Source organism: Pseudoliparis swirei, chromosome 11 (genome assembly GCF_029220125.1).
Source record: "Pseudoliparis swirei isolate HS2019 ecotype Mariana Trench chromosome 11, NWPU_hadal_v1, whole genome shotgun sequence".
Taxonomy (NCBI): domain Eukaryota; kingdom Metazoa; phylum Chordata; class Actinopteri; order Perciformes; family Liparidae; genus Pseudoliparis; species Pseudoliparis swirei.
The window spans coordinates 7,151,778-7,270,380 of record NC_079398.1 but is presented as its reverse complement, the minus strand read 5'-3'; the positions used below and the strand labels follow the sequence as shown (position 1 = coordinate 7,270,380).

Genomic DNA, 118,603 nt, shown 5'->3' with positions numbered 1-118,603 from the left:
AGCTTCACGAAAAGGAGCGTGTAGGCCTACTATAAAGTTGTTGCTTATGTTGCTTATAAAAAAGTATTCCGTTTAAAAAGGTCTGACGTTATATCTCGACATCTTGTTATTATGACATACTCATTGCGCTGTTTGTTCGCGCTACACACATTTTGACACATTTCCGAGGGGTGTTTTGGGGTCATTGTAGCAAATTGGACATTTGCTGTTTCAAATTACTGTTAGGTACAAACAGTATTTATAATTATATATGTATATAATGAAAACGGTAGTTAAGAACAAAAATACGTTTCTAGGTGGTATTTCGTTAAATGACATAAAGTTTCTCCCAGTTTTCCATTGGCCTTTCGATTGTAACACACTCCCCCCACTCTCTCTCTCTCCCTCTCTCTCTCTCTCTCTCTCTCTCTCCCAGTGGAGCTAACTCTCGGTTAGTGTGTGAGAGGGGCAGCAAGTGCTCTGTGCTCGGCTCGGCTCACTGCTAGCAATGGCGCTGCGGGCTGGCCAGCTCTTTCCTCCGTGTCTCCTCGCGGCCGCTTTGTTATTGCTCGCGAGCGGACCGCAGTTTGCACTTTGTTGCCCGAGTCGCTGTTTATGCTTCAGAACCACCGTGAGATGTATGCACCTCAACCTGGAAACTGTGCCGGCAGTTTCTCCTCAGACTACCATTCTGTAAGTAGCTTCTTCCCCTTAAATCTAACGGGAACCAACACACACGAGACGGGAATGCAATGCCCGCGTAACGCCTGTGTTATCCCCCCTCCACATACAAGGCATAGTGTAACGTTATAACAGCTGATATTCATTGCATTGATTATTCAGTGTTGTAACAAACTTTTTTTCCAATGTTTAATCACCGTTAAAGTTGAAATTGAAACAAAGCCTTGTGGAAATCAAGGGTCCTGTGGTAGTGCAGAGGTTATTACAATATGTCCCGGAAAGTTTTCACTAAGTTATGACACCTGCCAGTGAGTTCAGCTGTTGGCTGGAGAGGTTAATGAATTTAAGGGGCACAGCTGGTGAAGTCAGCCTCAAGCAATGTGGAGGGCCAGGCTCTTCATCAGAGTTCCCCTATGAAGGAGAACGTCTGAGGTGTGAACATCTCCTTCTTGGAGACATGCCTGCTAGACGATACGAGTCCAATTAGAGTTGATCAGAACCTCAGTCATGTTCGGCTGTCTTCATTTGGCTTGTTGACATGATTATGTTTATATCCAGGAAACATCCTTGTTGAAGGACCGGCTTGATGAATTGGCTTGTTTTAAGAACGCATCCTTCCACCACATTGTGATAGAGACGCTATGTGGAGCTCTAAAGCTGCTTTCTGAAACTGAATTTCTCCTCTGTAGTCAGAACATTTAGAACTAGTATTGTGCTTGGATAGGGTTTTTTTTTGCACAGGTTTAACTCCATGTTTGACTTACCCCCTCTGAGATGAAAGGAAGGAAATACTTCTCAGTTGACAAGCACTTGTGAGCATGTTCCTGGTTGTCAGGAGCATCCAACTAAACAAGTACATTGTGTAGGTAGCTGGCCATCTGAACTGCAGTGACAGAACACAAAGCTGCAGATTGGTCCAATCTCTCAAATATGTGGCACCCTTTGTCTTTAATTGGCCTCTGCAATCTTGTTGTGCATTTCAGTCAAGAAGGCATTGACCAGTAAATAGCTTAATTCAGTGTGCACAGTGGAACAAAGAGCAACTCAGACAGCCCGCACCGCAGCAGCATGAATTAGCCTTGTCCTCTTGTCATTTGGGGTCAGCTCAGAGCCTTGAAGGGAGCCCATGGTGCAGCCCTACCCAGATACCCCCAGAGGAAATATGAAAGTCACCACAGCAATGAAAGGCTTGTTTAGGTCCTCTGTAGGATGTGTCTAATTCTGCTAGAAGGCTGATCCGAGCGCAAGACCATGCTGAGGTTTCCCAGAAGCTTTCATGCTGATGAGCTTTGAAGCAGCAGCCGTTTGTCTCTCCCCCCCTTCTTGTTCGTCTGTCATGTCAGAACACGAATGAAGTTCCTAAAGCCCAGCTTTATCTCGTTCGGCTGTATAAATATGTTCAACCCAAAACTAGTTGTCTGCAGTGGGAAGGATCCGAGACGGCACATTTGAGCCGACCTTAGAGTTCGTTCCTTGGCTGCAGTTTGTGGTCTGTTTGTTGTGACTGAGCAAATTAAACCTCACAACACGTTTGTCGAAGTAGATTGAAAACATGTCTGCAGAGAAGTGCACAGTACAGCTTCTAGCTGTCCGTGTCGTTGTGTTCCTTGGTTAACCTTTAAGACCGATACTGAGTTCAAGCTCTAGATCCTAAGAGTTTAGACATATCTTATAGACTTTTGACCTGTAGCTATGCAGGGTTTTTCCTGCATAGAGAAAATTTGGGCGCGCGCCTAAGCCGTTTTCCCGAGCGCCTATGACAAATCCCGAGCGCCAAAGGCAAAAAAAAGTCAGCGATGGAAAAAATACAAAAAATAAAAACTGTGTTCATCACGTGCATGTCAGCGAATATGTTCTCAATAGTATGTTTCAAGTCGAAAAGTCGGTAGACGAAAATTACAGAGTGGCGGGTGGAGATTTCACCCTGTTATAATAGTAGGGGAAACACTGGAGTTGATAAGCGTGTCTTCTTGTCTGATCAATACGCAACTGTGAGGTGCGCGAATGGACCGAGCGGCCAGCTGCTGATCACTCAACAGCCCGATCCGTATGAACGGTGCGCGCGCAGCGCGGCAAAAAAACCATTTTGACCCAGGAAAAACCCTGCTATGTGCTGTATCTTTTTAGGCACTGAAGAATGACTCCTTCCACCTGGCAGCATGCCATCTAGGAATTTAAAATTATACTTTCATAAGAGTGTGAATTAATCCACAAAATATAAACCTCTGACCCAGAGGTAGTGTAATCTGATGGAGAGGGAAACTCAATTCAATTGAGTTTATTTGTATAGCCCATTTTCACAAATTACAAATTTGTCTCAGAGTTCTTTACAATCTGTACACATAGACATCCCTGTCCCAAAACCTCACATCGGATCAGGAAAAACTCCCAAACAACCCTTCACGGGGGAAAAAAGGGAAGAAACCTTCAGGTTCCCTCTCCAGGATGGACAGGTGCAATAGATGTAATGTGTACAGAAGGAATCATTATGCACAAATTAAAACAGTAACAACACAATCAATGAATACGACAGAGTGTATGAATAGTTGGTAGTTGGCATATTCCACGATCGAGACCTCCACGATCCATTGGGCAGATAGAGGTCGAGGAGGAGTGGGCGGAGTCCCAACAGGGCCATGGCATAGTTGGTAGTAGTCATTTGTTCACCTTTGTTGCTGGGCAACAAAAAATAGTTTAAACGTAAAAAAGATGGACTTCTATTTCTATATAAATCATATTTGCGTAATGGTTTATTTTTAAGGCAGTATTCTCGCTGGCAGTGGTTTTGTTTGTCATTAAATGCTCGTCTTCATTATAATAATTTAGTTGCTTACATCCTTGTGAGATCCAGATCGATTCAAGGCCAGAATCAGAACCATTTATATGTCTTGGCAAATAAATAAGAGGAATAAATACAGGGATGTTTATAGCATAGGGGGAGATATGTTTCTTATTATCTTTGTTGTGTCTTAAGTTTTATGAGCAAAATACATTTGGGTGACTCACTTTAGGTTTCAGTAGACTAGGATGCTTTGTGTATATATATATATATGTGTGTGTGTGTGTGTGGAGATGTGCATGTACAGTGCATCCGTAAAGTATTCACAGCGCTTCATTTTTTCCACATTTTGTTATGTTACAGCCTTATTCCAAAATGGATTAAATTCATTATTTCCCTCAACATTCGACACACAAAAACCCATAATGACAAAGTGAAAACTGTTTTTTGCAAATTTGTGCACATTTATTAAAAATAAAGAACAAAAACATAACATGTACATAAGTATTCACAGCCTTTGCTCAATACTTTGTTGAAGCACCTTTGGCAGCAATTACAGCCTCAAGGCTGTCATGTGCTTTTTACTGAGGAGTGGCTTCCGTCTGGCCACTCTACCAAACAGGCCTGATTTGTGGAGTGCTGCAGAGATGGTTGTCCTTCTGGAAGGTTCTCCTCTCTTCATAGAACAACGCTGGAGCTCTGTCAGAGTGACCATCGGGTTCCTGGTCAGCTCCCTAACTAAGGCCCTTCTCCCCCGATCGCTCAGTCTGGCTGGGCGGCCAACTCTAGGAAGAGTCCTGGTGGTTCCAAACTTCTTCCATTTCCGGATGATGGAGGCCACTGTGTTCATTGGGACTTTCAATGCTGCAGAAATCTTTCTGTACCCTTCGCCAGATCTGTGCCTCGATACAATTCTGTCTCGGAGGTCTATAGATAATTCCTTGAACTTCATGGCTTGGTTTATGCTCTGATATGTACTGTCAACTGTGATACCTTATGTAGACAGGTGTGTGCCTTTCTCAATCAACTGAATTTAGCACAGGTGGACTCCAATCAAACATCTCAAGGATGATCAGTGGAAACAGGATGCACCTGAGCTAAATTTTGAGTGTCATGGCAAAGGCTGTGAATACTTATGTACATGTTATGTTTTCGTTCTTTATTTTTAACAGATTTGCAAAAATTTGCAAAAAACAGTTTTCACTTTGTCATTATGGGTTGTTGTGTGTAGAATGTTGAGGAAAATAATGAATTTAATCCATTTTGGAATAAGGCTGTAACATAACAAAATGTGGAAAAAGTGAAGCGCTGTGAATACTTTCCGGATGCACTGTATACAGTATCATGTCCAGGATTAAATCATATCATTTGTTTTTGAGCAATTTCAAACAAGGCGTCTTTGTGTCTTTTTCAACTTCTTGAAACTCAAAACATATATTTGTGTTTTCCCTGCAGGAGAGAACCCAAAGTATTGGCTCACAATTACTGCTGCATGTTGGCTTTGTGCCAAGAGCTCGTCGACATGACATTTGGAACATAGATGTTCTTTCCACGGATCCTTAAGGTTCTGTGCGGCCTAAATAGTTTTGCGGCTGTTTTCTCGAAGGACTTTCTGTTTGACGCATGATGGTAAATTGCTTTTCCTCTCTGTAATGACACTGCTGCATATCTTCCCAGGGTTTTTCTGGATTTGGGGAAATGATAACTTTTACAATCACACTCTCAAATATGAACTGTGTTTTTTTTTACTAGCATTACCTTAGCAGCTCAAGAAAAAGGCTCAACATGTCAAGTCTGTAGCCACCGAGGGAGAGGACCCAAACATTGACAATGTTGCAAAGAAACTTAACTCTTCTTAAATCGAGGAATCATACAAAACAAGTCTCCATCGAGCAATCACCAGGGATCTAAACAGTACGAACCAACACTGGGGAGACAAACAGTGTTTAAATGCACAGGGACAGGGCAGACGATCACAGGGACAGGAAGTGTAGGGAAACAGAGGACACGAGAGACAGGGACTTCAAAATAAAACAGGAAACGAGACACAAACTCTGGATCCTGGCAAAGTTTTCCATCTTTGCAGGGCTTGAGACCAGTGGCGGCTGGTAAATTTTTTTGGGGGGGGGGGCGCAGTTGGTCGACGCGGTTTAAATAGCACTCAACAATGAGAAGAAAAGAGGTTTTGAGTAGAATATTAAAATCTCCAGAAAATTATTAGAATTAATATTCTTTTCCAAGTTTAAGTGTGAGGTACTTTATGTTTGTTTGTTGACGACCGAAAGAACACCGACATTAAACATTGAATCGGGTCAAATTGACCCGAAGGCGGCAGGAGGGTTAAATATTGAATCGGGTCAAAATGACCCGAAGGCAACAGGAGGGTTAAGAAACATTGGGTTGGGTTTCAGAGGTTTACAAAATAAAAGAGTTTCACCCTCACATGAAAGAGGTTCAGAGCAGAATAGAGTCAGAAAGAGATGCAGCACATGTTACATTGGGTGTTTGACAGAGTAGACCCACTACTGTAAAGAAAAGTAGCCTCCTCTCTTTAAAGTTGGAAAACTTCTCAATAACTCTCTGGTTAAAGTCAATCATATCTGTAACCAGCCTGTTTCCATTATTCTTGAGGGAATGCGTCTGTTTTTCAGAACTTCTTTGTTGTATTTTCGATGCCAGTTCGGTCTCCTTCTGCTGCTCTGCTCTGCAAACAGGGTTAGCTTCATGCTGCTAGCTAGTTAGCTCCATGCTCTTAGCTAGATAACTGCGGCAAGATTCGTGCTTTACACTTTGTCTGCAGCTCTTTAGATCCCTCACCCCGTTGTAGTCCAGAGAGTTTCAGTCCCAGGACTTTGGAACAACAGACAGGGGAAACTAAACAGCGCATTACTCACTGAGCTCCAGCTAACAGCTCCGTTAGCAACCTGCTCCCGTAGCTCCGTGGGGCTCTCTGGCTGAGGGAATGATACTGGTCTCTGATTGGCCGAATAGTCCAATCACGTGAAATAAGAAACAATGTCATTGGCCAGGGCGCACATTTTTGCGCCCCAAGATTCACGTTTCATCCACCAATGAGAAGCCGTCCTTGCCGAAACGACCGTGAAATGTTTGCTCGCTGCCGTACACACACGTTTGGCCGGCGCCCCGAAAATGGGGAGGGGCTTCTCTCCGTGATAATGAGTGGCAATATATTATTTATGTAACATTTAACTTAAGTGGTTGTTGACAGGCTGACAGTCTCCCACACACATTTAGCGCGTCAACACGGTATATTTGCTATTTAAATGATTTGGTATATAATGTTTTTTGATAGGATATATTATATTTTTTTCTTCTTCTTTTTTTTTTAATCTCAAGATTTTAAGAGGGGCGGCGCCCTAGCGCCCTCTATGGACGCACCGCCACTGCTTGAGACTAATTAGTTTCAACACGGTCCCAAAGTGAATGTAATCTGTCTAAAATCTCAAGTTTGTTTCTTGACTTGATTATCATCAACAGTTAGAATATTAAATACATTAGTTTGCTAGACCTATAAACAAAGTCAAAGGCACACTAAAATATCCAGATTGTATCTCTGAATTAACAACTGTTTCTCAACATACACTTGTTTAGTCTCTGACAGATATTTGGTCAAATATCATATAAAATGTCGCAAACTCCAATCTCAAAGTATTTTTTTACCCCCAAACTGTACTCCGTTGCTTTATTAGATGTATTTCCTGTTAACTTGTAGTTTTTTCACATTAAACTGCAGTTTAACTTATTCAAGCTTTCTTTTGGTCAGACACCATGCAAGGCTTTGCTGCCCACTGGCTCAGTGATATTAATTATAGTAACAGAATGAGAAGACACACTTTGTTGGAGTCAGTGCTCAGTTCAGTTTGTCATTTGCTCAGTGACGGTTAAACATACACTACCGTTAAAAAGCTTGGGGTCACTTAGAAATGTCCTTATTTTTCAAAGCAAACCACTGTTTTTTTCAATGAAGATAACATTAAATTAAACAGAAATACACTCTATACATTGTTAATTTGGTAAATTACTATTCTTTGGTTTTTAATGCAATATATAGGTGTATAGAGGCCCATTTCCAGTGTTATAATGGTACATTGTGTTTGCTCATTGCTCGGGATGCTCCGATCTGATCGGCGCCGATCCATATCGGCCGATATTCCCATTATCGGTTTTGATCGGCGTCCTCAAAAGGGCCGATCAAACGTGGCCGATCAGATGACATAAAATCTGCGAGAACAACTGTCAGAGACGTTTCAATCCCGGCGCACCGTAACGGAGACAATGCGCCCGGCGAGGGCCGGCAGAGTGCAGAGGTCCACGAGGGGATCCTCACGCACCGAGCGGCGTCCCTGTCCCACCGAACTGCAGCCGACAAATAATGTATGTGCCTGTATAGACTGATGTTCACGGTACATGCATTTGATCGGGAGCGCGCGAGGGTTTTGATAAAGTTAGCGGAAGGATTTATGTGACACAACATCCAGTTTTGCAAAGTTAGCGGAAAGAACCACGTGAAACAACATCCGTTTTTCAAAATAAGATGTCGACAAATCATACACATATAAACGTAAACAATAACCGGATTTTGTATCTTTATAGATCGTTTCTGAGATTTAGCTTAAATTATGCTAAAATTAAAACATTTTTACTGTACAAAGGAAGAGTTTATAAAAATAAGTCAGACTTTTGTATGTTAAAAAAAGTCCTGTATATAGATTTCCTCAAGAGTTCCAGGAAATGAATGATGCAGATGTGTTCCATACATATCTGAAATCCCCTACAATAGTAATCAAACAATTTTAATGTATCAATTAGGAAATTTTCCAAAGTAAAAGTCCTAAATGTTTAAATAAATCGGTCATTTGTTAAATGTTTGAGGCGCTCTAGATATGTTTTTCCTCAGAGTCCCAGGCAACAACTGATGCAGATGTGTTCAGGACGTCCCAGACTTCCCCTAGCCTGGCAATCAAACATATTTACTGTCGCAATTAAGAGATTTTTCAAATTAAAAGTCCTAAATGTTTAAAGAAATCTGTAATTTATTTAATGTTTGAGGTGCTTTATATATGTATTTCCACATAGTCGTAGGCAATAATGCTACACAATGAATAGAATGCTTCAATCGACTACGTGATCGGTATTATCGGATCGGCAGATACTGATTTCGGTGATCGGCACCAAAAAACCTGATCGGAGCATCTCTACTCATCACGTTAGAAGTTTAATGAAGGGTAAGAAACCCCTTTTTATGTTAGCGCAGCTGAAAACAGTAATTTTGGTGAGAGAAGCTATAAAACTGGCCTTCATTTGAGCTTAAAGTTTGATTTTTTTTTTTTTTTAAGTTTAAAATAAAAATCATTTTCTAATCTTGTCAATGCCTTGACTATATTTTCTATTGATTTTGCAATTCATTTGATGAATAAATGAGTGAGTTTTCATGGAAATTGTCTGGGTGACCGACCCCAAACCTTTGAACGGTTGTGTACATATACAAATATGTTTTGGCTCGGGGAAGATCTCTGTCTCAAACACATTTTAATTTCTCGGCTCCTTCTTTGTGTGACAGATGCATTTAATTTCACAAGTGTTTAGCTCTGTGTTCCATGATTGGACGTCTTGGCTGTTTGCTTGTCGTCTTGAAATATATTTGTATCTTCTTTTTATGGTGCTTAAGTGTTGCATGTAGGGCTGCAACAACGAATCGATAAAAATCGATTATTAAAGTAGTTGGCAACGAATTTCATTATCGATTCGTTGTGTCGCGCGATTATTACGGCGCTCAATAAGTCGCGGTGTATAAACAAAGTTGAGTTGAGACCAAAGCGGCGCAGGAGAAAAAATAGCGGAGCGGAGGGAGAGGAGAGAACACTGCGTTGTGAGAGCCAATCAGTGCTGAGCTGCTCCTCCGTTAGTGAATCTAACTGGCTGCTGCTGCTCTGGTGGCGCTGGAAGCGGAAGTCATTCACGTCGTCGGAGTGACATTCACGGAGCTGTGTGCGCCTCCGGGTGATGTCATGAACCCAGACACCAGGGCGCGACGTGTGTGGCATTTCTACAAGAGTATAACGTAGAAAAAGTGGTTATTTATTCCGTGGCGGATGGCGGACAATATTTTGCCACGGAGAAAGGCAACGGAGATAAGCCCCGCCCCCTCACCGACACGTTTGACCGTATGACCACAAATAGTCGGCTGAGTAAACTCAGGAGAGTAAAGCTGTCAGTTCTGTTTGTGACGGGTTCATACACATGCTGACCAGTGGATCTCCAGGACCTTTCCAGGACTTTAAACCAAATTTCCATGATTAAACATGTTGTGAAAACTCTGTGTATACATGAAAAAGTGAGAAGATGTTGTATTTAAACTAACAATGAGAATTCCAAAGCATACCGTATATATTCCGTGTAAATTAACATTTGAATATAACACATTTGCATTACTTTTCCAAAATTTTGGGATTTAATTTTGTTCAATTACTTTTCTTGGCCTAGAAATAGCCATTTAAAAACTCCATGACTTTTCCAGGTTTTCCATGACCATATGAACCCTGTTTTGAATAAAGGGTTGAAAATTACATTTTTTTTGTTTTTTTATCCGATTAATCGATTAATCGAAAAAATAATCAACAGATTAATCGATTATCAAAATAATCGTTAGTTGCAGCCCTAGTTGCATGATGTAACAAGTAAAAATGCTCTCAACATTGTGACCCCGGGGCTGTTCTAGACCCATGTGTATAGTTCGTAAATCTGTAAATGCACTAGTTAACGAAGCAGCTCGTTATTGTCTTTTGTTTTCAGCTGTGTTGAATGGAATGAGTGTCCAGATCAGTAAAATCTGGTGATTTGGCACAGGAAGGCTGGGGAGTGAATTCAGTCGGGGTTGATTAGTGTCACAGGTTGTAATGCTCAGCATGCTTCTGCCTAGTCATGGCTGTGATAAGCAGACACATTTCCGTGGCAGCCTCCTTTGAGCTCTGCATGGAGAACTACCTGGTCAGCGGCCAGCCATTGTCCTCTAAATGTCTTTTCCCCTCACACAGTGGCCCGGTCTGACTGACTATCAGCCTTAGTGGGTCAGGGAGGGAAAGTGGCGTTCCATTGTGTGGAATTTGCTGCAGTCAGGCTTCGTGAGGCGCTCAGTCTCGGCAGCATTATGGAATGCGGAGCCAGAAATCCCCAAAGCTTCACTCACTTGCACAGGGAGATTGGGCCCAAGGTAGTTGTTGACAGGACCTTCACTGGCCCCTTCGTCTGCCCATCCAGTGCAGGACAGCTGGGCAAATTAGCCCAGAATTCAAGTTATTTTAAACCTTATTTTACTAGCCATGATGATGACATGTTAAAGCTTACTGCACTGCAGCAATGTGTGTACAGCCATTTATGTAGTGCCAAGCTCTATCTTAAAACAAATGTACACAAAGAACACAAGTTAGGGCTAATTTAAGTACATTTTTTAATAGTTTGGTATGGTTTATGTTACGTGTACTGACACTCTTTTTTTGTCTTGTTCGCTGTATACGTTTTTAAGAAAAGTACAATAGAAAACTATAAAGGTATACCTTTCTATTTTCATTCGCTAAAAGATAACATTCAGCAGTGATGATTACAAATATATTGCACCTGAAATATATAATGAAATAATAATAATGCAGACCAGTACATAGTATACATTAACAAAGTAAAGTAAGCCAAATAATTGACTCAAAGATCAGAGTTGATGCAACAACCTAGATGTACTGTTGATTGTCACTGTCTGAAAATAATGCCACATGTTGTGTTTTACTATCCTGTGGAGAGCAGCAGTACCAGCTGCGGCCTGCGTGACGTAAGTGCAAGCGATATTTAAGTAAGTGTCAAAAAAAAGGCTCAGTCTGACAACTTTACAATTCAAAGAAAAGTCCTTAATGCATCTCCATGAATTGAGTGGCTAGTTTCGATAGGTTCCTGCTGTCCAGCAGCACGCCCTTGAAAGAGAAGCAAATCCATCTCGTTGTTGCACAGGTTGTGCTTGCAGAGAACATGCAGCCATGTTTGGAGATCCTGGTTCACCGTTCCTCCAACCGAGCGAGGAGCCGGCCATGTTCTTGTTTAGGAATGAGTCATGCACGCCCGAGAGTCCTTGGCAAGCCCACTTGGGCATGTGTCACAAAGCCAAACGACTCCCCTGACTAAAGGGGGAGAGAGTGAGAGGAGAGGTCCACACATGGAACTCAGATGCTGGTTGAGTTGGGCCAACAGCCAGGTTCAATCGTCGGCCCGGCTCAGACAAGAATTTAGAGAAACCTCTCCTGAAATGTTTTTGTCTTCATCTATGAATCCCAAACTTTGCACCAGTTAAATGATGTGTTTGATGCTGAGTTTAGTCATATTGGTCAAATTCACACCATCACAGGCAGGAATTTGAGGACACATAGTGTTGAGAGTCGGTCTTCTTTCCAGTTCGATGCGTTCCATAGAAGAGCTGTCTGCTTTTGCTGCACTGGTTCCTGCAGTTTTTCCAGATAATCAACAGGTTGCACATGTGAAATAATGTAGAGCGCCAAATAATGAAATTGGTAAGACATAAGTGATATCCCATTCATTCAACACAGAGTTATTGCTCCTCCATTGTTGTCCAAAGCATTATTTAACGACCTTGGAGGCTTCACTATCCTGTTGAGGATACGATCCTGGTAGGGAATCATTTCAATTTGTTTCTCCTGGCTAAGGGAGCACGGGGTTGTTATCAATGTCACTCACGGACATGATCATTCACTTTAATTAATTACTTATTGATTTGACAGCTCTAGGGTTACCATTACCAGTTGATGGGGACTTGAGGCAAACATCCCTGTGACGTTCAGAACGTGCTCCAGGATCTTTAGATGCAGGTCTACCACATGGGACACCTTTAGCAGACGAGACTTTCTTCTCTCTGTGTGCTCTTTGTGTTCAATGTAGAATCTGCCTGGACCTCGAGTTCAGCTGACACAAATCCTTTGTTAATGTATTTTACGTGACATGATGACAAACATATAAGGGACTGTAGTAAATGTGTAATCCTCCCCCAATCCCACATCCACATCCATCTGATTAAATGTAAATGTAGTTGACCGCACAGCAACAGTGTAAAACAGTATTTATTTAGATTTTGTCAGATGACATCATCATTCCACCATGAGATAATGATGAAAAGTCAGCTGGGCTGCCTCTCCCAGTCTTTCCCAGATGTGGCCTGTGATGCAGTTTATTGTTGGAAGTGAAATGACGACAAAAGGCAAAGAAGAAGAGACTTTTTTCCCACGGTCCAGAATGTGGACGGAGTTCTCATGGCTGCACTGACAAAAAACGGATATCAGACTGTCGCATTCGTAGCTCGTAGCTCGCGCTAGCTCGTGAGCTAGCTTAAACATGGTTATAATGGCTAATTTATTATTTGTTGGCCTACTATTATGAATGAAAAACTTGTAATCAACGTTACGGTACTAATCTGAGTTAAGGCTGCTCTTGTCATCATCGGTCTCCACGTTTTCAGGGGGACCGTCTCCCCATCGCGCCCAGCCTGACTGCTGATGTGCTCGGCACGGGCTCACGCAGACAAACAAAGTTAAATCATAGGCTATCGTAACTGTTACTGTATCGTGTCTGTTATTTGGGAGGAGTGTGTGTTATTGGGGAGGGGTCTGTTATTGGGAAGGGGTCTGTGATTGGGAAGGGGTCTGTGATTGGGAAGGGGTGTGTGATGGGGGAGGAGTCTGTGATTGGGGAGGAGTGTGTGATGAGGGAGGAGTGTGTTATTGGGGAGTAGTGTGTGATGAGGGAGGAGTGTATGATGGTGGAGGAGTCTTATTGGGGAGGAGTGTGTTATTGGGGAGGAGTGTGTTATTAGGGAGGAGTGTGTTATTGGGGAGGAGTGTGTTATTAGGGAGGAGTGTGATGGGAGAGGAGTGTGTTATTGAGGAGCAGTCTGTTATGGGGAGGAGTGTGTTATTGGGGAGGAGTGTGTTATTGGGGAGGAGTGTGTGATGAGGGAGGAGTGTGTTATTGGGGAGGAGTCTGTTATTAGGTAGGAGTGTATGATGGGGGAGGAGTCTGTGATTGGGGAGGAGTGTGTGATGAGGGAGGAGTGTGTTATTGGGGAGGAGTGTGTGATGAGGGAGGAGTGTATGATGGTGGAGGAGTCTTATTGGGGAGGAGTGTGTTATTGGGGAGGAGTGTGTGATCGGGGAGGAGTCTGTTATTGGGGAGGAGTCTGTTATTAGGGAGGAGTGTGATGGGAGAGGAGTGTGTTATTGAGGAGCAGTCTGTTATGGGGAGGAGTGTGTGATGGGGGAGGAGTGTGTTATTGGGGAGGAGTGTGTGATGAGGGAGGAGTGTGTTATTGGGGAGGAGTCTGTTATTAGGTAGGAGTGTATGATGGGGGAGGAGTCTGTTACTGGGGAGGAGTCTGTTATTAGGTAGGAGTGTATGATGGGGGAGTAGTCTGTTATTGGGGAGGAGTCTGTTATTAGGGAGGAGTGTGATGGGGGAGGAGTGTGTTATTGGGGAGTGGTCTGTGATGGGGAGGAGTGTGTTATTGGGGAGGAGTCTGTTATTTGGGAGGTGTGTTATTAGGGAGGGGTCTGTTATGGGGGAGGAGTGTGTTATTGGGGAGGAGTGTGTGATGAGGGAGGAGTGTGTTATTGGGGAGGAGTCTGTTATTAGGTAGGAGTGTATTCAATTCAATTCAGTTTATTTGTATAGCCCAATTTCACAAATTACAAATTTGTCTCGGAGTGCTTTACAATCTGTACACATAGACATCCCTGCCCCAAAACCTCACATCGGACCAGGAAAAACTCCCAAATAACCCTTCAGGGGGAAAAAAAGGGAAGAAACCTGGAGGAGAGCAACAGAGGAGGATCCCTCTCCTAGGATGGACAGATGCAATAGATGTAATGTGTACAGAAGGACAGATTTAGAGTTAAAATACATTCAATGAATATGACAGAGTGTATGAATAGTTCATAGTAGGCATATTCCACGATGGAGACCTCCACGATCCATCAGGCAGATGGCGGTGGGGAGGAGGAGTGGCGGAGTCTCAACAGGACAGTGGCGTAGTCATGAGCAGGAATTCCACGACCCAGACGATCCATCAGGCAGATAGGATCTATGCCGTCTCATAGGGTCCGATGACCCCATGAGACGTGAAGTCAAAAGGACTTCCGGGAGAAAGCAGAGTTAGTAACGTGTGATTGAGAGATGAAAATTCATCCTTAAGGAGAGAAAAAAGAGGAGATAGGTACTCAGTGCATCCTAAACGTCCACCGGCAGCTATAAGCCTATAGCAGCATATCAAGGGGCTGGACCAGGGCAAACCTGATTCAGCCCTAACTATAAGCTCTGTCAAGAGGAAGGTCTTAAGTCTACTCTTAACGAGGTGACTGTGTCTGCCTCCCGGACTGAAATTGGAAGCTGGTTCCATAAAGAGGAGCTTGATAACTAAAGGCTCTGGCTCCCATTCTACTTTTTAAGACTCTAGGAACTACAAGTAGTCCCGCATTTAGTGAGCGAGCTCTCTAGTGGGGCAATATGGTACGACAAGCTCCTTAAGATATGATGGAGCATCACCAATCAAGGCTTTGTAGGTTAAGAAGAATTTTAAAAGTGATTCTTGATTTTACTGGGAGCCAGTGCAGAGCAGCTAGTGCAGGAGTGATGTGATCTCTTTTCTTAGTTTTAGTGTGAACACGAGCTGCAGCATTCTGGATCAACTGGAGGGACCTAAGAGATTTATTAGAGCAGCCTGCTAATAAGGAGTTACAGTAATCCAGTCTCAAGTAACGAACGTGAACCAATTTTTCTGCATCTTTTGAGACAAGATGTGCCTGATTTTTGAAATATTACGTAGATGAAAGAATGCAGTCCTTGAGATTTGCTTTACGTGGGAGTTAAAGGACAAGTCCCGATCAAAGATAACGCCAAGATTCTTTACAGTGGTGTTGGATGCCAGGGCAATGCCGTCTACAGAATCCACATCACCAGATAATTGATCTCTGAGGTGCTCAGGGCCGATTAAAATTACTTGGTTTTGTCTGAGTTTAACATCAAGAAGTTGCAGGTCATCCATGTTTTTATGTCTTTAAGACATGCTTGAATTTTACAGAGTTGGTTGCTCTCCTCTGGTTTTATCGATAAATATAGTTGAGTGTCATCTGCATAACAATGAAAGTTTATGGAGTGTTTCCTGATAATATTGCCCAAAGGAAGCATGTATAAGGTAAATAAAATTGGTCCAAGCACAGAACCTTGTGGAACTCCGTGATTAACGTTGGTGGTTATCGGCGTCATCGTTTACAAATACAAACTGAGATCGATCTGATAAATAGGATTTAAACCAAATTAGTGCCGTGCCTGAAATGCCAATCGACTGCTCCAGTCTCTGTAACAGGATGTCATGGTCAATGGTGTCGAATGCAGCACTAAGGTCTAACAAGACCAGGACAGAGAGGAGTCCTTTATCTGCTGCCATTAAGAGGTCATTTGTAATTTTCACCAGTGCCGTCTCGGTGCTGTGGTGTTTTCTAAATCCTGATTGAAATTTCTCAAATAAACTATTATGATGTAGAAAGTCGCACAACTGATTTGCGACCACTTTCTCAAGGATCTTGGAGAGGAAGGAGGTTAGAGATCGGTCTGTAGTTAGCCAATACCTCTGGATCCAGAGTGGGCTTCTTCAGGAGAGGTTTAATAACAGCCACCTTGAAGGAGTGTGGTACGTGGCCTGTTAGCAGAGACACATTGATAATATCTAATAGAGAGCCGCCAATTAAAGGCAAAACGGCTTTAAGCAGCCTCGCCGGGATGGGGTCCAAGAGACAGGTAGGCGTGTTCAAGTAGAAACCGTTGAGAATAATTGGTCACGGTTGATAGGAGAAAACCCTCCAAATATACACCAGGGCATACAGCGGTTTCCAAGGCCATTCCACTTAAGGACAGATTGGCACTGGTTATGGGCAGAGATTATTAATCTTGTCCTAATAGTTAAAATCTTTTCATTAAAGAAGTTCATAAAGTCATTACCACTAAGGTTTATAGGAATGCTCGGCTCCACAGAGCTGTGACTCTCTGTCAGCCTGGCTACAGTGCTGAAGAGAAACCTGGGGTTGTTTTATTTTTCTATTATTGATGAGTAATAGGCTGCTCTGGCATTACGGAGGGCCTTCTTATATGTTTTAAGACTATCTCGCCAAACTAAGCGGGATTCTTGAGATTAGTTGAACGCCATATGCGTTCAAGCTCGTGACGTTGCTTCAGTTTGCGGGTCTGAGGGTTATACCAGGAGCAAACCTCCTCTTCCTCACTGTCTTCTTCTTCAGAGGGCTATCGAGTCCAGTGTCATTCTCAGAGAGCCTATGGCACTGTCAACAAGATGATCAATCTGGGACGGACTAAAGTTAGACCAGGAGTCCTCTGTTATATTGAGACGTGGTATCGAATCAAATACAGAAGGAATCGCTTCTTTAAATTTAGCTACAGCACTATCAGTTAGACATCTAGTGTAGAAACTTTTGACTAACGGAGTACACTCCGGTAGTATAAATTCAAAAGTTATGAGGTTGTGGTCTGACAGAAGAGGATTCTGTGGGAAGACGTTCAAATGCTCAATGTCAACGCCATAAGTAAGAACAAGATCAAGCGTGTGGCCAAAGCTGTGAGTGGGTTTCTGTACTCTCTGTACTCCAATCGAGTCCAACAAGGAGATGAATGCAGCACTAAGGCAATCATTATCAACATCCACATGGATATTAAAATCTCCAACAATAATAACTTTATCGGTTTTAAGAACCAAACTTGATATAAATTCTGAGAATTCAGATATAAACTCTGAATATGGACCTGGTGGCCGGTACAGAATCACAAATTGAATTGGCTGTAGTGTTTTCCAGGTTGGATGTGAAAGACTAAGAACAAGGCTTTCAAATGAGGTGTAGTGTAATTTTGGTTGAGGATTAATTAATAGGCTCGATTCAAAGATGGCTGCTACTCCACCTCCTCGACCGGTGCCTCGAGGAATGTGAGTATTAATATGACTTGGAGGAGTCGATTCATTCAGGCAGACATATTCTTCATGGCTCAGCCAGGTTTCAGTTAGGCAACATAAATCAATGTGATTATCTGATATTAAATCATTCAGTAACACAGCTTTAGATGACAGAGATCGAATATTTAGGAGACCACATTTAATAGACCTATTTTGTTGCACTGCTGAAATAATTGTGTTAACTTGTATAAGGTTATTGTGTCGACTCCTCTTCTGCTTACTTTTGATTTATTTAATTGAAGTGGCCGTGGGACAGACACAGTCTCTACTCTAAAGTCAAGGGTGGGTAACTGCTCGAATGGAAGAGCAGAGAAGGGTGTTAAACTACAACTCTGCTCCCGGTTCCTGATCTGAACCCTGGGTTGTCATAGATTAAGTCCGGTGATCAACTTGGTCATATTCGCAGAAATGAGACGCGCTCCGTCCAACGTGGGATGAATGCCGTCTCTCCTCATCAGATCAGGTTTTCCCCAGAAAGTCTTCCAGTTGTCTACGTAGCCCACATTATGATGGGGGAGGAGTCTTATTGGGGAGGAGTGTGTTATTGGGGAGTGGTCTGTGATGGGGGAGGAGTGTGTGATACAGGAGGAGTGTGTTATTGGGGAGGAGTGTGTTATTGGGGAGGAGTCTGTGATTGGGGAGGAGTGTGTTATTGGGGAGGAGTCTGTGATGGGGGAGGAGTGTGTTTTTGGGGAGTGGTCTGTGATGGGAGAGGAGTGTGTGATGAGGGAGGAGTGTGTTATTGTGGAGTGGTCTGTGATGGGGGAGGAGTGTTATTGGGGAGGAGTCTGTTATTAGTTAGGGAGGAGTGTGATGGGGGAGGAGTGTGTTATTGGGGAGTGGTCTGTGATGGGGGAGGAGTGTGTGATGAGGGAGGAGTGTGTTATTGGGGAGGAGTCTGTTATTAGGGAGGAGTGTGTTATTATGTGTATCCCACGTTAACATGAAGCACTGTAATTCTCCGGTGAGTTTACTCTGTCCCTAAATCACCTCAGTTTGTGCCAAAAAGCTGCAGTGCAAACAAAGGAATGTGATGATAAACTTAGACTTTCATTCTCTTGTAAAGTACAAAACTCTTTCTAGGAATAAATCTTCATTATATCTTTAAATTTAAAAAGTGAAAGGCAAGTTGAATTATGGGCCCAACAAGTTACTTTGTTTTCAGAAAGAAATCAAATGTTGTTTTCCCCCTCTCTCTATTAATGGCATAACTGTCACATCCCATGGCTCCGTCAGCACTGAGCCAAGGAAGCGGTTGACTTTCTGTCTTGTGGCTGTATGCAGAGCTGCATTGTGGCTTGTCTGTCAGCCCTGCTGCTGGGGGGTTAGCCTTGTTGTTTTATAGTTCCCTCTGGCACAGTGCCATCAAAACACATTAATGGGAGTTTAGATAAGTCCCGAAATGTCATAAAACATGCTCATTTCTTTTGTGGTCACTCAATGAACTTTGTTTACTAAACATCCTCCAAACAGGCCACCACTTTTCTCTTCTTAATATATGAAGCATCACAAAGCAGCCGAATAGATCAACTTGTTCCTCTGACAGCATATAGTCATTGCCTCTTGTTTATTCAAGACACAATTGGGTATTTCTGCTCTCTTGCTTGCGACAGGAGCGTTGGTATTAGTGTGACTGTTGTGGATTAAGATCCTGAAAGAACAGCCTTTTTGCTGGTCTTGTTTTAGATGTCTGGTGGACGGGCAGGGTCACGGTCAGGTTTGGGCTCGCACACGAGATCCAAAGACAATACAATCACCCAGACAAACACACAGACCTCGCAGCCTCACTCACTGCCAGCCTGAGAGCACTTACTGAATCCATCAGCCCGATACTCCCAGACAGTGAGCCTGGTGCTGTTCACACTCCCTGCTGCTCCAGATTACACTCAGTTTATTGAGCCGGCTCCACAAACAAACAGTCATCTCAACCAGCTAGAAAATAATAACCATCAACCAGGACAGATGCTTCAGTTGACAAACTCACACCACAGCACTCACTTGTGAGAGAAGTCCAGACAGTAGCTCTGAAAGGGGTTTGGATATGTATATGATGACAGCATAAAGGAGAGTAATGTTTGAGCCAGGTTCCCTGTAAAACAAGCGTGACCCTTCATTTAACTCGACTGACCCCAGAGCAGAAACAGTGCTTTTGTGAATGCACTTGTGACGGGTGCTGCTTGAACTAGTACGTAGCACTGCTCCCTTGTTCCTCCTCCTCCTCCTCATCACCTTATCTCTCCTAGCTGGAGGCAGAGAAGCGGGACAGCCCCTGCCTCAGCATGTCGGAGAGTGCAGAGTTGAGAGATGTTTTCCGAAGGGTGCTGTACCTTTTCACCCAGCAGTGATCTTTCCATGGAAAACCCTCAACCCTCTCTCCACTGAACATGTTATTTGACAGTTCATTTTCTCGGCGCTTCCGATGAATTAAAGGGTACCTGTAGTGCAAATCACTATGTAGCCAGAGCAAAAGATAATGTGTTTCTAAAGTGTATTCATGCACTGACGGTCCAGTATTCAATAACAATACGTAGTTTAGGCTGTTCAAAGTGCTCAAATCCGACATGCGACAGTGCACTGGAGCTTGAATATGTCGCGGGTGGTGTGACGTCGGAACGTTGATAGAGCGACAGCCAGCCACAGCGGATGTGTTCAGATACCAATGTAAACAACGTCGAGCGCTCGCAAACAAATGCTGAGAGATTGAGAATATGGACGATGAAAGATTGTCTGATTCAGCAACTGGATACTTGTTTGAACCTTTAAAAGCAGACTATCCCCATTTAGTGAATTGTGACAGCGATGATAGCGATGATTCAGATGAAGTTGATGCGAAGGACCGCGGTACAGATGCTTCACCGTGTGGACCGTGCACGCAAGTCGGCGGACGTTTGGTGCAGTTGTGGAAATGTGTGCCACAAAAACAGACAGAGAGTGCATTTGTTGTAAAGAGTACGAACTTATGTCCGATGATATAGTGTCATTAGACCTCATCTGCTTCACACAAAAGAGTGAGCTTGATAGCTACATCGCGCATAAGCCAGCGCTGGAGATGTCTTTCATTGATGCAATGATCGGCCGACATGTTCGGGGCCTGCACCGAGGAGAACTGTCAAATCGGTAAGTTAGCCAGTTGCTTCATGTAGGCTAATTTGCGATCACCAGAGTTGGTGTGATTATTACTAATATTCTGAATATATTCACCTTTATTCTCCCATAAGCGAGAGGCCTAACATTTGCCTGCATACTATCGCATACTATCGCAGTATCTCCATTGATTTTGACCATATAGATTGTGTAATTCTTCGCTACGAATGTTTCACGATAGAGGGAAAGACATTTATTTGTCAGTAGAATACATTGTTTTATTATTGAGACAACCGAACGCCTTGCACTGCGCCATCTTGGCGTGAACTCCAGACGTGAACTGGTTTGAGGCCACCGATCTATCCCAAGAAGCAACGCGTGTAGAAGTGGCTCCGGATTGGCTGAATTCCTTTCAACGTTCCTACGTCATAGTTAGCTTTGAGCTGGAGTAAATAACTAGCAAAATGGCTGCGCCCACGGATTCGGAATTTTGACAAATAAATGTAAATCCTCGGGCTATGCGTGACTTGTTGACAATAGCAGCGGGGTAAATATGATTTATTTGATGCGCCGAATGGATGTAGCACGTTGCTGTTTTGCACTACAGGTACCCTTTAAAACACGTTGATGCTGAGTCTCAACTTGACATAAAAAAACGTCAATGAAGTTTCTCACACACATGCTGAAGGTGGTGCCAGAAACAACAATATAATGATAGCTGAAGGACGTTCCACGCAAATGATCTTACTCGCTCGATATGTGAAGGCTTTTACAGACCCGAGGACCTAAACATTTCACCGGCAATGAAATCAGTTAATAGCAAATCATTTGGCACTCATTTTCACAGAAATCAAAAACTCTGTATGTATAGCTTTATGGTGGATCCTTTGTCAATTGTGCATAAAGGGAAATAGATTAGATTAATGCTGAGCAACTGTGCTGAAATACCAGCTTTAAACACAATTGATAGACATGCAGCATTCAATGCATTATGAATGAAGTTTTGAACGACTGGGTACAGCCCTACAGCTTGGGAATGATTTCCTAGCAAGAAAGGTTGTGTCTGACATCATTCAACAGACAAAAAGCAAAGGTAGAGACCTTTTTATATTATTTCCAACTTTAAAAAAGACAGATGCCTACATTCTCCTGGCGTCTTGAGCATTCTGCATAATTATCGGAGTACATTATGTCCGTGTGACCCCGTCTCAGAGTATTTGCTTTGTGAGGTCATTGGCCAACAGAAATGCTGGGAGACAGTTGAAGTTCTTTCTGGGGGAGTCGGGCTTTCAAGAAGAGAAAAGTCTCCCTTTCCTCACTGCTGTGATAAATCTGCTGTGTGGTTCTCTTCATCTCTTAGGCTGGGAGTGTTTTCAATGGCGTATTCTCCTCAGGATGCCATGCCGGGTCAATAATGCAACAGTCTACCATGGTAGTTAAGCTTTTAGGAATAGTGGGGGTCGGGAGGGTGATGTAAACGGAATGCCTGTTTCCACTTACAGAACTCATCCTGTGAAAATACATGCAGCAAATGGTTTAGCTGAAGATCAGATGACTTACATCCTGAGTTCCACCAACATAACACCAGTGTTCAGACGAGATGTTCCACCGTTGCCTAACCTTTCATCGTGTGGCTGGTGGAGGCTCGTGGCTTCAGGAATGACTTCCTCTTCTCAGGGCTATTTGCGGTATTGGGGTCTCTAGCTTGCCACTTTCATGGCACTGAGTCATTCTTTGTAAGACCAAGTGTGGTTAGTGCCCTGTCAAAGCATATTGTTGTCATTACACAGCGTCTTTATTAAAAAGTTTAAAAAGAAGAAAGATACTGAGACCGCTCACTGCTGCCACTCGTTCTGTGATTGTTCTCTTTGGGACACATGTTATATACATCTGCCCTCATCTAGTGCAATGAGTAACATGTGCAACCATCTTCCTGAAGGCTCTGCTGTGGACTCATGTCATGAGTTCATACGCAGGGCTATTGCCTTCAAAGTCTACATCATGCTTAATACTTTCCTTTACATGAATATATTTTCATTTTCCTTCTGTTCTACAGGGACCTGAGGTTCAATAAAATCAAGGATTTACAACCAGCCTCCTTCAGACGATTAAAGAACCTCAACACACTGTAAGTCTTTGTTTTGGTTGGTATGACATTGTTTCCATTTTTTGTTAGTAATAATATCCTATTGGTATGAACATGCATTGAAATCAAGAAGGCTACTATTTAAATTGATCTCAGACGATTTCCTCAAACCAGCACTTAGAACGATTGTCCGTCAACACACACACACACACACACACACACACAGGACATTCTTCCTCTGTTCTGCTTCGGTTTCACACATGTAGGTCAGCTCGTAATCTATGTGGAATTTATTTTTCCGCTTCCACCCACAGAGCTATTTATTATATGTCCAGCCTGCTCGACGGCGCATTGCTAAACTATTATTTAAAGCAGAACTGTTCTGTGTTTTAGGGTTTTTCATGGGCAACATATTAGTCAAAGCAACCTCGTGAGCATGCTTAAACTTATGTAGCCATATCATTATTTATAGATTGTTCAGCTGACTGCTGGAATACATCAAACACACCTCACTTTATTCACATATTTGCAAACATTATTGAGATGCTTTCTCGTCTGCTGCGGTTGCTGCCGAGTAAAGTAGAAACAACATTTTTTTAAATTACTTTCATAGCATGAAGCTAATGATATGTATATCCAGTTCTATATCCATAGTTTAGAAACAAGAGCATGGACCTCGTGGTTTATTAGTTTCAAGGTCAAGAAAAGCCTGTCGAGGACTTTATATCCAAAACAGCAATAACAATAACACCCATAAGTCTATCAGTCTTTGAACTACAGCAACGAGTCCAATATAACTACCATACAGACTTACAAATATGTCTACAATGTCCACTGAAGGGGAGAGCCTTGGGTCTTCTCTCACGTTAGTGTCGATTTAAAGTCAGAAGCTTTGCGTTCTTTGTTGTTCCAAGACAAAATACATCTAATAATATGTTTTTCCTGTTTGGTTTCATGCACCACGACACAAAAAGAGGGAACAAGCAATTACTATCCATTAGGAGTTATCACAGCACATCGTGATTTTAAACTGCAGAACAAGATGAACCTCCTCCATATGTTTTACTGTTCCAACAACTGGGAATGAGGTTATACTGCCACTGGTCTTGAAACAGAACAAACCGACTGTCCATCTTCACCACAAAACAACCTCCTGTTTTTTCTCCCTCACAGCCTCCTCAACAACAATCATATACGAAGGGTCCCCAGAGGAGCATTTGAAGACCTGGAAAACCTCAAATATCTGTAAGTTTCCCCTCACAGTCAGTTTAGTCTTGCTTTTTTTTGGAAGTTTCGCAACCGAAGACGATACGCATCTTTAAAAAAACACTGTGGAAGACAGCTGATGCTGCGAGACTGCTCAGTGAGGGAAGAAGGTGTCAGCGCAGTGTACAGAAAAGGCATGAATGAAGAGTCTCCCTTTGTCTGTTCCTCTGTACTTATGTGTCTGGAAGTGTCGACCGGGAGGCAGAGTGGAGACCACACTGTTGAGGCGTGTGTAGCCTCAAGGTTGCTGTGGGATCGCTAGTCTGCTCCCTTTGTTAGTCACTTTCATGATCACCCCACCAGCCTCGGTCTGTGAGATATGAGGACCTACGTAGAGATAGAGAAGGGTATATTATTGTGATTATTTGATGTGGTTTTGTTTGTGTTTGGTGGGATGCATTGCACACTTTAAGACTTGAGGATGACGTTATGTTCTATCTGGTCTCTGATTAGGCAAAGCTAAGAGTCGCCATGGCTGATAAAGTAAAAATATTAATGTATATGTTCGCTGATAAAGGCGAAGGGAAATAAGTATTGTTACATCACTGCCCCGCTAATATTTTTGGACAAGCGCCGCTGACTTGAGAGCAGATCATATATCAGCTCAAAGAGAGTGTGAGTAGATGTGGGATGTGGGCTTTCCTTTTGTTTCTCTCTTCAGCTCGCTGACACCCACAGACACACACACAGACACACACCCACAGACACACACAGACACACATTCCTGACACACATCATCTCTCCTTGTGCTCTAATAAAGTCCTGTGGCTATTTAGTAGCCCTTTAAATTACAGTGCCCCTCTCACTTAAAAGCAGAGTTGATCCAAAGCCTTTGTCATTAGGATAAGTGCAGACTGTGTTCTTTTTGAAGGGTCACAACTAAAGGAGATCTGGTCATTAAAGTGAGGGCCCCCTTGACATTTAAGCCCACAACTTCCAAAGTTTCATTCTCACTCACACACACACACACACACACACACAAACACACACAAACACACGGGCTGCAGTCGGCTGTGTCTCACATTCATTCACCGGCTCCTGCAGATTTAAATCAGTCACTGTTTACATGGTTTTACAACAACACGTCTGGTTCCTGCAGTGTCACCGAAGTTAACTCATTACACTCTCATAGCATGTAGGAAGGCAGTATCCTTTCTCTATAAATGTCACTTCCTTTAATGGCGGCTTTTAGCTCAACTTGTTTTGAGCATTTGTCATTTTTACATACGATAAAGTTGTTTATTTTTGTATAAACCTTTGATCGGCCATGGTAAGAAACCTGAGAGCATTTACACGGAGAGGTTATTGCTCTGAGAGGGGCCTGCAGTGATGGAGACAGGATGTTTACTTTACCATCCATTGCATCACTTGTGCTTTGAGGAGATCTGTATCTCTGGACGTGTCTCATCACGAGTGGATTGGTAGAGAGTGAAATGGAGAGATGGCAGAAGACGGCTTTAAGTCACGGCTTTTCTAGTCTCACGTTTCTTTAACACGACGGAGGTGAAATATGCACATACACACGCACACGCACACACAGAAGATAGAAGACAGGAGACATGAAGAAAACATTGGACACAAGGAATCTGTGACGTCATTGTTTGTCCATTGAATACTGGGTTTTATTTGACGCACATGTATATATTTACAGAGATGTGCAAATATCCAACCTATTATTTTGTAATGTAAATGTTTGTCCATGAGGAGTCATTAACTGAATACATTCAATTCATTTCAAGAGTAATTTCGTTTTCTAGTAAATGTCTTAATACGTGTTGAATAGATTCATTTAACTATATTAACTTGAATACTGTAATTATTGTAGCAAATCTATGATCTATAAAATATTCTTTAGTCAAATACTGTACTTATAATGTAAAGTTGTTCCAAAGATGTTCCCGCCCATAGCTACATCTACCGATGTCAATGAAGCAGGGTCGTGTATTGTTCTACAGTAAAGTCACTCAACTGATAGTAGCATACATTTCATTAGACAACAGCATCTAAACGAGCGTTATTTGATCAGGTTCTCGCTACTTTCTCTCAGGCAGAAGTCAGATGATCCTGTGTGTGTGTGTGTGTGTGTTTGTTTGTGTGTGTGTGTGTGTGTGTGTGTGTGTGTTACTAATGTTACTGATTATCTCTCCTTTCAGCTATTTGTACAAGAATGAAATCCAATCAATTGACAGACAAGCATTTAAGGGGCTTGTCTCTCTTGAGCAACTGTAAGTGACCAACTTCCTCGTCCAACTTTTCCTTCTGCTTGACCAACTGCTCCTCCTCCTCCTCCTGCTCCTCCTCCTACTTACTTCTCTTCTCCGTTATAAACAGTCCATGAAGCCTGGTAAGGTCTACATGGTCTAATGTGATTTATAGACCCTGAAACAGTTTGTCAACAATGATGACATACAAAAGTGTCCCTAAATACATGTACTTTCCAGATGTTTGTGATATTAGTGAGTGGGAAGAAAACATTAGTGGCAAGATAAATATATATATATTTGGTAGAGAAATCTATTGTGTAGCATTACACCAGAGATACATTACCAGCGCACAGGTCACTAGACAATCCGTGCTACTTTGTCTGTGTTGATGTGCAGAAAGACTCAGGTTGAGTTTTGAAACGGAAAAAAGAACAGTGCAGTGTTGTCGGCATGTTTAATAGACTCTCGGCCGTTTAATAGACGTTGTTGTGCGTACTGATGACACCAACCGAACGGTGTCCTTTTTAAGCCTCCAATACATTCTAAAGACTCTTCTGTGGTCATTATCTACATTCCCTTTACCAAAGCTATTATACAACCGCGGACGCATTCGGTTAGAAGTCACCAGTAAACGCAGTCGGGTGTTAAACTGAAACACCTGTTGCTGTGAAACGGCCTTTTAGAACTGCAGCTGTTGAAACATCAAGTCTGACAGGCAAACATGCAAAGACCAGACCTTGTGATGCTGGTGACAGTTTTCATCCCGCGGTAAAGCTCGCTAACGCCTGGATGAGCGGAGCAAAGCGCCACGTCTGTTTTCAACATGACGTCCGCTATAAAAGGGTCTATAAATCAAGTCATTTATAGACTGGTTCAACTGAATGGCATTGCAAGGCAACAGCTCGGGTCCATGTTTACTCTCTGTCAGTCACACACACTGCAACGGAAACTTAGCTGGGAGACACTCTGAATGTTTATGTTTACAACCGTGAAATGTTCTAATTTAATGGAATAACGTTCCAAACGGGCCCCAGTGTATGTCCTGTTGCAGTGTATGTGAATAACATCAGTTGACAGGAAGTAACCGTTGACCCAAACTGCTCCCCAGGTGTGCAGTTTCGTTGGAGCGGTCTATAGTGACAGGCATGTCACAAGATGTTGACATCATATGTTTTGGTGTGTTACGCTGTATGACATGTCTGTGTAGGCCTCACACAGGGGTCATGAGAGCTCCGTTAGCTACGCCCGTCCCTCACGTGTGCCCCTCTATCCACTTTTTCACCGCCACCATGCATGCCGTGTATGCACCCACCCCTCCCTGTATGCCACGTTGACCCTCCGTGACCCCTTTGCATGAGTCGCATGTGATGTGGCCCGGACAACAGACGTTTGCCGCCCAATGCAAAGCTCAAAGCATGTTGTCGAGCCGCGTGCAGTGTTGTGCTGGAGTCAGAGCTTCTGCTTAAGAGCAACGCTTGACTCGCATTGCGTTACTCCTGCTGCTGCAGAAACTCTTCTCCTGCTCCAATGTGCTCCAAGGGTTTATTGGTCAGAAAGCTATCATGTATGTTTAGTCTGTGTGATCAAATCAAGCTGCTTCCAGTCAGTCTTGATACTCAGAAACTCCTCTGCTGCTTAAAAAAAAGGGAAGAAAAATACGAAAGTGTTATTGTTGCACACGTGCATGTTTGACATGACAGAAAAAACACATGAGCTACTGTTGATTGATGTTATTAATACAAATTGTGTTTTCAGAGTTGTACTAGAGCTCTTGAGCAGAAAGATCCCTCTAGCGTGCCAACGTGTCATGAACACAACCAATAAGGTTGATGTGCACGTTTCCTTTAGCACATGATCTTGGAGGAGACCCTGACTCTTAGTAGACAGTATATTACTCTTCCACTCTTTGAGGAAAGCGTTTCCCGGGCTGCTCACGTCCCCAAAAGTAAAGCCAAAACCATCTGGCTCGCCTCCTGTTTAGGAAGAGCTTGATTTCCTATGCGGCGGCAACGTTTTCTATAAGCGGAGCTCCCATTCTAAACATCAATGTCACGGTCCATCGTGTTTATTTAGTTGTAATAATAATTTAGACTTTTATAGCGCTTTTCTAGTACACAAAGGCGCTTCACAGTGGAGCTACAATGGCGCTCGTGATTAATATTCAGTCACTTGTGCAGCCCGCCTGCTAGTCCTACATATTCCTGGTTAAACCACAGCTGAGTGATCCGACATCATCACTATCTCAAATCATTAACCGTGTAATGAAATAACTGGCGTGGGATGCTGATTGGTCCTAGAGGTGAATGACTCAACCCCACGTTACTGCTGTCTCCAGTAAACCTCTCTGCCTGTCGCTCGTCTGTACGGTGTCCTGACTCTTCGATAACAATCAACACCCAAAGGCATCACGTTGGATGTCCAGCTTGTAAACATCCTGCAAAGACATCATCAGTTTGAGGTGTTCTTCCAGACAAAACTGAAATGGATTTGTATGTGTGGACAGTAGAAGATAACTCGTCTTCGTTTACACTCTGTGCAGCTTGAAGTCTTTCTGTGTCTGTCTTGCTTTGACTGTTGTTTCCTTGTCTAAACACCCAACTGAACCTGAACCTGCAGTTACCATTCAGCCGTCAGTTGGAATACATGTCCCTAACCTTTCAGATATGTTTTGCCTACTGTTTGATTTATGTCTTCCCAGTTCAAAGGCTTTTTGGGCCATACATTATGTTTTCATTCTATGAAGTGATTGTCGTGCTTGCTTTGCACCTGTGGTCGATCTTCAAACTTTAGCCATTGATTTTCAGACTCTTTATATATGTACACTACCGTTCAAAAGTTTAGGGTCACTTAAGAAAAGCACTGTTTTTTCAATAAAGATAACATTAATCAAAAATACACACTATACATTGTTAATGTGGTAAATGACTATTCTAGGTGGAAACGTCTGGTTTCTAATGAAATATCTCCATCGGTGTATAGAGGCCCATTTCCATCAACTATCACTCCAGTGTTCTAATGGTACATTGTGTTTGCTAATCGCCTTAGAAGACTAATATCTGATTAGAAAACCCTTGTGCAATTATGTTAGCACAGCTGAAAACAGTTATGCTGGTGATATAAGCTATACAACTGGCCTTCCTTTGAGCTTGAAGTTTGAAGAACAAAATTAATACTTCAAATATTAATCATTATTTATAACCTTGTCAATGTCTTGACTATATTTTCTATTCAATTTTCAATTCATTTGATAAATAAAAGTGAGTTTTCATGGAAGACACGAAATTGTCTGGATGACCCCAAACTTTTGAACGGTAGTGTATATGTCAACTGCCCAAAGATGAATACCTCCCGTCTGGCTGCATTCAGCCAGACCTAGAGATCAGCTCTTCTGAGCGGTTGTTGTCAGTAGTATGAAGTGGATAGTAGAACAGGGATAACCTGAGGACATGTCGTTGTTCTCGTTTACCTCCACCTCTTAGGGCCTACTAGGACAATGCGCTTCGATTTAGTCAGACAGGGAGCCCTAATCCAGTTGTACTGTGCTTTGTCTACACTTTGTTCTTCTCCAGGTACCTGCACTTCAACAACATTGAGTCTCTGGAACCAGAATCATTCACTCACCTACCGAAGCTGGAACGACTGTAAGTTCATCCTGTCAAGATGTCTACAAAATGTACTCTACACGCAACACACACACAATCCTTAAATATAAAAATGTAAAAAACTTTCTCAGGAGTAAAAAGCAGATTCCGACATAAATGCTAACATAAATCAATGGTCTCAAGACCCGGACGGGTTAATAGATCCAACGTCATGGCTGGATTCACCAGAGGACTTGATGGAAGCCAGAATCAATAACTAACATGATGTACTCGGTATGGAATTAAAAGTGTCAATTGAGGCAGGTCCAGACTTTGCTTAGCATGGCATTGGAATTACCTATTAAGGTAAAATATCAGCCGAACTATAAATCAATACAGCATCCTCACACGCCTCCGAGGCTCCCCATATAGGAAGAGATTAGTGTGTCGTTGCTCATAACATAATACAGTAATGATGCTTTATGGGAACTAAGTATGAGTTGATCCCCGACTCATACTTAGTTCCCATAAAGCTAACTTACTTCTGTGAGATGATGCAAGGGTTCCTTTCACCCTGTCGTTTATGTGTTGGACAGACAACTCGGACCTGTGTTTGGAAATGCATTGGGTTTGTATGTCTTTGCTTATTATACTGCCTCCAAAGATACTCACATTGGGACAATCGGTGAGAGAACAAGAAACCGGTGGAGCTGAATGAGATCACAATCTCTCTCCAGTCAGAGTCCTGAGTTGGACTGAGGTCTGCGAACACATCTTGGCTTCATTAGACAGAGAGCTGAACTCATTGACAACCACAGATAGGAATGTCACACCGCACATGGTGTTAATCACGGGTCACTGATTATATACTGCATATTATCATAGGATGTTGTCATGGAAATCCGTATATGGTGAACTTCATATTGTTGACCAGGTACTGCTTCTAAAACTCTCCATGGGTTGAATGAAGTTCTTAAATTCCCTGTTTCATTGTTCCTATGTATGGGCCAGTGGTATGCATACTCTCCAGTCACTGGAGAGTAAGAGAACAAGGAGGGACGCCTGCCAGTCATGGACCGAAAGGGGAGGGACTCAGGGATTCCCAGATTCTGAGTGGCTTGTTGGGAATATCTCCATGGTGACATTCAAAGTAGTGACTTTGTAAAAGGGTCCAGAACATATCTGTAGACGGATTCCTACAGGTTGTGTTAGAACGTGAAGAGCTTCAGCAAAGATTATCTGAGCTTAGTTAGTCGCATTGCGTAGGATCTAATGGTGAGGTTGCCGATGGTAACCAACGCAATACTCCTCTGCTTACTGAGAACTATTGTGGTCTTCAGGTGACGTAAAAACATGAAAGGCCCTTTTGGAGCCAGTGTCTAGTTTGTCCATTCTGGGCATCTGTAGAAACATGTCAGTTCAAACATGGACACGCTCCCTTTGTATATATGAAGGACCAAAATGATTCAGAATGATAATACGGCAATAGAACATATTTATGATAGATTATATTCCATTCCTGCCAACGGGTCCCCATGAATCCTTCACACTGTTCCCTTTAAGGTTGAATAGTTGTGGGGTGAATGTTTTGGGTCAGAGCCTTACATAAACAGTCAAATGTTTGGTTGTGTGCTTTTAGCAAAGTAACACGAGCCTCCGGGGTCGTGAGGTTAAGCCCTCAAAGCAAGTCTGGAAAAATCCTGTTTTCTGTCCCATTTGGAAAACGTCATTTGATACGAGCAAAGGGTACACCCTCAATATGTGTTTGACTAATATTAGTTTGGTCAATTATACTGCTGAGTGGAGTCTTTGGGTGCTCTTTCAGGCCAGCTATATAGCTTGTATGAGCACTGATGGATCATCTTACAGTTTTCCTCTCTCTCACTCAGGTTTTTGCACAACAACAGAATCTCCCAGCTCGTCCCGGGAACCTTCTCTCATCTTCAAGCCATGAAGCGACTGTAAGTGAAAATCTTCCCAACAAGCCCTGAAACAGCTGTGTTAGAATGTATCTCACCTCATATCCTTTATCTCACATCACACCCAGTATCAACTCGGTCATGTTGTCAGTTACATGGCATGTAACCACACCACACGGTTCTCACGCTTCCTCGGCTGCGAGGTGGTTTCTATCTCAAGCTCCACAGCGAGGTCTTTCCCACACTGTGACTATTTCTGTTAGTCAGCTGCAGTGGAGATTACAAAGCAAAGCAAAGAAGATAAAAATGTGCACATGAGATGCTTCCTTTTTTTCCCTCACATGTGAGAATTCGGGGTCTTACGACCAACAATCTTGAACATAGCTTCAAATCCCGACCTCCTCCAGCCAACCGGCAGTGGAGAACAATCAGCAGTTTGGCCTCACCCCATTGGCCCATTGGCTGATCTGTTCAGAATGTGTTAGATTGCAGGCCAGTGCTTAAAAAGACGAAGAAGAACTGCAATTGACTCATGCCAGTAGTGTTGGAGGATATTTTGTATTATATTATATACACATATTATATATATATTAGTGCTGTGAAAAATAACACGTTAACTCAGTTAATTAAATTACAGGATTAATTAGTTGTTGTTTTTTTATGCATTTAACGCATGCGCAGAATGAGCTTCAATCCGTCTGTTGGTGGTCGTCTCGAACCAGCAGCGTGTCATTCTGTCTCTACGTGTCGCGTTAACACGACTCCGATCTCTGTCTCGCGCGCCGCAGAGCTCGGATGCCGGCGTGTGCGCGCACATCGGGACCAAAAAAAGTAACTTGCCCCCCCCCCCCCCATCAACAACTCTTCTCTCGGCTCGCGCGGCAGAGCTCCGATGCCGGTCTGCGCGCATCGGGACGGAGCAAAGAAAAGTCACTAGCACCCCCCCCCCCCCCGTCCCCCGTCCCCCCCCGTCAACAACTCTTCTCGGAGCTCGTGCCTGTCTTGAGAGCCCTGTAAATGTATATACGTGATTAATCATGATTAATCCACAGAAACCTGTGATTAACCTGATTAAAAATTGTAATCGTTTCACAGCCCTAATATATATATATATATATGTATTATCCTTTCAGAGTCAAAGTGATAAATGTATATATATATATATATATATGTATGTGTGTGTATATATATATATATATGTATATATTTATCATCCTTTCAGGGTCAAAGTGATAAATGTATATATACAGTATATATAAATACATTCATCACTTTGACCCAAATAGGATAATATATATATATACATATATATATAATCCTTTCAGGATCAAAGTGATAAGTGTGGATACAAATCTAATTTGATTACAACACACTTGAATAAGGGTGCCATTGTGGGAAAATAAAAGCTGGATCAGTTTCCAGGGGAGGAGGCCAAGCAGAGAGGTAGTTTCCCAGAGCAGCAGAGACTCTTCCAATATGGTCCTAAGCCCCATGTTTGGATGACCATTTCATGAACTGCCAGATAGGGTTTACAGAACACCACTATATGCACAACTCCACAGCTACATGTCATATATATGCTTTATTGATGGACTACATGCCCATGTCTCCCCTGCTATGTGTGTGTGTGTGTCTGTGCATGTTGTCCGTGTGTGCAGGCGACTGGATTCCAATGCGTTAAACTGTGACTGCGAGCTGCTGTGGCTGGCTGACCTGCTGAAGCAGTATGCTGAGTCAGGCAACGCTCAGGCTGCTGCCACCTGCGAGTACCCCAGCCGCCTCCAGGGCCGATCTGTGGCAACGCTCACCGCAGAGGAGCTCAACTGTGGTATATCATTTTAAACGTGTTTTCAGCTGTTCCGTTGTATTGCCACCTCTCCACATCAGGCCCAGCTGGACAACTTAAACATGCCGCAACATTAATGGCATCAACTAGGCACCATGTAAAGACAGCCCTCTGACTGGCTTATTAAAAGCCTTCTTTTTGAAACCTTGTTTATTTTTACACTGGACAACTTTTTTAACTAATAGAAACACACATCTGGGCGAGCATAGGTAAAGCACACACATGGTTGCCCAGCAGCAAGCATGTGGTTACCATGTTTATATTTCTATACACAGTCTCCTAAATTAAACCACAACTCAGTCCACATACAAAAACTACAGGTGTTTGTCTCACAGACACAGACACAGGTGTATCCTGTCATTGTGTCTGAGATCTGCACCCAGCTGTTTCACTCTTCATACTCCACCAGATGTGTCTCTAGTCTGGGTCAAAGACAGCCTTTGGCCTCTGGTGGGATGGAGTGATACAGCATCCACAGGCTTGTCATGTGATTATTATTTATGTCGGTTGTATCATCTTTACAGGGTGTCGTTGCAGATTTTGACATTGGATAATTCTGTATCTCACTGACTCAGATATTACTAAAGACTCCCTCAATGCTATTTCTCAATCTGCAGAGGGGAATGAAACCTCTAAATCCTATTCTCAAAGTCAAACCTCAGCCTATACAGACAAGCTTTGTCTGAGTTTAAAGACCTGCATAGTTTGTCTGTCTTTAATTATAGTTTCAAAGTTTTTATTGGGAAAGTAGATTTTTTAAAATGTGTACCTTGCTGTGAGCTCATCAAATGATAACATATCTCAACTCTCAATGATTTGTGAGATGTCTGTAATTTTGTGCTGACAGACGATGTCCTGCAGCTTTGCATGCTGTAATGTGCCATGTTGGCTGTTGTTGTGATGCCACAATGTTTTGTATTTCTGGAAAATGTACTGTAAGTATGGAAAAACAAAGAATATGACAAAAACAACAACACGACACAATGCAGAACAACATTTACTATGAATAGGAGGAATAAAATACGTTTTAAGATAGACTTTGGCTGACATGCTTAAGAACAGGTTTAAGTGCACTGATGCTTCTTAACTGCAAGTAGAAAAGAAAATCTCCATTTGACTGTAAGTCTGTCTGGCACATTTTCACTTGGTGTCGATAACAAGCGGTGATCCAACAGTCTTAGCTCTGCGTTTCCTCCGGCTCCCACAGAACGCTTTACTCTGGGCCAGTTGGCAGCAGACTGTAAGCCAACCACATTTAATTCTCAGCAGCTAATTTTGATGGCGCCAACGAGCTCATTCTCGCTCAATGTTACCCCCCCGCCCTCTCCACGTCATCTGTCCGCGTAGCAAGACAGATGAAGTTTCCCCTGTGAACGAGATGGAGCAATGCACGGCGGGTGGAGCAGCTGTCAAAACAGCCGCCGGTTCTTAAGATGAAGTGACCCTCCCCCCCTGTCCCGTGGTTACCGCAATCCGGATTTAAACTGCAATTACAATTCCCAGTGTTAATGTGGAGTATGTTGCAGGTAGACTGGCCTACAGCTCACGCTAAGGAACTAACAGTGTCAGTCATCTTTAGTTGTGACGGCTCAGAAAATGTAGCCAGAGGATTGTCTCCTATTTGTCTCAATTGCTTCTGAAGACCTGCCTGCACATGATAGGCTGGATTCGGACAGATTCCACAGAGGCTTGCTTCAACAAATAGGCTGCTTGGCTCACCATCAATACATGCACATGCAACAGAATGGATATGGATTTTAACCAGCCTATAAAATTGCCTTGCCGTCGTTCTATCTGTCCTTTTTCCTCCAGAGGTACCGAGGATCACCTCAGAGCCTCAGGATGTGGACGTGACGTCGGGGAACACCGTCTACTTCACCTGTAGGGCTGAAGGCAACCCCAAACCCCAGATCATCTGGCTCCGGAACAAGTAAGACACTTACTTATCACCTCGTTACCAAGTAACCGAAGACTCCCTTTGCTGACTGTTTTGAAGTTTGGGGAGTTTTCTCGTGATTGCAATATCTCAGGAATGCCTTGGGGATGACCTGACTAGAATTATGAGGTTGAAAGGTCACTGTGACCTCAGCAAACTAATTGATATGCTAATTAGACCACTTCACCAAATATGATACAATAGTGAAGTGTTTTGTACAGATTTGCAATTTGTGATTTTGGGCTAGACAAAATAAACTGAATTGAATTGATGTTCATCTCCGTGTGCTCCTTCCTGTGACAGCAACGCTCTGAACATGCGTGATGACAGTCGTCTGAACCTGCTGGAGGACGGGACGCTAATGATTCAGGACACCAGGGAGACAGACCAGGGAGTCTACCAGTGCATGGCCAAAAACGTGGCCGGCGAGGTTAAGACTTCACAGGTCACGCTGCGATACTTTGGAGCCCCCTGTAAGTGTCATCACAGGCAATTAATCACCTGCTAAAACTGCATTGTGCAATATGTCGTGCAGAAAGAAATCTGCCACGTCGATGTCCTGGCTTATTAACTTACATCACAATCCAACTTAAATCTGCTGCATTTGGTAACTTTTGATGAGGCTTCCTCAAAGTTCTGCTGGTCACATTTAGCGAACATGATATGATCTGTTTCTGTAGTCAGAATAGAGCAAGCTGTCTGCATTGTGAGGAGCATCGAGGCTCCGCTCAATTCATCAGGCCAGATAACTCGGATATCTCACTAAGCCGTGAGTAAATCTCATTGGCTTTCATGTCAAGTTTATCTCCCACATACTTACACACACACACACACAGACACATAAGTTAGTTATGCCCCCTGTATCTCACACATCAATCAGTCACAGTGTCAGTCGCCTCCTGCTGGGTGAGATTAGCGCGGTGGTCTCGGTGACCCGAGGATCATCGCCAGGGTGACGGATGGCCCTGGCAACGACCCCTTGTTAAGGAACAATTTCTGAGAGCAGATGTTGTGCATTTCCTGTCTTGTGTGATTGTAAACGCTCGGCCTCTCGCTGTGTACATATTTCCTCTGACTCCACTGTAATCACTGGCCAAACATGGACAGGACTCCACCGTTATTAGTGATGCACTAATAACACAGTCGTCAAAGTGTCGTTGTGGACAGAATGAGATGATCTATGTGTGTGAACAACAGCTTGTTCAACAGTTTTCTTTTGAACATTTTGGCCATCAATAGCTTCCTAATACCCAGATGAATGAATGTAACCCCATTCCCATGTTCATCCCCCCCACCCCATGCTTCTTCTCTAGTACGGCCAAGCTTTGTGATCCAGCCCCAGAACACCGAGGTGCTGGTGGGAGAGAGTGTGACCCTGGAGTGTAGCGCCACGGGCCAACCACACCCCCGGGTCTCTTGGACGAAGGGCGATCGCACACCCCTGTCCAACGACGCCCGCATCACCATCACCCCCTCCGGAGGGCTTTACATCCAGAATGTGGACCAGGCGGATGGGGGGCAGTACACATGTTTTGCCTCCAATAATGTGGATACTATACACGCTACGGCGTATATCATCGTACAAGGTAGGAATCACAATTCACTGTTAGGTGAATAGAATTTGGCATTTAGATTTAATTTAAATCTGGTCATTATTTGTTTTATCCTCCGGCATTTCTAAACTTGTATCTTGTGTTTTCTGCAACTAGGGACTCATTACAAGCAGTTAAAAACCCGAAACGCCTTTATTGACATTACAAAGTGTTTCACTGATGGAAACATCTATTCACACTAGACAAAGACCAGAGAATGCTTTTTACTGCTATTATCTCCTAATTCTGAATAGTTTTATTGATCACATTTCCTGTTATTTTATACTGGTAATCCTCTGGACACTATGTCTTCAGCTGTTGTTGCGACTCATGGTTCTAACAGCTTCGTAATGTGTCCTGAGCCGGTCATGGCAAGTAAAGTAGTCAGACTAAATGAAACCCCTTTGCCCACAGCGATCCCCCAGTTCACGGTCACACCACAGGACCAGTCAATCCTGGAGGGTCACACGGTTGACTTCCCCTGTGAGGCAAATGGTTACCCCAAGCCGGTAATCGCCTGGACGCGCGGGGGCAGTCCGTTACCCCTCGACCGCCGCTACGTGGTCCTGGCCTCCAGCACTCTGCGCATCACTCGGGTGGCGGCCCACGACGAGGGCCAGTATGAGTGCCAGGCGGTCAGCCCGGTGGGGACTGTGCGCACCAATGTGCAGCTCAGCATCCAGCAAAGAGGTGAGGCTGTAGGGAGAAGCTTCAGACTGACCGTGTGTACCGGATCCTTCATGTCCCAGCCAGTTAGGTGCCTTTAACTTTGGAGTGGGGATCAAGCTGGGGAAGACCCACTGCAGTGGTTAACATGGAAGCCAATCTCGTCTGTTAGACAGAAGAGTAAAAGTATTCGGCTGCTGAAAAGCCCTCATCAAACATGCAGGGGATTGATAGGTGGTTCAATATAAAGAGGGTTGGAGTGGTGCAGCACTCGCCATTTACAGCTCATTTGACATCTTCACATGCAAATATTCTATGAAACAAAGCATATTTACATTGAAAGATATACAGTATAGCTGTGTCCGCCTCATCTTTAAATGTACTACACTATATTACAGTGTCCTGTAATTCATTCTGCATGCACATATGGGGTTGAATCTGTCTTTGTTTGGAAGAAGGCCTCCATGAGTTGGAGCGTCTCACTGCTTCTCTCTTGTGTGCAGATGCTTGTATTTATGTGTGTGTGTGTGTGAGTAGCTGAAATTACAGGCTTGACATAGCACAGGAAAGCATGGCAGTCTGTAATCCTGTGATGACACCATGTTTTTCCATGTTGTAATGGCTGTTAACATGGCACAAAGTACACGTTGCATAATAGCCCCACACTGCCAAAGCGCTGCAGAAGCCCACCACCGTGCTGTGTGATTGCTGACTTTTTTAAGAGCGCCGTGCAGAGGAATAGACAAAGCATTAGAAGAAAGTAAAAGCAGGGACCTGCATCAGACTTCAGCGTCCCTCTTGGTAATAGGAACTGTTTTGGAGCACCCTGGTCGCCAAAAGGGATCCAGCACACGGCCTGCAGCTTTGATGCTGGGTACGGTACAGTGAACTCTGTTCACAGAGTTTTAGAGGCTTCAACTTTGATTTAAAGGCAGTTCATTAGTTCTATGAAACTGCCTCCCTCCCCCACGTCATGTTCCTAAAACGTGTGAGATTTTCCCATGGCCAGGTGGCTCACTGCTGGCTGCTACATGGGAACCTTGAAGGAATTTGAACATGGTGTGTGTGTGTGTGGGGGGGGGGGGATTGAGGTTCAGTGACTGCTGCATGTATGTATGAATGTATCACGTCTGTGTGGTGAAGTTAATTATTTTAAAGAAGAGAGACATTGCTCACACAATATGGTGACATTTGGGGGAAATAACTGAAAACCACTGCCGACAGAAATGCAGCATTCACGTGTTGCACTGAGAGCAATTGCCCATTGCTTTATTTACCACCACATGAAGCAATGCATTATTTCCAAATGTAGTCGGCCTTCATCTCCCTTTGAACTCCACACAGACTGTGAGATGTTGAGCATCTCTGTAATAGAGGGAAGAGAAATAGCGACCGCAGTGTAACACAAACACTGAGAGTGTGCTTGTGCTCTGTGAGCGTCTGCAGGACACTAAAACGCACAAAGATACATATCTGGGTGTCATCATGTCTGCTCTGATGGACTGTATATAATGCAGTATGTTACATGTGCATTACTTTGAGCACCAGCGCATAATCATTAACACGTGCGTATGTGTGTGTGTATGTTTTAACTCATCCAGTAACGCCTGTTTTCACAAATGCTCCAAGGGACCTGACGGTGGAGTCTGGCCAGGACGTCCAGATTCCCTGCAGCGCTCAGGGCCAGCCTCAACCTGCCCTCACCTGGAACAAGGTTAGATGATAGAGCTCCTGTTGTGACCTCAGAGCTACAGGTCATGGGGTTAGTGGTTGAATTAGAACAGTGAAGGAAAAAAAGGGACTGGTGTGTGGGTTACTTTATTTGTCATTATATTAGCGTAACGCAATTAATGACAATGAAGTAACTTATGTAACTTATATGTAGATTTTTTTTCTTTTTCTCAGTGAGCTTATATAACAGGTCCCATTCACACTTAAACGTCCAGTCTCCCACGGTCCTGACCTGTCCCCTTTGTTCCGCCCTCTCTCTCTACCAGGATCGTGTGCAGGTCACAGAGAGTGGCAAGTTCCACATCAGCCCCGAGGGTTATCTCGAGGTGAGAGACGTGGGCAGTGCCGACGGCGGTCGCTACGAGTGCGTCGCACGCAATCCTATCGGCTACCAGGTCGCCAGCATGGTGCTCACCGTCACAGGTAAACCGTGAACTGTATCAATGGGACCGGTTGTTGTTGGACTCTCTTAGTCCTCGCCTTGCAATCTCACTGTGTTATATGGAGTTTGCCATAAATGTATTCACTGCAAATGTATGAGCTGGAGTGCAGCACCTTAAAAGGTTCAGTGGCTGACAGAAGCCGAAGCTGCATTTCCTGATTTCTAGTAGATGGACTTAACTTGTATTGTGTGTTTATAGTGCCACGGCCACTCACAGCACTCTAACACCACAGCCACTGGTGACCACATGTATGTTAGAACGTTTCGCGTAAGACAACATTTTAACGGGCCGGCCTTCGTAGTGTGGGTGATAAATATGACGTCATAAAATTATACGACTGGCATCAAATTTCCATTTGAAGTGCATAAAATGACAACTCACCAAGCGCCGAGTTCGTGGGAGCTGATGGGAAACAACGACACCCAAAGTGTGTTTTTTATGTCCATTCTGCTCCGCAACTGAGTTCTGGTCGATGTCACTGCAGAAAACCTGCTTCCATTTCCAACATCCTGTCTTTGAATGAGGGTTTCAGTGCTTTTTTGGCGATGTCAGGATATTCTGCCTCGATTTTAATCCAGAACACCGGCAGAGTTGTTGTCTGAAATGTTTTTTTAAGGCCACCGTACGTCACTAACCTTTGCAAGCTTGTGGATTTAAAAATACACCTTATGTGTCAAGACTCAAGAGGCTCCGATGCCATTATAATCATATAGACAGCATTTCTTATTTATTTTTTTATAGAAAATCTTTCCGACCTAGATAATTAATCGATGAACTTTTCATTCATCCTTTCCATGCGTTGGGTGGTTGGGGACCGCCGGTGTAAATAATATACGAAAATGAAAGTTTACGCTTCTGCAACAAATTCATTGGTTAGGATGACTATGAGAGCGGTGCAGAGCCAGTGGGACACGCCCACATGCACTATGTCAGCACAGCACTCACACAGGGAGACATTACGCCTCAATACCTTTACATATATGATAGTTGTTTGCTGCTATATTAATGCTCTGAATGTCGTATAGAGAACCTTTCGATGAGCAGTTTAATGGAAAAAGTATGAAATAGTTATGTTGAGAAAGTTTGTATGTATATGCCTCATTAAGATCTTAGGTCCAACTGTGTCTGAAGTTCTTTGTCTGTCTCTGCGTGACAACAGTTCCTGCCGTCAGCAGACAGGGCGACACCTTCGTGAGCACGTCTATCGAGCAGGCCATCCGTACCGTGGACAGGGCTATCGAGTCCACCAGGAGACGCCTCTTTGATGGGTAAGTTACCAGTTTGAAAAAAGTTTTAAATGAAGGCTACAAAAATAGGTCATGTTATACAGGGATCGTAAAATAGATTTATAGCGCAAATTAGAATCATGTTGATCTTCACATTTCACGGCGCAATCACACATTCCTCCACGTCGTGGTACGGCTCGCCTCACCTCCACCGGCTCGTTGGAGATTTCCAGCAGACAGCAGAACATCTGTGCACCTGAAGAAGGTCAGCCGGTGCACAGTCAGAGCTATGTGACGATCACGTTTTGGGACACAGACCTTCACCTGGTCATCATTATTAAATATAGTTTATATCAATTATATGTATTACAAAGTTGTGGATAGTACAGAGATTCGTTGTAGGTTCAACTGGAGCTGAACCGATGGTTCACCATGTGGAGGTGAACGACTGTAGACGGCTGATTGGTCAAAGAGGATTGTGATGAGCTCAAGACGGGACATCCTGCCAATCAGCATCTTTACATAGCAAAGCTACTCTCTATATTCACCAGTATTTTCTCATTAACTAAACCGAAACTGAAAAAATGTCAGCCAGCGAAACTACGACTCACACAAAATAAATTATACCGTCCAATCAGCTGGGACTCGTGCTTACAGTGAGGGGTGCTTTGCATTGTGGGACACGAAATAGATAAAAGCACCTGGTTCCAGGACTATGCCAAGGAAAAGGGGGATTAACTGAGGAAATTATGAAATGATCATAAGGACATTTTTTAAGGGTTTAATCACAAAAATGTGAGTTTATCATTCACAGTCATGAGGTTCTGATGTGTTCTATACGTCCTCTCTTACTATACGTGTCTGCACTGGAGAACATCTTGTGGAGCTTTTGATTAGACTTGCATTTAATACATTACATTTTTTATTGAGCAGCACTCTGCAACTATAGTGTGTCATAAATCATTTGACATTTGGACTAATTGAACTATTTAGCTCTATATCGTCTCAGCGCAGAGCTACGAGCTCATGGCGCCTCAGTTGGGATACAAATGGCTCGTCTCACACCGGCCTGGGACATGACCTGCATGCTCTGAGTCTGAGTCAGAGTCTTCAAGGATAGAGAGTGGCCATTCAGAAGGGCTGCTAGTGTCCTGCTCTGTTAAAGATGCAGGTCAGAATGCTCCATTGATTTTCTCTGGGATAGACATTTAGTCACTGACAGCTGCAGTCAATCTTTGGGACTCCTCGCCAACTGCCTTTCATGACATCTTTATCAATGTCTTTTTCTTCTGTGCATCAACGTAAACATTTTGGGGATGATAAGTGAAATGATCAAATCTGTTTTTCATCCTGTGCCTGTTGGAGATGGTTCCGATACGGCTCCATCCTGTTGAATGATGTGGTTAGCAGCTGTGGTTTTCTTGGCATGCTCACAAATGCACTCTGCCCACACATGAATGCACCCACACGTATACACAAAGACACACACATGAAGAGGGGAAACGCACACATGAAGTCACAGTGTAACCGGAATTGAGATGAGGGGATTTACAGCTCTCGTTAATGGCCATCGCAGATTGAGAGGCCGCCCCGTCCTGCCCCTGGGTCTCCAGACAGAAAAAACAGAATAACATTTGACAATGAGAGAAAAGCTGGTGGCTGTTACTCTGATCATGAAGCACATTAACATGTCAACCCTGAGTGCTGTTTGTTGACAACAGCAGCTGTTCATTGCATCTCATTTCATTTTCATCTGTGACGCCAGCTTCCCAAAATGTCCTAACACTATTCGGCCAACAAATAGTGTAAATGCACTTTTCATCCGTGAACAGCTGTTCCCAGCAATGTTAGTGTTGTCACCTGTAGGAGTAAGGTATTATAATATCATATTATTATAATTCACCACAGAAAGAATTTAAAAAAATATTCCACTATTCTATGATAGAGTTCACAATTTATGTGTATGTATGTACACTACCGTTCAAAAGTTTAGAGTCACTTAGAAATGTCTTTATTTTTCAAAGAAAAGCACTGTTTTTTCAATAAAGATAACATTAATCAAAAATACACACTATACATTGTTAATGTGGTAAATGACTATTCTAGGTGGAAACGTCTGGTTTCTAATGAAATATCTCCATAGGTGTATCGAGGCCCATTTCCATCAACTATCACTCCAGTGTTCTAATGGTACATTGTGTTTGCTAATCGCCTTAGAAGACTAATATCTGATTTGAAAACCCTTGTGCAATTATGTTAGCACAGCTGAAAACAGTTATGCTGGTGATATAAGCTATACAACTGGCTTTCCTTTGAGCTTGAAGTTTGAAGAACAAAATTAATACTTCAAATATTAATCATTATTTCTAACCTTGTCAATGTCTTGACTATATTTTCTATTCAATTTTCAATTCATTTGATAAATAAAAGTGAGTTTTCATGGAAGACACAAAATTGTCTGGATGACCCCAAACTTTTGAACGGTAGTGTATACAGTATATATACATATATATGTATATATATACATATACAGGACTGTCTCATATATTATATGATAAACATGAGAGTATACATGTGGAACATACAATATATATATATGTATATATATATACATATATATATATTGTATGTTCCACATGTATACTCTCATGTTTATCATATAATATATGTAAATATAAATATATGTATTGCTGCTTTACAAGCCATCCAATGAAAAGTTTGCAGATTTTTGCCCAAACAAATCACAAACAACACCGAGTCATCATGCACACACAGTGACAGAGAAAGCCCTGCCTGCTGTACCAGCCTTTGCAACAAGGAAAGAAAAAATTTGCCCATAACAATTTGATTTAAACATGAAACTCTCCACATGATCGAATCCATAGTTCCATACGTTCTCCTCCCTTACACAGTGTCTCTGCCCCTCATTCCTCCAGGCAGCCACGTACCCCAGGGGAGTTGCTCGCTCTCTTCCGGTATCCACGGGACCCCTACACAGTGGAGCAGGCGCGGGCCGGGGAGATCTTTGAGCAGACGCTACTGCTCATCCAGAACCACGTCAACCAGGGTCTCACGGTCGATACCAATGGCACCGGTGAGTCTCAGGACCAGGTCGTCTGTGCTGCTACCAAAAGGGATGTGCCTTGTTGTGTCTGCATCTGTATGAACAAGGCTGTAACTATTGTGTGGCTTTAATGAGACCTCGTGTTGACTGTTCACCAGGACTGATGAAATGAAGCCAATCTATACCTGAGCTATACATTAGCTGACGTTTTTAAGCTAATATCATGAGCTAACTTAAGATGTGACTTTGTACAATGTGATGTGTTTTACGTGGTAACGTTACCTTTAAACAGATGTAACATATCAAAGTATAACAGGAATGGTACAAGTTGACCCAAGCTTGATCAACTGTTATTGGAGCGCGGAGCAAAAAAGGGGCGGGACTTCGGAAGTGTCAATTGAGACTTTGTGGATGAAATATTTTTTGGGCGGAAATTAAATCGGAAAACATTGCAAAAGAACATTGGCCGTTCAACCAGCCAAGTTGTATTTTATCTCCACGCATCGACCTTCTAAAAATGTAATCCCGGTGTGTTGAAGCTGCATCACTACGAAGGAGAGCATCGTGTCCTCACAGGCAAGCTGTGTCTGAGCGTCGTGTAGCTGAAGAAAGCCAAGAGTACCGCTGCTCTCTGTCAGGGTGTAAACCTCCTCAGAGGGCCCATGGGGGTCTGCTCTCTGGTTTACTGTTGTCGAAGGGCGGAGCCTTTGGCACACCTTTGCTGTTGATTATGCTGCCTTCATAGCACGGGGAATGAGCACTGGGACAACGTATTGCGTGGAGGAAAGGACTAAAAGGTGTTTCGTAAAGGTCTGACATCATCTTGTTTTCTGGGGACTCCATTTGTACTGAGGTCCAGATTCTAATCACTTCATTTAGTTTAGTTCAAAGTTGCTTTATAGTGTGTCGATAAGCGGTTGAATTACAGTCAGTAAGTGAACGCATCATCTTTCATGTGGGGCGATATTCAGCTTAAGAAGTGTAGAGTCGTCAATATAGAGGTAGAGGCTATACGCGGAAAATGACTATTGATGAAGATGTGACTTTAACTTTATTGAGAAAACGGATCCATTTTCATATGTCTTGTAAGATTTAATGAAGCTGTAAGCTAGGACTGCCCTGTCAACGGCCAACAAAAAGTCTATTGTCGTCTGAGCAATATTAGTTTTGACAAATGTCATTTTCCCCGGCGTGGAATTGACATTTTCTTGTGAAACACACACCGTCCAACTAAAGTCAGCAAGAAGTTCCCATTCGGTCTCCTAAGCAAAGTCTCATGAACACAGTAATTTAATTCTCAAGCACTCTGTGGATTACCGTGTTTTTGTGAGCAACTTTTTGGCCGTGGACAAGGCCTCCATCTGTATGGCATTTTCTCTTCAGCGTGACCCGAGGCGGAGGGACGTAATCGCGGAGCAGTTGACGAGGAGCCCGTAAACAGTTTTATTAGCCCTGTGTCACACCACACGACACCGTGTGTCGGTGTGCAGATTGTCTCAATTATGCATGCGTAACCTGCAGGGTAAGGGAGGGGGGAGTCAGATGCAAACATCTGTCTTTGTTCGAAAAATGGCTTCATGGTGCATGAAGAGTACTCTTTGTAATGGAAAGTTAAATGTTACAGCACAAAGGTCAACTTGACTGGTTGTGTGACACAGTCTGTGTTCTGGCTGCCCAGTCGTGGTGCTTTGGAAAACTTTGGCTGAACAGGAACACATTTATAAAGAGAAAGGAGAGGGCTAATCGTGTGTCAATGAAGAGCTTCATGTTCTCACGGGAAAACATTCAGAGGAGAGTTAGTGTTGAAGGAAGAGGAGAGGTGGGGAAAGAGGCATGAGCTGTGTGTAATCGGAACAAAGAGACAGAGAGACATTGTTTTCATTACTCGTGCCAACAACCAAGTGTTCTTTGTTGCGCCGGCCCCCAGACCCAGCTCACCGAGAATGTTGAGCCTGTCAGCAGAAACAAATGTGCTGTTTTTATTGTATCTCTATTTCATCGCTGAGGGCAACACCACACAGTTAGCCCACATCTTAACACAGAACCACACGCCACACACTAGCAAGGTGTGTAAAGTAAAGGAATGGGGGGGGGGTGCTATTCAAACAGGAAGTCTCACCCAGCCCTCGTTGAGGTCGGCCACACACACTTCACACTTGTTCTCATGCATGCGCCATAACACACCACAGACCCCCACAGACACTTTGATATGCTGCACACTGGGCCTTCTGCATATCAAAGCAAGTCCGAGCAGGTTGGTGAGACACACTGCAACTCGCGCCCTCGGGACAGGAGGCGCTTGCTTGAAGAGTGACGGGTGTGAATATTATGTAGAAGACACTCGGTTACTGTTTATCCGAGTTACATTGAACATGAAACCAGCCTCTGCTTGTGTGGTTTCCCGCAGCATTCCGCTACAACGACCTGGTGTCCCCTCACTTTCTGGATGTGATCGCCAACCTGTCGGGATGCACGGCCCACCGGCGCTTCAACAACTGCTCCGACATCTGCTTCCACCAGAAGTACCGCAGCCACGACGGCACCTGCAACAACCTGCAGCACCCGATGTGGGGCGCCTCGCTCACGGCCTTCGAGCGGCTCCTGAAGTCGGTCTACGACAACGGCTTCAACCTGCCGAGGGGGGCAAATGAGCGGCTGCACAACGGCTACAGGCTCCCTCTGCCGAGGTTGGTGTCCACCTTCATGATCGGAACGGAGACCATCACTCCCGACGACCGCTACACCCACATGCTGATGCAGTGGGGCCAGTTCCTGGACCACGACTTGGACTCGACCGTGGCGGCACTCAGTCAGTCGCGGTTCTCCGACGGCCAGCTGTGCACTCAGGTCTGCACCAATGACCCGCCGTGCTTTCCGATCCACTTCCCGCCCAATGACCCGCGGCAGCAGCGGAGCGGCGCCCGCTGCATGTTCTTTGTCCGGTCCAGCCCTGTGTGCGGCAGCGGGATGACCTCTCTCCTCATGAACAGCGTGTACCCGAGAGAGCAGATCAACCAGCTGACCTCTTACATTGATGCTTCCAACGTCTACGGCAACTCACGCCACGAATCAGAGGAAATAAGAGATTTGGCCAGCCAACGAGGTCTGCTCCGGCAAGGCATCATCCAGCGGACGGGGAAGCCTCTCCTGCCCTTTGCCGCTGGACCTCCCACTGAGTGTATGAGGGATGAAAACGAGAGTCCAATTCCATGTTTCTTAGCTGGAGACCACCGGGCCAATGAACAGCTGGGTCTGACCGCCATGCACACGGTGTGGTTCAGGGAACACAACCGCGTAGCGACGGAGCTGCTGAGACTCAACCCCCACTGGGACGGGGACACCATCTACCACGAGGCCAGGAAGATAGTGGGGGCCCAGATGCAGCACATCACCTACAGGCACTGGTTGCCAAAGGTAACAGCGGTCATCTTAAGTCTAGTTTTTCTCCTTTTTTTATTCCAATTCTTTTTACGTTTTTCTCGCTGTAACAAAAAGAAAAGCCGTTGTTAAAAATGATCCTACAGTCGCTATGATAAGAAGAAAGAAAGTTGTGTTCCCTTTCCGGTCTCCTAGATCCTGGGTGAGGCAGGCATGACGTGGATGGGGCCATACGCCGGTTACAACCCCAATGTCAACACCGGCATCCTCAACGCTTTCGCCACGGCCGCGTTCCGCTTCGGGCACACCCTCATCAACCCGATACTCTACAGGCTGGACGACGACTTCCAGCCCATCCCCCAGGGACACATCTCGCTGCACCGGGCCTTCTTCTCCCCGTTCCGCATCGTGAACGAGGGCGGCATCGACCCGCTGCTTCGCGGGCTCTTTGGCGCCGCTGGCAAAATGCGGGTCTCCACTCAGATGCTGAATACGGAGCTGACGGAGAGGCTGTTCTCCATGGTCCACGCTGTGGCACTGGACCTGGCCGCCATGAATATACAGAGAGGAAGGGACCACGGTATCCCTCCGTACAATGACTACAGGGTCTTCTGCAATCTGACCTCGGCTCAGACCTTTGATGACCTGAGGAACGAAATTAAAAATCCTAACGTCAGAGAGAAACTGCAGAGGTAATTATAAAGTTAATCAATCAATCAATCAAACTTTAGTTTCAGACTCAAGGTCCAGATAGTACAAGAAATGCATACAACGTCACAAGTAAAGTACATAGAACTACAAATTATGTTTAAATTGACAGCTGTAGCAATGTCTCCACAGCTGGGAGCATGTAGAACTACACTTTATGTTTGATAAAACTATGATGATTTCATTTTCGGAGTCATCATCCCAGCAGATAAATTTATACTTAAGATTTCTTAAAACAGCTTGACATGATTATTCCTATTTTTTAAATTTATTTTATTTTTTGATTGAGTCCAGTATACAACAAATGAAACCGGGTTATCTGTAGGCTACAGTCGTTCATGCCTGAGGACAGTTTAAAGAAAGCATAGTCTTTACAAGGGGCTTGTCATCATTTTGACTGGTAATGACTTTGGGGAATAATATTTCTGGATTGTAATATGTTCCCATGGTTTCGAGTCTCTGACTATGTCTCCTGTGTGCAGGCTGTATGGCACTCCAATGAACATCGATCTGTTCCCTGCGCTGATGGCTGAAGACCTGGTCCCCGGCAGCAGAGTGGGGCCCACCCTCATGTGTCTGCTGGCTACCCAGTTCAAACGCCTGCAGGATGGAGACAGGTACAGTCGGGTCACTATAAAACCTCTGCTGTGACAGCATTCTTTAGGAGTCACGTAAAGTGCACCAGGTGTTTCTCCGTCATGTGAGAGTGTGAGAGGTCAAAACTCCTCGCTTCCCTTTCTTTCTGTCTGTGCAGGTTCTGGTACGAGAACCCGGGTGTGTTCTCTCCCGCCCAGCTGACGCAGCTGAAGCAGGCGTCGCTGACGAGGGTGCTGTGCGACAACGGGGACAACATCACACGTGTCCAGCAGGACGTCTTCAAGGTGGCCGAGCTGCCCCACGGCTACGGCAGCTGTGACGACGTCCCTCAGATTGACCTGCGCATGTGGCAGGACTGCTGTGAAGGTGAGAGTTCAAACCACCACGAGGCGTGAAGCGGGTGGCTACAACGGGATCATGATCATCCTCTTTTACTCAGTCAGCAAAGAGATAGGATTCATTGGTAAATGTTCTTGCATTTTTATTGCACCTTTTAACAGGGTTCGTATGGTCACGGAAAACCTGAAAAAGTCATGAAATTTGTAATATTCATATCTGCATTTATGCTGAGTATTAAATAACGAGTACGCTTTTAAAAGAATGACGCTCAAAATATAAGCCGGCATACGATCTCATACATATTAGTATACAAGTGAACGCACTTTAACTTTTAAATCAAACAAACTTTTTTTTTTTACAAAATGTTTGGTCATGGAAAAGTCCTTGAAATCCATTGGTCAACATGCGTATGAACCCTGTTTGAAGTCTTCCAACCACTGTAAGGGCTTTATATAAAATGTCAACACACACATACACACACACACATTCCTACACTAATGGCAGAGGCAGCCATATATAAACTAGTCGTTTACACACACCGATGGCAATGTTAGGGTTCAATGTTAGGGTTCAGTATCTATATGCGGACCGGAGGATCCGGGGGTCAAACCAAGTACAGGAGGACACACAAGATCTCTTACTAGCTGTAAATATGAATTACAGGGTCTGAAAAAAAGATCTGCAAGCTAGGTTTTCCATATCCAATGTAAGCGTGATTTATTCTGAAAGCCATAACCTCTCTCATATTTCATCAATTTGAGTCATCTTTAAAAGCGTGTGCCTGCCTTCACGATGAAAGTACACATGGTGTAACCGCACAGGAAGTTGCCGAGACGTTGGAACTGTTTATTCAAATTCAAGCGGCACAATATCCTCGCCCTTTGTTAGAAATAGAACCCTTATCTGATGCTGTAGTTGAGAGCAGCCCCTTTGAAGAGCGGCTCATGTCACATCGTGTGTGCTCGTGGCTTTGACTGTGTGTGAAACTTGGAGGCAGAGATGACGAGTAAACATAGTTTCAGGCTTCAGCGCCTCGTAATGAAAAGGAGATTTGACTGTAGAGAAACGGCATCTGGGTTAATTTCTTCCTTCTGTCAGATGTGGATTCAGTTTTGTTGGAAAATCAGCATCAAAGATGGAACACACATGCTGTGAAATGTCATGCCACTGCTACTCTGCTGGATCCCCACACTCGTGACATAACCAATACTGCACCTTCCACACACTGCTCCGGGAAGAGAAAAGGAGATGAATGAAGAGGCACCCCACGCTCTTATAATAAACCAGCATTAGGGTTTATATTGTTTTATTGTGTCATTTATTTAAAGATGTGATGAGTTGTGAACAAATAAACGGGCTGAGATTAGAATAGATCATAGGGAACGAGGAAATAGTCTAGTTTTATGTTTTATGTCTCATCTTCCAAAACAAAATGTGGCAGCTTCATCATTTCATTCTCTTTGAGAGAACACGCTGCAGCATTTAGGGATTTAAAACAAAACAAAAGCACCCTAATAAGCTTAATTATTCTCCTATTGTCCCAGATCCTGACCCGGGCGAATGTACGAGGAAAGAGCCGAGCTCATAAACAGAGAATCTCCTGGCGCTGTTTTCTGTCTGTCAGTGAGGCGGATTCACAGTGTTGTGTTCAGCTTCATTCAGAGAGACCGCTGAGAACCTGTGTGTGTGTGTGTGTGTGTGTGTGTGTGTGTGTGTGTGTGTGTGTGTGTGTGTGAGATAGGTGTTGCCATTTTAAAGACTCTGAACTAGTCAGTTAAAGGCCCTCAGAGGCGGAGCAGCCTCACTACAGGACCTGGTCCCAGTCATCAGGTTTATTTTGGGCTGTCTCTCATCCCCCGCTGCTGACGCTCAGCACGCCCCAGGTGTGTTCTAGGCCACGGGCGGGGTTCTGAGACAGTGTGTGGGTACTTCTAGTCCTCATCTGGGTGCAGTGATGGCAGCCTGAGAGGGAGTCATGGCGATACAATCAGCTTCAAAGTGTCACATCAGCACTTTGAAGCTGAGAGAAAGTGGCGTCAGCATTCATGGTTGTGTGTGTGTGTGTGTGTGTGTGTGTGTGTGAATGTGTGTGTGTTTGTGCAGAAATGGAGTACATTAACCTCATTTCCCTGCACAGGCTCCTTTTGTTATTGATGAACTATATTCGCTTTGAACTTTATTGGTGTAAAATCCCTTTTCTTCAGAAAGCCACAGAGACTCGATCCATATTTCATAGTCTACGGGTGCAACAATAAAGATTCCTCTCTTCATCGGTGGTTGTTTGTGCCTCAGTTGGTGAACCCGAGTGTGTTGCGTTGTGCTTGACCCGAACAGACTGCAGAACCAAGGGTCAGTTCAACGCCCTGTCTTACCACTTCAGAGGACGCCGATCGGCTGAGCACAGCTACAAGGAGGAGGGGCTGGCCAACAGCGTGCAGGAGAGCAGGTAACACAGCGGGAGTTTAGAAAGACAATGTGTATGTGACTATCACGGAGCTGAAACGTCGACTCTGAGTCTGAAGCTTTGAACAGAAAGTTTCCCATGCATCAGTCAGCACTGGCAGGATTTACTTCATCGATGAACGTATACGTTTTAATCAGGGTCCTTTTCCTTTGCAGCCCAGTGAAGGAAGCCGGACAAAGTATTGTAAATGTCACTCTGACCTCTAAAAAAAACACTGAACCATCGATCACTGAATTCCAGGACTTTGTCTCCGACATGCAGAAGACCATCACAAGTTTACGAAAGCAGGTGAGTGTCATCTCTGAACGCTGCAGTGCAACACGCTCAGACACGCTGTGCTCGATCAGCTGATTGACTCAAGGTCAACGCAGAACGTCAACCCACCGTCTCTGCCGGGCAGTGTGGTGGGATTCATAATGAGTCACACAGTCACTACCTACTCTAGATAAACTGTTGATGAATATATCGATCAATGATCAGTACCAATAACATGTGTCTAGTCTGGAAGAGCCACACAACTGAATTATTGTAACCCCATTATTAACATTAGCATCGGGCTAAACTGGAAGCTAGCCAGCTTGGCCTGGATTCTGAGCCTCCCAACACTTTGTGCAAGTTCCTCTGGTTTGTTGTCCAATGAATCCATTTGCACATTTCTTTGTGATGTTGACGTTGATGTTGTCACACTTTTCGCCCCACAACCAACCTCAGTTTCTAGAACAACCCATGCAACGTGGTCTGGCTCTGATTCTTACTTTTAGTGCAACCCATATTAAACCTGTATTTATTTTGCTGTTTGCTATATTTCTTATAAGTTAAAAAGTAGTTGCCAATTTCTCAAAATGGGAAACGCCTTAACTGTTGAGCCCTTTTTATAGTCAAAGTATTTTGTGTTGTAGATGGCAATCTTGTGTATATGTGTTTTGTCAAAATGTGTTGACAGCTGCGTGGCGGTGATGTGACCACGGACAACTGCTCCTCTGAGTAAATGCCCTTGTGTCTGTGTGTCTGTGTGTCTTTGTGCCTTTGTGTCTTTGTGTCTTTGTGCCTTTGTGTCTGTGTGTCTTTGCAGATTAAAAGACTCGAGGCCCGTCTGAGCAAGACCGCCTGCACTGACAGCGAGGCACGTGAGCGGACAGATGGAGAGCGCTGGAAGCAGGACTCCTGCACCACATGTGAATGCAGAGTATGTTCCACACGGCAATCAATATGCAGCGCGAACGCTTCACACACAGTTCTGGATCCACTCCTTCTCTACAGGAGCTGAAGAGGCTTTACTGTCTCCACGCTTCTCCCATTTCCTCCTCCTCCTCCTCCTCCAGCAGCTGCTGGCATCACCGGAGTCTCCCCACAGTGTCTGTGTATGCCGGCCTTTTCTCGTCCTTTCCTTCTTGATCTTTCACACTTTTTCCTTGCCAACTGCTAGCAGAGGTGACGGCAGCTCCATGTCAAAGCTGGCCGCCCCGGTTCTTCTGCAGCCCTCTCTTCCCCTCCCACTCACGTTGTATTGCCATCTTTTCCCCACACCTGCCACTCGTCTCCTTTTTTTAGTGGTTCTCTTGTTCCACTCGGCTTAACCCAAACTATCTCTTTCCACCTTCCACGCTTCACTGTAATTGGAGGATTTTTGTTCTCATTAAATTTGGCAGGGTGAAGCACAAGGAGGAGGACTGTCGACACATCACGCTGTCGCCGTGAAACAAAGCTCGCCATTGTTCGATTCGGCCATGTTCTGCACAGCGGAATCATTTCATGTTCACACTGTATACATCTGAGAGGCCGTTATATTTCTTATTTAGACACAAGTTCTGATCCTATACAAGTTTGATGTGTGTTTTTTAATCTCAATAATAATAGTAATGTATACTTTATTGATCCCCGTGGGGAAATTCTTCTCTGCATTTGACCCATCCTTAGTTATTAATGAGCAGTGGGCTGCAGTGGGGGTTCTGTGTCTTGCTCATGGACACTTGGAGATGAAACTAATGAGGAGAGCGGGGATCAAACCGGCAACCTTGTGGTTACGGGACGACCATATATATATATATATATATATATATTTATATATATATATATATTTATATATACGTATATGTATATATATATGTATATTTAGAATTTGCAGTGGCTCTGTTCATGTTTTTGTACCTCGCTGATCTTGGTATCTGGCTAGCTGACGGACATTCCACCCAGTCTAATCTAATAAGTGAACTGACCTGTTGCCCCTTGTTCTCCCCCCCCCCCTCCCCTCCCCTCAGGACACCCAGGTGACCTGCTTCGTGGAGTCTTGTCCACCAGCTGAGTGCAAACGGCCCGTCAAGCTAAAAGGCTCCTGCTGCCCGGTGTGCCGCGAACAAGCCGATGTTGAGAAGCAGCCTGGAGCGGACGCCGGTCACGAATAACCCTCAGGACCCCCCATCACCCCCCTCCCCCCACGACGGACTCACTCCAGTTGCTGAAAGTCACACACTCACTCACACATCCAGAGAGCGGCTGGGACTCATGAAGGTGGGCCGATCCACAGCCACCAATAGCCGCGATAGACCCAATAGCCTCCGGGTTTTTTTCATTTTGTATTGTTTTTTTATTGATTGGGGGAGGGGTGATTACATTTTTTGGGATGGTTGCCCCCACCAGGGACAGCAGCCTGAGGCTCGGTTTAAACAGTGGCCGGCAGCCAGTGATCACTAAATGGATTGTGTCTACACCGATGGGTGGACGGATGGATGAGTAGGTGGATTGTAAACACGCCAGACGGACAACGTCTCCTCCTCGCTCGGAGCCCTTTGAGGCTCCGGGAGTTTAACAAATAGAAACTTCCAGTAACACATGGTGACAAACACGCAGGGCCACATGCCGTCAACCAGCAGGAGAGGTTGTCTCACAAGTTTCTCAGGTTAAAGATGCCAAAAACTGGTGCTATTGTCCCCCTTTGTTCTTTCAAGATTTGTAATCACTACGTACAAACCTTAAGTATTGTCTTTTGTATGCAAAACAACCTATAAACACTCAGTATATACCTTTTTATGATAAATCACAATTACGAGGAGGGTTTCCTTCAAACTAAAAGACTTTGTATGAATAGATTTCATTTTTTATCCAAGGTGCGTTTTACCCTGTTGTTCCCCCCCCCCTTCCTTTTATATAGAAACGCTTACATATGAAGATAATGTGAAGCCCTAGGAACATGTTTGTAATACAAAAGAGAGTCTATGATCACTGCTCCTCTAGCCGCGGACAACTTGTTAGTCGCCTTCCTCATCGTCTCTGCCGGCCTGTCCTGAACTTGAGTGAAGTGGAGCCGCGGAGCACTGGACACTCGCACCAGCTGTCGCTCTGTTGTGCTCCTCTCCAAGTTTCATGTTGCTTTCAGAAAAGCAGTGAAAGATGATCCTTTTTTTTTTAAACCACTGTAATGTTGTGAACTTTGACCCAGTATTTCCCTCGGTCTCCTAAAGCCAAATGTACGAGTTAGTTCTTTCTCCAGTGGCCTAAACATCACATATCTATGAAACTGTGTGTGAATGTTGTGATGAGGTCAGGATGTGGCCGCTGGTACTTCTCACTCGACCACAGCAGTATTGTCCCTGCTCCGCGTTGCTTGTTGTTCGTGTCGAGTCCCCACTGAAGGACGTCCACACCGCCCCTCTCTGCCGTGGTGGACCTCCCAGCTCCGGTTTAGACAAGGTCACAATCGCATGCATTCCTTTGTCCAAGCATCCACTTTGACTTCTCCCTCTTCTACATCTTTCTGTTTCCCCCCTCGTGTGTGCTCAGTGTTTGGATATTTCCCCCTGTGGTGTTGATGTAGGTGAGGAATGCTTTTCCCACTCATGTTTCTTTGCCATGTTCAAGTCTTTTCTCTTTTTCCCCCCTCGCCTCGGGGTGACGTCATTTGGCAGATGTGTGGAGTGCAGGCCTCTCCGGCGCTCTGACCCTCATTCCGCTGTAATGAGATCCATATGAAAAGGGCAGCAAGGGGTGGTGTCGGGGGAGGGCTGCTCATGATTGGGGTACAGTGTCAATCAAAACGAGTCTCCTGTCTTGCCATTGTGAGATTTAGTCCACTGACCCCCCTGTCAGCCGGCCGTAAACATGGACGGTCCTCGGACCACCCATTGTCCCCCGTGCACTGGCCCGCCGAGTGTTCTTTGTGTTTGGCTCCTCATTATGGTGAAGAGGCTCCCGTGTTCCTCTCCATTGTTTTCTCTAAGCATCTGTCAGCGAACAGAATAATGCCCTCCGGAATGTTCCGTCTGCATTCCAGATGGATTACTGCTAAAATGGTATCATATCAAATGTTTAAATATGCTGAACTGGATCAAATTGTGTGTTTGAAGCTATTTGAACTATATATATACAGTATATATATACATATATATATACATGTGTGTTCCTCTCCATTACTTCCTGATTGTGGCTCTTCCAACATGTAAACATCGTATTAATGTGCGCAAAAAAGTGTTTGTACGTTTAAATGGATTTTGTATTTTTTTATATTTTCATAAACGTTGTGTATGAATGTGTGTCTCTTTTTTATTTACAGGCTAAGCATTTTGGCAAGTGCCCCAAGGTCTGCCTGTCAGAGCACTGTGAGCTCTCTAAGTTACCAGTCTTCATATAACTGTGGAATTCGTTAATTTTTTGGTTTTTATCCCCCCCCCCCCCCTAAAAGAAAAACCTCTCCACGTGTCAATGTGATGCTCTGCAAGACTGAACATTCCAGACTCTGTCCGTTCACCAGTGGTCAATATGGATAAAATAGTACCTATCATGACATGTGTATTGTACGTTTGCCAAAGAATGGTTTGCACTGTAATGTACGCCTCTCGACAGTAAGAGTAAATAAATAAATAAACCACATTTGGATGAGAGAGCTGCATGTTGGTGCCTGTTCTTTGTCAGCTCAGCAGCTGCGATCACTGGGAGAACTCACACCACCAAAACCGATCCAATCCACCTCCAGGCCGTGCAGTTGGTTCAGTGTCTCTGCTTATTAAATCTTAATCAAGTATGTTGCACAAACATTTACTTTCTTTGTAGTTTCTGAGCTTCCTTAAGAGCCTAAAGCACCTTTTGAGATGTGCATTTGAACATGTGATCATAAGCTACTTCCTAGTTATTTTTTACTTGCTGTGCTCGTAAAAATATAAAAATTATAAGTCTGCGTAATATGTGGTTAAAAAAGTTCTGCCGTGTGAAGAAAATACGTTTTTCCAGGGGATGTTTCACATCTGTAGAAACAGGTAAACGGGTCATTTTGGCTGGTGATAAAGTATTGGGTTGTAATTCTTTAATTGTGTAATACTCATTTCAGCCACAAGAGGCTGATGTGCACCACGACGCTGTGAAAGCAAATACATCAATTGCCAACTCACCTGTATAGACTTTGTGTTTAGAGACAAAAACATAAAACCGCCTACTGTCAGCACATTAGCATGCTGCCGTTAGCATGTTGGCATGCTGCCCTTAGTGTGCGGTTCCCAGCATGTTACCATGCTGCTGTTAGCATGCTGCCGTTTAACACGTTACTACTCTGCTGTTGGCATGTTAGCATGCTTCCAGTAGCATGTTAGCATTCTGCCGGCAGCACGTTGGCATGCTGCTATTAGCACGTTAAAATTCTGCCGGAAGTACATTATCATTCTGCCGTTAGCATGCTGCCATCAGCACACTAGCATTCTGCTATTAACAGGTTAGCATGCTGCTGTTAGCATGCTGTTGTCAGAATTTTAGCATGCTGCCATCAGCACATTAGCATGCTGCCATTGGCATTCTGCCGTTAGCATGCTGCTATTAGCACGTTAGCATGCTGCCGTCAGCCTGGTTCAAGCCAGACTGCAGGCCCCCCTTCTTTGTACAGTTGCCTGCTCTTATCCAGGTTTTGGCGCGAGAGTCGTGGCGATCGAAAGCCAGAGTATGCAGACAGAAAGCAGCTGTGAAGGATTCAGGGAACACATATTTGACAGGAGAGTAATATTAGAGGCTAGAGAACCATAACCATGTGAAGTTGGTGACGTGTTGCCTGGCACAGACACAGAATCAGTTGCTTTCAGGCAAATACTTTTCTGCTTCTTCTCGTTGCTTTCTGTCCTCTGTCCTCGGCCCCTCCCGTAGTCCTCTTCTCTTCGCCGGTGAGCAGGCCGGGGCTCTGGAAAAAAACACACTGTACCAGGAAATGAAGTTTCCAGTGGCTGCACAGATAATACAAGAAAGAACCTTCATCTTTCAGCCAAACAGGAAAAGACATTATCACCCTGACAACAAGGGCCCTACCTTCAGATCTATTGTTGGTGGATACACACACACACACACACACACACACACACACAAACATGAACTTCCTCTGCTTTGCTTCCATATCTGTGCAGCGCTTCCTCCTCCAGTCTTGTTGTTTCAATGAAACCTCCATTTATATTGAAGAGAGGTGGACATCAGGTGTGTGGGGACAACCCCCCCCCCTACCACAAAACCCCATCAGCAAAAGATCAGCTGTATTCAACCGAGACGAGATTTGGATGGGGGGGGGGGACATGGGCCTGTCGGCTGCACAAGCCCCCCGGCTACACATCCGGCCTCTCGCCTCCCACTCGTCACGTAGCCTCCTGGAATTTCATTTAGGCAATTGGCTCTCGGTTTTCCACCTCTGCACTCGCCACGCTGGGATTCCTTCCCGTCGCCGCTCTCATTTCCAGAGCAAGGCGGATGAAAGAGAGAGAAGCGGTATCCCTCTGGAGGGGGGATACGTTTTGCATCCGGGACTCAAAGCACCGCAGCAATGGCTTGTCACCTCCAATAAGTGAGAAATGAGAGCCCCCCCCCCTCCACACACACACACACACCACTACCACCACCCCACCCCCCCGCAGCACTGTCGCGTAAGCCCACTGAGTTTCTGCTGCAGGTGTTAGCACCAAGGTCACTGTGTCAGGGATGCATTCATCAATCACTGATGCTAAAAAACAGTCAATATGTTCATGTTTTTAAGCTGCTGGGTCCAGCAGTGTGCGAGATACGCTGGGGACAGACACACACACATAACAAGACGCATGGTCTCCACCAAGGCCGAGCCCTGGAGGAGAAAAGAAACGCTTCTAGTTTCTTTTTGCTCATACTTTTGGTTTTCTCGACGCAAGTTACTCACTCGGTTCACTCCCAAAGAGGTAACATTACGTGCACAATATTTTTATTTTAAAATACCACATGCGCATCAATACAATTTACATGTCCCCCCTGTGCATTCAGCTACTTCCTCCGCCTTATGGTGTAGTCATTGAGTTGACGTGTAATACCGACAGGGAGTTGTGACAGTGTGTGTGAACTCTTCAGTGTGTAGCCGGTGTTTCTTCTTTCCTCTTCGGTCCCTGATGTCCTCAGCTTTTGTTGTTTCCACCTCCCAAACGTTTATTCGATTTACAGCTGTAACTCGTCCCCTAACAGAGTGCTTCATTTGACCCGCCGCTCCCCTGATGAAAATACCAAACTCCTTTCCCAGGTCTATTAGCTGTAATTGCTCAAACAAAATGGACCGTTTGTGCTGGAATATAGACAAAACAGGTCAGGAAGGTCATGTCCTCTGTCATCGAGCAAAGATATGATCGTGTTGACTGTGTGTGCGTGTGTGTGTAATCATATTGTGAGGACTGGCTGAAGGCCTCGCTGGCGGGCGTCTGATGGGCTGACTAATGGCCTGACTGCTTGATTCTCCTGCATTCCTGAGTGGACACCAGCAGGGTACAGTCTGACCCAGCGTGATAATCCTCTCGCTGCCAGGACCCCTAACAAGCAGTCCTCTCGACCTGAAATGGGCTAGTTAGTGGGGGGGAGTCCAACCTGGCACAGTGAAGGAAACTATGTTTCTCACACACACATATGCCAAAAAAGAACTGTCTGTCTGCAAAACATCCATATCATCCTAAATGAAAAGATAAATGCACTTACGCAAAGCTTTGTGTTGGGGGAATTCACCTAATATGAAACATGTCTCCAGCTGTGAGAGAAATACTGTCAACAGTGTGGGATTGATAGCGGGCCCGAGACCAAAGTTTCCCTGACTGATGAGTAACTACTCTTGTTTGTTGGCTGGTTTTTGCAGTAGAGCCCTGCAGCTGGAGCCCGAGTCATCATCCTTCCATCGTCTCCTCATTCATCCACTAATTGCTGTCTCGTCTCCCCTCACCCAGCTCCACCGTCTTCAGCAGGGCCGTCTTGGTGCACCGTCATTGTCAGGGCTCTCAAGTTTTGAAGACAGGCAAGAGTGACATTTCCATCAGCACCCCCCCCCCCCCCCCCCCACAGAACGAAATTTTTGGATATCAGGCAGTCGCGTCCAGGATGCTTTATTTTCATTGGTTGCTGGATTAAATCTTACCCAGATACAACAGATACGTTTTTTTTTCTGATTGGCTGTTGTGTAGCCCATTTCTTCTTTTTGATTGGCTGATAAGTGGCTCCTCACAGCAGAACTCCAGGGGAGCGCTTGATTCCTCCACGGTGAGGGCAGCGCGGCCAGCTCATGTTTGCGCGCTGCGGCACATTAAAACATTAAATAGCCGAGAGTTTTTTTCAGCGTGAGAAATACGATGTGTGGCGGGAGTGCGTGACTTAAGACCGAAATGCGTGAGTCTCACGCTCAATGCGTGACACTTGAGAGCCCTGCATTGTAACAGAGGGCGGGGGGAGGCCTTTGGAATGCACTCATTTTATTTCCCTTTAACCCTATTTAATTGTCACTTGTCAGCTCAGATGGCCAGATGGTCAACAAGATAAACAAATTATAATAATTCATTGTGAGGAAAGATTTAGTAAATCCACTTGGTGTAATGACAATATAATAGACTTTACATCTGCTATTGTGACTGCAGCGTATATCCCTCCGGATGCTAATGCTAAGCCTCCCATGAAGGAACTGCATGCTGCCATTAGCCAACTCCACACTAAACACCCGGAGGCAGCCTTTATTGTTGAGGGTGACTTTAACCACTTCAACCTGAAGTCTGTACTCCCCAAATGTTACCAACATGTCTGCTGCCCCACGAGAGGAGACAAGACCCTGAGCCATGTTTACACCGACAAGCCATTCCCTTCCCCCACCTGGGACAGTCGGACAGTCTCTCATTGTTCCTCCTCCCAAAGTTCACACCGCTCATCAAACGTGAGAAGCCAGCAGTGAGAACAGATAAAGTGTGGCCAGAATCCCTTTCAGTTAAATACTGTTTGCTCCGCCAGCACTGTTGATGTTGTTTGCGCTGTTAGCACCGCTAGATGCTAGCTGTCACCATATGGAGGCCATGCCTCAATCATAGATGTGCTCTGAGCTAATGGGATGTGGCTTAACAGGGTTAAGTTGACTTTGATTGCAAGAGCACGGCGCAGAGATCGTAGCAGAGGGTCACACTGTGTCACCCAGGCAACACAAACACCAGTGCAATTCGACTCTGTTCCAGGTTATTTTGCTTCTAGCCTCATGTCCATGTCTACTGTTGGGTGGTTTGTTCGGTGTCCCATGTGGCACGAGCCCTCGGACCACACTCATGTGGTTCCATTGACTATCCCGCTAACAGTCCACAGGAGGAGATAACTTCAAGCACTCGCTCACACCACAGTATCTTCTTCTGTGCTGAACTCTCAGATGTCGAGCTTACATTGCAGCATTTCCACAAGCCGATCCACGACTTGGCAGTGTGCGTGTTGGCCAAGCAGCAGGTGAGTCATAGTCTGGCATGACTATGTTCACGTTAAAAACATGCTTCTCTGATGTTTTCCCTCATCCGAACTAAGGTGGGGCGTCTGGACAAGTCACACAGTGATTCAAGGGCCATGTGGTCCACAAACAAGGTACTCACAGGGAGATAAACAAAGCCACATTCAGCGCAGTATTCCGTGTCTGGCCTGAATTAGTGAGAATGAAGGGCCTACCAGGACAATATACCAGGCTGCTATAATAACAACCCCCGAGGGAGAGGGAATAACTAGCTAATTGCTGTAAAGGAATGACTTCATTATCTAATACCAGATGTTTAGATGAACCTATTCAAGTGTGGTTTCAAAAAAAGAAAGAAATACTCCTCAAGGAAGAGTATATTTCCCCTGAAACGAGAAGCCCTGTGCGCAGCCTTGTTCAAGCATGTCCCTAACAGGTGAGTCTCAAGAGGCTCATCCGGAATGAGCCCCGGGCCAAATTGTCTCTAAATCATCACAGTAAAATGGTCTTTCACAAGGTTTCTCTGAAGAGAAATGTATGGTCATCTATCACCCGGTGCCATCATTCTTGAACAGAGGGGACTGGTTCAAATCAGAGCTGCTGCTAGTGTATGTGAGAATATTGTCACGCAGCCCCAAGGTTAGCACCAGAGTGACTTTGTGATGTGCCGGGCCCCCACTTCTCAAGTATTTCTGTCACAGAGAACTTTAGAGCTGCTCAAATCCATCAATTTGACATTAACAAAGGATGAAATGACTGTAATGTCAAAGGTGACACTCTTATTCACACTATTCCCTGAAGAGTGGCACCTTGCAATTTAACTTTGTTCCAGGTTATTGTGCTTTTAGCCTCATTTACAGTTCTACTGTTCGGTGGTTTTGCCCTTTTCAAAACTCAAGTTAAACTACAGTCCTTGATGCGAGCAGTTTCATCAAGGAACTATTTTATTTTCGACCGAACTACACCTGTCAACCATATCACCGCACAGAAGGAAGCGCTCATCAACTCATGGACGAGAGGCCCGTGCTCACGTCAATGGGGTCCTCCTCGGATGAGGCGTAACGTTCGCTTAAGAGTGCTATCCTTGTTGTTTGGCCTGGCTCAGGTTAAACATCATGCATACAGAGAAAAGAATGCCAAAGAAATGTCTTTTGTTTTCTCGTTGGACAGTCAGTCATAACTGGAAAAAGAACTTAAAGAAACCAATTCCCCTCATGAATTATTTAAATGCAGCCACAATTCGGTAAAATAACCGTACAGTAACAGTAAGTTACAAATAAATCTAAGATAAATAACAATAGTAGTAAGTACATTAGTATTAGCATGGAAATATACCTAAAGGACCGAATGTAAAAGTAATAATCTGCTGATATACAGACATGATATATTCACACAATTCATGTCAATTGGGCACGCTCACGTGCGCTCACGTGCACTAACAGGTCAACAAGGCACAGAGAAGCTCTGTAGAAGCTCATAACACCCACTGACTGACCTCATTCTCTAGATCTCTATGTATCGAACAGCTGTTTGACATTTTATTATTGTCTGAATATTGTTGAAGCAGAATGGCCAAGAATAATATGAACCATGTCCCTGGATTATGATATGTATGCGTTAATGTGTCCGCATTATGTTGCAGCTGGTTAAGGCGGGGCTATAGTCTGTAAAAATACTCTCTTAGTTCATTCTAGATGTTGTATTCATACATCTGCAAAGTAACAAATAACTCATGTCAAATACATGCAGGGGCTTCCAGATGTAGCTTAGTAGAATAAGTTAGTATGAGATGGAAATACCCCCGAATTGTACTGAAGTACAGGTTTTGAGTAATACATGACCACAACATCAGGCTCACATCCCATCAGTGCACGTCACGGCCCCGCGTGGTTCGAGGCAGACTCACAACCTGCGTGACGTCCTGGGACAGCGAAATGGAACAGAGCCGTTAATAGTGGCATCACCTCCTACACTTTCAATCTATTCAGCATGAAAAGGTTACGACATCCGTGTCTTCCTGATTGGCTATGACTGCAAACAATCAGAAAAGGGCCACCGACGGTCGGCTCTCCGAGGACAATTGGTGGCCAGTGAGGGGGCAGCACACGTGGAAATGTGGCAGATCCCACTCTATCCCACTGGGGGCCGTCAGACGCATTATCTTGAGTCCAGATGTGTCCACGCTGCGCCTGGATCCAACGGAGTTTAACTGCAGTTCACATCTGGCTTTCAAATGTGTCTCGAGCGGGTCTCGAGTAAAATATAAATTTGATTGAGGGATTTACATATGCCACTTCTGGAATTCCATACAGTCGACCTCTATGGCCAGCTGGCTCAACATCAGCAATGCCAAACATATAAAAAATAAATGCACAAGGGGGCTACAGACCAGCCACTCCCAAAGATAATCACCAGGTATGTGTGAGGTCTGTATGTCACAGACTAGGAGTGTGTGATGTGAGGGTGTGAGGTAACGTGTGCTGTGAGGGGACACTGTCCAACACAGAGCGGGACAACACAGCAGAGCTGTGAACCAAACAGAGGGAGAGCCCACAACCCTGCTGAGGACACGCAACACATCATCTGGAACCTGGAGAGGGTGAAGGAGAGTATTTCATCCATGATGTAAGAAGCAACGCGTCAACAAGGCTCACTGAGGACATCCAGTGGAGGGAGAGCAGCCATGCCTTTTCTCATCACCAGGTTGTACTTGTGATGTCACAGATGTGTGCCGTGCAACAGTGGCTGGGTTTGCCCAATACTGACAGTGCTGACAGTGTGTATGAATACCAGCATCATGTACAGCCAACAGCTGTGCTGTCTGTGTCATGCGGTTGTGGTTCCGTGTACATTTTGTTCGTTTGTTCTATGGTTCAATCGAATAAACGGAAATAGGGAAATTCCGTGGTTTCTTTGTTTTCTGTTTGAAACCAAAAACTGCGACTGCGTCTTTCATTCAGGGGGTTCAATCCCCGCCCTATATGTGTCCTTGAGCAAGACAGTAGCCTAACCCCTAATTGCCCTGTAGCTGTGTCTACGGTGTATGAATGTATCATGATTGTAAGTCGCTTTGGATAAAAGTGTCAGCTAAATGACGTGTAACATAATGTAATGTAGAAAAAAACAGAAAAGCATTTCTGTTTTTTCCTTTTCTGTCCGAATCCAACAACGAGATACCGGAAGTGCTAAAAACGAAGGTCAAAATAAAAGCCAGTGATAGATCATCTTATTTACATTCTTCTATGATGCAAACACAAAGCAGGGTAACGTTAGAAACAAATCTATTAATCAATATCAATAAATACACCTGGATATGTTAACAACAGTCATCACAACAGAAAGTTTAATATTTATATATATATGCAAGAATCAACTTTTCAATTAATCGTTGCATTGTTTTAAGGCAACACAGTTCTTCTACATACCTCGTGGATTGATTTGTCACACTTAAAAAACATGAGGTTCCCATCCAAACCCACTGGTATGCAGAAGCTTGCTTTTGGAGGGGGGGGGGGGGGGGGGAGATTGCAGTTGACTGACATTGGAATGTTATTTTTGTGGAAGATAGGAATGTTTTGAAGGGTTATCTCTTGTGACAGAGAGACATCGTCATCTTGAAATACAATAACAGTTTCCACTTTTCGTGTGTAAATGTGATTCATTTGACCTTTCATCACAAAAGGTGAAAGGTCACATTTTCAGTTTTCAATTCAGTTTATTTTATATAGCCCAATATCACAAATTACAAATTTGTCTCAGAGGGCTTTACAATCGGTACCCATACAACATCCCTGTCCCAGGATCTCCGACATATAGCCTGAGTCCACTGTTTTGGCCTTCATAGGGGTTTAACCCTCCTGTTACCTTAGGGTCAATTTGATCCCATTCAATGTTTAATGTTGGTGTTCTTTCGGGTCAATTTGACCCCAGGCTGTTTTTCACTGTGTCAAACATATAAGAAATATCAACTTTTTTATATATTTAAAGGGCTATTTAGGTAGTCAACAAACAAACATAAAGTACCTCACACTTAAACTTGGAAAACAATATTAATTCTAATAATTTTCTGTAGGTTTTAATTGCTGGGGTCAAATTGAGCCCAAGGGTAAAATATGTCAGTAAATATAAAGGTAACAGGAGGGTTAAATGATCAGATCCCTTCCAGGTAGCAGGTGCTTGTGATTCTATACAGGCAGCAGGACACGTCTCCTTTGATTGAAGTTAACAAAGTCAAATGGACTTCTGTTTATGTGTCTTTATACGCCGAAGATAGGAAAGCTAAAAACAAATACTTGGAGAGTACTATTGGGGTCTCCAAACTAGTTAACCATAATATCCCTTTCTCTTCCCTTTTCCCCCAACATGTAATATTTCTCCAGAGCAGTTGGGGGCAACACCCCTCGCTCTTTAACACCTCAGTGGAGTGGAATTTGATGTGGTGCTGATTAAGTATTAAAGGATAAGCTACATCTGGTGTAACACATGCACTGCAAACACATGTTTATAAAAGTATATAACTATTAACCTTTGACGTAAAACTGCAAACCTTTGAAGTGGGATGGGAGCCAGAGCCTTCAGTTATCAAGCTCCTCTTTTATGGAACCAGCTTCACCTTCAATCCTGGAGGCAGACACAGTCACCTCATGTAGAGTAGATTGAAGACTTTCCTCTTCGATTGCGCTTATAGTTATGGCTGAATCAGGGTCAATGTTTGAATACAAACTATTCATTCTGTCATACTCATTGAATGTGTTTGTGTAACTCTGCCATTCACTTTTCATTCAAGCTCACTCATAATGTCTTTGCTCGGGCTGTCAATCATGATATCAGCCGTCTCTTCTATCTAATAAGCTCAGCGAAACAATTACATGGTTAGTCTGTCATCTTGCTGCTGTCTGTTCTGTTAATTATAAACAATGATCTTTTCTTCGTCTAACTTGTCTCTCTTGTTTGAACTGTCAGCCGATCCCAGGGCAAGATCTCTCTTATCCTTTACGAGACTATAGGCACTCTTAGATGAGCAAGACTGGACTTTGGTCAGAATGTACAAACACAAACCAGTTTTATTTATTTGTTTGCAATAAAAAGAACAATGGTTTATAGAAATGGATCAAGTCAAAATAAGTAAAAGAAAAGACAAAATGTCGAAAGTAAAAAATCCCACAGAAAAAACCTTCAAAAGCTGCCTTCTAAGGCGGACCCCTCAACAATAGATGTTATGACGTCTGACAGTTTATTGAAGAAAAGCTAATCTAATTAAATGGAAAATGGAGTCAGTCCTCTCCTCTATATTGGGGCCGGCTTGTGGTCTATGCTCTGTGTCTCTTTCCTTAAAGGAGCTTTATTTGTAAATCAAAGTGTTGCTATTGCAGCAAAAGACAGTGAAGCTGTCGAGGAGTAATGTCTCTACAGCTGTGAGGCTCAGGGCTCGGAAACACACTGTTGTTCCACTTTGACAGTGATCTGATCTCAAATGAGTGAGCAGATCTCAAATCTCAGAAGCTTTTCCCCCTTGACTCGGAAAATTGTGGTGTATTTGCCCCGTTTGACGTATATTCTATACCAACCACAGGAAGTGACCTTCATTGTACAGGAAGACTCATTTTCGGTCTTGCATTGACAGATTGCAGAAAAGTTGATGAGCATTAAGTTAAGTGGGTTTTACATGCTACTTAATGGCACAAGATCAATTTTACAGCGTTATTCATGTGATCATTAAATGTGTAGAGTCTACTAGGCAGTTAATTCAATTCAGTATATTTGTATAGCCCATTTTCACAAATTACAAATTTGTCTCGGAGTGCTTTACAATCTGTACACATAGACATCCCTGCCCCAGAACCTCACATCGGATCATATAAAAAATGCAGAAACGAAGCACAGAGAAGGATTAAGGTAGCAAAAAAGGACTACTATATGAACCTAATAAAGGATAACAAAAATGAGCCAAAGAAGCTATGGAAAGCTCTGAAAGACTTGGGATGTGGGGGAAAGGCCAACAGCGGCAAGCCCAATATTGGCTTGGATATCAATGGCAAGATTGATTTTAACAAAGCAAAGGTAGCCAATTATTTTAACATCTTTTTTACCTCTGTAGCCAATGAACTTGTTGAAGCATTGCCTCCTAAGACTGGTGTATATGGAGAGGAGTTTACACAGAGGTTTTATTCTAGTCGTGGGGTACTGGCTGGTTCATTTGCCATGTCCAAGGTGTCAGTTGAGAAGGTAGCTGTGTTGTTGGCCGAGCTCAATATAGCTAAAGCCACGGGCCTAGACAACATTCCTGCTCGGTTTTTAAGAGATGGTGCGTGTGAAATAGCTCCCTGTGTTTCCCACTTAATTAACCTCTCCTTGGAGCAAGGCATTGTTCCAAGTAGCACCAAACACGCAAAGATTATTCCTTGTACAAAAAGGGAGTAGATCCGAGCAAGGTAATTATAGGCCTGTGTCCATTTTGAGTGTTTTATCCAAGATTTTAGAAAAGGTGGTGCACGAGCAGATATCGGAATATGTAGGTAGAGAAAGCCTTTTATACAAGTTTCAATCAGGGTTTAGGAAATCTTATTCTACAGACACATGCCTCCTGTATCTAACTGATTTTATTAGAAAGGAGATGGATGATGGGAAACTGTGTGGAATGGTCTTATTAGATCTCCAAAAGGCCTTTGACACAGTAAACCATGGTCTATTACTTGGTAAGATGAAGGCTCTGGGTCTGAACGATTTATCTGTCAGGTGGATTGCTTCATATCTGACAGGCAGGGACCAGAAAGTAGAGGTCAATGGCTCTATGTCAGATGCCAGACAAATTGACTGCGGGGTGCCGCAAGGAAGTGTTTTAGGACCATTATTATTTTTACTGTATATTAATGATATGAGTGATGCATGTTCCTGTAATCTGTTTTATATGCAGATGATGCAACCTTGCTCATCTCGCATAAAGAGTTGAATACGCTCCAAAGAATGTTAGGAGAAGAGCTCTCCAAGATTAGTAACTGGCTGTCCGACAATAGACTATCACTTCACTTAGGGAAAACTGAGTCTATTTTGTTCGGATCGAAACCCAGATTACGTAAGGCTCCGAGACTCAAGGTGGATTTAGTCAGTGAGGTCATAGCAGCAAAAACAACAGTGAAGTACCTGGGCTGTTGGTTAGAGGACAGTCTTGGGGGGGAGGGAATGGCCATACAGGTGCTGGGGAAAGTAAATGCCCGCACCAGGTTTTTGGCTAGAAAGGCCAATCTGCTTGACAGGGAAAGTCTTAAACTACTGGCTAACAGCCTGGTGCAGTGTCATTTTGATTATGCTAGTGTATCATGGTTTGGGGGGCTGTCAGTTTCATCCAAAAAAAAACTGCAGGTGTCACAAAACAAGTTGGTAAGAGTTGTGATGGGACTCGGCCCCTGTGATCATGTTGGGAGAAGCCACTTTAAGGAACTTAACTGGCTTCCAGTTGAGGCCAGAGTGGCTCAGCTTAGGCTCAACATGGTGCACAAAATAGTCAACAATAGGGCCCCCAAATATCTTAATAACTATTTTCCTAGTGTTCGGGAAGTGCACAGCTATGGAACCCGATCTAGCTTAGCCAACCTGCATCCACCAAGGTGTAGATCAAAGATGGGGCAAAGCACATTTGCTCACATAGGAGCTCAAGAGTGGAATGAATTGCCTTTGGCCATTAAACAATGCCTGAACCCAATTAGTTTCAAGGGGAACGTTAGGAAATGGCTCCTAGAAAAAGTCCATGATTAAACTTGTATGTCAATGTAGTATTATGTGTATTACTGTATTGCTTTTTATGATGTAGGTTGGTAATGTGTGAATGTGTGTATTTTTTGTGCCAAGACCAAGGACCACAACGGAAATAAGTCTGTGACTTTTTGTGCTATCCTTGATATTTTTATGATGCGTGACCTTTTGTATCATGTATTGTATTTATGTCCAATAAACTAAACTAAACTAAACTAAATCAGGAAAAACTCCCAAATAACCCTTCAGGGGGGAAAAAAGGGAAGAAACCTTCAGGAGAGCAACAGAGGAGGATCCCTCTCCAGGATGGACAGGTGCAATAGATGTAATGTGTACAGAAGGACAGATTTAGAGTTAAAATACATTCAATGAATATGACAGAGTGTATGAATAGTTCAAAGTAGGCATATTCCACGATGGAGACCTCCACGATCCATCAGGCAGATGGAGGTAGAGAGGAGGAGTGGGCGGAGTCTCAATGGTGGGCGGAGTCTCAACAGGGCAGTGGCGTGGTCGGTAGCAGGAATTCCACGACCCAGACCTCGATGATCCATCAGCAGATAGGATCTATGCCGTCTCATAGGGTCCGATGACCCCATGAGACGTGAAGTCAAAAGGACTCCGGGGAGGAAGCAGAGTTAGTAATGTGCAATAGAGAGATACAAATGAATCCATAAGGAGAGAGAAAAGAGGAGATAGGTGCTCAGTGTATCCTAAACGTCCCCCAGCAGCTATAAGCCTATAGCAGCGTCTCAAGGGGCTGGACCAGGTGAACCTGATTCAGCCCTAACTATAAGCTCTGTCAAAGAGGAAAGTCTTCAGTCTACTCTTATAGTTTTTCTACATTGCTTTGGCTCAATTCTTGAAACAGAAATGACATTGTCAAAACAACTCGTGCAAACCTCCAAACCACTGGGAACTTGTTCACAATGGATTTAAATTTCTCATTCCTTTTCCAAATTGCAATTGTTTTAGAAACTCCTTGCAAATGACAAGTACAATTGCCTACAGCTTGCACACATTGCAAATGATTTAGCACATCTGTGCAAACGGTTAGGTACAATTGCCTTCAGTTAGCCCAATTACCAATTGAATACATCTGGCTGGTCTAAACTGACTGTTGCTTCTCAGTCAAGTGGTTGTTCTCTGCAAAACATCTTGGCATAATTTCCTTGTGTACATCATCACCTGCACAATAGTTCACTCCACTGTCAAAATCGTTCAGGCACATAATACCATGAAAAACATCATGGTATATTCTGTAATATGGATCTCTTGGATCATCGGCTTCATTTTCAGGTGCAACTAGAACTTTACTAATCAAGGAGTACATGTATGAGCATCGGACTCTAAACCAGAGGTCCCTTCTCCAGGCAATGGATGCTGCTTGTGCCGATGTCACACCAGATCAGTGCAGGGGATGGTTGTGGCATGCACGGCGATACTTCCCCCGTTGAATCGCAAGGGAGAACATCAGATGCGATGTTGACGAAAATCTGTGGCCAGACAGACGTGAGCGCGAGGATGAGCAGGAGAGTGAGGATGAACTCCAGCTTTGAACTCCAGCTTTGCTTTACTTTCCTACTGTATGTTTTGTTACAGTCGGTTAGGCTATACTTAATTTTATTTTTGATGTGCTTTATGTTTGAAAGTATTTTTTGCTGTACACATTTTCTGTTTCTGTTTTGCAATTGCTGTAACAATTACTTAACAATTACTGTAACAATTACTGTAACAATTACTTAATAATTACTGTAACAATTACTGTAACAATTACTTAACAATTACTGTTACAATTACTGTAACAATTACTTAACAATTACTGTAACAATTTCCATGGCAGTATAAGTGCAATACAGTATGTGATGTGAAACCGTGTTGGCTCCTCTTGAATTAATCTTTTTTCTGTTTGATACACATACAATTCTGGAAAGAAAACATCTACTACAGTAACCATTCAGTGTCAAAGGACTAAGCCAAGATTGAAATGTGCACATGAGGGATATTTCTATGGTCCACTGCCATACTGACAAAACATCTAAACATTTTGACCTGCAGTGTTTAAACAATGACAAAGGGACTTTTCATTTTGGGGGCACTGACTATTTGTATGAGAAAAGGAATTAGTTTTGACTGATGAGTTGTCTGTTTTGGGAGAGATATGACCTTTTGCAGGTGTGCCATAGTGTTTTGCTAAACCATCTAGGTTATTTTGGCAAATGTATTTAAAGCTTTGAGAATTATCTTTTTCGAGAGAGAGAGAGATGAGCCACAGCAATCGAGAAGGAAGTTTTCATTTTGGGGGCACTGACTATTTTTATGAGAAAATGTTTTGGTTTTGAAGCTTGAGTTAAATGTTTTGGGTGAGATATGACCTTTTGAAGGTGATCTATGTAGTTGTGCTGAACCATATAGGCTATTTTACCAAATGCACTAAAGAGCTTTGAGAATGTAATTTCTGTTTCAAGAATTGAGCCAAAGCAATGGAGAAAAACTGTAAATGAGGTGACTGTGTCTGCCTCTCGGACTGAAGGTGGAAGCTGGTTCCATAAAAGAGGAGCTTGATAACTAAAGGCTCTGGCTCCCATCCTACTTTTTAAGACTCTAGGAACTACAAGTAGCCCTGCATTTAGTGAGCACAGCGCTCTAGTGGGGCAATATGGTACAAGCTCCTTAAGATATGATGGAGCATCACCAATCAAGGCTTTGTAGGTTAAGAGAAGAACTTAAAAAAGTTAAGCTGATACACTGTAAACAAAACAAAAAAAGCTGTAATATACGGCAAATTACCGGCCGCTGTGGTTGCCAAAGCTTTACCGTAAATAATAAAGTGACAATGTAAAAGACAATACGGTAAATTACCGGCAGTAGTGGTTGCCAGAACTTCACCATAAAAAATAAAGTGACAACATATATAACTTATTTTTTTAAACAGCAGTTATACTGTAAACCTAATTACAGTCTTTTCTCAGTGAAAAACACAGTACAACTCTACAGAAGCGCTCCATCATTCACCCACACGAGGTGTGAGCCCGCCATCTCTCTTCTTACCGCTCTCGATAGTGTCTCTGTCTGCCGAACAGTCCTGAAGCCGGGCAATCGACGCACTGTGATCCGGAAAGTCTGTGCAGCCATGTCTCCGTGAAAAACATGAGGCTACATGTACGGTAGTCCCTCTCAGTCTTTGCCAGTGCGCCAAGTTCTACCATCTTATTCGCGAAAGACCTCCCGTTACAATCGCAGGGATGAGGTTTAGTCGGCCTTAACTGAGGCTGATTTACAATCAACCACCAGCGGAGGCAGATTAGACTTGGTCCTGACACCATTCCCTGAACCACCAAGCCTAAACACACCCCTCTGCCACACTCGCCTTCGCTTTCTGCTTAGCGCCCGACCTGCAGCCCCAAGCCCTTCTCTGCAGTTCCTCAGGCCTTCCGTCCGGCTCAGACCTGGAGCCGGGTAGAAGCTGATCGCGGCAATAGACTATGGAAAAATATGTTTCTTTGCTTTGCTTTTTGATTGAGTTTACTCAAATTGGTATTCGGAAAGTAGTGTTTGTGTGAGACTGGTCAGGGTTATGCTGTGTAGGAAAAGTTACTTCAACACCAACTGACTCAGGGGAGACTTTTCTGGGTTCAACATTAATTTTTTACGAATAATAAAAGCAAAAATTACATTGTTGTTTTAAATTTTTATTTTTGTATTTCTGTTATTAGTCCAACAGAGACAAACTGTATTTTTTACAAATAATAAATCAGAAAATTACAGAGCTGGCTGCTATATTTCGGTTGTCAGCTCAGTAGTCCGTACATTTAACAGTGATAGAATGTATTTTTTCTAAGTTATGAATAAAACCATTTTTATTGATTGTTTTTCATATTACAGTGTATTTCCATTAGCAGTACAATGTTTAGTGAAATTAACAGTGACAACATTAGTTTTTTATAAGAAATACATGCTTATATTACTGTTTGGGCTGATATATATTTACGGTGTTTCAATGTGATAGAATCGGAATATAACCTATTTTGAATTAACGGTCTCTTACTGTTGTGATTGAACAGTTTTTCATTGTAATATATGTGACATTTTTTTACAGTGTAGAAAGCTAAACCATCGCCACATGATAGCGTACGGTTCTTAGATTGCATTTGCCCAACCTTCCAGTTTTTTCTCTCTGCACACAGACTGCCGTACCTGTATTCAACCATCGCATGCTCGAGTACTACTCTGACAACGAACAGAAACTAGAGCGCTTCTGATGCCCACATCTTGTCCCGATTCCCACAGATTATGCACAGGCAAGAGAGTGTAATGTGTAAATGCTGATTTGACTCACTGTCAACGAAAATGAACTTTTTCAGCAACAGGATTTTATCAGGAAATGTGACAGAAGCAAACCGTCAGATATACAAAATATGGAACACTTAAATCGAATGCTTATGGTTCTAGAACATGTGTAGAAGAACTCTTAGGTTCTCATGGTCAACATCATACACAGAAATACTCGAAAACAAGATGATGTTGTTATTGTACTTTTAGAACACTTTGGGGAGAAAAGACCTGAACAATATTACAGCATGAAGGCCATTTGCTTATGTTTCCAAGGCCCTACATTCAAGCACATGTAGCACAGATGCATTCACCTCTACCTAAGTCCAGCTAAAGCTAAGCGACAGCTCGGTCATCGCCGTTGCATATGATCGTCGCTAACAGCTTGTACATGTCACGCGCTGAACGATGTGATGTTGTTGGAGCCGTCTGAAGACATGCGGCCTGAGATGCAAAAATCGGACGTTGTGCGTGACGTGCGAGCGGTGTAGAGGTACTTTTTGCTAAAGCACCACAAGTCCAACATTATTTGCCGGAAGTGGCTCCTGAACTTCACCCCGATGAAGGCGTAGAGGATGGGATTGAGGCAGCAGTGGAGGTAGGCTATGCTCCTGGAGACGGACAGCACCTGGAGTTTGACCTTCTCTGCCTTACAACTCCTCTGCTTGAAAAGAGACAGGGTGTGGGTCAGCAGAGTCACGTTGTAGGGCAGGTGGCACACGATGAAAACCAGCACGACCGCCATAATCACGCGGACGGCCTTGTGCCTCTGGCTGCTCTGGGCTCTCAGCAAGGTGCACACGATGCTGGCGTAGCAGAACACCATCACCAGCAGAGGCAGCAGGAAGCCGATGGCCATTTGAAGGCTGGGAACCACCACCTTCATGAGCTTTGCCGTCTCTGTCTTTTTAAAAGACAGCTGACACACGACACTGGCGGTCTGAGCCCCCAGACTGGTCTCTTCAAAGCACTCGGTGTAGAGGAGTGTGGGCAGAGTTAAGGCCACCGCAAACATCCACACAGCTGAGCAGATGAGGCGGCTGTAGAGCAGAGTGCGCGAGCGGGCACCGAAGGAGCTTCTGGCCCGCACGATGGCAACGTAGCGGTCGCCACTGATGCACGCCAGCAGCAGCATGCCGCTGTAGAGGTTGATACTGTAGGCGGACCGCAGCATCTTGCAAGCCACGGGGCCCATGAACCAACTGTGCTGCTCATTGTAGATGATGAACGGCAGGGAGACCACGAAGATCAGGTCCACCACGGCGACATTGAAGAGGTAGACGTCTGTCATCGTCTTGGTCCGCTTGTAGAACACGTAGGTGGCGATCACCAGAGCGTTGCCGGGCAGGCCGAAGGCACAGATGATGGAGTGGATGTAGGTTTGGGCGATGACTTCTACGCGGCTGGGGTCCAGGTTGCAGAGCCCTTCCTCTTCAAGTAAATATTCAGCTGTACTGTAATCATAGTCTGGACTCACAGACGTCATGTTTTGCATCTGGAGAAGAAAAGATGAGCATTTTATTCGGGGAATACAACAAAATGTCAAACACAATGTGTCGTCACGTTTTGACGAGGCTTACGTTGTCATTAAAGGTGGACTTCCACAAAGTACATTTACTTAAATAGTCTACTTATAATGACAGTTTGAGCTACTTTCATACAATATACTTTTCAAATATTGTACTTTTACCCACATTTATTTGAGTGCTATAGCTACAAGTTAATTTACACAAAACGTATCCAGTAAATTACCTAGTAGCGTAATAAATATATAAATATAACAGTTAAAAGTGGCTTCATATTTATATTACCATAACTTTTTTTAAAGCATAATAGAAAAGGGGTTTTCTTATTTTTAACTCAATTTGGCTCAGATTTGTAAAAAGATCTCAGATCTTTTACTTCGGTAAAAAATATCAAAACCTTTTTATTTATTTTTATGTATTTATTTTACTGTTCCTCTCGGTAGGTGTACCAGTGGGGGCGGGTGGGGTGGGTTTGATGTCTGTTTGTATATGTTAACAAAAAGATGAAAAAACGATGAAAATATCAGTTAAAGTACATGTTTACTGTGTTATGTACCTGTCAATAATTCCAAATAAAAAATACATTCATATATATATATATCAATACTGCAGTGAAGAAATACTAATAGTAAAAGGTTCACTCTAAACTCCTGCATTCAAGAAAAATATACCTATTAATATCAAAATATTCTGAATGGAAAAGTATTAATTATGCAGAATGTCTCCTTTTTCAGAATTACATTATTCAATTGTGACTATTAATGAGGAAATGTGTTCATCACTTAATATTGTAGCTGTCAAAACTGGGGCATACTTCATATACTGCAGGTTTGACATCATTATTAGTTGATGCTTGCATATCAGGTCATAGTAGTGGGGTGAAAAGTAGAATATTTGAAGTAGAACACAAAGGGACTCATCACAGGAACACTAAATGATTACTGACGTCACGACGCGGCCTTCACGTCCGTTTACGGGACAAACGTCATGTGTGTTCTAGTTGAGCTCTTCCTCCCGCTGCCAGTGACCCAATTAGACGCCACGTGATGCAGCTGGTTGCTCTATCGTGATCCGATCTTTATCGCGAGGAGATCGCGATATAGATCGCGGAGGAGCATACGGTGCACTCAAAAAAACGATTCAAGCCCTTCTTAGAGGTGACACATTTAAATATTGTTTGATACATTTAAATAAATCAATTACAAAACGAAGATATTCATTTTGAATGGGTGTAACACAAAATGTATGAATACTTTCGTTTATTAGATTTATTTAGGTTACACTCACAAAAACGATTCAAGCCCTTCTTCGAGGTGACACATTTAAATATTGTTTGATACATTTAAATAAATCAATTACAAAAATAGATATTTATATTCAATGGGTGGAAAACAAAATGTATGAATTCTTTCATTTATTAGATTTATTTAGGTTAGATGGTGTGCATATCAACTCAAAATAAATGTGTTTCATTGAGGACTACCCTTTGCGCATGCGCCAGCTGAAAATCAGTTGTTTACAAGGTGAAGACACTTTCAGGGCTGGACGGTGGTGTAGTGGCTAGCACTGTCACCTCAAAGCCAGAGGTCTGTGGGTTCAATTCCCAGTCGGGGCTTTCCTTCTGTGTGGAGTTTGCATATTTTCTTAGTTAGTTAGTTTATATTTTGAGTTGGACAAACACAAATTAATTTAATTTAATGAATATCGTAATTTTATTTTAGATGTATTTGATACAAATGAGTTGGACTAACTTAATTACATTGTATTGCACTGATCTGCTAAATTTGAGTTGGAGTTGCATATAATTATTGGATGGAAAACCTGCCAACAATTTAATTGAGTTCATCCAATGAGTCATTTCTTTGAGTGTGGAGATCAAAGAGTTCCTCTTGCGCCGACATGCTTTGTGTTGTCTGTGAGCACGTGCAGCAACAGGATTTCTGTTTTTGCAAATACAAGTGATGGGTGCTTTACTGCTTTCAACTCACTTCTTAAAAAAACATTAATAACAAACCACAAACCGATGCATGGAACAGATATGACAGCGGAATGATATCTCTCTCGTGTCTCAGCTCTTTCAATTCTCACACATCTCGAAGATGTTATGATGAGGAAGGGGTTGTTCTTTGCTCATATCTGATTGTGAAGATCGAGAGACATGTGAGCCTTTTGTTTGGACACTCGATTTGAGAACTTCATGCTCGGTGAACATGATCCATATTTACATAACTGGCAGACAGTTCTGTAAAATGGTTCCGCCTTTGAAACCATTTAAAAGTTGATCATATATATATATATATATATATATACTTACACGGATCGAAGTGACTCTTTAACGTTGATCAGTGCAGCTTTTAAAAGTGGTCAAGGCCTAATCATTCAATAACAGTTGCACTATTAGATGCTGCTAAATTAATAATACATACAGACACTTTAAACAATGCATGCAGTCACCAAACTGAAGACAAAAATGTTAACAGGACAGCAGAAAGTCACTACATCTTCCATCGGAAACTAAAAACACATCTTTTCTGACTATATCTGGATTAAAACACAGATTTGCACTTCAGTGGCACTGAAACTTACTTATGGTATTACTTATGGTATTAGTCATGGTATTACTTATGGTACTTTTGTAGTTTGACTTTCTTTCAAGAAATGTTACTTTCTGGATTGTTGTTGTTCTGAGTTTGTACTCTTGGTTGATGCACTTATTGTAAGTCGCTTTGGATAAAAGCGTCTGCTAAATGAAATGAAATGTAATGTTATAAATACATCCAGCACGTTTTTGTAGCGTTTCTCACCTCCTCTATTCGGAACACGCACAGCTCGCAGAACGTTACCTTGAGCGTCCGGTGCCGTCCGGTCCAAAGAGCGGGTCAGCTGTTCTTCCTACCGGGGGTCAGCGCAGTGAGGACCGAATCCAGCGTGCAGGGGCTGAATGTCACATCACTGTGTTCCTCCTTCTGATGGGGCATCGCCTGCACGGACATCCCCTCGTTCTGTTGCTTTGATCTACAGAAACTCCCCGCCTCCTCGGCCACCTCCTCACAGTCATAATGATGATGATGACAATAATGGTTTGTGAGGATATGATTTGTCTTTGTGAGCAACTATGCCATCCGACTTGTGGTCGCGTTGAAGTTAGCACTTGTTTTCTCTTTGCAGATACAGACAGAGTCTTTTTATGTCAATAAATAAACTTAGAATGGAAGTTCCTCTCGAGTTCTGCCGTTAAAACACACACACACGCACGCACGCACGCACGCACACACGCACACACACGCACACACGCACACACACACACACACACACAATCACTAACCATCTCTCTTTTTTCTCTCATGCCCTCAAACATCCGTGGTTTAAATTTTTTTATCCGAAACGGCTTTGTTTTCAGCTTCTAAAGTTTCTTATTTATATATAATCTTTTTTAGTTTTTTATACTGTTGTTAAATTTTATTTCGAGGTTTTCTTTACGTATTCTATCATTGTGAAAACCCTTCTATGGTTTCTTATATATATATATATATACCTATATATATAGATCAGTGGTGGGCCGTCAGGGCCAGCAAGGCCTTCTCTGCTGGCCTAAACATCATCAGAATATATATTTTTTTCTAAATATATTTCCCCACAAATATGTATTCAATTATTTCCCAGAGTAAGAGTTATTCTCTTAATTTCATAGCGTTCCTCTTGGTTGCACTGCTTCCAGCCCCAGGTTGAGATTTGGAGGGCTGGTCTTTATGTTAGATCTTTTATCCAATCATATTCAGCCATCGTGTGTTGCCAGGGGGCTAACATCTGCCCTTAGGCCTGCAGAATCAACATTGCGGGCGCTGGTAGCTTAAAGTGAATGGGAATGAAAATTTCGTGTCAACCAATCAGCTTTAGAGTTGGCTCCTGAAGGCCAGCTAGCTGGCCCCGGAACCGGCACAGGAGCAGCTAGCAGGCGGAGGGCGTGCACGTCTTTTGATTGGATTACCAATATTGAGAGGCGGGACCTATGGGCAGGTAAATGCAGAACCTCAGAACTAGGAAACTGAATTTGATAAACGAATTAATTCGCATACTACTAAGCTGTTTTTTCAACCCACAATGGCGGAAGGAGGAGAAGATATCGATTTGGTCGAGGATATAATTATAACGCCATTCTCAAGACGAACTTTAAGACCGACGCCGACGCCGACGCTACAAAGCCCGTCACAGGCGGGACAGGGGCTCGCTCGCCACTTTCAAAGTTCCAACTACGAGCGATACCAACGGCTCAGACTCCGAGAAGCTCTGCACACTGGACTGCTGGGAATACCTATTATTTGCAAGTGATCGATTTGGTGTTTGGAGCCACACTGGCTTTGCAAACTTGAGTTGTCTAACCGAGGCAGCAACGAGACACCAAAGTACGGCTCGGCACCTATACAAGCAATGGTGCTTTGAAAACTTTTGGGGACACCCGAGCGGATCTACAGATCAACGAACAAGCGGCAGGGCAACGGAGCTGCACAATGAAAAGGTGAAGAAAAATAGGGAAATATTGAAAAGACTCATTAATTGTGTCATGTGGTTGGGTAAACAGGAACTTTCATCTTCATCATCACGGTGAAACTGCTTTGGGTGCGACAATGCGCTGTTTAGTGAACACACTGTAAAAAAAAGTCGGACTTAAAGAGTTCAGTAAAGTTAGAAAGATATTCACAGATTCGGACTTCCCGGCTCAATAGCTCTCAAACGACACGGAGTTAAAACACAAAAAACACCTGTCTGTGACCGGAGTGATGTCGACAACAAGCTACAACCTTCATTTTACCAAAAAAAGCCGGTCTTCGAGATCGATAAATAACGTTGGTCTCAATGTGCGATCAGCTGTGAGACCAAAGCCCAGGGACCGTCTGCAAAAAGCAATCCAGGAAAAACATATTCCAAAAATATTCAATAGCTCCACTGAAAGATTGTCTAGGCTGACACAACTGATACCGTACGTCAAATGGCCACCCTGTGTTGTACTACAGCTGTTATTTTGGGGGAAAACTCATCTTAAATAATTATTATGAATTATATTTCATAATTTATGGAAACAATTTTCAATAGCTTCACTGTTATCATGTGTAGAGTGAAATCATTCAATATCTACGTCAATGGGCTCCACATCAGTGGACTACACCTCGTACTTTGAAGAAAAAAGATTTGGAATAATTTTTATTAATATTTTGATATCATTTATGGAAACAATTTTCAATAGCTTCACTATTATCAAGTGTAGAGTGAAATCATTCAACATCTACATCAATGGGCTCCTCATCAGTGGACTACACCTTTTATTTAGAAGAAAAAAGATTTGGAATAATTTTTATTAAAATGTGTCATAATTTATGGAAACCATTTTCAATAGCTTCACTGTTATCATGTGTAGAGTGAAATCATTCAATATCTACGTCAATGGGCTCCACATCAGTGGACTACACCTTTTATTTTGAAGAAAAAAGATTTGGAATAATTTTTATTAATATTTTGATATAAATTATGGAAACAATCTTCAATAGCTTCACTGTTATCATGTGTAGAGTGAAATCATTCAATATCTACCTCAATGGGCTCCACATCAGTGGACTACACCTTTTATCTTGAAGAAAAAAGATTTGGAATAATTTTTATTAATAATTTGTCATAATTTATGGAAACAATTTTCAATAGCTTCACTGTTATCATGTGTAGAGTGAAATCATTCAATATCTACGTCAATGGGCTCCTCATCAGTGGACTACACCTCTTACTTTGGAGAAAAAAGATTTGGAATAATTTTTATTAATATTTTGTCATAATTTATGGAAACAATTTTCAATAGCTTCACTGTTATCATGTGTAGAGTGAAATCATTCAATGTCTACGTCAATGGGCTCCACATCAGTGGACTACACCTCTTACTTTGAAGAAAAAAGATTTGGAATAATTTTTATGAATATTTTGTCATAATTTATGGAAACAATCTTCAATAGCTTCACTGTTATCAAGTCTAGAGTGAAATCATTCAACATCTACATCAATGGGCTCCACATCAGTGGACTACACCTCGTACTTTGAAGAAAAAAGATTTGGAATAATTTATATTAATATTTTGATATAAATTATGGAAACAATCTTCAATAGCTTCACTATTATCAAGTGTAGAGTGAAATCATTCAATATCTACGTCAATGGGCTCCACATGAGTGGACTACACCTCTTACTTTGGAGAAAAAAGATTTGGAATAATTTTTATTAATATTTTGTCATAATTTATGGAAACAATTTTCAATAGCTTCACTGTTATCATGTGTAGAGTGAAATCATTCAATATCTACGTCAATGGGCTCCACATCAGTGGACTACACCTCTTACTTTGAAGAAAAAAGATTTGGAATAATTTTTATGAATATTTTGTCATTTATGGAAACAATCTTCAATAGCTTCACTGTTATCAAGTGTAGAGTGAAATCATTCAATATCTACCTCAATGGGCTCCACATCAGTGGACTACACCTTTTATTTTGAAGAAAAAAGATTTGGAATAATTTTTATTAATAATTTGTCATAATTTATGGAAACAATTTTCAATAGCTTCACTGTTATCAAGTGTAGAGTGAAATCATTCAACATCTACATCAATGGGCTCCTCATCAGTGGACTACACCTCTTACTTTGGAGAAAAAAGATTTGGAATAATTTTTATTAATATTTTGATATCATTTATGGAAACAATTTTCAATAACTTTCATTGTATCCAGTGTAGTTTCACCTGACATGTCGATTGTTATGATCAGCTCATGGCCACCATCCCCATAACCAATCAAATTGAGGATGCAGGGGATGACTAAATCGGCCAATCAGGTGCAACTTGCAATTACTTTCCGTTTCTGAGTCTACTTTCATTTTCTGAGAATACAAATCACATTGACTGGGAAAGACATCTCTAATTACCTTATGCGATTGGATTCCTTTGACAACTTGCCTTCACACCAGATCCATGGCTATAGGTAAGTCATATTTTTTGTTTTATTGTCTTTTCATTGTAGTAATTACATAGTTTTCAAACTTTGAAACAGGTCAATTTGAGCCATACATAACAGGAGGGTTAATATCCTTGTCCTTAAAAAAATGATGACAGGAGAAATACAAAGCATACAAATAAAATGTTATCTGTTGATCTTTGTATATAAAATATTAGCCAAATTGGGAATATTTTGTTTTATCAAATGAACAAATAGTATGTTTGTTTGGCTCTTAGCTAGGTATTGATGTTTTAAATATTGTATGTTTAATGTGTCAACTGTTGATTTACCTATCAAAAGAGTTTACTTGAAAAACACACTTTATCTTGCCAAAATGTTCTAGTTTTGTCTGTCCCCCTTTCTGTAGGTTCTAGACCTTTTAAAGAAAATGGGAAGACTAAAGAGAGGAAACAGAGTTCAAAGGAAGGACTTATGGACAATGTCTGGTGGAATGACAACCTTGGTCAAAACAATGAAAAGTGCAAACATTACAAATAGAGAGATAAGTTACTCCTCAGAAATCTGGTCTGAGCTTTCGATAACTCTATTTGGCCAAGATAATAAAAAAAATCGTCATTGGCTGTGGGTCATATGGACCAGAAATCGAAATGGAGTGAGGGATTTAATTGAGAACACAGATGACAAAGAGGCAGAAGAAGACCAACATATGTCGCTGCAGAGAGATGTTCTAGGAGAGCAAGATGAGAACACAGATGACAAAGAGTCAGAAGACGACCAAAATATGTCGCTGCAGAGAGATGTTCTAGGAGAGCAAGATGAGAACACAGATGACAAAGAGTCAGAAGAAGACCAAAATATGTCGCTGCAGAGAGATGTTCTAGGAGAGCAAGATGAGAACACAGATGACAAAGAGGCAGAAGACGACCAAAATATGTCGCTGCAGAGAGAAGCACAACCTGAAAATGCCCAGAAATTTAACAAAAAGCAATTGAGAAACTTGCCTGTCGTGTCAAAGAGGTTCACAATTACATTGAATAAAAAAAAGTGGCAAAAGATTGTTCCACAGCACGGTTCAACAAAACTGAGACAACCATGGACCAATTTGCTGTACAACAGTTTCCGTAAAAATAATCCTTGCTGTACCCTTGCATTTAAGTCAGCATATTAAATCTCCACACAGTCGTAAAACAAATAGTCCATTTTTAAACATCACTGCAGTATGTACCTTTCCTTCATGTAGTGCAAAATACTTGTTTCAAATGAAAAGGGAGCCAGTTGGAGAGTCCCTGGTTAAAATCTGTTTTCCAAAGAGGAAAAATGACACATAAAAAAAGTGGAAAAAAATTCAGACCAGCAGCAAACTCACGAAGAGGGAGAATTGCAAGAGCTCTTCGTAAAGGAGTGAGTCAACACTTCTATAACAAACTAAAAAAAACACCTGTTGCTGAGTTGATTTCAGGAAACATTACCAGAAGTCTGAACAAAAATGTTCTTAAAGTGATCAGTTCAGAGGTCAGAAAGGGCAAAAGAATACATGATGATGTTTTTATGGAGATGCACCTCACTCAAAACATCATGAAGGAATGTGATGCAGAGTTTCACAAGATGCCTGGCTACATACAGCACTTCCAAGTTGACCCTTTCGGTGTGCATATGTATACTGAGACAGGAATAGGTATAGTTGTGCAGCACTTGAGACAGAAGACCCCACTGACCTTGTACCTCGATGCCACAGGTAATGTTGCATCTAAAGTTCCTGGGCAGACTAAAAGACTGCTTTACTATTCTCTCACTCTTCCTGGAGGTGGTCAGAATGTACCTCCCCTCCCAGTCTGTGAAATGCTGACGAATGAACATTCGGTACCACCAATTACATTCTGGCTAATGCAGTTCATCCGAAAAGTGTCCCAGTACACCAAACTGAGAGTACAGCAGGTAGAAACGGACTACAGCTGGGCGTTACTTCAAAGTGTTCTTCTGTCATTTAACAAGGAGAGTATTGTCAGCTACTTGGACAGGGCGTTTGCTACTTGTTTAAAACAGAAGACATGGAAGGAAATACAAATGTATTCAGTGCTTCACATCTGCTCTGCACACGTGCTCAAAGCTGTCACTCAATCAATTGGGAGAAAAACAGCAGACAAAGGTTTAAAGGAGTGTGCGACATTTGGATTTGCCAGGTTGCAAAACACTACCTCAATGACCACAGCACTCAAAATCTTCCGCTCACTGTGCGCTGTCTTAATGGGTAAACACAACAACAATACTGTCATGATCAATTTGAAGACCATGCAGGACTTAATAAAGAAATCCAAGATTCCCGACACAGAAGACAACGAAACGTTTCAAGACAGCCCCCTGGCTCAAGAGGAAGATGAAGAGGAAAGACGAAACGCCCACACAATTGTTGGCAGATCTCCCTTTACCTATGAATTCAAGAAGGTCTTGGAGGAGGTAAAGGTCGAGATTGAAAAGGAAGATGCCAAGACCCCACATGATGGCGAAAACCCATACTTCTGCCCCGGCATTGTAGATGTACTTTTTGACAACTATTTAGGCATTTTCCCCCTTTGGAGTGGTCTGCTGTTGGGGAACTTGAAAAGATATGCAACTGATATTGAAGATGACACCTTTGGTCCAATTAAAACAAGGGACACAAACTGCCACGTGGAGAGATGGTTTGGCATTGTTAAACACTCCATTCTGAGAAAGCAGAAAAAATTGAGACCAGGGACCTTTGTCAGATACATGTATGGCTCTCTACAGGGGAGATACAGAGAACATATCATGTCGCATAATCTCTCTGAGCAGTTGCTCCTTAAAACCGTGTTGCCAAAAGACATCACTCAATCCAAGGAGGGTTGGGCAAAGAAGGATCAAAGGAAGACCAATACTGCCAGGTCCAAATACTTCAATGCTCCAACCACTGCTCCGGTTCCAAAAAGAGCAAAGTCAACTTTGAACACTGTCAAAGAACTTCAGAGGAGCGAGGAGAGCAGCAGTGATGACATAAGAAGTAAAGGGCCTGCAACAGAGGTACTTTTTTGCTAATTCACAAAATAGAATGTATGCACTTCACAGATACAATTGTCATTTGAATTTATAGAGCCTGACAAGGTGTGCATATGCCAGGACAGTTATGTTGAAGTATGTCTGTCTTGCATAAAAGTACTTACAAAATCCAAAAACACAACTATTTTAATGATGTCAGAAAAATGAAGGCACGTTCATTTCAGCAATGATGATGATGGTAATTTTCACGTTCAGTATCAGCTTTTTGTACCAGCACAATATAATTTACAGCCACAGTATTTATTGTCAAATCTTAAAATAAATAACTTGGCTTATTCTTGTTCATATGCTTGTAGGTTGACGCCCTTTGGACATGCAAACCAACTGAAGTTGTTGTGGCTGTTATAAGAAATGCTGAACAGAAGCTGAATATGAACCTGCGGCACAGTGAATTTCAAAGTTTGAGGCCAGACAAACTCATCATAGGCGAGGCAAGTTTCTGATTAAAAGTGTTGTTGTAACAGATCATTTATCTCCAATGAACCCATCTGTTGATGCATCAAACCTTAAAAAATATGTCAAAATGTCATGAGTTTTACTGCTTAATAGATATTAAATTAGATTGTCAGCCAGAACAAAGGGTCTGGAATGTTATGTCAGACAAACCTATCAAAGTGTTGTATGAAGTAAACACGACTTAACTTGAATGTTTTCTTTACCTTCCATTTTTGGATAATAATTTTCCAAACAAATTTCCTTAAGGTCATTGAATGTTACATGAGAGCCATCCTCAATACTATGGATACTGCTGGCCGGCTATACCTCATGAATCATTATACCATGGGTATAATCTTGTACGCACGAGAGAGCAAATGGCCAGGCAAGGGTTAAAAAAGGTGAGTAATTATATTATTATTATAAATCTTAACATCAAGTTGTTTTGAAACAATCCATTTGAAAAAGCAGCTTCAGTTTGTTGGTTGTTCCATTGGAGGAAAAATAAATAATGCATACTGGGTACATTTGGGTATTTGAGTTTTGCAGCAAAATACAATTATTTTTCAATTTTTACGCATGTTGTCAGGTGACGTTTGATGACTATGATGGAGCCATTGGATTTGTCAACATAAGAAATGTGCACTGGAAGTTTGTGGTGAGTATGCAGCTGGTCATGTGGTACAATGTGCCTTTACAGCATTCATGTTTGGCTCATTGTTGTGAGTGTATTTTAAGGTTATCAATCTTAAAATTGCTTTAAATATTTATAACAACCTACAATCAAGTCAATATAACTAAATCTACTTTAATGTTAAATTCAAGTTTTATTACAAGTTAATGTAATTTTTCATAAATTGTCATTAATAAATGAAGAGACAATGAGATTGTATATTTGTATCTAATGTAGCTGCATTGTGTACATGCACATATGTAGCATGTGGATTGATTTTAAGACTGTTCTTTTAGTTTTAAATGTCTTCATGGTCGTCATCCCTATCTTAATGAAAAATATATCTATGATTATTGTCCAATCAAAGCACTTAATCATCCAACAGGATCTCGTTGGTAGTCCCCACTGCTACTCTAACAATTTGAGTTTTCTTTGATTGAGTATGACCCCATATTGTGGAACTTATTTTCAGACTAATATTCAGTACTTTCAAGTAAAATGTTAAAATATGCCTATTTAACGTGGTTTGTTTCTTTATTTACTCACAGTTGTGATTATCTTGTGTACAATAAATATACTTCCGATGTTGCTCATTCATTAAGGTTTTACATACATAAAATGTATTATGTTATTATTGTTGCTGTTGTTGGTAAGTTTAAAATATGGCATGCTTTAACACTATGTTTCTTTTTAAAACAGTATCTCCATGCCCTTTCAAACCACATATTTGTGGTTGATCCTCTGCAAGGGTCAAATGAAGTTGACGACTCCAGAAAGGCTGGCCAAAGATTTGGGTAATATTCATTAGATTATGGGAAATATATAATGTTATACACATCTTTAGTAAGGCCAAAGAGTAAGTGCAAATGTAAACCAAAATTATTTTCCTTTCATCCTGCAGACAGTATTTCAAAATGCGCCGGAACCGACTTGGAAAGGAGGACTGGGTGAACATCAAGTGGCAGCCGGGCCAGATAACCCACACCTGCCAGAAAGATGGCAACAGTTGTGGGATCTTTGTCATGCAGGTTATTTCATGCAACCTTTTGTCTTTCTGATAGATTAAACACTATGCTGTTTTACTATGTAAATTCATACAAGGTGTGTTGTTTTGCCATTTGACAGATGGCCAAGATGACGGTGATGGAACTACCAAATATTCCACAGCATTTCCGCATAAACTCATCGAAACAATCGATGGAAAAGCTAAGAAGAAACATGGCTGAAGACATTCTGAAACAATCAGGTTTTGTTCAAAATATGTAATCAATATTTTATTGACTTGATACATAATTGACACTCATATACATGTATTTATTTCTAGTTTCAAAGGATGAGCTCTGTTCCTTCTGTGGAATTGAGGACCACCTGCCCAAAACTGATGTTGATGCTGTTTGGGTGAGACTTGTTTTTAGACAATCTGAGTTTTGGATAATCTGTAGATAACCTGGAGTGAGTTTTAAAAAATAACATTAGTAATCAAATATGGTTAACTTGTATGCATAACATGTTTCCTCAAGTTTCCATTTTTTAAATATGTTTAATTCATTTATCCCCATGTAGATTCAGTGTGGAACTTGCTCAAGATGGTTTCACACGCTGTGCCTTGGGATGACAGCAGCACAAATACCAAGCAAAGATACCCCTTGGTATTGTGTGTTGTGTAACACTTAGGAATGTGTATGTCTGACTCTGATCGTTCATAAATATTACATGTGGGAACTACTTGACTACTATGATGGCTCTTATTATTATGTGTGTGGTACTATTTTTTTATTCAAGACGTATATTGTTTCCATAAATGATATCAAAATATTCATTAAAAATATTCAAAAACACATTTCTCCAAAGTAAGAGGTGTAGTCCACTCATGTGGAGCCCATTGATGTAGATGTTGAATGATTTCACTCTACACTTGATAATAGTGAAGCTATTGAAGATTGTTTCCATAATTTATATCAAAATATTAATAAAAATTATTCCAAATCTTTTTTCTTCAAAATAAAAGGTGTAGTCCACTGATGTGGAGCCCATTGACGTAGATATTGAATGATTTCACTCTACACATGATAACAGTGAAGCTATTGAAGATTGTTTCCATAATTTATATCAAAATATTAATAAAAATTATTCCAAATCTTTTTTCTTCAAAATAAAAGGTGTAGTCCACTGATGTGGAGCCCATTGACGTAGACATTGAATGATTTCACTCTACACATGATAACAGTGAAGCTATTGAAAATTGTTTCCATAGATTATGACAAAATATTCATAAAAATTATTCCAAATCTTTTTTCTTCAAAGTAAGAGGTGTAGTCCACTGATGTGGAGCCCATTGACGTAGATATTGAATGATTTCACTCTACACATGATAACAGTGAAGCTATTGAAAATTGTTTCCATAAATTATGACAAATTATTAATAAAAATTATTCCAAATCTTTTTTCTTCAAGATAAAAGGTGTAGTCCACTGATGTGGAGCCCATTGAGGTAGATATTGAATGATTTCACTCTACACATGATAACAGTGAAGCTATTGAAGATTGTTTCCATAATTTATATCAAAATATTAATAAAAATTATTCCAAATCTTTTTTCTTCAAAATAAAAGGTGTAGTCCACTGATGTGGAGCCCATTGACGTAGATATTGAATGATTTCACTCTACACATGATAACAGTGAAGCTATTGAAGATTGTTTCCATAATTTATATCAAAATATTAATAAAAATTATTCCAAATCTTTTTTCTTCAAAATAAAAGGTGTAGTCCACTGATGTGGAGCCCATTGACGTAGATATTGAATGATTTCACTCTACACATAACAGTGAAGCTATTGAAGATTGTTTCCATAAATTATGACAAATTATTAATAAAAATTATTCCAAATCTTTTTTCTTCAAAATAAAAGGTGTAGTCCACTGATGTGGAGCCCATTGACGTAGATATTGAATGATTTCACTCTACACATGATAACAGTGAAGCTATTGAAGATTGTTTCCATAATTTATATCAAAATATTAATAAAAATTATTCCAAATCTTTTTTCTTCAAAATAAAAGGTGTAGTCCACTGATGTGGAGCCCATTGACGTAGACATTGAATGATTTCACTCTACACATGATAACAGTGAAGCTATTGAAAATTGTTTCCATAAATTATGACAAAATATTCATAAAAATTATTCCAAATCTTTTTTCTTCAAAGTAAGAGGTGTAGTCCACTGATGTGGAGCCCATTGACGTAGATATTGAATGATTTCACTCTACACATGATAACAGTGAAGCTATTGAAAATTGTTTCCATAAATTATGACAAATTATTAATAAAAATTATTCCAAATCTTTTTTCTTCAAGATAAAAGGTGTAGTCCACTGATGTGGAGCCCATTGAGGTAGATATTGAATGATTTCACTCTACACATGATAACAGTGAAGCTATTGAAGATTGTTTCCATAATTTATATCAAAATATTAATAAAAATTATTCCAAATCTTTTTTCTTCAAAATAAAAGGTGTAGTCCACTGATGTGGAGCCCATTGACGTAGATATTGAATGATTTCACTCTACACATGATAACAGTGAAGCTATTGAAAATTGTTTCCATAAATTATGACAAATTATTAATAGAAATTATTCCAAATCTTTTTTCTTCTAAATAAAAGGTGTAGTCCACTGATGAGGAGCCCATTGATGTAGATGTTGAATGATTTCACTCTACACTTGATAATAGTGAAGCTATTGAAAATTGTTTCCATAAATTATGACAAAATATTCATAAAAATTATTCCAAATCTTTTTTCTTCAAAGTAAGAGGTGTAGTCCACTGATGAGGAGCCCATTGACGTAGATATTGAATGATTTCACTCTACACATGATAACAGTGAAGCTATTGAAAATTGTTTCCATAAATTATGACAAATTATTAATAAAAATTATTCCAAATCTTTTTTCTTCAAAATAAAAGGTGTAGTCCACTGATGTGGAGCCCATTGAGGTAGATATTGAATGATTTCACTCTACACTTGATAACAGTGAAGCTATTGAAGATTGTTTCCATAAATTATGACAAAATATTCATAAAAATTATTCCAAATCTTTTTTCTTCAAAGTAAGAGGTGTAGTCCACTGATGTGGAGCCCATTGACGTAGATATTGAATGATTTCACTCTACACATGATAACAGTGAAGCTATTGAAAATTGTTTCCATAAATTATGACAACTTATTAATAAAAATTATTCCAAATCTTTTTTCTTCAAAGTAAGAGGTGTAGTCCACTGATGTGGAGCCCATTGACGTAGATATTGAATGATTTCACTCTACACATGATAACAGTGAAGCTATTGAAGATTGTTTCCATAAATTATGACAAATTATTAATAAAAATTATTCCAAATCTTTTTTCTTCAAGATAAAAGGTGTAGTCCACTGATGTGGAGCCCATTGAGGTAGATATTGAATGATTTCACTCTACACTTGATAACAGTGACACTATTGAAGATTGTTTCCATAAATTATGACAAAATATTCATAATAATTATTCTAAATCTTTTTTCTTCAAAATCATAGGTGTAGTCCACTCATGTGGAGCCCATTGATGTAGATACAGAATGATTTTACTCTACACTTGATAATAATGAAGCTATTGAAGATTTTTTCCCATAAAATCTGAAAAAATATTCATAATAATTTTTCAAAAACACATTTCTCCAAAGTAAGAGGTGTAGTCCACCTATGTGGAGCCCATTGATGTAGGAAATGAATGGTTTCATCCAACACTTGATAATAGTGAAGCTATTGAAGTTTTTTCCCATAAACTATTAAATATAATTCATAATAATTATTTAAGATGATTTCTTTTCCAAAAAAACAGCTGTAGTACAACAGAGGGTGGCCATTTGACGTATGGTATAAGTTATGTCAGCCTTCACAATCTTTCAGTGGATATATTGAATATTTTTGGAATATGTTTTTCCTGGATTGCTTTTTGCAGACGGTCCCTGGGCTTAGGTCTCACATCTGATCGCACATTGAGACCAACGTTATTTATCGATCTCGGAGACCGGCTTTTTTCGGTAAAATGAAGGTTGTAGCTTGTTGTCGACATCACTACGATTACAGACAGGTGTTTTTTGTGCTTTAACTCCGTTTCGTCAGAGAGCTATTGAGCCGGGAAGTCAGAATCTGTGAATATCTTTCTAACTTTACTGAACCACTTAAAGCTCAAAGTTTGTGGACCAGAAATGGATAGAAGAAGAATATTAATATAACTCTGTTGCACTCTATTATGTTCTTGCCTATTAGTTGAACTGGACTGTATTGTACTCTTCCCCTGCAATTCTCTGAATAAAAATGTCAATTTCAAGGTGACGCAACGCCTGGTTATACTGCGTCTCTGTCTAACTGTATCGTGTCTAGAGCAATGGCATCATAATGATGGTAATAAGAGGTGGATTAATTCGGGTGGGACTGTGCACTGTAGGACCTCACTGAAGGCCCAGGCCCCAGGCCCACGGCACGCCACTGATATATATATAGATATAGATATATGTCTATATATATATAGATAGATATATACATATATATATATATACAAAATACATACAATAATATATAATTCTTTAATTCGTTATCCAAAACGGCTTTGTTTTCAGCTACGTATTTATTCCATCATTGTAAAAACCCTTCATGAGTATGAACAGTGTGTTCTGGCCTTGGGGAGTAGTTACTGTGAAAGTGAATGTGTACTACACTGTAATAACACGGACTGGGGTTGCATTTCCTCAACATGTCCAGCAGAGAGAGCTAATGTCACGTCGGTGATTGTAGCTAAGAGGTAAACTTTGAGGCTGACACACATGTTGGATAAAGTAAGTCATGGCTAACCTTTAAACATGTACGTGTGTATGTGGACAGACTGCTAGATCTAATGTGTTTTTGTCAAATCTTAACTGGCCTTTTATTTATGGAACTAATCATCTACTGCTCTCTTAAAGTTATAAAGTTATAGCCATGTGACAAATTCTAGAATGTTAAGTGACATCTCTTGAATGCCATGAGGGGAACCCCCCCCCCCCCCCCCACACACACACACACACACAGACTTATATGAAAGCATTATAATGATAGAGAGCGTAATTAAAGGCCACATGGAGGTGTGCATCAAGGTGAGCCTAAATTGAAAATGTAGTGTTGAGAAATTCAAGAGCCTGCTGTATCAAGCAAGAAAATGCTGGTAAAAATATTTACTTTCAAAATAAAAGCTTTTTTATTTGTATAGGTTCATACACAGAACTAGGAGGCCGGTGTTCGACACCAAGTTGGGTTTTTATGGGACTGGTTTATTTCTGTTGCATGAACCTAACTGTATTACCTATTTTAAGCCAAACTATAATGTTTTAACAAAGTTGTGTTGCCTGAACCTAACTTTTGTTTGTAACATAAAGTCATTGCGAAAGTACATGAGGGGGTCAGGAAGGGGGCTAGTAAGGCAGATAATGGCTGTCAGCCATGCCTGTCTCAAACTATTTCTACCTGCTTGGGTTTTTTTGAGCTGCAACTCCTTTGCGAGAAGCTCCTCATTACCTGAAACAAGTTGAGCTGCATATTCAAGGTATAGGCATTCTATGATTTAAAGCATTTCATGTTCAATAACTGTGTTGCTTTGTTCTGGCTGAGTAACTGGATTACACAGATTTGTAGACAATATTATACTATAACAAGCAGCTGGATGATAGCTACCATTGTGGACCCTGAGGTTGGGGAATTTAATGGAATTGTTTTCATTAGTGAAGCCGGACATCAAAAATGAAATTAGACGGACATGAATACATACGGTGATGTAAAATAATTCACCCCCCCCACCCCAAACAAACTTGAACGACACCCATCTTCACACGCCGCCTTCATTTTGATCTCAACTACACACCTGTAATGCTTCGGGACTGCATGTTGCACATTGTGACACTATCGCAGTGACAAAATCTCTCCACAGACAGACAGACATAGTAATGGAAACCCGCATAGAATTTAGCCATATATATATATATATATATATATATGAATTATATGTATACTTGTTTTCAATTCAGTTTATTTGTATAGCCCATTCTCACAATTTACAAATTTTCCTCAGAGTGCTTTACAATCTGTACACATAGACATCCCTGTCCCACAAGGATACAAGGATATATACATGGCCTTGGGGTGGCTAAAGGAGGGTAACAACTTCCTCATGCAGAATAAACAAAAATGCAAGTTTGAAGAAAATAGAAATGGAAATGATTGTAGAATGCTGGAGCAGGAACTACCAGAGAGGGGGTTTACAGTATACATATATATAAATATACATATATATATATACTTATATTTGTGTATTTATGTCTGTTTATGTGTGTATTAATATATTTATATTTATATATATATAGTTGTGTGTATATACATATATATTTTGTGTGTGTATGTATATATATATATATATTTGTGTATTAATGTCTGTATATATGTGTATTAATATAAAAATATATATTTGTGTGTATATATGTCTGTATATTTGTGTATTAATATATATATATATGTTATTGTGTGTGTATATATGTCTGTATATATATATATATATATATATATATATATATATATATATATATATACACTACCGTTCAAAAGTTTGGGGTCACCCAGACAATTTCGTGTCTTCCATGAAAACTCACACTTTTATTTATCAAATGAATTGAACATTTCATAGAACATATAGTCAAAGACATTGACAAGGTTAGAAATAATGATTAATATTTGAAGTATTAATTTTGTTTATACACACAAATATACATATTTATAAGTACAAAGACTAATGTTACACAAGCACACATTTGGATCATGGCATACATTTTATTGTGATGGTACAAGTCGGAAGTGTACTTGTTTTTTTGTCAAGTCAAAAGCGCTCGCGGGAACTCGCTCTGCAGGTTGCTCCGGTGAATGCCTCCTCCCTCCGGCTCAAAAGTAAGAGTCCTCTCCCGGTCCCCGCATTCTCCTGCTCGCAGTCCCCGGAGGAGCGCCCCGGTTCTTCGGGCGCCATGAGCAAGTCCAGCACCCTGAAAGTGAAGCGCCTGTTTAAAATAAAGTCCTCTGGGAAAGAAAGCAAGGAGCCCAAACGGTCGGACTCCTTCCCAGATGAAGCGGCGACCAGCCCCCGGGACAGGGCGGACACTCTGCCCGCGAGCCCCGACACCTACAGCCTGGGACCCGACGCCACACTGGACCGGGACCTGTTCCCCGCTGCCGCCAAAGAGAAGAAGGGAAAGCGGCTGCTGTCGTTCAGGCTGAAGAGGAGGAAATCCAAGCACAAAGAAGGAGAAGTAGGAGGAGGAGAAGGAGGAGGAGGAGATGTGTTCTTCCCTGATGACCTGGGCCGCTTCAACAGACAATTGTAAGATAAGACAAGTTCAAGTTTTCCCTCCTTTCATATTGATTGTCGTTTGTGCTGAACATACACATCAGTATGTAAATATAACAACAGTGTTAATCTACTTCACCTGTTGCGATATGATAGTTTAAACACACCTGCACAGGACAAAGAGCACGTTCTCCATGTGCATGAATTAATGCGTTCCTTTCTTGTTGAGGAACTATGCTGCAGTGACTGTTTACCCCCCGGGCCCTTTATAACCGGAACCACTGTTCCGCCCGGGTTACGCACGAGACGCTCACACATATCCAATCATTTCGTATTGATTATTGTTGGGAAGTTGTGCAAAGTGGATGCAAGACCGCTCATTGGTAGAGGAGGGTCGTCCTTCAATCATAGGGTCGGCGGTTCGATCCCCGACTGCGCACGTGCATCTTATGTGTACCTTGGGCAAGACTAGATTGGGGGTTTTCAACCAATGCTCAAATCCAGTTCGAGGATGTCCTCATCAAAGGTCCAGAAGATCACAATAATGTCTAACTTGTCCCATATGGATTAATGTATCCTAACATTTGTATTAACATATATGTCGTCAACTGCTGACTGTCATTTAAAATATAGAAAGTGAAAATGTTCAAATACCTCAATAGTATTTATCACCAATTTTCTAATTTAATTGGATGAATTATAAATAATATATACTCTTCAAACAAATAAATATTCTTCTCCCATTTGAATTACAATAAGAGCTGGATTTAAAAATAATTAAAAATACAACAGAAATCTATTGAATTGTTTTAATCTTTAAATAAATGACTTGTATTTTACAAAAAATGAATTGAGGGTAATTGTCTTTGTCCTGCAGCTTTAAATTCAGTTCATTCATGTGTGAAATGATGTCAATAACAAACAACACAATATTATATTCTTGTCATCATTTAATAAGATAAATGTGAGCAGGGACTTTATCTGGTTATTAAACCTCATGTTTCAGCTCTATTCTCCTCTCTGTTCACATCAATGTTGGACAGTGAATTAATGGGTTATGATTCTGATCATACTGAGCTCTGAGGGTTATGTGACTTCATCTCTGATGGTAGTGGGTACGTTTGGTGTAAAGAGTTGTGCTTTGTCTCGTAGTGGAGCTTCATGTTGCTGCTTTCAATAATCCCCACGGCCTCATATGAGACATGCTGGTTTAGAACTGCCCGTGAAGACTGAACATATAACAGTCTGGGGTTCTTGGTTCAAGACCCTGGTCTCTGTCCACTTTTCTCTTCATGGAAAACATAATAACTTCTCTTGCTTCTGGGTCTGGACCGCGGCCCACCTATTGGTGACCACTGCCCTAGTTGCTCCTGTAGCTGTGCCCACGGTGTGTGAATGTCTGTATGCATGTTAGTTAGTCCTGATGAGCAGGGTAGGATGGTAGCCTGCCATCGGTGTGTGAATGGGTGAATGATGACAAGTGGTGTTGAAGCTTTGAGTGGTTAGAAGACTAGAAAATAACCATACAAGTACAGTCTTGTTACCATTTACTGTGGAGCCAAGCTGAGTCACTCTTCCCTGGATACATTCAAGATTCAAGTAAACACACTGGTTCACCCCAAGTGGTCACAATAATGACCGAGACATTTCCAGTGCTTTATTTAGTCCATATATTTCCACTTCTCTTTCTCAGTGCGTCGTCAGTTTGCATGGCTGTGCTGTGCGTCCGAACCGGTGTGTTAACAGAGCCGTGGCCTCTGACTCAGGTGTGGTTGTCACATGCTGTCGGCTTCACATGCACTTGACTGAGATGCTGTTGTGATACGAGGAGGACAAACCTGCCCTGCAGGTATCGTGTATTTTCCTGTTCAGCCCAATTGCATGTGGCTGCATCTAGTTGACGTTGTGGCTGAAGGGGAGGAAGGGGGTGGGGGGGAGGGGGGTGGTAATCGTATGACTCGTATGTCATTTTAATTATATGACGATGATGATGTCCTCCCCACTCGGTTTGATCGGGTGTGATGTTGAATTACCGTCTCTTTGTGTTGAACAGTCTTGGTGCATCAAGCTAATGTTCCCTGATTACTGATAAACTCATCACTCACAGGCGATGAAACTAATTGCCTTCTTCCACTTACCAGCAGATTATGAGACACATTGCTCATCCCGCTGCAGTCCAGCTTCCGGGCGCCTGGTATGCATTTCAACAGTTCAGCAGGAAAGATTTAAATGTGGCGCAAAACATTTAAATTCAATGTTTTTTTCCGCCATAGCTAAAACAATTACAGAAAACCAATAATAGATGAGTCAAGCGTATGAACTTTAATTGGCAACTAAATCTGGAGATCATCTTGGTGATGGGATCAAATTGGCCACGATGACCGTGGGCACAAAGCAGGGTGCTCAATGACTCCTTCCCAAGCTGCTACATCCACCAGCCTGGCTTAGATCATTTTCATTTCAACTACCTGTAAAGCTTTGGGACCGCATGTTGCACAGTGACAAAAGCTGTCCACAGGCAGAAGACATACAAAAACCCGGAAGAGAGCCAAGTCACAGCTGGCATTCATTTCTACAACAGCAAACACTCTATTTCTAGCAGGTGTGAGCAAAAAACTAAGTCTCTGCGTAGGGATCAGGGATATTATATGTTATATTATACATCAATATATTGCTAATGTGGTTTTAATCCTTGATTTATCAGGCATTTAATTAAGACAGTCACAAGGACTCCGGGAAGGAAGCAGAGTTTATAATGTACAATGGAGAGATGAAAATCCATCCATAAGTAGAGAGAGAAGAAGAGATAGGTGCTCAGTGTATCCTAAACGTCCCCCAGCAGACTATAAGCCTATAGCAGCATATCCAGGGGCTGGACCAGGTGAACCTGATTCAGCTCTAACTATAAGCACTATTAAAGAGTCTTGAGTCTACTCTTAAATGAGGTGACTGTGTCTGCCTCCCGGACTGAAGGTGGAAGCTGGTTCCATAAAAGAGGAGCTTGATAACTGAAGGTTCTGGCTCCCATCCTACTTTTTAAGACTCTGGAAACCACAAGTAGCCCCGCATTTAGTTAGCACAGCTCTCTAGTGGGGCAATATGGTACTAAGCTGTCCCCGGAGGACACCAATCAAGGCTTTGTAGGTGAGGAGAATCATTTTAAATTTGATACTTGATTTTACAGGGAGCCAGTTTAAGCTTAACATTTGAAAAGTTGCCCCATCCAAAAACTTTTCAAGAAGGAAAATCACATTTATTTCTATGTTTTTTGTCTTTTTCTGGGTCAGCCTCAATACTTCATTTGACAAGAATAACACAAAAAAATGTAAATGTTATGCAAAAATAATTGTTCAGTTTGTAGGATTGTGCAAACGCACTCACACCTGGACCGCTTAGTGCATTGTGCTGCCCGCAATGCTGGGCTTGTTGTGCAGGAGAGCGCTTCAGTTCCAGTACTTCCATCTGCCTTGTCGAAACGACCGGCCTAAAGTCCATCACAGCGCCGTAGAGCCTCCGGGCCATGCGGCTCGCTGCAATCTGACCACTTGAAATCGTAAATGTAGTGCTGGAGCGGGGAAAGTACTGTTCAACCTTACAGATCATACGGAGGGATTAGAAACATATTTTTGTTTTGGACTGTTTGTTTGAGTTCTACGGTGCTGTCCTTTCTTCATGTTCCTGCAACAATATTTTCAAAAGCCTTTCTGCTCTGTTGAGGAGCTATCCGCTCGGTATTTGAACAGGAGGCAAAAGGCTCATGCAGTTTTCCAAAATAATCTAAATCTAACAGACTAGATGAGCCTGTCCTCCAGCAGATTGCTATCGCTACTTTTTCCAGACAAGGTGAGGGCGTGAAGTGTGAAACGTTTCTGAAACACTTGTGACCCCCGAGCACTGCAGGAATTAACAAGTGCACAATGCCTCACGAATATACCGCGAACGTGAATTAGGGATATGGACATATCATCAAAACTTGTGCAGTACAATAGATCAGAGCCGGCATTGATCGAATATTTTTTTGTCATTGACCAAATATTTTCAACAATGATGTACAAATTTGAAGGCCGTCCGTCATTTTGATGGTAGAATGAAAACCATTCAGGATCAGTCGACCGTGTAACGTACTTAAGATTTTTTATATATCTGTACTTTACTATTTATATTTCTGTTGACTTTTCCTTTTACTTCACTACATTTTCCAAAGAAAACTGATACTTTGAATCCGATACATTTCCCCTGAAACGATACACGCTACAAAATCAAATCTATCTTTAGAACGGCAGGGACTGTGGTGGAACACAGACTCCAAGCAAGCAGGTTAAATCAGTGTTGCTAGCTTGAAGTGAAATCATTGATTTATCACATTATTACAAACAAGTGCTCTCAAAGCCACGTTATTTTGATTCCCAGTGATGACCAGGATGCTAACTGAGCTAGCAAGCGACTACATGACAAGATTACATATTTCATGATGGAAGCAGACATGGAAGCACCTGCTACTCCCGCAACAAACGACAGTGGTGACGAAGACAAACACCGAATTGGAGTATATCTTCGGCGGGGTCGGGAGAAAGGTGTCTGATCTTCTAATGTAGCCATACGTGGCGTATGTTAGGCTAACGTTCGCTAGCTACCTTAAGTCAAATGAGACATTAATGTCGTAAACAGACTGAGTTGACAGTTGTGAGATTTTGTTAATTTGAGTCAATTTAGCTATAATCATTGCAGCACTAGTTGGCTAATGTTAGCTAACTTAATGTTAGCTAACGTTAGCAGTCGCGCAATTGCAGGTTCAGCTTGAGCAAAACCTTTGCCTCAAGTGTGTTCAAATCAGGCCGATAGAAGTTTACAAGGCAGGTGACCTGATGCATCAAGTTGATATGTTTTGCTGATCACAATATTATGCATTTGCGCTCTACATCCTCTAGTCGGAATGAGCCTACTTATAAATGCACTGTTGATGTGGATTCTGTAGACGGCATTGCCCTGGCATCCAACACCACTGTAAAGAATCTTGGCGTTATCTTTGATCGGGACTTGTCCTTTAACTCCCACGTAAAGCAAATCTCAAGGACTGCATTCTTTCATCTACGTAATATTTCAAAAATCAGGCACATCTTGTCTCAAAAAGATGCAGAAAAATTGGTTCACGCGTTCGTTACTTCGAGACTGGATTACTGCAACTCCTTATTAGCAGGCTGCTCTAATAAATCTCTTAGGGTCCCCCAGTTGATCCAGAATGCTGCAGCTCGTGTTCTCACTAAAACTAAGAAAAGAGATCACATCACTCCTGCACTAGCTGCTCTGCACTGGCTCCCAGTAAAATCAAGAATCACTTTTAAAATTCTTCTCTTAACCTACAAAGCCTTGATTGGTGATGCTCCATCATATCTTAAGGAGCTTGTCGTACCATATTGCCCCACTAGAGAGCTACGCCCACTAAATGCGGGACTACTTGTAGTTCCTAGAGTCTTAAAAAGTAGAATGGGAGCCAGAGCCTTTAGTTATCAAGCTCCTCTTTTATGGAACCAGCTTCCAATTTCAGTCCGGGAGGCAGACACAGTCACCTCGTTTAAGAGTAGACTTAAGACCTTCCTCTTTGACAGAGCTTATAGTTAGGGCTGAATCAGGTTTGCCCTGGTCCAGCCCCTTGATATGCTGCTATAGGCTTATAGCTGCGGGGACGTTTTAGGATGCACTGAGTACATATCTCCTCTTTTTCTCTCCTTAAGGATGAATTTTCATCGCTCAATCACACGTTACTAACTCTGCTTTCTCCCGGAAGTCCTTTTGACTTTACGTCTCATGGGGTCATCGGACCCTATGCGACGGCATAGATCCTATCTGCCTGATGGATCGTCTGGGTCGTGGAATTCCTGCTCATGACTACGCCACTGTCCTGTTGAGACTCCGCCCCTCCTCCTCCCACCGCCATCTGCCTGATGGATCGTGGAGGTCTCCATCGTGGAATATGCCTACTATGAACTATTCATACACTCTGTCATATTCATTGAATGTATTTTAACTCTAAATCTGTCCTTCTGTACACATTACATCTATTGCATCTGTCCATCCTAGGAGAGGGATCCTCCTCTGTTGCTCTCCTGCAGGTTTCTTCCCTTTTTTTCCCCCCTGAAGGGTTATTTGGGAGTTTTTCCTGGTCCGATGTGAGGTTTTGGGGCAGGGATGTCTATGTGTACAGATTGTAAAGCACTCCGAGACAAATTTGTAATTTGTGAAATTGGGCTATACAAATAAACTGAATTGAATTGAATTACAACTCCTTCATAGTGTCATATTGCTATTCGGAGAATTATGATGACAAGTTCATAGTAATAAGTTTACTTATGTACAATATATTATGTTGAACATTGTTGCTCCTGGATGGATCACCGCCAACCCACTCAACTCCTTGTCCTTGGTCATGGTGGCCACAGCACTTAAAAGAATAAACTTCAGAATTCACAAAATTCTGATCCTTTGCTTTTTTTATTAACATCATTTACTTTTACTTTTACTTTCAATACTTACGTACATTTAATATCAGAACATTACTTTTGATACTTAAGTACAGTAAATAGCAGATACTTTAAGACTTTTACTAAAGTAGTATTCTCATAGATGACTTTCACTTTTACTAGAGTCATTTTCCAGTAAGGTATCTTTACTTTTACTCAAGTATTGCTCTTGGGGACTAGATACTACACCAATGGTGACGTGTCTTTGTTTCTAGCCGTGGCAGATGCATAACCAATAGATTTACTATTAAAAACACACATGCAGTCGTGCGAGCGCCTCCAGCGCCACACTTTATGTGTGTGTGTGTGTGTGTGTATTGGATTATAATCACTCCTTCTTAAGATCAAGTCTCATTGGTGCTGATCACGAACCTTCCAGACAGACTCTGTGCTCGTGGCCTCACAGCAGAATGGAATGTGAAGTTAAGCAACGAGGAGTGTGTGTCTAGGGCTTTTATTGTGAAAGGGAAGACAGAAAAGAGTGAAGATCTAAGGTGCTAAAGCAGGTTGATACTCCGTCGCCGGACAGTTTTAGTGCCAATATTTACCTTTATTATTAAATATTAATACCAGCTTTAGGCCCTGAAGGGATGGATCCAGACGAGATATGATTCAATGTCAATGTCAAAATAGAAATCCAGTGTCTGAGCTATTGCACCATTCGATCCATCTTGTGACTTTGATCGTGAAAAAGCCCCTCTGTACTGAGGTTCCAACCCCGGCCCTATATGTGAGGGATTTTGGTTGATTTAGTCTTTTATGGGGGTAAAATCAGTCCATTTAAACACGGGTGTTGTAGAAGCACCGAAACGAGTGAAAGTGAAAGCGTTGGTTCTTGAGAAGTTCTGCAACGAGATCCTAATCTGAAGCAGCTATTCATCAGCTCTGTGGTGATGAGGGTAATATCTCTGGAACAAAAATTCCCCACATACAGTACATACAAAACTTCCGTATCACATTTAAGACTGCCGCGACTGACCCAACAGACATCTGATGACAGGGGAAAGCCTCCACAAAGGAGGCTCATACCGTCTTAAGAAGAATATGACCGGCATTTGTAAATAAGACAATCAGTGACGAGATTGGCAGCAGCGTTTGGAGGCATCATGGAAAACCCGAACTCGACTTCTTTCTGGATTTTCTGATGCAACAATCCAGTTCAATTTCTCTCAGATAGAAGAGAAGCAATACTATCGGAAAGGAAGTGTCACGTGTGACTTTTCTTCTGACAGGTCTTTTATACAGTTTTATGTTTCATGTCGGCCGACGAGCATCCCTCACTGACATGTTGATGAGGAGATATGCACTCGCTATAATGGATTTGATAATCGTCTTCATCTAATGGGTGTGCACAATAATGTTCTGTCATTAACAGATGGCAGCACATCAGAGGAGGCAGGCACGGCTCGCCTCGTGCTGCATACCGTTTAGAACTATTTTTCAATATTGTGACTCATAAACGAAACAGCAGTGCCTTTTACAGGTGAGACAACTGAGGTATGACCAGGAGAGAAATGCTCGCCATCGATACATAACAAACTAAACAATCAAAACAAACCAAACAAAACCAAAGACAGGATGAAAAAAGTCTTAATTACGCCACCTGCGTACGGCACCTGCGTACGACACCTGCGTACGACACCTGCGTACGACACCTGCGTACGACACCTGCGTACGACACCTGCGTATGACACCTGCGTACGGCACTTGCGTACGGCACTTTCGGACGCCGCTTTCGGACGCCGCTTGTGTACGCCACTTGTGTATGCACGCCACTTCCGTACGCACGCCACTTGCGTACAACACTTAAGGAAGAGGCGGTACGTTTGCTCACTTTTATTTCAACAAAAGCCCGGTCCGACTTGTTGCTCAGATCCTGAGATGTGACTCTTGTTGTGAACCTTGAGCAGTTGGTTTGTGGTTTTAATTCGTGGCCTCTGCTGACTTTTTAGGCCGCTGTCTTTGTTCAGTCACTCAAACCACGGACGATACCAATTGGTATTCTTTTATGCTGCAGAAGGGAGTGTTTCCCCCATGGCCTCTCAGTAGAACTGTGGAATGCAGAAGTTGAGGGATCTTTAATGCACATGTGTGCAAATTTGTTTTTGCTTATTGCATAAATGATTATTCCTCTCTGTCAGTTGGTGTTTGCACGCTCCATACTTCAATCAGGGAGAGACCAGTTAGATGAAGGAAGTATCATGTTTATTGTTAACAGATGATATGAAATGATGAAGTCGCAAGAGTCTTTGTCGCTTTGACTCTACGGGGTGATTTGTAATTGAGGGCCGACTGCCCCGATCAGCAACGAGCTAGATCCCCGCCTGGAGCCAGACCTGGTGGTGGCTGACGAGCTGATAGAATAATTAGATGATGAAGCTGATGGATCTGCGAAGACTGGGCGAAATGGGGAGGTGGAGGGGTGCGTAACGCAACATCAATAAACTGAAGGTAGAAAGACGTTCATATTTAAATGAGACAGCAAGTTGATAGGCGAAGCATGTCATTGTTTCCTTGTGCTTATTGGAAAGAGGAGACCAGCTGATCTACGTAACTGGTGTCATTATTGATGGCGCCAAACGATGACAGCGAGTAAACAATGAGTGAGCATGTGTGAGAAATGATTGGCAGACGTATGAGGGGTAAATGTCGAGCTTGAGGGTTAGGGTCTTCTTCACTGAACTTGCACTATAGCTTCACCTGTTGACGTGCGATGGTTCTCTGGGTGTTGAAAATCCGCTGGTGTCCTTTTGTTCTGCGGCAGCCCCTCAAACACAGCTGTTAATAACCCGTTGAGATAGCAGCCAACAGGCAGGTACAGGACGACTAAAGTCAACATGACCTAGTTCTAGTCCTGAAACTCCAACTTGAACCTGATGGGTTTGAAACCCTAGAAGCAGATATGTAACGCACTGTACACACAAGCACTCTTTCAACCAGAGCCACGCCCACACGCCTCCAGGCCTGCAAAAGGGAGGGGTTTTGTAGCGAGGGGTTTGGGCCCGCTGAGGTTGTCACGTGGTGGAACCGTTCTCCTCCTGAAGGGAACCTGAAGATGGTCTGAGGTCATCGTCATCGTTGCAGCACACTGGGCGTGGCTTTGGGAGGACTTATCTGCCTCTGTTTTGAACTTCCTGTCAATCAAAGCTTTGCTCTTCTGCTCACTTTGCATTGTGTTCTCAGCCCCGAAGGCAGCAATTAAATGAATGTTGAGTGAGAGAATGTCTTCATCAAAGGTCTTGTGCTAAGATTTAGGCCCAGATGTATTAAAGTAACCTCACAGTTGTATCAACGTCTCACAGTCAACTAATCACTGGCATTTTCAATATCGAAAGTTCAATTGAACAATATCTCAACAATATTTGATGAATTCTAAGCTGAATAATAATCAAAAAATCTTCTCTATTTTCAAGTAAAATACAGGATGCATTAAATATTAAAATACATAACAGAAAGTTTTAGAAAAATGTACATCTTAATTTTAGAAAAATTAACTGAACTTGATTGTCTTTGTCCTGCAGCTTTACATTCAGTTCATTCAGTTAATGTGATGTCAGCTAAAAAAAGATTCTGGTCTCTATCCACTTTTCTCTTCTTGCTGAACGACATGTGAAATAACTTCTGATTCACATTCTATTCTATGTATCTAATTTATATAAAATAATCTAGCATAATGTTAATTTACTAAATCAAGGCTATGATAATTTAGTGAAAGTATTCAATATTGTCTAGAAATGTTAGAAAATATTTACTCGGTTTAAAATGTATGTGCTATCACCTTGGATGTCGTCATGTATAATTATAATGTCGTTGAAAGACGAAGTAACAGCTAAAACGAAATGTAACGAGGGGGAGGGGAGTGTGAGAGTGAGAGAAGTGTTTCCGCTTCCAAAGTCAACATCGTAACATTGTTACTCCGTGCTGCAAGTGTTTCAAAGAACGCATGCACGCTGCAGAGCAAGGCGGCTTGAAGATCCTGCCAGGCTTTGTCCTTGGTTCCCATCGGTACAAGTGGAAGAGACTTGGCTCCTAGATGCTGGGCGGGTCTGCAGCAGCCAGCAGGCTGCAAGCGCTCGCTGGTTGTTCCAGGCACTCCCCGAATGCACAGTCACTCTAGGCTTGAACTTGCGAAAGCCAAGTTTAAGCCTATTTCTATCCTATTGTTATTGATTTATTGATTTGCTTCATGCATCAATTGCTTTTTAGCCTAACATCTGTCTCCCCCCGCCCATTGCTGTGTTGTTTCAGCATGGAAAGAGATCAATCAGCCTCAGTGCCTAAACACAAGCCGTTGCTCTTAGCCGCATTGTCCTCCAGCCACAAGTTTGCTCTGGGCAGCTTGACCCTGGGACACGCCTTACATCTGGATCTGGAAGCAGTCCAGCTCTGCCTCAATCTCTGTACCCTAGTCCATTGTGCACAGCGAAATATTGTCCATCAAGATTCAGCAGGCATTCAGCTACAGCCTCACAACACACGTGCCCAACAAAGGGTGAGTCAGCAGCTTGTCCTCGCCAACCCTTGTCTGAGTTTATCCTGTAGCTCTGCAGGTCTACTGAGCTTACTGTGGTCTGCTTGTGTCATGTACCTGTTTGGTCTTAGCCAATCCAAGTTGAGTGTGTGTGGATAAGCTTTTCTTGTCACACAACGGTGTGCTGTTAATCTCTGGGCCGGCCTAAAGCCTGCAGTGGATTAAGTTGGTTCATGCACCAACTGAGTAAAGTCTTCTGAGGTAACGGTGAGTACAGTTGGTAAAGTGAGCGTCATGTGGGGGATGTCGACCTTTTCCAGAGACAGAACGCAACATTTTCTCTGGTTAGATCATGTTGGACTGAAGCCTGATGGAAAAGGGCATGTGATTTTAGCAAACTGTGTACAGAGACGGACGCTCGTTGTGGGAGGGACTTCTTCCCTAGACGTGGCCAAGGACTTGTGGCACTGGCCAGCTAAGACCTGGCTGCCTCACAGGGCTGTGGACTTGGTGAGGGCGGACTGGCAACCGGGCATTGATAGAGAGACCGAGCCGACTTTTTTAGTCCTGAATAGATACCCGGGCCTGGAGTACTGATCTGAAACCAGCGTTTAGTTATCGAGCTGCGGGCCTCACTGTGATGATGGATGCATAGCTATAAATCTACTGCGTTATGTATTATAATAATGGTATCAGATTCCAGATCCATCTATGTCAGTATAGAATTTGAAAAGGTGACAGGTATAACAACTCGGCTTTCCTGAACCTAACTTGTTTTTGTCTGTCTTCTTTTCCATCTGTATGCCAAAATATGAGTGTATTATATCTGCTCCATAAAATAAATGTGTACTTCTATAAGACTTTGAGGGCATGTGGTCACATGTGCTCACGAGCAATCCTTTTGAAATGCAGCCTAAGGTAGTGTCGGGGTCAGAGGTCACAGGCCTCACTGTCACTATTTCCCCATCAGTGAAAACTGTGACGCCACAGAAGTTATTTTTTTTGTCTTAAAATACATAACCATTTTTTCACCAACAGTAGAACAGTTGTAACAATTTGCCCAATTCGCGTAACACACGCATAACTATAAGAGAACGAGCGGATCTGATATTGTGTGCTTACAGTCGCTGCCCCTGAACTGCGTAGTATGTTTGAAACCCACATAAAAATGGCAAATTAAATCAGGCATTAACAAAACCACACAGTTGCAAACACCAAATATTTTTATATTAAAACAAGTTCAATTGAAAAGGACCGTGGAGCTCCGGCACAATAAACACCTCCAAGAGAATAACTCAACACCCGAATCCCGTCGGTGCCAAAGTCTCTTGAAAAAAATCCCCAAAAAGTCCAGTGACAAATAAATCCCTCAAAGCCAGCATTCAAAGTTCCAAGACAGGCGGGACGCCGCTGCTCCTCAAACCTGCGCTCCCTCAACACATCGAGTTTTTATGGTGGGCCCAGTGGGCCGGATTCCAACGCAGTCTTCTGCTTTTAATCCACAAACAGTTTATGATCTGTGTTACGTCCCCTTTTTGGTCTAGGGGATAAGCGGGGGGGGGGGGGGACAAACACAGGACAGTCAAAGAATAAGTGTAAACGATCAAAAGTAACGTGGTCAAATAATATTTATTTATAACACAAAAGACAAAGGTATCATGACGTAGGAGAGATCGGGACAGTTGCGGTTGTGCCAAACAAATGAACTCAAGATAACAAAACTAGGCCTGGCTATCTACCTCTCTGAAAAGAAACATACAAAATGGCTTTACTTGCTTCTCTAACAAAGTGTGCGTCAAAACAATACAGAGGCAGCAACAACCAATAGCCTAGTGTTTCTAGACACACAGTACCAAAATGAGTACATACATGTACAGGGTACACCAAACTTACCAACTGTCCACAACCTCTCACCACAAACCTTCACCTCTCTCAGTGGCAGTGTCCACATTAACACAATCAAAAACCACCACCTCCAAACTCTTCGGTCTTCTCTCTTTTAAACAGGGCCCTCTCAGCCGATTGGCCAGCTCGCCTTCTTGCACCCAGGTGCAGTCAGATTGGCCTGTTGAGGTGGTGATTGATGCCACCTGAAGAGAACACAAGGGGGGAGGGGAGAACACACAACACTGACACGTAACAATCTGGATCCTCACGCTGTCCCGAGTCCACTAAACGCCGACGTCTTCCCCTTTCTGCGCGCTCCACACTCCTCATGTCACATTTTATATAAGCAAGACTTAATCAAAACAATAATAATAACAGTAATAAAAGGTCCTATTCATAACCTGAGTTTACTCTTCAGGCCACTTGTCATTATGGCACTTTAAGTGTGCAAAGGATAATAAACAAACTTTAACAGGTGCCGCACAGAAAGACAGACATATGCAATCATGACTAGGGATGGGCATCGAGAACCGGTTCTGTTTTAGAACCGGTTCCCAGTGAACCGATTGTTTGGGATCGTTAGCCAAATTCTTTAACGGTTCTGCTAACGGTCCTCTGTGGCGTTGCATGCGCCGAACTTTTAGTTTCTTCAGACTGCAGCAAACATGGCAACGAGGCAGAAGCGCTCTAAAGTTTGGCTCTATTTCACACGACAAAATGACAACTACGCCACTTGTAACGTGTGTCAAAAATCTATTTCGTCGAAGGGAGGAAATACAACTAATATGAATAAGCATTTGAACACAGCGTGGAATTAAATGACAGGAATGTCATGTGTTCGATGCAGCAGCTCAGCTAACGTCGGCGCTTCATCGTATTGGATCTGTTGGATTTTCCCAGCTGCTCCTGAACGCATCATCTCACTCTTCCGGTAAGCTTTGGTTGCCAGCTCAACAGCGAGCATGACTTCTTCTTCTCTCCCTCCCGCTCCCTCTTGCTCAGTGTGTCTCATGTATAGTTATCCCCCTGCCTCCCTTAATGATAACGATACATGCAACAAGTGTAGTTTATTTGCTAGGTTGGAGGCAGGTCTAAGTGGGTTAGATGCACGGCTCCGCGCTATCGAAGCTCAGACAGCTATGCTAGTTAGCCCGCCCTCTCCCGTAGTCGGCGCGGAGCTACAGTCAGCTGTTAGCTGTGCCCGCGGTAACCGTGCAGCCGGATGGTTGGGTAACTGTTCGCAGGAGTCGTAAGTCTACACAGAAGCCCGCTGTGCACCAACCACTTCACGTTTGAACCAGTTTTCCTGCTCAGCGACACACCCGCTGAGGAACACACCCTGGTTATCGGGAGCTCTATAGTCAGGAACGTGAAAATAGCGAAGCCACGGACCAGAGTCGTGTGCCTCTCCGGGGCCAGAGCGGGCGACGTGGAGTCTTGTTTGAAGCTGCTGGCTAAGGATAAGCGGAGATACAGTCAGATTGTAATACACGCCGGTGGTAATGACGCCCGAGCCCGCCGCTCGGAACTCACTAAAATTAATGTGGAATCGGTGTGTGCTTATGCCAAGACGTTGTCGGACACCGTAATTTTCTCTGGCCCTCTCCCAAATTTGCAGACAGACGAATTGTATAGCCGAATGTCGTCTTTCAACCGCTGGCTGTCGAGGTGGTGCCCAGCGAATAATGTGGGCTACGTAGACAACTGGAAGACTTTCTGGGGAAAACCTGATCTGATGAGCGCGTCTCATTTCTGCGAATATGACCAAGTTGATCACCGGACTTAATCTATGACAACCCAGGGTTCAGATCAGGAACCGGGAGCAGAGTTGTAGTTTAACACCCTTCTCTGCTCTTCCATTCGAGCAGTTACCCACCCTTGACTTTAGAGTAGAGACTGTGTCTGTCCCACGGCCACTTCAATTAAATAAATCAAAAGTAAGCAGAAGAGGAGTCGTACACAATAACCTTATACAAGTTAACACAATTATTTCAGCAGTGCAACAAAATAGGTCTATTAAATGTGGTCTCCTAAATATTCGATCTCTGTCATCTAAAGCTGTGTTACTGAATGATTTAATATCAGATAATCACATTGATTTATGTTGCCTAACTGAAACCTGGCTGAGCCATGAAGAATATGTCTGCCTGAATGAATCGACTCCTCCAAGTCATATTAATACTCACATTCCTCGAGGCACCGGTCGAGGAGGTGGAGTAGCAGCCATCTTTGAATCGAGCCTATTAATTAATCCTCAACCAAAATTACACTACACCTCATTTGAAAGCCTTGTTCTTAGTCTTTCACATCCAACCTGGAAAACACTACAGCCAATTCGATTTGTGATTCTGTACCGCCACCAGGTCCATATTCAGAGTTTATATCTGAATTCTCAGAATTTATATCAAGTTTGGTTCTTAAAACCGATAAAGTTATTATTGTTGGAGATTTTAATATCCATGTGGATGTTGATAATGATTGCCTTAGTGCTGCATTCATCTCCTTGTTGGACTCGATTGGCTTCTGTCAGAGAGTACAGAAACCCACTCACAGCTTTGGCCACACGCTTGATCTTGTTCTTACTTATGGCGTTGACATTGAGCATTTGAACGTCTTCCCACAGAATCCTCTTCTGTCAGACCACAACCTCATAACTTTTGAATTTATACTACCGGAGTGTACTCCGTTAGTCAAAAGTTTCTACACTAGATGTCTAACTGATAGTGCTGTAGCTAAATTTAAAAAAGCGATTCCTTCTGTATTTGATTCGATACCACGTCTCAATATAACAGAGGACTCCTGGTCTAACTTTAGTCCGTCCCAGATTGATCATCTTGTTGACAGTGCCATAGGCTCTCTGAGAATGACACTGGACTCGATAGCCCTCTGAAGAAGAAGACAGTGAGGAAGAGGAGGTTTGCTCCTGGTATAACCCTCAGACCCGCAAACTGAAGCAAGCGTCACGAAAGCTTGAACGCATATGGCGTTCAACTAATCTCAAGAATCCCGCTTAGTTTGGCGAGATAGTCTTAAAACATATAAGAAGGCCCTCCGTAATGCCAGAGCAGCCTATTACTCACCAATAATAGAAAAAAATAAAAACAACCCCAGGTTTCTCTTCAGCACTGTAGCCAGGCTGACAGAGAGTCACAGCTCTGTGGAGCCGAGCATTCCTATAAACCTTAGTGGTAATGACTTTATGAACTTCTTTAATGAAAAGATTTTAACTATTAGGGACAAGATTAATAATCTCTTGCCCATAACCAGTGCCAATCTGTTCTCAAGTGGAATGGCCTTGGAAACCGCTGTATGCCCTGGTGTATATTGTGAGGATTTTCTCCTATCAACCGTGACCAATTATTTTCAACGGTTTCTACTTCGAACACGTCTACCTGTCTCTTGGACCCCATCCCGACGAGGCTGCTTAAAGACGTTTTGCCTTTAATTGGCGGCTCTCTATTAGATATTATCAATGTGTCTCTGCTAACAGGCCACGTACCACACTCCTTCAAGGTGGCTGTTATTAAACCTCTCCTGAAGAAGCCCACTCTGGATCCAGAGGTATTGGCTAACTACAGACCGATCTCTAACCTCCACTTCCTCTCCAAGATCCTTGAGAAAGTGGTCGCAAATCAGTTGTGCGACTTTCTACATCATAATAGTTTATTTGAGAAATTTCAATCAGGATTTAGAAAACACCACAACACCGAGACGGCACTGGTGAAAATTACAAATGACCTCTTAATGGCAGCAGATAAAGGACTCCTCTCTGTCCTGGTCTTGTTAGACCTTAGTGCTGCATTCGACACCATTGACCATGACATCCTGTTACAGAGACTGGAGCAGTCGATTGGCATTTCAGGCACGGCACTAATTTGGTTTAAATCCTATTTATCAGATCGATCTCAGTTTGTATTTGTAAACGATGACGCCTCGATAACCACCAACGTTAATCACGGAGTTCCACAAGGTTCTGTGCTTGGACCAATTTTATTTACCTTATACATGCTTCCTTTGGGCAATATTATCAGGAAACACTCCATAAACTTTCATTGTTATGCAGATGACACTCAACTATATTTATCGATAAAACCAGAGGAGAGCAACCAACTCTGTAAAATTCAAGCATGTCTTAAAGACATAAAACATGGATGACCTGCAACTTCTTGATGTTAAACTCAGACAAAACCGAAGTAATTTTAATCGGCCCTGAGCACCTCAGAGATCAATTATCTGGTGATGTGGATTCTGTAGACGGCATTGCCCTGGCATCCAACACCACTGTAAAGAATCTTGGCGTTATCTTTGATCGGGACTTGTCCTTTAACTCCCACGTAAAGCAAATCTCAAGGACTGCATTCTTTCATCTACGTAATATTTCAAAAATCAGGCACATCTTGTCTCAACAAGATGCAGAAAAATTGGTTCACGCGTCGTTACTTCGAGACTGGATTACTGCAACTCCTTATTAGCAGGCTGCTCTAATAAATCTCTTAGGTCCCTCCAGTTGATCCAGAATGCTGCAGCTCGTGTTCTCACTAAAACTAAGAAAAGAGATCACATCACTCCTGCACTAGCTGCTCTGCACTGGCTCCCAGTAAAATCAAGAATCACTTTTAAAATTCTTCTCTTAACCTACAAAGCCTTGATTGGTGATGCTCCATCATATCTTAAGGAGCTTGTCGTACCATATTGCCCCACTAGAGAGCTACGCTCACTAAATGCGGACTACTTGTAGTTCCTAGAGTCTTAAAAAGTAGAATGGGAGCCAGAGCCTTTAGTTATCAAGCTCCTCTTTATGGAACCAGCTTCCAATTTCAGTCCGGGAGGCAGACACAGTCACCTCGTTTAAGAGTAGACTTAAGACCTTCCTCTTTGACAGAGCTTATAGTTAGGGCTGAATCAGGTTTGCCCTGGTCCAGCCCCTTGATATGCTGCTATAGGCTTATAGCTGCCCGGGGACGTTTTAGGATGCACTGAGTACCTATCTCCTCTTTTTCTCTCCTTAAGGATGAATTTTCATCTCTCAATCACACGTTACTAACTCTGCTTTCTCCCGGAAGTCCTTTTGACTTTACGTCTCATGGGGTCATCGGACCCTATGAGACGGCATAGATCCTATCTGCCTGATGGATCGTCTGGGTCGTGGAATTCCTGCTCATGACTACGCCACTGTCCTGTTGAGACTCCGCCCTCCTCCTCCCCACCGCCATCTGCCTGATGGATCGTGGAGGTCTCCATCGTGGAATATGCCTACTATGAACTATTCATACACTCTGTCATATTCATTGAATGTATTTTAACTCTAAATCTGTCCTTCTGTACACATTACATCTATTGCATCTGTCCATCCTAGGAGAGGGATCCTCCTCTGTTGCTCTCCTCCAGGTTTCTTCCCTTTTTTTCCCCCTGAAGGGTTATTTGGGAGTTTTTCCTGGTCCGATGTGAGGTTTTGGGGCAGGGATGTCTATGTGTACAGATTGTAAAGCACTCCGAGACAAATTTGTAATTTGTGAAATTGGGCTATACAAATAAACTGAATTGAATTGAATCTCTTTCTGTCCAAGGTAAACTCCTCCAAAGTGATCACAACCACTCACTGTGTGAAGCCATTTGCCTTTATTGTGTGTAGTCGATCAAGTTATCTTCTGTCCCGTCGTTTGAAGCACACATTTGAGCTCCGGCATTGGTCTCCCATTATCGATCACTTCACGTTTGGATTGAAAGTCCAGTTTTGAGAAATATTTGATCGTAACGGTATTAATTATTGGAGGGCGTGTGTTATCAGCAAACGTTCGCGTTGTCGTGTTAACCCATTATTAAACTGAGCATATCGATTTTTAATCCATTATTAAATTTAGCATATAGCTACGCTAGCTTAGCTACAGAATCTTCCATTGTCACCCTACATTGAGGCAGACAGTGGTGTATAGTAACGAAGTAGAAGTACTTCGTTACTTTACTTAAGTAGTTTTTGTGGGTATCTGTACTTTATTTTACTACTTATATTTCTGTTTACTTTTACTTTTACTTCACTACATTTTGCAATGAAAACTTGTACTTTTACTCCGATACATTTCCCCTGAAACAGTATCGTTACTCGTTACTACGGAAAAAAATAATTATGAGAAACATCGGGGACTGTTGTGGAACACACCGCAGCGCACCTGAACGCAGCACATCGGGGACTGTTGTGGAACACACCGCAGCGCACCTGAACGCAGCACATCGGGGACTGTTGTGGAACACGCCGCAGCGCACCTGAACGCAGCACGAGCACCAGGTTGGGGATCAGTGGTCCTTGCCGCGTGTTTTCTCTTCCCAGTGATGCGAGCGAGCGAGCGGCTACAGATACGACTCATTTCATGTGGAGCAGCAATGGAAGCTACTCGAACAACCACGGGGACCAAGATCAACGTCCGTGGCCATATTTGGGCGAACTCTTTTCTTTTGTCGGAGTGAAATTTCTTCCTACCGGATGAAGTGCCTCTTATGCCGACCGAAAGCTACGGAGATATTGGCCTTCAACAACTCACCAACCTCAGGAAACACATTGAGGTAAATTAAGATTAATCCCATGAGCCGCAACGTTAATGTTTAGTCATCATAAACCTGTTAAGATATCTAGCAGTGTTGTCCTCAGGATTGGAGTAAGTTATATCTTGGGCAGGAGAGGGGGAGACAGGTGTCTGATTGTCCTACGCATGTTGTACGTTAGGCTAACGTTCGCTAGCTATCGTCAATTAAATGAGACAATTAGCGTGAGTGGAGTAGACGGATCTCTAGCGAGTTAATGAGCTGAAGAAGTGTTGACAGTTGTGAGAATTTGTTGATTTGAGTCTTCTTAGCTATAATATAATGCTAATCATTACAGCATTATTATAATTATTTGTATTAATATTATAAGAGTGACGGTCCAGTAATGGCGACGATAGCCTATTGATTTGGGACTGTTGTTGTGTTTAACTACAGAGATACAAGTACATATTCACAAATCAACTCTGGATGCACGGACAGTGCATGAAACTAAATGTATAAACTTCAAATTAAAACAAACTATTTTGTACAAAACTTTAGGTTGGGGTCATGACATGTTAGGAAGTGTTATTAATTCTATCATGTCTGTAATACTCTCACTTTATTTCAGGAATGGACTACATCAAGCAGCACATGGAAGAACCCTCCCTGCAGCTAGGTGATGCCACCAGGTCCAGTTCATCTGATGAAGAGGACTTCTTCTTCGTCATCTCAAGCGCATGACAGCAGCAAACAGCTGGATGGAGACGTGGATCACGTTGACTTGCTGAAATGCTTCCTAACTGTGTGCTGCTGTCTGTGAAGCTAGACACACTCTACCTGCACCAGGGCCTGTGAAGCTAGACACACTCTACCTGCATCAGGGCCTGTGAAGCTAGACACACTCTACCTGCATCGGGGCCTGTGAAGCTAGACACACTCTACCTGCATCAGGGCTTGTGAAGCTAGACACACTCTACCTGCACCATCAGGGCCTGTGAAGCTAGACACACTCTACCTGCATCAGGGCCTGTGAAGCTAGACACACTCTACCTGCATCAGGGCCTGTGAAGCTAGACACACTCTACCTGCATCGGGGCCTGTGAAGCTAGACACACTCTACCTGCATCAGGGCCTGTGAAGCTAGACACACTCTACCTGCATCAGGGCCTGTGAAGCTAGACACACTCTACCTGCACCATCAGGGTCTGTGAAGCTAGACACACTCTACCTGCATCAGGGCCTGTGAAGCTAGACACACTCTACCTGCATCAGGGCCTGTGAAGCTAGACACACTCTACCTGCACCATCAGGGCCTGTGAAGCTAGACACACTCTACCTGCACCATCAGGGCCTGTGAAGCTAGACACACTCTACCTGCACCATCAGGGCCTGTGAAGCTAGACACACTCTACCTGCATCAGGGCCTGTGAAGCTAGACACACTCTACCTGCATCAGGGCCTTTGAAGCTAGACACACTCTACCTGCACCAGGGCCTGTGAAGCTAGACACACTCTACCTGCACCATCAGGGCCTGTGAAGCTAGACACACTCTACCTGCACCAGGGCCTGTGAAGCTAGACACACTCTACCTGCATCAGGGCCTGTGAAGCTAGACACACTCTACCAACACACTCTACCTGCATCAGGGCCTGTGAAGCTAGACACACTCTACCTGCACCATCAGGGCCTGTGAAGCTAGACACACTCTACCTGCACCATCAGGGCCTGTGAAGCTAGACACACTACCTGCACCATCAGGGCCTGTGAAGCTAGACACACTCTACCTGCACCAGGTGAACGGCTCTTCAGCATCGCAGGACTCGTCTTCAGCCCCAGAAGAGCGACACTGAAATCTGTCCATTTTGAAAATCAACTTCTTTTGAAGATGAACAATACATTTTTCACTTTAAAGTGATGATTCTGGTTGTTACTTTTGGTTCTGCTTTTTTCTGTGTTAATCGTGTTTTTATATTTTAGTAATTTCATAGTATTCATATATTGCTAAGTTCATCCAAGCTCATACTCCTTGTTCATGGCGGCCACAGCACCCAAACAAATAAACTTCATAATTAAAAAAATTCTGACCCTTTGTTTTTTTTATTAACAGCATTTACTTTTACTTTTACTTTCAATACTTAAGTACATTTAATATCAGAAAATTACTTTTGATACTTAAGTACAAAAAAAATCAGATACTTTAATACTTTTACTCAAGTAGTATTCTCATAGGTGACTTTTACTTTTACTTGAGTAATTTTCCAGTCAAGTATCTTTACTTTTACTCAAGTATGACTTTTGGGTACTTTATACACCACTGGAGGCAGAGGTCGTGTTTGCCTCCCCTCTTAATGTGGCTTTATGTCAGCTCAGCAAATTCAGCGATTTTGTTAGTGCCATTTGTTTCATTGTGTAAACCAGCTTTCACTCTATAAATAATCTCCATTGCCATCCAATTTAGCTGATGAGGTTCAGAGTCAGACCGGTTCAGAGGCTGGTAGTTTGTCTGGGTCACAGGCTACAGCACGTCTTGTACACCTCCTCATATCTTTGTGTTCAGGCATCCTCTAGCCCATCTGAGAGAGTGTTCTCCACGGCTGGAGACACAATAAGTCCTGAGAGATCGCGTATCCTCCCAGAGAAAGCAGACATGCTTATTTTTCTGCACAAGAATTGTTGATGATCCATACAATTGATGGTGCACACTTGGTATTTGCCACTGCTAGTTTCATTTTTGGCAGCTCAGTTCATATACCCTTTTAAAAAAAGGAAGGAGCACTGTAATTTCTAGGAACATGTTTAAATTAAACAGAATACATTTTATTTAAGTTATGTAAGTTTTATTTTAAGTTCAAGAGTAATATCGTATAAATGTTTTTGCTTATTTAAAAAAAGTAAATGTGTATGTATACATACTGTGTGTGTGCAGCATTATATAAAAGAAAATTAATGTGAATAAACCCGTTTGTGCTCTTTTTTTCACCCCTTGCCCAAAAGAATCGATAAGAGAATCGATAAGGAATCGAATCGATAAGCAGGAATCGTTAAAATCTTATCAATTCTCATCCCTAATCATGACAGTGTTCTTGTTTAAAGGGTACCTGTAGTGAAAGCGAATATGTAGCCAGATCAAAAGATAATGTGTTTCTAAAGGTTATTCATGCACTGACGGTCCAGTATTCAATAACAATACGTAGTTTAGGCTGTTCAAAGTCCTCAACTCCGACATGCGACATTGCACTGGAGCTTGAATATGTCGCGGGTGGTGTGACGTCAAATCGTTGAGAGATCGACAGCCAGCCACAGCGGATGTGTTCAGATACCAATATAAACAACGTCGGCGCCGCAAACAAATGCTGAGAGATTGATAATATGGACGATGAAAGATTGTCTGATTCAGCAACTGGATACTTGTTTGAACCTTTAAAAGCAGACTATCCCCATTTAGTGAATTGTGACAGCGATGATAGCGATGATTCTGATGAAGTTGATGCGAAGGACCGCGGTCCAGATGCTTCACCGTGCGGACCGTGCACGCAAGTCGGCGGACGTTTGGTGCAGTTGTGGAAATGTGTGCCACAAAAACAGACATAGAGTGCATTTGTTGTAAAGAGCACGAACTTATGTCCGATGATATAGTGTCATTAGACCTCATCTGCTTCACACAAAAGAGTGAGCTTGATAGCTACATCGCGCATAAGCCAGCGCTGGAGATGTCTTTCATTGATGCAATGATCGGCCGACATGTTCGCGGCCTGCACCGAGGAGAACTGTCAAATCGGTAAGTTTGCCAGTTGTTTCATGTAGGCTAATTTGCGATCACCAGAGTTGGTGTGATTATTACTAATATTCTGAATATATTCACCTTTATTCTCCCATAAGCGAGAGGCCTAACATTTGCCTGCATAATATCGCCCATGATTATGATGATCCTTTAGCATAGACTAAGAAGCCCATACTTTATATAGCGGTCTCAGTAGGCCGCGCACCATGGAGGCCGCGGTATATCGAATAAGGCGCGTCCGCTGCCCGTGTATCGTGGCATTCGCAGTATCTCCATTGATTTTGACCATATAGATTGTGTAATTCTTCGCTACGAATGTTTCACGATAGAGGGAAAGACATTATATTTGGTACACCTTTATAGCTCAGTTTGTTTGTTATAGGCTATCCGCTGTTTTGTCACAGCAAAAAGCTGTATATATGTACATCTTGGCGTGAACTCCAGACGTGAACTGGTTTGAGGCCACCGATCTATCCCAAGAAGCAACGCGTGTAGAAGTGGCTCCGGATTGGCTGAATTCCTTTCAACGACTCAACGTCATAGTTAGCTTTGACATGAGTAAATAACTAGCAAAATGGCTGCGCCCTGAAGCGTTCACGGACTCGGAATGTTGACAAAGAAATGTAAATCCTCGGGCTATGCGTGACTTGTTGACAATAGCGGCGGGGTAAATATGATTTATTTGATGCGCCGAATGGATGTAGCATGTTGTTGTTTTGCACTACAGGTACCCTTTAAGGTTATTGCGGAGCTGGAAATGACACGCACCAATTTAATGCTGACGAACACACCAAGCAAGTCCTTCTTTTGTTGGTCTGGCAAACCACCAAGTGAGGGCATGACAGTCTCACGGGACGAGGCTGAAGTCTCATGCCAGACTCCAAACCAGGTGACAGTAAC

General features: G+C 42.6%; 3 protein-coding genes across 4 annotated transcripts; 2 read left to right on the top strand and 1 right to left on the bottom strand.

Moving 5' to 3' along the window:
* Window positions 1-477: 477 nt before the first annotated feature.
* LOC130201264 (peroxidasin) lies at window positions 478-56,523 on the top strand. 2 transcript variants are annotated; one of them, XM_056426099.1, is made up of 23 exons: window positions 478-672; window positions 22,660-22,731; window positions 23,863-23,934; window positions 26,109-26,180; window positions 29,729-29,800; window positions 31,630-31,701; window positions 33,318-33,487; window positions 35,318-35,435; window positions 35,745-35,914; window positions 36,755-37,027; window positions 37,448-37,723; window positions 39,301-39,413; window positions 39,697-39,853; window positions 41,033-41,141; window positions 44,036-44,193; window positions 46,571-47,577; window positions 47,737-48,233; window positions 48,732-48,866; window positions 49,004-49,212; window positions 51,520-51,631; window positions 51,805-51,937; window positions 52,722-52,835; window positions 53,908-56,523. In XM_056426099.1, exons 1-23 carry the CDS (start codon window positions 488-490, stop codon window positions 54,049-54,051), a joined length of 4,440 nt encoding a protein of 1,479 aa, XP_056282074.1. In that variant the 5' UTR covers window positions 478-487; the 3' UTR covers window positions 54,052-56,523. The 2 variants fall into 2 exon arrangements, with proteins under 2 accessions (XP_056282074.1, XP_056282075.1); XM_056426100.1 differs by lacking the exon at window positions 26,109-26,180.
* Window positions 56,524-73,179: 16,656 nt separating this feature from the next.
* ccr6b (chemokine (C-C motif) receptor 6b) lies at window positions 73,180-74,928 on the bottom strand. The gene has a single exon (XM_056426875.1). The coding sequence runs from the start codon at window positions 74,926-74,928 to the stop codon at window positions 73,828-73,830; it is 1,101 nt and encodes a 366-aa protein (XP_056282850.1). The 3' UTR covers window positions 73,180-73,827.
* An 11,121-nt stretch (window positions 74,929-86,049) lies between these two features.
* LOC130201629 (lysine-specific demethylase 5B-B-like) lies at window positions 86,050-87,802 on the top strand. Its single transcript, XM_056426711.1, has 6 exons — window positions 86,050-86,113; window positions 86,828-86,922; window positions 87,030-87,156; window positions 87,254-87,374; window positions 87,453-87,526; window positions 87,692-87,802. The coding sequence occupies exons 3-6, from the start codon at window positions 87,043-87,045 to the stop codon at window positions 87,800-87,802; spliced, it is 420 nt and encodes a 139-aa protein (XP_056282686.1). The 5' UTR covers window positions 86,050-86,113; window positions 86,828-86,922; window positions 87,030-87,042.
* The last annotated feature ends 30,801 nt before the right edge of the window (window positions 87,803-118,603 follow it).

Bases quoted from the DNA above. Each gene is read 5' to 3' on its own strand.
- LOC130201264 (XM_056426099.1), top strand. From the start codon at position 488: ATGGCGCTGCGGGCTGGCCAGCTCTTTCCTCCGTGTCTCCTCGCGGCC. The intron at 39,414-39,696 runs GTTAGATGATAG...TCTCTCTACCAG, and splicing joins CTGCCCTCACCTGGAACAAG to GATCGTGTGCAGGTCACAGA. The intron at 44,194-46,570 runs GTGAGTCTCAGG...GGTTTCCCGCAG, and splicing joins GGTCGATACCAATGGCACCG to CATTCCGCTACAACGACCTG.
- ccr6b (XM_056426875.1), bottom strand. From the start codon at position 74,928: ATGCAAAACATGACGTCTGTGAGTCCAGACTATGATTACAGTACAGCT.
- LOC130201629 (XM_056426711.1), top strand. From the start codon at position 87,043: ATGCGCCGGAACCGACTTGGAAAGGAGGACTGGGTGAACATCAAGTGG. The intron at 87,157-87,253 runs GTTATTTCATGC...GCCATTTGACAG, and splicing joins GTGGGATCTTTGTCATGCAG to ATGGCCAAGATGACGGTGAT. The intron at 87,527-87,691 runs GTGAGACTTGTT...ATCCCCATGTAG, and splicing joins CTGATGTTGATGCTGTTTGG to ATTCAGTGTGGAACTTGCTC.